The sequence below is a fragment of the Sesamum indicum genome, linkage group LG9 (genome assembly GCF_026168435.1).
Source record: "Sesamum indicum cultivar Baizhima isolate 11 linkage group LG9, ASM2616843v1, whole genome shotgun sequence".
NCBI classification, from domain to species: domain Eukaryota; kingdom Viridiplantae; phylum Streptophyta; class Magnoliopsida; order Lamiales; family Pedaliaceae; genus Sesamum; species Sesamum indicum.
The window spans coordinates 17,367,151-17,511,329 of record NC_142665.1 but is presented as its reverse complement, the minus strand read 5'-3'; the positions used below and the strand labels follow the sequence as shown (position 1 = coordinate 17,511,329).

The following is a 144,179-nucleotide window of genomic DNA, read 5'->3' as shown; positions in this document are numbered from 1 at the left end:
GCAATAGTCCAGCAATGTCTGGGAGCTGCAGAAATGCTCAAGTCCCATAACATATCAGCAACCGTAGCTGATGCAAGATTCTGCAAGCCATTGGACACTGATTTGGTCAGACGACTAGCAAAAGAGCACGAAATATTGATCACCGTGGAGGAAGGTTCAATCGGAGGCTTTGGATCACATGTCTGTCACTTCCTGACCCTAAATGGGATTTTGGATGGACGTCTCAAGGTGGAAGTCTCTTATACTTTTACTCAAAAAATTCTAGTCGTTTTTTCGTTGATCTAATTCCTGATGAGTTGTATCAATTTCAATGAAATGCAGTTGAGATCAATGGTGCTTCCTGATAGATACATAGACCACGGAGCGCCCGCGGATCAGCTTGAAGCAGCAGGTCTGTCTTCAAGACATATTTGTGGGACAGTTCTATCTCTCATGGGAAGGCCTATGGAAGCTCTCAAACTTCAATGATATTTTAGAGCATGCAGATAGAAGATTAACATATTGGCTTTGGTAAATGTACTATATATATATCATAGAAATCTCTCTTCAAATTCCCAAATTAAGTCTTGTTGAGGTGGATTTGTATCAATATGCAAGATTATAGGCTTCTACATGCACCCTAGATCTTCATTTGGGAGCATGGAGAAGGTTAGATCTATGAACTTGATCTTTGAGATGTAACTTGGATCCTCTTACACATTTAAAAGGGTTTGGCTGTAACAAAATTTCATATATATATTTCTACGCCATCCTTATTTATCTTAATGACTAACTTAAATATCACAATTTAACTTTATGTGCACATAAACTTGTGTCATCTTATTGTTTGATAAAGTACATTACATGGGACTTACAGGACCCATACGATCCACATGATTTCTGCATGAGTTCACAGTCAATGCTTTAGTCATTGGATCAACCATTTCCTATGTACTGATATGTTGAATGTTAATCTTTTTCTTATTTACTTTCTCCCTTTATCAAAAGATAATTAATGTCCATATGCTTATTACGGCTGTTATTTTTATTATATTTCGAAAATAAAACAATAGTTGACTTGTCATAATAAAATGGATTGGTCTGGAATAGAATCAACAATCTTTAATTTTGTGATAAAATGCCTCAACCATTAAGCTTGTGAAGTAGCCTCATATCACCCGACAAATTTCGCTTCCATAGTAGACAAAGCGGTGATAGTTTACTTATTATTTTTCAATGTAAGTATTTTAAGATAGTTCTAAGATTCTCTTATATCTATCTCTGTGATTTTCACTACTAATTACATATGAGGCTTCGCCCAAATCTTTCATTTTAAAGTTTTTGAAAATATATTCTTTAGTTTCATTTAGTAATTCCATATCACTACTTGCGAGTAAGATATCATTACATAAGGGTTGAAGAAAAAAATATTTTCCCCTACTAACGTTAAGGTATTTACATTGATTAACAATGTTCTCCTTAAATCCCAACGAAGAAACCACTTTGTGAAACTTAATATACCTTTGATGGGAAGCTTGTTTGAATCGAAAGATTGATTTCTTTAACTTGCAAACTAAATGATTGTCAATTGAGAAACCCTCAGGTTGGCTCATGTATACTTACTTTTCAAGATCCCCATTTAAGAAAGTCGATTTCACAGCTATATATTTGGTATAACTCTAAATCAAAATGAGCCAACAATACCATGATAATTCAAAAATAGCCCTTTAAAGCTGGAGAGAAGATCTTACGATAACAAATACCTTCTTTTTTAGTATAACCTTTAGCAGCAAGCCGAGCTTTATACCTCTCGAGTCTACCATATGGATTCCTTTTGGTCTTATAGACCTATCTACAACCACCAATTTTAGCTCTTTTTTGGTAAGTTTCCAAGCTTGATTTTTATCCATAGATTTTAGTTTCTCTTTCATAGCATCATTTCACATATTCAAATTGTCACTACTCATGGTTTATGAGAAAGATGTCGAATCATTTTCAAGTCTAACATCAAATTCGGATTCTTAAATATAAACATTATAATCGCTAAAAATTGCAGTTTTGTTAACTTTTAGACATCTACGAACCTCTATATGCTTATGCTTCTTGATTTTGATTATTTAAAGTAGAAGGCTCTGCATTGTCATGATATTCAGTGGGTGGTTGCTCTAGAGCTTATTGAGTTCTTTAAACTGATTGTTCCCGTATTATAGATAGTAGATAACCTGGATAAACAATCAATTATCGGGTGTCATAGATGATACTAGATCTTTTTCATGCACTACCTTACGAGGAATATTACTCCCACTAGTATCAAGATCCTAAAGAAATTTTCATTTCCAGCTTCAACAATTTTGGTTACATAAGAAGGACAGTAAAATATGTATCCTTTAAACTTTTTTGAATAACTAATAAAACATCCATTGATTGGCCTTAGAATTAGTTTCTCTATATTTGGATTATAAACCCGAACTTCAAGAGGAAAACCCCAAATAAGTAAATATTTTAAACTAGGTTTCTATTCTTTCCACAATTCAAAAGGAGTTTTAGGAATACCTTTAGATGGAACTCTATTCAAGATATATATTGTGGTTTTCAAAGTTTAGATTCATAACTTTAAAAAAATATTTTTATGACTCATCATACTGTTTACAATATCCATCTTTCGGCAAAACCATTTTGTTGAGGTGTGTCATGCATTATATATTATGCTATTGTGCTTCTTCTTTATCTAATATAGCGAATAGACCCACGTTTGCCCCTTTTCTGTGTACCATCCATAATATTTCCATTCTATCGGATCGTACAATCCTGATTTTTATTTTTAATTGTTTCACTACTTCAACTTTATATGTCTTGAAAGCAGCAAAAGCTTAGCTTTATATATATTGAATAGTTATCAATAAAATACACAGTATCTTTGACCACTGAAGTAGGATGGAAATGGTCCACATATATATTTGTATTTATGAACTTAAGAATCATAAAACTTCTTTTAGAATCTTTATTGGACTTGTTGGTTTGTTTGCCTTTATGCAATTCATTCTAGTACCAAAATCTGAAAAATCAAAGTCCTTTAATATTCCATCATTAGTTAATCTTTTTAATTTTTCAACGAAGAGATGACCTAATCTATTGTGCCATAACATAGAGGATTTTTATTTTATAATGCATCTTTTAGTACCAGTACTATTTTGAAAGGTTAGGTGGGTAGACTAAAAATTAGAATTCAAGATCAAAATTATATAAACCATTATCTAAATAATCATCGCGGACAATAACATTATTTTTTGTAATATAAAAACTTGATTTGTTGAAATTAAAATCACAACCTAAAGAAACTAACTTTGCAACATAAACTAAATTTCTACTGAAATGTGGAGCATAGAATGTATTTTCAAGATCTAAAACATACCCATTTTGAAAAATAAGTTTAAAGATTCCAATAGCCTCCACTTGTAAACACGTCTGGTTGCCTAAATAGATGTTTCGTGTAACACCCCTTACGGCACTACACTGTAATACCACTAGTTATAATATATTCTCCATAATTAAATCTCGTTTTATAAGAAATTTTCATAAAAATCAATAAGATATGTTCTATCTTTCTTTCAATATTCTATATCAATATAAAAAAATTAAGTACTCATCAAAATTTGGTATTAAATACTCATCTGTAGTATTTATGAACATAAAAAAAACAAAAGACAAAAGTGAAGGTTTTAGTTATAATCTTAAAATATAATTTCAATCAAAGTGTAATATCTCTGTAATTATTTAGCTAGAACTTCCAGCACAAGATGATATTGACCCACCTAATAAGACTGGCGGTACGGCTTATGATCCTATTCGGCTAGTTACTGCATTTATCCCTTGAAAAATATGTGGCAATAAATGACTTGTCTATTCAATAAGAATAGCTAATCGGCTTATATATATACACCTATGCAGTAAAATAAACTTCATGCAATGACACCAACCAATAAACATTTGTAATTGAAGTACCTCAAACCACAATAATATATCAATCCACAATTCAACATATTGAAAGCTTTGTTTACTTTCTCAGGGCTCTGCTTACTGAAGTTGGAGTACACTACTCAAGGGTCTTTGTCGGCTATCATCATCTCGATCGCAATATCTCATATTTTTTTTCTAATATCACACAACACGCAGTTCATATGGTATCTCATTATCAATCATATCACACAAGTCGTATAATATGTAACATTATCAGTAATATCACGTAACACATAGCTTGTATGATATCACGTCGTTTTCATTGATCAGTGACAACACATAACTCGTCATTAATCAATCATCATAAGCCAATGCATTGCGGCCCCAGTTTGTTGAGCCATCTCTTTATTTGAATTCATAGCATCAACATTAATAACTTCTTCAGTACATGTCATTCAACAATCAATTTCTTATCAGTAACTTTCTCATCAATTTCATTCAACAATTAAATATAGGATCATACTATCATTTTCATTCAACAATTAAATATAGGATCATACTATCATTTATCTTACTTCCGTACAATACAAGCAGATATTGAGTACTGTTAGCCAATCAGTAATTTATAAATAATCAAATCCACTAATATTTTCAATTAAACGATATATTAAATAGTAGAAATTGCAGTTAATAAATTCAAAATTAAATTAACTATTTCAAATAATTACCTATACCAAATTAATCAAATTGATTAGCCAATTACTCACTAACTAATAAATAAACCAAGTGAGAAAACGAAAATAAAAGAAACGGAAGGAAAGCATATTGCCTAAATTCGACTAGGCAGGAAAAATAGTTGTTCTTTCACAAGAAATTTGTTCGTATTTTATTATATGTGTGTGCGTATATATATATATATATATATATATTATATTATATTTAGTTGTAGGTTGGTCATTGATGGCATTTCCTAAGTTGGAAAATTGCAAGCCATGTTCAGCTACTGCATCCTCATCACAACACCTTTATTTTTTCTTAGCTTTTCTAAAAATTTCAATTTTGTCCCCCAATTTTCTGAATTTATATAATTTGCCCTCAAATACTTTATGAAGCTAAAATTTTGTCCCTTTAAATTTTAATATACATTACATGCTCTTTTTCTTGTGAGGACCGACTTTGCCCTTCTTCCCTTTACCCCCTGTTTTGGGACACAAGATTTACAACTTCTATATTCGCAATTTCAATCTTTCTTCTTCTTTAATACACATGATCAATAATTCATCGACTTACTTTTTTCTTTTATGTGTAATAAATGATCTTAAGAGGACTATATCCTTTAGTAAGAGAGTTAAGTATGAGATACACCATAAATGACTCAGAAATGTCAATTTCTAAAGGCTTTAGTTATATTGCAATGTCCCTCACATGCATGATATGTTTATGACACTCCTAGAATCATTGTATTTTATATCAGATAATTATTTCAATAGAGTGCTTATGAAAGCCTTATCAGAACGTGCAAATTGGTATTCAATTGCCTTTAGGAAGTCCTATACTTTAGTCCATTCTGGGATTGAAACTCGAATACCTTTATTGATATATTTCTTTATGAGCATCAAACCAATTGACCCACTCCTACTGCTCATAAAAAGCTTCTTCGATAGGCATACTTGAGTCCGCAGGGATGAGTTATTCATCCACATGGAATGCCAAATCAAGGTCCGTACACCCTAATGTCAGAAGAACTTGATCTTTCCAATAGGAAAAGTTGTTACCATTTAGCATAGAAATTTGAGAATCATAATGCATGAAAGTACTTGAAAAAACTGCAATAATAAAAAATAAATTTATTATCATGAGGTTAAAAAAAAGTAAACTTATGTCCTCCCTATGAGTCAAGTGACTTCTATCTAACAAGACTTTCACTTTGCTCGCCTTATTAAGGAACAAGTTTGAAGTAAAATAGTTATTTTCAAAAACAATGTGTAGTTGTAAAAAATAGCTCTGATACCAAGTACACTTTTTTATCTTTTGCCCAATCTTCTGGGACAAATATCATAATGTGACTCCTGATCAACAAATCTTGAGAAGACATCTTTGAAATTGAGTGCAGCAGCCTACATTTCATGTTTTGAGTTCCACCTTGTCCAACAATCATCAACTAACTTCTTTTCTAGTAAATTTTATTGCTTCACAATCTCAAAAAATATTTTATGTCTTGCTTCAGATGTCGAACATACTCTACACTATCACATATAACTTCAATAACATCTTTAATCTCAGAAGATTCATCTTGAGCTATGAGGTTAAGTATATGGGCACAACATTTGATATGAAATAGTCTTCCCTCACAAAGCAGTTTTATTTTGCTTTTCACATAAATCTTCATATTATCTATGGTTGCATTACTGGCAAAAGTATTATGCACAGATAGTATGTGTATCTTACTCTCGGTGGCCCAATCCTCCAAGTAGCACTAAATAGCATTTGCAATTCAAGATCTTGACCGGAGGCTGGGGGAATGTGATCAAAATTGAACAAATATTTTTATGATTACCAATTTTGGTCAATCCAATGACCAATTATCATTATGTACTCAATTTTTTTTATTCTTTGACTTCCAACAGTTTGTTGTGGGGACTAATTTTGTTCATAACTCTTTAGTTATTTCTTCTCCAACTCATAAAAATTGGTGCAGTGAGTTCTTGCAATTCCTCGAGACTCAAATATTCCTCTTCTTTGTATCGAATTGAATCATTCTTCTTCCACAATAAAGATAGGATGTTCATGCATTATTATCCAATGAGCTATTGATTCTTTCATCTTCTCCACATCAAACTTTCCATTATACAGATTTCGACAAGGTTGGATCCACATTTTTTGTTATAAAACTAAGCTCTGTTTTCAAGAGACCATTCTCTCATTGACAGCTTTTGCTTATTGAAAACTAGCACAATGCTGCAAGTGTGATGCAACTGAATTGTTGGAGTAATATTGATTCTGGTATACATCCTCTTACAATGCAGCTTTTGGATGGTTGAGCTTTTGCAGTAAAGTTCTATCCTCTTTATTGACCTCCGTGTTATTCTCTATGCCAATAGTATCCATATCAACAATCTTACCCATCTCTTCATTAGTAGATATACCCATAACACTGATTGATTGTTCTAGTGTTTTCTCTTCATTTTGCATGATTGAACTTGTTGAATCGACTACAGAGAAAGAGGTACAAAATGGCTCAATAGCTATAAAAAAATCAGCATTGAATTAATTAACAAGTAAAATCCTCATTGGTAAACTACATTATTTAATACAAAAAATTTAATTGCTAATGAATTTAGCAACAAAAATTTACTTGTTAACAAATTCAGCAACATATTATTTAAATGTAGATTAGCAACGAGAACTTTACTACCAAGTTGGATGATACATTATCTTATTGTATATTAAGGGAGAGTATCTAATCCGCCAAGTATAAGGACAAGGAGAAGAAAATGGTTGAGCTTGATGTTAAAATTATCACACAACATCTCATTTAAATAGAAAAATTACAGATAACCAAGAAAGAAAATGGAGTTCTTCTGAAACGATCATAGCTTTCTCATACGTTGAAGAATAATTTCATCAATCTCATTGTTGTTCTATTTGGCCGAACAAACGTCGTGTCGTGATTGTCGTTGTCGTCGAGTGGTTCAGTGGATGGATTGAGACCATTGGGTTTAAGGTTTCAGAATTAAGATTTGGGGGACAATGTCTTGAGAAAGAAAGAAAGAAATGAGAAGACCACACGACTGAGAAAGAATTATCAGATAGTGAGAAAATTATTTGTTTAGTACTTTAAGTTTGTTTGCTGATAATTTTAGTCTTTTAAATTTATTCGCTTTATTTTTAGTCCAATAATTTTTAAAATTGCCTAATTTTAGTTCTTTAACCCAAGTTCGAATAAGTTTTACCCCTGCACAGCTTTTCAAGAGCAATGTTGGTCCATATATATATATATATATATATATATATATTCATTTTGAATCTCATAGTTAATGCTCGCCTAGAATGATATAAGAGTTTAGGTTTATTGAAAAAATATTTGTTTATATTACACTTAGACCATTCGGATGGGCTATTAGCATTTATCATCAAAAGGGCAAAAGAGTTATAAATCAGGTTAAAGAATCAAATCTATGGAAAATTAATAGATAAAGGACTAAATTTAATATTGTCAAAGATAAAGGATCAAAATAAACTCAAACCAAAGTTATAAAATAAAAATCTTCTTTTTCCCCTCAAATTTTTTAGGAAAGTCGTGTGACTGTTTGAGAGAGAGAACTTTTTACCTTTTCTTAAGTTAAAATATATTATTATAAATACATAATATAAATATTACTATACAATCTTTAAAATATATTAAAAATCATATGCTATAATATTTTAGTATAAAGTTATGAATATATGACATCATAATATATATCTTTATCATATATCTTTTGCTAGTTTAATAGTAACATAATTAGTAAGGACAAATTGCAATTCTTGTCCAATAACCTAAGGAGGTGGCAATTTTGTTCCCTTGATTTTCGTAATTTAATCATATGATTTTTAAAAATTTAGAAATTTTGGTCCTATCTGGATGGAAATTCCCAATTTTAAAGGTCATATTCCGACACATGCCTTTTTTCGAATAAAACTGCCAATGCTTTAAGTTATAGACTAAATTGTGAAAATCAATCCGTACCAAAAAATAATAATAATAATAATAATTCACCCCTAAGTTACAAAATAAAATTGGCAAATTTTTCCCTTTTTTTAAGTCCATTTGTTCGGCACAACCCTGGATATAACTTTTTGAATTATGAATTTTATTCATTTATTTTCTCTACAAGGAGTAAAATATTGGTGATTATTTAGTAAGAAATAATATTTTTATAGTCTACTTGTTTTACGACAATCTCGCCAAATCACATGCTAGAGCATGTTGGTTTGCGGAGCTTAACAAATATATTTTTTAGGGCTTTATTTTTTAATTATTGGCATATTTTCTCTGAGTAAAAAATAGTGAATTTTTCAGCAAAAAGTACAAATTGTTTAGAGGAACATTGCAATTTTCATCCTCCAACTTACGAGAGTGTCGATTTAGTCTTTCACGAATTTATTTTTATAATTTAATCTTATAATTTTAAAATTTTTGCAATTTTGGATACCATCTAGCCAGAAAGCCCCAATTGTGAAGGTCATGTGCCCAATACATGCGTTTTTCTAGGCCAAAAATAACTGAAATTGTTAAATATTTAAAGTTACAAGACTAAATTATAAAAATCAATTCGTATAGAACCAAAATTATCACCCCTAAATTATAGAATGAGAATTACAATTTTTTTCTAATTAGTAAAAGTATAGAAAATATATACATCAAATCTAATTTTACTAAATAAATAAACATGCATTTTTTAAGAATTTGTTAAACCAAGCATAGATTTATCTAATTACATATAAGGCAATAAAAGAGATAACTAAAACTGTGTAACCATCATCATTATTATTTTCTTAGATTAATTCATGAAAAACACCAAATTTTGACATGAGTTTATAAGTAATAAAATTTCATACTATATATATTGATATAATTATATCTTACAAATAAATATAAAAATTATAAGTTATTTTTTTAGAACTTGTTAATTTACAAACAAGAGGTTATAAATTGATACTGAAATATAACATAAAATTCATATGCTTCATATTAAAAATTTATTAAATTGTTGATTAAGTTTATTTTATATGGAGATTAGATAGTATAAATAAAATTACCATATTTTATTATTATCTAAAATTTTAATATGAGATATTGATCAATAATTGTAATCTATGTGAGCTTTGAATAAAAGTTGATATAATATTGAATATGTAGTTAGATATATAAATACACTTAAAATAAACTCATATAAATATTTATAAAAAGTAAAAAAGCTCAGGAGCTCGCGAATAAAAAATTTCCAACTGGAGTTGAGATTCAAAACGAGTCAGCAAGTGAGTTCGACTCAGCTACCACCCCTGTTCTCTTGCAATTCAAGATAGTAGTCTCCAAAAATTGTAGAAACATATTTACATTGGCTAGCTTTTTACCAAAATATTATAATTCGATACTTCTTATAAGATTCTTTTTTAGTTTATAAGCCTTTAAATCATACTCTCTATAAAAGCTATTGAATTTCTGGATAAAATAAGATTATTTTGCTTATAATATATTACAAGTGGAAATTTGTAATTGATTTGAAAAAAATTGAACTAACTCGATAAAATTTTAAAATAAGTTGAAAATTATTTACTTTTCTTTAAAGAGAGTATAGACTTCTAGTGTCTTATTCTTTCTTCTTGAAAAGCTCATTTTCTAACGAAATTATCAAATGATTTGCTATATTCAATAAGTTTTAAAATATATTGAAAAGTTTATAAACTCAGCCGAACACTTTGTCAGTGCCATTCATGTATATGCATCAATAAATGTTTTGTTTTAAATATGTAACATGCCCGCTTCTTCCCAAAAGACCCGTTCACATTGTGGGTTTGGGCCAGATTGATGGACCAACCCACTTAATCCACCATTTCTGTGGGCCTGAAACAAAATTGCCAACCTCGTATAAATGCAGGGTAGGTTGGTTAGGTTATCCGATTCCATACGTGTCCATTGAAATTACGAAAATCTCCCCATTAGCTGCATCCAATTCCACTTTATCCCACATACAAATGTAGACCGGGTTGTCCTACTCTTTTACTGGTACGGGTGAATAAATGGTGACCTAATAGTTATAGTATTCAAACAGTTGAATAAACATGTAATAGAACCCACATAAAATTCACCATGACAGATAGCTGTGATTGTTCTGAGACTTTGAGGGCAAACAACGACCAAACCAGATTGCGTATTGAAGATGGATGAGCTTTATCCACATTGCCACAATCAGTTACAATGATTACAATTGAAATACATCAAGAGTATATATTCTAAGAATTGTTCAGATATTGACAAGGATATTCACATGGAAAATACACTGATCTACCATGACAACAAAACCTCAACTCTTACATTAACTGTAGGCTTCATTCGACATGGCGTTGAACTTTAGTTACTGGTTGTGAAGCATACTGCTGACTATTTACGGCACAGGAAAATTAATCCTTAGAGTGATCACACAGCGTGATTAAAATGAAATGAAAGCTTGAAGTAAGCTCTGTGCAATCTGGATACGCCCGGGCGTCCCAGATATAATCACCTTCCCGCTACTTTCTCCAGGGGAAGGATCTTGCAGCACGATAGTTGCACCGGATATCTGACAATAGAAATCAAATGAAAAATGAAGAGTGCACAGGACAATATAACATGGGAGCTAGATCAACAAACCAAGTACAGGAAACTGGTTTCACCCATATTCTACAATGAAGTCAAGAATATATCCAGATTTAGATGTATGAGTTGATCTCGAACATTGAGACTAAGCATTAAGCAACCAGAAGCAAAATCTACAAATTGGCAGGACTTCATGAACCTGAAGATCATTCAAGGTCTCAGGCTTTGGATCTTAAGCTAGAATTAACATTGTTGCCTAGAAATAGGACCATGTTTCTTTCCGTCTCAGAAGCTTGTATCAAACAAATATACTCTTTTCTAGCTTCTTTGAGGGTACCCATTATATTGATTTGCAAAGAACCACTGGAATATACATAAAGAAAGGTCAATTTGCACAGGGGAGTACTTTTTACAGAGAGTATTCCAGAGCATTATAGACGAACTAGGCAGACTCCTTTACTACTGTCCCGGCTTCTGCCCATGATAATATTTTTCAGGTATTATGCTAGGGGAAAAGAGGTCCATCTTGGATAAATAAGTCAGTAGGTCCCATTAATATAGGATGAGTTTAGATGAAGTATACCTCTTTTAAGCGATCCAGGTTACTGCAGTTCTCACCATATACAAAGCCAAACACTTCTCCTGGGACCACAACCTCCACCGTTTCTTTTGGTTCCTTGTTTCCAACATTACTGCAAAACACATTGAAATTACAAAGTGAAAAGGAGTTGAAAAATTCTGTGCGAAGTACATCCAGTAAAAAACCCATTAAGTTTCAGTTTGCTGAAAGATTGACATTCAAAATTGTCTTGAAGTTTCAAATGATCATTTATATTTTCCTATCCAAGACTGAACAACAACAATCAAACAAATCCGGAGCCTGTGATAACACATTCCTCTCTCTCTAATCAAAGTTCAGTTGAGGCATGGAGAAGCATTGAAATAGAGACGTGGTTTCAGTTTCAATTATACCAAATATGCCTCCTCCCCCCCCAATATTTGATTGTTTAAAACACAAATATTTATTCGAACAGTGATGACTTGGAAGTTAGTTTGGCATAAATCCACCTGTGACTGGATTGGTCAGAGATACCTCTACCAGATTATTAGATAAGCTGAAACTAACAAGGAGGGTGACCTGAATTTGACATCCAAAAGGAGAATACTAGCAATTTTAGAAAGTAGAATCAAAAGATCATCTAATACGAAGATTTGGAACTGCAAGTTTGTCTATTTGAATAGCTCTTTGATTCAAGCATCCAATTTTCCATCAGCCAAGACAATAGAGTGCTTACGATAACAAACAGCTTCAGGAGGCACCCAACTTCAGGGACAGTTGGAAGTTATGACCACGTCCAGAAAGAAAATATCCTAAATTATCAGCTTTCCTTTTTGGTGTCTAGTTTTAGAAAGGAAAGAGAAATGTGCTAAAGAAAATATTAATCTTTTATTGCAATATAAATCATGGTTAATCTTGAAATTGGTCTAATAATTGTTTCAAAAGAGTCCTGTATATGAGAATGCATTGATGTCTTTGATTTGAGATCTGGTTTTATTGTAAGATAAGATGGAAGAGGATTCCATGCATGTTTTGTAGTCGACGGACACACCTATTTGAATGTACAAAAAGAGAGCCTAAACTAGAAAATAGAATCAATCAGATCCCTACAATCACTCTTAAAATAATTCCTAATATACATACATAATCTCTTAGTAATACTTTTCTTTTCTTCAACACTCCCCTTCAAGTTGCTCTCCTGTCTTCACATAGCCTGTAGAGACATAAGTCTTGACACTCAGTATACTTAGCAAAGTCTTATACGTAAATAGTAATGAGCTTTCCAGAGTGCACTGGACTAACCATAATGGCAACATGGGCCGAGTGTGGCTTCTTTAATTTATTCTTCAATTTTGAGCAAGTTCGTTTAGTATGATTAGGTTCATAACAGTAATAACAAACCCGTCCAACCCCCAACCAGTCTCTTGGCTTCAATTGCTATGGCTCACTATACCTGTTCCTCTATTGTTTTTTCCCTGAGAGTTATGACCAATAAGTACACTAGACAGTGGAGGAAAACCAAGAGATCTAGTATCCATGCAAAGCACTTTGGTAGGATTTCATGCAAGGAAGAGATTTAAGCACTGAAAAGAATCGCGGACTAAGCAAACATCAAACTGGGACTTAAGCCCTGCTAGAAAATCCATACCAGTCATCTGCTCTAATTGAGACTGTTGTCCTTTAACATCAGTACTAAGAGGTAACAACATATTCAAATTCCTCATAAATTTTCTTAAAATTCATAAAATAATCCTGAAGAGACTGATCATGTTGTTGTAAATCCCTTGCACACTTTGTAAATTTGAGAAATATTTCCCTTTCCAGAGTACATAAATTCTAAATATTCCATTAGTTCTTCGACATACTCACATTGATTAATCAAACCAACGATCTCAGAGGCAATGGGATTTTCCGATTTGTAGAAACAATCTAGCATCAACCATGAGCCATTCTTGGCGAGACTTATCAGTTGGGGGGTCCATCAATGAGATGATCTTTAGAAATGCTTCTTCAATAGATTGTAACAGTGATACGCCAATCCAAATAATTAGGACCAATCAGCTTATGTTCAGTTATTGTGGACATCATTAATGCTACATCAATCATAATCAGTCTTTCGTTCGTAACTGATCGAAAAGAAAACAACCTGAATCACGTAAAACTACTAATACGGACAACAGAAGGCTTTAAAGAATGCAAGTCAGAACCAAGAAGTATCCACAGTCTAAAACCTTAGCAATCAACAAACTGACCACAGATATATAGGTCGGTCTCATTGGGGCGACACCAAAGGAGGTGACCTGAGGTCAACGCAACATCACACGAGCTCTCACAAGCTAGTCGGATGGCGACGGAATTCTTGGGGATCGCCGATCTCAACGCTGCGCTGCTATCTGGACTAGTGGTGACACTTAGAGGTCATTTAAGGACACCAAGGCTTACTCTAATGGAAACTTCTGCACTCCGCGGCAGAAACGAGAAGGATTGCACACTTGAGCACCCAAGGATCATCTAATATAGCTCATAGGTCACAGGCAAAATTGCTGTGGTACCATGTAGAGACAAGATGGAAAGCGATATTCATGTATGTTTTGTAATTCAATGTATACATCTATTTATAAATACAAAGAGAGCTTAAAGTAAGAAATAGAATCAATCAAATCGCTACGATCACCCCTAAAATCATTCCTATTACACATAGGGCATGACTGGATTGGGGCGGGAATGGAATGAACTTAGAAATGGAATAAAGGTAGGAATGGAATAGCTTTAATATAGCATTCCTATGTTTGGTATAATAAAGAAATTGAATAAAAAGAATTTCGAATCACTTGTTTATATGTTTGGTACATAGTAACAAATTTGAAGGAAAAAAAACAAACACACAAATTTTGTTACATAAGAAATATTACTTTACAATATTAAATTAAATATAAATTTACTATATATATATATTTGAATGTTTTCATGTATTAGATATCCAATAAATACTTATTATTTACCAAAAAAATAATCATACTTATTAAAAAAGAACAAATATCAAGAATATTACATAAATTGAATATAATATTTTATACTTATAGTAAATATTGGTTAAAATACATATATGTATGTTACTATGTATATTATATATATAAAATAGTTAAAAAGTTAAAGTATTCGTGTTATATACTATTTAAATATTTATTTATATTTATTATATTTAAAATAATATATGATTTTTGTGATTACAAAATCTTGTAAATGTAAATTTTATTAAATGTTATTTAGCAATATAAAAATAATAATGTATTGGGAATAGCTAAAACCATGGGGGAGATAAGGAATGGCTATTCCCATACTTGTAGGAATAGGCATTCCTATGGGAATGACCATTCCTAATATTAATTTATACCGAGCGTATATTTAGAAATGAACTTGGGAATGCTCATTCCTACATACCAACCATGCCAATATAGGATCACCTAGTAATAATTTCCTGTTCTTCAACAGTTAATTTGAAAAAAAAAAATGGCACTCTCTTCTCTTTCTTGATAAATTCTCTGGATAGGTCTACCTCCAATCACAATGGTATAAGCGCAAACAGATATCAACGTGAGTCGCTTACTTGGGAATATTATAAAGAATTTGAAACCCAAAAGAAAAAAGAAAAGGGGAAAAAGAAAAAACAACCTTCATCAAAGTTATGTGGAGTACAGACTTAAGAAATTTTGGCACATATTCAGTTATAACATTAACTTGATGATACATATACGAACTATGGTAAATTGAAAGTTCCTTTTTAAATACGGAAACAACATTACAACATAGATTACACATGGATAGTCATAAGTAGAACAAGAAGATAACAAGTTCTGAAATCAATAACAGAACCAACATAACTGCTTCATTCTGAAGATGAACTTACAACTAAAACAGAATGGGAACAACAAATGTATACAGAGTATACATACCTTTCCTGCTTAAGCCCACTTGGAAAAGTTGTCGAGCCATGAGCACCATCTACAGGTTTTGGGATACTATTTATGCTATTTGCCTGTGAACGTGAAACCATTCAGAATACTGACATTCTTCTTATAAAGTAGCTCAGATGAATGGAGAAAAATACTAAGGATTGCATAAGCAATATTAAAAGAAAACTTACCTGTCCCAACTGCGATCCAGGTTGGTAAGAACTGGTTGACTTCTGTACAAACCCAAGGTGATCCAGTTGACGAATATAAGAAAGTCTTGACAATTGTACCAGTTGAGCCGAAGAACCTGCATCTCTACCATCAGGGCTGCTGCTAGGAATAGCCGAGTATGAACCATGCGTCCAGTCTGCTCCTTTTGGTACAGCTCCAGAAAAGAGGTTCTGCCTGAGTCTTCCAGTAACTTGAAATAGAGCGCTCTTAACATTTTCATAGTTACCCGTAATCTGTTAAAGAAAGCTTATGCAAATTAAGATAAAGCAGAGCACTAGAGCAAACCCCGTCTGTCTACAACATGTAAGACGGCAAGGTGATTGCATTTGTAACCTAATGAAACATTAGTTCTTAATTTAGGCTGCTTAATCCATCCCAGAGGGCAACTCTTGATTTCTTTCAGTCTTACATAACAAAACTATGAAACAAAATAAGATCTGTAATTGAACAAACGTGAAACATTTGGTTTGTATGACTGTCATCAAATGTGGCTTTGACGATGATAAAAATCAACTCCAAGGGGCAGGCAAAATTGGACCTAGTTATATGTCTATTTGTATAAATGTCGATACTTCTTTCTGGAGTATCATCAAATATAAACTTTCTCTGGACAAGTCTGCCATAATTAGGTGATTGAACTTCTAAAAGCTACCATGAATAGGGATCTTCTCTAGTTAAACTTATTGGCACTTCATATGGATTTAGAGTGTAACCGAGAAAAGACGGGAAAAAGCAAAAATTGTTAAAACGTTTTCTTTAGAGACAAATTAAATATCCATAGTACACACTTTCTTGATGTATATTAACTAAATTAACAACTGTATCTCAGAACTAAGGAAAAGGTTTACCTTATTGTTTCATCACCAAAATCCATAGAGTAAACATAGCATTAGTTAAACATCTAAGAACAATCAACCACAATCCAGCTCTCTCAAAGCTCACCGATACTAGAAATAGGAAGAGGCCTAGCCATTGAGTTAGGCAAACAAATATATCATTACTTACTAATTCACTCAGTTGCTGGAATTCAAGAATCCTTTTGGTGCAGAAGTTGATAAAAATGAAAAAAATACAGCAGAAAAATCAGCGTGGGTTCATCTCGGAAGTGAAGTGCTAGAGCGAGTAGAAGAAAGAAAAAGAAACAGTGCAGTTCAAGCTCAGACCTGAACCACATTATCGTCTGCTCCAGCACGATTTGGAAGAAGATCTGCTCTCATTAATTGTATGTCAACACCTGATGTGATACTTATATCTGAAGCAATCCTTCCACCTTCATCCAATAAGCAGCCAGCCTGATCTGATGCAACAAGAATTCTTGCCACCACATTCTCCTTATTACCTAAGCTTGATAATACCCCCTTGTCAAGGCCAACTTCTATGCATCTGGAAAAAACACGAACAGCAGCAATTTGTGCTGGAGAGTACAATGGATCTGGATTCTGCAAAGAAGATGTCAAGAACTTACAAGGGGCTGTTGGAAATGAGATTGGCAGGATCTTTCATGTGACCAGACAAGAGACAATACAGAGAAAAGGGTAGCTTCATCATCTATAGAACAGAAATTTAACAACAGAATGGTCAACCTCCAAAGAAGAAATAATGGCAACACGCTCCTTTGACCTAGACACTGGTGATGCAAACTTTATGGAAGCCCCAGTTTCTTTCTCCAGAAACTTAACGATATTTGCACCCTTTCCAATCACGCCGCCTGCCATACTATTAGGACATAGAAACTTAAAAACCACTTTTCTCAGGGAACTATCTTCATCTAGATGAAGAGTTCTGTTGACATCCGCTGATAAAGAATGTACAACAGAGTGGTGCTCAACAACACTCTCCAAAACAGACGGCGAGTTAGGACTATGTTCTGGACTAGAGTCTGCCTGTAAAATGCATGACGCCTTATTAGACGACATATGGCCAGGGGCTCTTTCCCCAAGGGTTTGATCCTGAAGACGACTAGAAACAGCAAGCATTGCTCTCTTTACAGCCACAACACTACCCATAATCTGCCACAGAACTAAGATAATCTTAGATCCACAAGAAGTTGAAAATGAAATTTCTTTTAGATAAAGATGCAAATATCCCAAACTGGAGTGTTGAAAACATTGACTCAGTCTGATCATACAAACTCAATTCATATTTCACCACCACGAACAGAGTTCTTCCTATTTGAATTTATATTACATTTCCATATGCAGCTAAGAATCCTAACAAGCACAGGTAAATTTTAGAAAGCATCATTCCAATGACAAGCATGTACTAGAAACCATCAGTCAACAGTTCCCACACATTTGCAACAATCACTTGGGCATGAGAGCAACAAAAATATGATTGCTCGAGTACAATAACAGTTATATGTTATTGTCCTTAGCAGGTTAAATCTTATTCCACAAGTTTCATGATCTTGAGGTCCAAATTCTTGCTTGGTTTATACCTCACAATATCCCCCTACTACTTAGTTTTGGCAATTGATTTTAAAATTTGAACCATGCAACTAAAACATTCCAAACAAGAACCGGAGGTCCGGAGGAGTTGGAAAACAAAATCATAAAAACACAAAATACAGGATAAAGGGAGATGGATGGGGGCATATCAGGAAACAAGAAATATCAAGCCATGATTTTGACTCAAATACATTACAAAAAAATGTATTTTTCAGTTAGGGATAAATTCACTTTGGTAACCAGAAAATGTCCCTAATTCAATTTTGGTGCCCATTGTCCATGTCATATCAGTTTTGGTATGCAATGATTTTGCAATTCAGTTTTGGTCCCTTCCGTTAAACGATTGCCAAAGCTAACGGCTCTTCACATGTCAAGTTACCTGATCAGCCTTGAAAAGGGGACTAGGGCTTCATAAATCATCCATGGACAGTCAAAGATAAAAATCCCTAATTTTCTCTCCCTAAAACCCTAAATCCCAAATTTTTCTTTTTCTTCACAAAATAGACTCTAATCCTCAATTACATCCGTTTGAACCCTAATTCCCAAAATATCATATTGTAGCTAGTTAAGATTGCCAGCATGGTAAGGAGAAGGCAAGATAGGTCGAAGCTTACACCATAACACGATAATTTATTGGCTTGTTCAATGGACACTCTATTCCAAACTCAATAGATTTCATCCATGGGAACAATCACCTAATTCCGAAAGCTATCACATTGTAGCTCGTTCAGATTTGTCCGAATTTTGGTGGTTTGGCTCAATCAAAGTGCATGAACAATCATGAGAAGGAGAAGGCAATCTGGATTGAAGCTTACACAACAGTACGATATTTCTATGGTTTCTTCAATAGAAGCTCTATTCCACACACATAATACATCTTATCCATGGTAAACATTCTCATTGGAGGAAGTTGCACTCAAGTTTGTGAAAGATGGACTGCATTTTCTACTTGCTTTTTCCTGTTTCTTTGCTTTTCATTCCAAGAAAGTGCCATGCTCTTTCCCTCTTCCCTGCTTGTCTGCTATCAGTTCTAGTGGATGGGAATTAAATTTCCCACCTAAATCTCTCTCCAAAAGGGTTCAACTGTTAGTTTTCTACGGTCTTTTGTCGGAAGGGTCCAAAACATCAATTTCAAAAACATCGAATACCAAAATTGATATGACCGAAACAACAGGTGATAGAACGAATTTATGCGACTTATTTTCTAACAATTTCTTCAGTTTTGGCGATATAATGCTTGTCTTTGTAGCTTAAATGGTATTTTAATATTCTTTTACAAAATAGATGTGAAACTGGAAGCAAAAGAGTTCCTTAATGAAAAAGATCTTGAAGGTAAGTGTTTTCCAAGAAAAGAGCTCCACAAAAGTTTGACATGCCAAGATAACCTGCAGCTCATGGACTATCAGAAAAACGCCGCAAGAAACGCAAACAGGATAAGTCGTGACCCAGGGGCCAAATACAGAGCGCTGTTGGTGAGCCTTGACATTTTTTGTTCTGTCATGGTGAACGGGGTTTTTAGCAATGCTTATAGCAGTGTGGCTGTCGCACCACGTGTTGATAGGATCATCGATAGGAACTTTGATTTCAAGAAGTATCTGCTTCAACCACATGCTTTCGCACATACCACGGCTCTGCTGCGGGCTACCACTGCTGTTTCTTGCTGCTCCAAGTGACTAAGTTTCGCCATACATAAGTGCAATACCCTGAAGTTGATCCATGGTCTATGGTAGATCCTGCCCAATCAGCATCAGTGAATACTTCAATGGTCCTTTTCTTAGTGTTTTCTAAGTAAAACCCTTCCCAGGTGTTTTCTTTAGATACCTCGAAATATGATGTAGATGGTTCATGTGTTCTTCAGTGGGGTTATTCATGAATTGACTCGCTAAGCTAACAGCAAAACTAATGCTTAGTCTGGTGTGTGTGAGGTAGATAAGTCTTCCAACCAATCTCTGGTATCTCCTTTGTCAGCTAGAACATTGTTTACTTTTCTTTCATCTTTGGTCACAATTTCCTCCGGAGTATGTGTCGGTTTGTATCCAAGCATCCCAATTTCTTTCAACAATTCAAGTATATACTTGCGCTGAGAAACCACAATGCTATTTCTCGATCTTACAATCTCCATCAGAAAGGAAGTATTTCAAATTTCTTAAACCTTTAACCTCGATTCATGCACCAAAAAGTTGTTGAGGTTTCCAATCTCCTCTTCGTAGTCTCCTCTTATGATGCTAGCATCTACATACACAATAACAATGGATCTCTTACTGGAAAGAGAAAATTTTACAAACAAGGTATAAACACAGTGGCATTGCAAATAACCAAATTTCCTGGCAAATCAAGATTCTCTAAGTCATCAGAGTTAACAACATTGATACCTGGTTGTGTCTCTTTTAGAGTTGAACTTGGTCAGCTTCATAGTCGATATCTCGTTGCACTCTTTCTTCTACATGTCCCTGAGTCTTGTTCCTTCTAGAGTAGACAATAAGCTCTCTGTTGTTGATCATCGAAGGAACAGTATGGGGATCTGAATTAGGTGGACTTTCAATGACAGAGGTATCGAAGCCTGGTAGTGGTATAACGACCAGTGAAACAAGAGTCTCAGTCACAACCCCATTCTCCCAAAACGATGTTTTGAAGATTCACTCTCCCCCCGAATGTCAGTTTTGGAGTAATATGGTTAATTTTTCCAAAAATGTAACAGCCATTGAGTGATAGGATCTCTTTGCTTGAGGAGAATAACATTTATATCCCTTCTGATCTGGAGCATAACCGAGAAATTTACATTTTATGGCTTTGGGATCCAATTACGTCGATATTGATGAGGAACATGAACAAAGCAATAGCACCTAAAACCTTCAGTGGAATAGATGAAATAAGACGGGTAGCAGGGTAGGATCTGAAAAGGACTTGACATGGAGTTCGAAACTTGAGGATCAAGAAGGCATTCTATTAATTAAATAAGCAGCGGTCAGGAGAGCTTCCCCAAAAATATTTTTGGATGTGAGGAGAGATCATGAGAGCACAGGTAACCTCTAACAAATGTCTGTTTTTCTTTCTGTAACCCAGTTTGTTGAGTGTTTGGACAAGAACTTTGAGGTACTATGCCTTCTTGGCTAAGATATTCACCAAGAAAAGAATTAAAATAATCCCGGGCATTACCAGTGCATAGAATTTGGATGTTGGCATTGAATTGAGTTTGAACCATACAATTTTTGAATTTTCATGAGGAATTCCGAGACAAACGAGAATAATCATCTACAAATGACAAAATCCATCTAGCCCCAGTCACCCTTTTAATTTTGGATGGTCCCCAAATATCAATAGAATCAATGAAAAAGGATGTGACTCCTTGTATCCTTGAACTGGATAAGAGTTGCAAATATGCGTAGACATTTGATGGGTGTCACATTGAATATAAAAGCAAGTTTTATTGAATAATGATGGAAAGAAATTTTTTGAGTTATAAGAAATTAGGATGACCTAACCGATAGCGCATAACATAATATCTCTATCTTTATTAGAACTAAGGACAGGAAAGGACTGTTTTTATTCAACTTTCCTCTGAGGTTCTCTCTCTTTTAAAGGATTTGGCCACAGTAAACATGCAGAGACCATAATGCAACTCAACACACCGCCGATCATCTGTCCCGAATTGAAATCATTAAAAACACAATGATGTGGGAAGACCTTAGTAACACAGTTCTTGTCCCGAGTGAGATGGCTAACAGACAAAAGGTTGCAATCCAAGTTGGGGACCAATAAAACTGATCCAAGAGTGAGATTCTCTGAAATTGCAACAGAACCTGTACCTAAAACCTTTGCAATGGAACCATCGGCAATTCGAACATTGTTATTTGCAGGGCAAGGTATAAGGTTTTTCATAAGAGATACATCACGTCATGTGGTCAGAGGCTACAGAATCGACTATCCATGAATTTTTTATGTCCACTTCTCTAACTTTAAGTGCACGTAGGAAACTACTTTTCTAAGCCACAAATGCTGCTATAGGTGTTGTAGGTGTTGTTTGGAGAAATGGAAGTTTGTTGGACATGTGCTATCAGCTTTTGAAGGATTTCCAATTATTCCCTGCTAAAATGACATGTTCTGCTGCAGTGTAATTTCCACGAGACTCTGGCTTGTTTTTTGGTTTCCAATCAACAGATTTCCCATGAACTTCCCAGCAGGTCTCTTGCGTGTGACCAGTGTTATTACAGCTGTCCCACCAAGGTCTTCCCTTTTCGAATTTGTTGCTATGTGTTCCTCAAGTTAGTAATTGAATTCCAGAACCCAACATAATCTTTCTCCGAATTTCTTCACATTGGACTTCAGCCATGTCCCACAAGTTTGGCAGGGGTTGATGGCTAAAATTCGACCACGAACTTCATCTAAGTTTTTGTCGAGTCCTAAGCGAAACTTGTAGATTAACATTTTTTCAACATATTTGTTCCTAATAACTAGTCAAACAACACAAGTGGATACGCCCACTTGGTTGTTTCATACATGGGGTTGTTGCCAAGTCAAATTACACAAGTGGATACTCCCACTTGGTTGTTTCATACATGGGGCTGTTGCCAATATCTAGTCAAACGACTAAAATATTGGGTGATACAGGTGCCCTTGAAGGAAATCATGGAGGACTCCTTCAATCTCAAATGCCTCTGTTGTGTCTTCATTGTCAGAGTATGTCTCCTTTGCAACTTCCCAGATCTTAATAAAGTTTTCTCCAACTTCATTAGTATTCGAATTGATTCCATGTCTTGTAATTTGAGTCTCCTTGATTTACTGGCTATACTAGTGAGATAATAATCTTTTCCTTGACTGCATATGAACATCATAACTAATGGGACCATTGAATATTTTTTCAATTCAAGTTCAATTTGTGTCCTGTGATGAGTTTAGCAGGATCTGGTCCTCCATTAGAACTAGCACCAGAAGAAACTTGAGTTGAGGAAGATGAAACTTCGGAGGTGGATGACCAAACCATGTAAATGTTCGTCTTCTGTTTGTCTCTTCACTTATCTAAAACTCTGACAAACAAAATGGCGATGGAGCAACTCATAATCTCAATTTTTTAAGCTAGATTACTTCCCAATGAGTTTTCTTAATTTTTTTCTTTCCTTAGATTTACTTTTCACATTATAAACTAAGCTTCAATTTGCTAACACTTTGGGAAGCCTAACCGAAACAATGATTTATCGTGTTTATTTACAACTTAAGAGCTTGATCACCTCTTGAGATTTAAATTGTGTGGATGAATTGAGAATAAATTATACATAATGGACAGGGTAATTCTTAGGGCGGATTGAATGAGATGTAGAGATACATAGGCATGACTCATCTGAGTCAATAGGTTTGCATTATTCTCTTGAGAATTAGATGAGAGACATCCATTAATTCTTAGATAATAAGTTTGGTATGGTTTGAGAAATGTATCGGTTTATCTTGGGAAAACCTCAGGTTATGAAAATAAATAGTTTGCTGCATTAATTTGTAAATTTAAAATTTATTTGAATTAGGCCGACTATAAACTTAACATTTCAATAATTATTGAATTTTCTCTAACTACACATATTTCAAATTTTCTATTAATTTCTCGTAGTAGTAATAATTTGTTCTCAAATTTTGACCATACAAGTAATCAGGATTAGTCGTTGTTTTGGTACTTATTTCGTTAAATCCTTGTGAGAACGATATTTCCATACTACTTGATAGCTAATACTCATTAAATCCTCATGAGAACAATATTTCCATACTACTTGATAGCTAATACTCATTCAATCCTCATGAGAACAATATTTCCATACTACTTGATAGTTAATACACTTGGTAGCAGCCTGTAAACATATTAGCAATCAAGTTTTTGTCACAAGTGAATCTATCCAGTTCAGTTATAACCAAAACTCAAAGTCAAGATAGTTCACTTCAATCCACAACACATACTTAATAAACCAACTTATTCAACAAAACAGGAAACCTACAATTAAGATCAAGTGGACAATCCAACCATTTATTCAGTTTCTCTTACATTTCACATGAACTTTGAAAGTTTTCTTTTTTTCCTATATAAAGAAACCAGTTCTGCAATCATTTGAAAATGAATCCACTTTCTCAAAAACCACATTCACACAACACTATGCTTAAAAATAATGTGCGAATGAATTGCATTAAGCAACCATAACCCAGAGGCCAACATCAGTCAAAAATGCTCAACAGTTATGACATCCTTAGATTATCAAGATTCCAACAGCTTAATAATAATTACCTGAATCAGCTCCTCTTCGGGGCTTGCACAAGCAGGAATCTGCTCCTCCTTCAAAACCCGAATCTTTGCCCCCGAGCTCTTCCGAATCCCATCAACAATCTTCCCTCTTTTTCCTATCAGGGCCCCAATTTGACCCGTTGGAGCTAACAAACGACAACTAATTAACCCATTACTATTCTTCTCATTATCCTCATTTTCATTGTTTCCCCCATTACCTTCTACCTCCAAAACCCTCTCGAAAACTCTCATCAAACCCTCCTGCGCTTTTGACACATCCACCATTTCATATTTTTCGCTTCTTCCCACAGATATCTTCCTTTCCACCACAGCATCGCCCACGATATTGATCACGCGCTCATGACAGTTTGGAGTGCGCTCCTCGAACCGTATTTTCGATCCCGTTAGAGTTTCAAGATGCTTAATTATGGAGCCCGAGCTCCCGATCACACCGCCGGCACTGTGGTCGTGGCATAGCAGGCGGAACGCCACTTGTCCTGCGGCGGGGGGAGCTGGGTGGGGCTTTCTAGTATTGCTGGAACCGCCTTCTCCTGCGGCGGGGGGAGTTGGGTGGTGCTTTCTAGTATTCTTGGAACCACCGCCTCGGGCGGATGAGCTGGGGTGGTTTTTTATCTGCTGGGTTGTTTCCGATTTGGTCAATTTCTGAGAAACAAAATCAGTGTCTTCCATTTCCACTAAGACCCTTTTTCTCCCAGCGGAATGACGATGCAACTGTAGAAGTATATGCAATTCTACGATGGGTGAACTTGAATGGTGGTGGTGGTGGTGGCAGCGGCGTTGTTCGGCCGGTCGAAGGTGGCGTCTCCGGCCGCGGGAGGAAGGAGAGGGTACGGCTACATGATCTTTGATTTCGAGATGTTTGGATGTTGAATCAGACAATTTCCATTGTGTTTGGATGGTTGATGGAGCGATTAATTCCTGAGAAGGCTTACCATAGAAGAAAAGAATCTCATTGAACAGAACAGTGAGTTGCTTCAGTTGGGACTCGGGTGGACTGACATAAAACCTCTCTGCATCCCAATTTCAAGATTCATTTTGAAATATAGCAAAGGAAAAAAGGAAAACTTAAGATTCATTTTGATTTGTTGTGAGTTTTATGCGGGAATTACAAAATTTAGAAATTTGTGTAATTTTACTATTACATAAGAATTTCAAATTTAATAATAGAGAATCAGATATTTCATTTATATTACTTTATTAAAAGACAATTTTGTGAATATTTTTCTATTTTAAAGTAATATTATTTGAGGACGTAAAGAGAAAATAGAAATTAATATTATATTTATGTATAATATAAAATGTTTAATAATAATGTGTTGCATATTCAAATGATATTCAAAGGCTTATTTCATTTTTTGTGACGTGACGTGCTATAATTTTTTATGTCTTATTTTGTGAAGTATTATTCAATTTAATTTTATATAAGTTTAGTATGAAAAATATGCCTCACTAGGTAACAGAGTCTTTCCTATTATAAAGCACACAAACTCCTGCATAAAAGATGTGGAATGCGTTCTTATATTAATGTCCTTATATTAATTGTAAATAATAAGTTTAAGTGGTTTCAAAAACTCCTCTTCGTACTGTCATTTTTTCAAAATAAAATCGTAAGACTTATATAAAATTAAAATAAACAATATCTCATATGATGAGATACAAATGTACGCGCCATCATAAAGAGTTCTATAAGTTACTCCCATTGTGTTCATGTTAAGAATTCAATATTTTTTAAAATCGGATTAGTGAAACCGGACCTGAGACTGGTCCGAGTATGTGTATTAGTACCGGATGGTCAAACCTCGTGCGACTCTATCAAACTCCGGCATCAAAATTAATTTTTATTTGAAAAAAAAAAAACAAGAAGAAAAAGAAAAAGAAAAGAGAAAGAATATGGCATCACGGGTCAAACTGGTGACTGATAGCGGAGTCGCGGATCGAACGGCGAATGGAGAAATAGGAAAGAAAGTTGGTAACGATGGGGGAAGAAGGAAAGGGGTGGGGGGGGGGGGGGAGGGGGAAGAAGAAGGATATGGAAGGTTGAAAAGATAGAAATGAAGGTGGTGGTGGAGAGAAGAAGAAAAAAGGGTGGTGGAGGATGGGGGTGAAGAAGGAAAGTGGGTAGGTGGAGGAGTGGAGAAGGAAAAAGAATTGGTGGGGGACATATATACAAATATATATATATATATTAGTTTTTATATATATAGGATAAATTATATAAAATTTTCATGTGTTTTTAAAATTTAGCTAAAAACCTCCCGTATTAAAGAAATAAGCAAAAAATTGTGTGTTTTTCAAAATACTGCATACTTTCCCCTTCCATTAGATAAGCCATAACGGCCTAAATTTTGTTGAATTGACCGTTATACCCTTCTTATAACAATCATTGATCTTTAATTATAAAAAATAAACGGTCTAGATTTTAAGTAATTTAAATATACCTTTTTATTTATGTATATTTATATATACACTATATATAAAATATAGTATATAATTAATATATATCTGTAGTAGCGACAGCCGCCACCTACGTGGATGGCAAAGCCGTTGTCGAGCAGACTTTTTCGCCACCCAGATTGGGCAACAATGTTGTCGCCCGCACAAATGGGGGCGACATCGCATCATCCCGTCATCGTGGGCCGACGTGACCCTGGATCTAGGCTACAATTGTCGCCTAGATCCAGGGTGATGTCACCTCTAATGCCCATGCTCCGTCGTCCAAAGAAGAAGGGCGACCTCCGTTGCCAGTCTTCTTCTCCGTCAGTGGTTAAGTAAAATCATTTAATTTGACAAAATTTAAAAAAAATATTTAATTTAAATATATATTAATAGTTTTAATATAATATTTTATATAAGTTAAAAAGTTGATATAATTTTTAAGTATTTTTATATTTAATTAGTATTTTATAAATAGATATTAAAATATATTTAAATTAAAAAGTGAATTTTTAGTATATTAATTTTGTATTGTCATTTGTTAATTTATCACATGTACACACTAAAATATCAAACAAAAAGGGGCAAATAAGATTTACCCACTTAAAAAAACCTCGAAAGCAGCAAGGGAATTTACTCACGCGAAAGTTACAGAGTTCGTTTGTGATTTTTGTGTTTATTTAAGGAAATTTAGGGTTAACTCGAGGAAATTAGGGCCTTTTCTCAAGTTGAATTGAAGAAATTAGGATTTGAGGAAATGAGAACTTTTTGGGGTTTAAGAATATTTGTTATTTAAAAATAAAAAAGCATGATAATTTTCAACCCCCATCCTTAACTTTTTTTTTTTTTAATAAAAAAACACCTCGTGAAAAGTTCATTTTTTCCACCCAAAATTCACAATCGCTAATAGGTTTAGGACTAAATATAGGATTAAATGTATTTCACATATCTAATCATACGACTACATTTATCTATTTCATAATTACGCGACTGAATGTGTCAAATACTTGATAGTTAGAGAGTTAAATATGTTTTTCTATAAAAAAAAAAAAGGACTAAAAATGTAACACCTCTATAGTTACAGAACTAAATACAATTTTGCCTTCTTTTCCCTTTTATGTAAATAGTATGTTTACTGAATTAGATAGTATGATATTTATAGTAGACACAACACTATTTGTCCTGTAAGCCTTCCTACAGAGGGTAACTTGGCTTTTTAATATAGTTGGAGGTGTCGATACAAGCATACAAATTACAATGTTTATTTAGGGCTAATCCCATGTTATGCCCCATGCTACGAATATCGAGCATTTGGATGTTCAATATATATATACCCCATGAGTTGTACGATACATCTTGATGCTTCGGGCGTAATTATAGCATATCAACGATAGCTCATTTAGTTGTTGGATTGTTTCGAAGTTGGTAAATTTCTAAAAATGTAAGGAGTTTTTTCTCCACTTTTATTAAAATTCCTTTTCTCCATAAGATTGTGAGTTTATAAAATTACACGGCTCTATAACTTTACCACTTTCAGGTCTACTACACTTCTCATTCATTCTCCTAAACCACACAGTCCACACTAGACTAAATATGATTTTTTGCTACGTTAATTACTAAAAAATCGTGGCAAATACAAATCAATCGCGGCTTCACAATAGCCATTGGTCGTTGTTTCTACAAGTGCAGCCAAAATATTAGCCATGGGCTAAATCATGACAAATATTTTGGTTATGGCTAAAAACTATGGTGAATATTGATTAATTATAGCAAAAATTTAAATTTTTGCTTTGATTTTATTTAACCGTAGCTAATAGTATTGATTTACCACGACTTTTAAACCGTGATCATTTACAGTGTAGCGAAAATTCATTTTGTTTTTGTAGTGACGCAATCTTATCACCTTAGACTAAATAGGTTTGAATACACCTTACTCATTTAAACTATATCACATGTCTTAGTTACCCTTAAACCACCATTTGTAGTATTTATCCCACTTTGGCTAAATACTTTCATAAAATTATCCTTATGCTAAAACACAAAGCAAAAATATATTTTTCTTAACAACTTGTACCCTAAGTTCAAGTTCAAATGTTTTTCAATATTGGAATACACATGGATCAATATATACTATAAGGTTAATAGAAGTTAAATGTAAATTTTCTACTTTATTGATGATATTTTACTTGCAACCAATAACAAAAGTACGTTGCATGAGGTAAACAATTTTTTTCTAAAAGTTTTGAGATGAAGGATATGGATGAGATATCATATGTTATTGATGTCAAATTCATACGGATGGATCTCTATGCAACTTTTGGATCGTCGGATAAAATGTATATTAATAAAGATCTGTTAATGATGTCTTAGAAAGATTTTTAGGCAAATTATTCTTCGGCAAGTGTGACTCCCATTGTGAATGATATACACGTTTATCTTGAATGGATATCCAAATAATGAATGACCTTAAATAGGAGCAAATAAAAAATATCTCATATGCTTATGTTGTTACAAGCCTTGTGTGCTGAAATTTATACAAGACTTGACATCACATTCGATGTGGGCATATTAAAATGTCCGAGTAATTTAGAGTTAAACTATCGGAAGGGATATAAAGAATCATGAGGTATTTTCCAATGACGGATGATTATATGTTTGTATATAGGTAAATCGACAATCTGAAAGTCGTTTACTCCGGTTTAGACTTTATCAGTTAAGTTGATTAATTGAAATAAACATTTGGTTATATCTTTATGCTAGATACTAGATTTTTATCTTGGAGTAGTACAATATGGACTTAGATTGTTACTGTTACTATGAAAGTTGAGTTCATATCTTGCTCGAAGGCAACTTTCCACGGTATATGGTTGAAGAGTTTCATATCTGATCTTAGAATTATGGATTCAAATTTTAAACCATTAAAAATATATCTTATGGTTAACGATAATAAATTGGTGACAGTTGATCCTATGACTAAAAGAGTGCTACTAACGATTTTCAAGGACGAGAATTAGTCCCATTGATGAGTACGCACATACCACCCCTGCAAAAGGACCAAAACACCCTTCATTAAGGGCAATGTAGTCATTCCGCGAGTAGGATCCGCGTGTCTTGTAGCAGTTGGGTCGCAGATGACCCGATCCGGATCGCACAGACTGACCAAACCTGATGATGACGACCGTTCGATCGGAACACACGCCGATAAGATAAGGCCACATGGCCCAGTACTGGACGTACAACTGTGTTCTATAAATAGACCCAAAAGCGCCATAAATGAGGTAACTGTTACGCATTAATTGAGACCGAACTTCGAGATCGCATATATTTCTCTCGATCAATCTAACTTGAGCGTCGGAGGGTCATTGTCGGGGACGTGCCCGACGAGCTCACGGTTCGTGTTTTATTCTCAGGGGACCCAAAATCTGGTTCGAAAGAGTTAATCCATCTACAGTGAGATCGTCACAGGAGATCGAACAATTCGACCCAGATCAGTTGGCGCCGTTTGTGGGAACAATCTGAGAATTCCGTATCATAATGGAGGGTTCATCGAGGAGAAACGCCGGGGAAGATGAAACACCAAGGAAAGCAACCGGAACAACCATTCAACTAAACCCAGAGGAGCTACAGAGAATGATGGAAGAAGCTAGCCGGAAAGCAATCGTGGAATACGAAAGAAGAACTGCAACTCCGTTGGTAAAAGAAACAGCGAGGAGACAATTGTTCGAGAACGCCGAACCACTGAGAGAACCGAAGGTGCTAGGCGAACAGGAACATCGTAGCAAGCGTCCAACATCCTCTGATGCCGGCTCTAGTAGCCACGTTCGCGAAAAGAGACGAGAACCCATAATATCCCGAGCTGAGGTCGAAAGTGTGGGCAAACAGATATATAGCCTTAATAACCAAATTGACGAGCTGAAGAAACGTGGAGAGATAGTCTCGCAAAACAAAAATTCTCCCTTCTGCAACGATATCCTAATTCAAACAGTTGAGCCGGGATTCAGGGTGCCCGACTTGAGGAGATACGACGGGATGAAAGATCCACAAGAACATGTTGCTGCGTTTGAAATGGTGATGAACCTGTATGGACAGACTGCTCCAATAATGGCGAAGCTATTCGCGACCACACTTATAGGGAAAGCACAAGAGTGGTTTACAAACTTACCCCGAGGAAGCATTGAAACCTACGAACAACTCATACAAAAGTTCAACTTCACTTTGCAAGCAAAAAGAGACAGAAGAGGTCAGCCACCCATTTATTCAATATCCGCCAGAGGGACGACGAGACATTGAAGAAATTCATGGGGAGATTCAATAATGAGACCTTGGAGGTACAAGAATTGAGGATTGATATGCTGGTGAGTATCCTCATTTATGGATTGCGGAAAGGATCCTTCACGTCCGCCCTCGCACGCGACCCGCCCGGCGACGTGGAACAGTTGATGGCATTAGCGTAGAAATACATAGACGAGGAAGAGATGAATGCGATAAAGGACTTCGAACGAAGAGAACACGACCATGCGCACAGGCGACCTACAGAGAACCGAGAGGGCGCTAGCAGCAAATCGAAGCAAGAGAAGAAGAGGGAACCAAAATATATCCCAAAATTTCACAACTACACTCCACTGGGGATGTCCCGGGAGAAAGCTTTAATGATGGTGGAAAACGCTGATGTCTTGAAATGGCCGAGGCACACAAAATATACCCCGTCCAAGAAGTTTTCCGACAAGTATTGCAGATTTCACCGCGAGAAGGGTCACAACACGGAGGAGTGTTTTCAGTTGAAGGACGAAATTGAAAGACTGGTCAGGCAGGGATACTTCCGAGACCGTGTCCCCCAAAATTGCAGAGTCAGTGGGGAGGGAAGGAGAAGTCGATCGAGAAGCCGCGATCGGGATAGAAACTCAAGCCCATCAAAAATCGACAAGGCCCCGATAGGCGGAAACAATGCACCCACCAAGGGTGTCATATTCACGATTGCGGGAGGACCAAGCGCGGGAGATTCGAGCCGAAAATGGAAGAGATGTGCTCGAGCAACCGGTTCAAACCGAGCGAGGGAATTCGTATTTGAAAGTGAAAGAAGAAGAGGCTATCTCTTTCGATAGTTCAGACAGACCGAAGGAGACTGAATACATGAACGATCCCATGGTCGTTAAACTGGACATCGCAAATTACACAGTCCACAAAGTGTTGATCGACAGCGGGAGTTCGACCGACATCATCTTCAAGAATGTGATCGATAAAATGGGTCTGGAGAATGCCCATCTCGAGCCAGTGAGGACCCCTTTGGTGAGATTTGGAGGCAGTGAGGTCGCTTCGTTGGGAACGATTGAGCTGCCGGTATCAATGGGAAATATCCCTAGGCGGAAAACGTTGATGGTCAAGTTCCTAGTGGTCGATACACCTTTCGCATACAATGTAATACTAGGAAGACCAGGTTTAAATCTGTTCAGGGCAGTGATTTCCACTTATCACATGAAGATGAAGTTTCCCACGGAGAATGGAACGGGAGAGTTGGACAGAGACCAAAGGGAGGCGCGCAAGTGTTATAACCTATCACTCAGAGGAGAACCTGGCCAGAAGAGGAGGAAGGTCAAGGAGGATGCAGAGCCTCGACCGTACGAAGTGGAGCACATGAAGCCCAGTGGCGAATACAAAAAGGTGCAGCTAGTACCGGATGAACCCGACAAAACCACCCGGGTTGGGGCGAACATGGAAGGGGAGCTAGCCATGATAGAATTTTTGAAAAAGAATGTTGACATATTCGCATGGAACCCCTCGGACTTCACGGGGATCGATCCCGGAGTTATCGTTCACCACCTCAATGTCGACCCGAAAGCTCGACCGGTGCAGCAAAAGAAGAGATCGTTTGGGGGTGACAGGAACGAAATAATCAGACAAGAGGTCAAAAAACTGTTAAGAGCTGGGTACGTGTCCGAGATTCAGTATACCGATTGGCTCTCTAACGTAGTGTTAGTTCCCAAATCCTGGGGAAAATGGCGTATGTGTGTTGATTTAACAGATTTGAACAAAGCCTGCCCGAAAGATCCGTACCCCTTGCCAAGAATTGACGTGATGGTCGATTCCACCGTCGGGTTTGAAATGTTCTCGATGATGGATGCTTACCAAGGATATCATCAAATCCACATGGCGGAAGAGGACCGCGATAAGACCTCGTTTATCATGGAAAAAGGGATTTACTACTATAACATGATGCCATTTGGGCTGAAGAACGCAGGCGCCACATATCAGCGACTGGTAAATCAGATGTTCGGAGATCTCTTAGGAAAGACTATGGAAGTATACGTAGACGATATGCTGGTGAAGAGCAGGAGGTCGCAGGATCACTTGGAAGATCTCTCCCAGGCATTCAGCATAATGAGGTCCCACGGAATGAAGCTCAACCCGGACAAGTGTACCTTCGGAGTGACGGGTGGAAAGTTTCTGGGGTACATGATCAGTGAACGTGGAATAGAGGCGAACCCAGAAAAGATCCAAGCCATAATGGGCCTGAGGTTGCCGAATTCGATCAAAGAGATGCAGAAGCTTACGGGAAAGATCGCATCCTTAAGCAGATTTATATCACGATCGGCAGACAGAAGCTTACCATTTTTCAAAGCCTTAAGGAAACCCAAGAGTTTCACGTGGACTCCAGAATGCGAGCAAGCTTTGCAAGAATTGAAGGAATATCTCACGAAGCCTCCATTGCTCGCGAACCCTAAAGAAGGGGAGCCATTATTTTTGTATCTAGGGGTGTCCGAGAATGCGGTCAGCTCCGTATTGGTGAGAGAAGAAGCTAGCAACCAGAATCCAGTCTATTATGTCAGTAAAATGCTCCAGGGGGTAGAATCGCGATATTCAGAGATGGAAAAACTCGCCCTTGCATTAGTCGTGACTGCCCGACATCTACGACCATATTTTCAGTCGCACAAAGTGGTGGTGTTGACGAACCACCCTCTTAAGCATGTGATGTCGCGGCCTGAAGCCTCCGAAAGATTGATCAAGTGGGCGGTCGAATTGGGGCAATACGATATTGAGTACCAAACCAGAACAGCCCAGAAGGCGCAGGTGCTCACAGATTTCATCACAGAGCTGTCTGGCGGCCTGAAGGAACCCGAAGCGGCCGATCACCCCTATTCGAAATGGATGCTGCATGTTGATGGATCTTCTAACGCGAACAACGGGGGAGCAGGCATGTTAATCCAAGGACCAAGAGGAATTGAGATGGAAGTCGCAGCTCAACTTTCATTCCCAGTGACTAACAACGAGGCCGAATACGAGGCCCTAGTGCTAGGCCTGGAACTCGCTTACGAAGCCGGTGCCCGTGATCTAGAGGTCTTTACAGACTCACAATTGATCGCCTTGCAGGTTGAAGGAACATACGAAACACGGGAAAAAGCAATGACCCAGTACAAAGAGATTGTTCAAAAACTAATGAGTAAATTTGAGAAATGCTCCATCTCACAGGTACCTAGAGCAGAGAACGACAAGGCAGATGCCCTATCAAAATTTGGGGCTGCAATGGATGAAATTCGAGATCGAAAGATCACCGCACTAGTGCGCGAGAGATCGGCACTTTGGAAAGGAACAGAGGTCCAGGTGGTCGCAAAAACGCAATCCTGGAAGAACGAGATCGTGAAGTATCTCGAGGACGGTGTCCTACCCAGCGATCCCGTTGCCGCAAAGAGGGTCAAATTTCGAGCCACCCGATCACTCTGTTGGACGGTCAACTCTATAAAAGAACAGCCGACGGGCCCCTCTTGAAATGCCTAGACGAGGAGAGAGCCCTGTACGTAATGCGAGAGATACACGAAGGAAGTTGTGGCATTCACTCAGGGGCGAGATCGCTGGCATAGAAAATCATGCGACAAGGGTATTTCTGGCCGACCTTGGTCGAGGACTCCAAGAACCTTGTGAGAAAATGCGAGAGTTGCCAGAAGTACGCCTCATTGATACACCAGCCAGCAACCCCAATGGAGCCAGTCAAAATAGCATGCCCGTTCGATCAGTGGGGGATCGATATCGTCAGACCTTTCCCACCCGCGCAAGCCCAGAAAAAATTCATCATCGTGGCGGTCGAATATTTCTCCAAATGGGTAGAAGCAGAAGCAGTGGCCAAGATATCCGAGAAGGAAGTCATCAACTTCATTTGAAAAAACATTATATGCAGATTCGGTGTACCTCGAATACTTATATCCGATAATGGCACGCAATTCCAGGACAAAAAAATCAGGGAATGGTGCAAGGAGCTAAAGGTCGCCCAGCACTTCACGGCAGTCGCGAACCCTCAGGCGAACGGACAGACCGAGGTGACGAACCGAACGATCTTGCAACACTTGAAAACGCGCCTCGAGGGCAAAGGATCGTGGGTTGACGAGCTGCCGGGGGTCTTGTGGGCTTATCTCACAACTCCACGAACCGCTACAGGCGAGACCCCTTTCTGCCTAGTATATGGGACCGAGGCCATCATTCCTGCAGAAATTGGGAGGAATCGCAGAGAGTCATGCAATACGAACCCGAGACGAACCGAAACGAGCGAAGCTTCGACCTCACCGTCATTGAAGAAAAGAGGGAGGCCGCATATGCTTGAATTTTACACCACAAGGGTTTGATGATGAAGAGCCACAATCGCAGAATTCGACCACGCCAATTGCAGGTAGGAGATCTCGTGCTGAAGAAGGAAGAAGCCTTCAAACACGTGGGAAAGTTGGAACCGCCCTGGGAGGGTCCCTACAAAGTAATCGAGATTAGAAAGAAGGGTACATACATGCTGCAAGACTTGCAGGGTCGAGACTTACCGCACCCTTGGAACATACAGAACTTGAAGAAGTTTTATGCATGAGTCCGAGAGATCGAACAAGGGGCCTGTGAAAGGCCAACAACGAAGAGAGCGAACAAGGAGCCTGTGAAAGGCTATCAACGAAGAGATCGAACAAGGAGCCTGTGAAAGGCCATCAACGAAGAGATCGAACAAGGGGCCTGTGAAAGGCCAACAACGAAGAGAGCGAACAAGGGGCCTGTGAAAGGCCATCAACGAAGAGATCGAACAAGGAGCCTGTGAAAGGCCATCAACGAAGAGATCGAACAAGGAGCCTGCGAAAGGCCAACAGCGAAGAGATCGAACAAGGAGCCTGTGAAAGGCCATCAACGAAGAGATCGAACAAGGAGCCTGTGAAAGGCCATCAACGAAGAGATCGAACAAGGAGCCTGTAAAAGGCCACCAACGAAGAAAAATCGCATTCGAGGGCCCCCTACAGGCCATCAATTACATATAAAGGTTAGGAAGATCACGTCCTGTATGTTGGGCACCATCATCGCTGAACATATCAATGATTCGAAATTTGTGCTTGCTGTAATTTACCCAACATGATTTATAAAACTGTATTTATTTCCACGCTTACCTTCGTGTATACATCTTCTTATGTTTTTATGCTCATCGATTACTTGAATCTTCTAAGAACAAAACGCGAACTGAAAAAGACGCGTCCAGCATGTGATCTGAAAAAGACGCACTCAAACAAAACGCGAACCGAAAAAGACGCGACCAGCATGCGATCTGAAAAAAACGCACTCAAACAAAACGCTGAAAAAGACGCACTCAAACAAAACGCGAACTGAAAAAGATGCGTCCAGTATGCGATCTGAAAAAGACGCACTCAAACAAAACGCGAACTGAAAAAGACGCGTCCAGCATGCGATCTGAAAAAGACGCACTCAAACAAAACGCGAACTGAAAAAGACGCGCCCAACATGCGATCTGAAAAAGACGCATCCAAGACAAAAAGGCATGTCGAAAAAAAACGCGAAATAAGTAAAGAAGAGAATGCAATACGCAACATTTCGGAAGATCAAAAGCTTCTTTCATTAATCACATGTTGTGTGCAAGGGCAAAATCCGGTTACAATGATCAGACGACCGGGATCAATTAAGCAAGAGACGTTTTTGTATACGAATAGAAAGACCGTACAGAGAAAAGAGGAAGCAAAACACATCAAATTTAAACGCAATTTCATTGATGAATGGACATTTACAAGTTCGCTATGCCCCACGGATCAATTCCCCTAAAATGTACAAGTTAGTGTTCCTGATATATCAAGGGGAAGAAAGGGTCATACAAAAAAGACAAAACTCTGTCAAAAAGAGGGAGGAGTTCAAGCAGCTTCGCCATCATCATCTTTGTCCTCAGCCTCAGCTTCCAATTTCGCGCGTAAGACCATGAACTCGTCATCCTTCAGTTCGGGGTCAGGGGGATAGGGTTGAAGATCGCCATCAAGAGTGATATCCAATCGGCTGCGATCAAAAGACTCTTGGAACCCGCCGAGTTTTTCGATTTGGTACTCGCAGGTCTTATAACCTCTGGCAAACGAGTAGTGGATTTGAGTTCCAAGGCAGTCGTGAAAGTATCCGTCTTCATGAAACCGCGGACAGCAGCCATTCGAGACCCAGCCAGGAGTTTTTGGTGCTCCTCTAGAGAGATGCGACCGGATTGGCCTTCTTCAAAACCTCGTGTATGGCCTTTCGCCAGTCCAGCCTCCCGGCCAGCATCGGATCCTTCCTTCCTGCCTTCAGCCAAGGCGACCTCCCTTTCAGATATGGCGATCTCCCTATCCTTCCTGGCGACGTCGAGCTCGCCCAATAAATGTTTGATCTGCTCAGCATAGGCCAGTAGTTCATCTACATGCTTCAGCACCTGGTTGTCCAGATCCACCAGCCGGGCTTGAAGCTCTTGAACCTTCCTATCGAACATGATGTAGTTTCTGCGATAGGACGTGCACTTCAAGGACAAGCTCCGGAGGAATGTTAAACCCTGCAAGACTCCATTGTTATATGAGTTCGAATAGATAGGGCAACCCAAGGATAAAAGTTTACCTGTATCATGGCGTGGGCCCCAAATTGCTCGACCCGAACAGGACTGATAATAACCAGGGAGCCCTGATCGCGAAGGGAGGTCAATGAATTATACACGTCAAAAGGCTCTCCCTCCGCTTCAGCAAAAAGCACCGTGCTAGAGGAGCCATCCCACCTCGAAGGCCTCCCCTGGGGTGCGTCAGGCTGTGACTGAGAACCCGCTGCAAATCCCCGGGCCTCCTCCCAATGCAAAGCGAGCTGCTCCAGCTTCAAGAACCTGTCTCGCTCGTCTTCTTGGCTGGCTTTGTCCGCAGCTTCCCGAGCTATCCTGCTCAAACTCTTAGGCCGTTGGGGCGGAGATTTTGAAAGATCAGAAGGACCCGCCAACTCCTTCCCCTTTGAACCTTCCCCCTGCCCATGTTTCAACGAAGACCGTTTCCTTTTCTTCGGCTTCTCCCAGCCAGCCCGGTCCGGCTTCTCAGACTCCCCCCCTTGGTCACCGCTGATAGTATCTAGATTCAACTCCAGGTCGCTGGAGTTATATCCGAGAAGAGGTAGGGAGGGAGTCCCTTCACTGTCGACGAGGATGGGCTGGCGGTCAGCGGGACCTGGCGACACACGGACTTGTGGCGGAACGGGCGCTAGAGGAAGATCCTTAGGGGGAAGAGGGCCTTTAGCAGTATGATCCTTAGCAGAGGCGACCTGCTTCCCCTTGGCCTTCGCCTTATCCACTTTGTTCGCAACCGCCTGCATCCGTAAGGCATTGCGCGAACTCATGATTATGCTATCTGCAAGACGAACAGACGCGTAAGCGGGGTCAAACAGGACGATCAGAGCAACAAGAGAAGAGAAAATCACCTAAGGACTCTTCAATGTGGAGGGACGCGGGAGAAAGCCCAGAAAGTTGCAAAACTTTCTCAGAGAGAAGCTTCTTGGGATCATACTTATAAGACGTTAGACTCCTTATTTGGTCAGCCTCCAGCCCCCCTCAACTGGTTTTCAGAATGGGTTTATACTTGGTTCACTCATTCTTAAAAGGCCAAACACCACTAGGAGATCGAATGAAAATATAGCGATCTAACCAGACCCCTACATTCGATTTTAGGGCGCTCAGATACCCACATTCGGGCTTGGCCGAAAGGTAGAAAAAACCTCTACTCCCAGATCGCTTCGAAGTGGTGAAAGAATACAAACTCCAAAAATTTTCAAAACTGGGATCTAAACCTACGATTGCATTATTACAACAAAACGGATGATATGGGTAATAGAATTTGGGGAAAGTTGCATGGGGCATAATCCCAGCTTATTCAAAATCGCGGCCACAGGAGGAGCTAAGGGAAACCGTAGTCCGGCGTCAAGATGTTTGATAGAAAAAGCACTAAAACCCTCGGGGGGACGATGCATGCGATCGAAGGTGGCAGGGATGATGATGTCGTAATCGGACGGAATGTGGTATTTCTCTCTAATACTAGGAACCAATGTCCTTACCTTACTAACCACGGCTTCCCAAGGGTTTTTGGCGAGCCTATCTTGGAACCTAGCAAGAACCGATGGACCAGCTTGCTTATCAGCAAGTTTTGAAATAGGAAATTGTTTGTTCCTTTTCGGAGAAGTAGAGAAAGACCTGTGAGCAGACCCTGACACAGACTTAGATGCAGACCCAGACCCGGACCTAGACGCAGACTCAGATGCAGACTCAGAGGGAATGGCAGAGGATCCCGAACCAGGACGCGACTTAGAGTTCGAGTTAGAGCTGGAAGACATCGTACCTTAGAACAGGATGGCTCTGGAAGCTGCAGATCGAATTCGAACTTCGGGCTGTGAAGAGCGGTCGCAGAAAGTCAGTATGTGGGGCAGGCAAAAAGTTTTGAATGTTTGAAGTATTTATAGGCAAGGCACCCTCGAGATGCGCACCGCAGAACAAACCGACAAGATGTCAACACGTGTCTACCCCCATATCCGACGGTTGCGACGGTTCGACTTCCTCAAAGGCACGAGCGTGCACTTTGAGAAAGTGAGGGAGTAATGATGAGTACGCACATACCACCCCTGCAAAAGGACCAAAACACCCTTCATTAAGGGCAATGTAGTCATTCCGCGAGTAGGATCCACGTGTCTTGTAGCAGTCGGGTCGCAGATGACCCGACCCGGATCGCACAGACTGATCAAAAACTCGGATGATGACGACCGTTCGATCGGAACACACGCCGATAAGATAAGGCCACGTGGCCCAGTACTGGACGTACAACTGTGTTCTATAAATAGACCCAAAAGCGCCATAAATGAGGTAACTGTTACACATTAATTGAGACCGAACTTCGAGATCGCATATATTTCTCTTGATCAACCTAACTTGAGCGTCGGAGGGTCATTGTCGGGGACGTGCCCGACGAGCTCACGATTCGTGTTTTATTCTCAGGGGACCCAAAATCTGGTTCGAAAGAGTTAATCCATCTACAGTGAGATCGTCACAGGAGATCGAACAATTCGACCCGGATCACCCATGATGTCATCATCATACCGTAAATACAGTTGTTGTTTAATGCAACTCATTTTTTATTGTTGTGTTTTCTCATTTCAGTTGTACACACTTAAGTTAATTAATCTGGGAGAAAATCATTGAGCATAAAGGCTTATTTAATTTGGTATTGTTACCATGTGTGAGTAAAAATATATTACAATGTGGTATTTAGAAAATACTACTCTATCTTAGAGAACATATTGATATGATTCATGTATGTTATTTCTTGTTCAGCCTTTTGTGACAGGAAGTTTCATTAGTGAAATATATGAATCAAGTCGGAGAATGTTAAACAAATAAAACTAGCCAAACTTTAGCCATTTGATAAATGTAGGCGCACCGTAACGCGAGAGCATTTGTGCCTCCTAACAATTAAAAACTAGGGGATAATTGCGTAAAACTCCCTTGTGAACTTATTTATCTGCAAGAAAACTTCTGTGTTTTAAAAATAGTAAAAAAAAAAAAAACTTGTATGTATTATAAAATTAGCTCACTTTCTCACTTCTATTTGTGAAAGTTAACGGCGTTAATTTTTTTAGATTTTTCTTATGCCCTTTTTACTTCATGCTATGAATTTTTCAATTTTCAAGAGAGCGGGGTTTTAATAACTATTTACTACTAAATATATATATATATATATATATATATTTTCAACACGTGTAAGTTACTTTAGCCCCATTAAATATTTTGATAAACATTGGATCCCACATTATAGGTATGGTTAAAAATTTAACTATTATATTATAATGATTGGTTATATCTATATTAATATATAAAGAAAATTCTTCTACACTCATAAATGAAGGTTAGTGACACTGCCCCACTAATTTTTTGTAAGTTAAAAATAACTTTCATAATAAAAAAGTTATTCATTTTTTCAAAATTTACATTAATTGATAAATTATTATTATTATTTCTTTCTTTCTTTTTATCTTTACTAATATATAACGAAAAATCCTTTCGTACTCATAAATGGAGGTTAGTGACAATACCTCACTAATTTTATATGAAGTCAAAAGTAATCTTCATAATAAAACAACTAATTTATGCAAATTTTTAAAATTTATATTAATTAATAATAATTATTATTATTATTAATATTACTATTTTTCTTTTTTTTTTACTGATATAAAAATTATTTATTATATACACGTATAAATGACGTGCAACGACAATTCATTTAGATAGGTAAAAAGAGACTGGAAAAAACGAGGGAGGGAACGAAAAGAAAAAAAGGGTAGAAAGTCCCATTTACACACAAGTGCCGCGGCCCCTGGCGGAGCCCCAAGTTGGCTGCTCCGACCCAACCATCAATCCCTACTCACAGCAGCCGCTGAACTCGAACAGACAACATAGACCGTTTTTCCCACTCTTCTCCTCCTTCGATTCATGAATCTCAAGCTCCTAACACAGCAAAATCATTCATGAATGGCGTCTTCCGCTTCTCCGCCGGCGCCCGATTCCCCATCAGAATGATACGGTCGACCGCCGTTGTCACCTTCGCACCACAACCATTCCTCGCCTCAGGTCAGTCCTCCGTTTTTGTCCTTTGCTCATTCATCAAACAACTCTCCTTTTCATTTACGCCGGAACCCATTTCGCAACTCGACTCGCCTGTAACTGACCTCTCTTCTCAACTGTTTTCCCTCCTCTGCCAACCGAATTGGCAGAAGCACCCTTCTTTCAGAAAATTGATCCCCATTGTATCCCCGTCTCTTTTCTCATCTTTCCTCTCCCAGCATCCCCATCTCAATCCTCAGATTGCCTTTAATTTTTTCGATTTACTCTCCCGTACTCCCACTTTCAAACCCAATGTACAAGCCTATGCTTCCCTTTTGCGCATTTTGATAAAGAATAAATCTTATCGGAATGCGGAGAAAACCCGGATTTTAATGATTAAGTGTTGTGAGACGGAGGAGGATGCCAGCTTCGTTTTGAGTATTTTGCGCGAGACGAATCGTTGTGATGATGGTGATTTTGGGTTTAAACTTGGTCTTAGGTGTTATAACACGCTTTTGATGTTGCTGGCACGATTTCTGATGATCAATGACATGAAATGTGTTTATAGGGAGATGTTGGATGATAAGGTGTCACCAAATATATATACATTTAATACAATGATTAATGGCTATTGTAAATTGGGAAATGTGAGTGAAGCTGAGTATTATTTAAGTATGATTTTGCAGGCTGGTTTGAAGCCTGATACACATACTTACACATCATTCATTTTGGGACATTGTAGGAGAAACGAATTAGGTAGTGCAAGTAAAATGTTCATGACTATGCCACAGAAGGGTTGTCAAAGGAATGTGGTTTCATATAATAACTTGATGCATGGGTTGTGCGAAGCTGGGAGAGTGGATGAGGCAAAGAGGCTGTTTTTGCAAATGGGTGATGATAATTGTCACCCAAATGTTCGGACCTACACAATTCTAATTGATGCTTTATGTGGTTTAGAGAGGAGGTTGGAGGCTTTGAGCTTGTTCCAGGAAATGAAGGATAAAGGGTGTGAGCCCAATACTCATACATACACTGTACTTATTTATGGTGCTTGTAAAGATGGTATGCTTGACGAAGCAAGGAAAATATTGAGCACAATGCTAGATAACAGGTTGTTTCCTAACGTAGTGACTTACAACGCTCTGATCGATGGGTTTTGTAAGAAGGGAATGGTTGACACTGCTTTTGAGATATTTGACATGATGGAGTCAAAAAATTGTAGTCCAAATGTGCGTACTTATAACGAGTTAATTTCTGGATTCTGTGAGGGGAAAAAAGTGCACAAGGCTATGGCACTTCTCAGTAAGATGCTAGAGGAAAAAATTCCACCAGATCTTGTCACATTTAATATTTTAGTACGTGGACAATGCAAGGAGGGAGACATAGATAGTGCTCTTCGCCTACTCAATTTAATGGAAGAGAAGAATGTAGTTCCTGATCAGTTAACCTTTGGTACTCTCATCAATGCTTTATGTGAAAAAGGGTGTGTGGATAGGGCATATGACATGTTTGACTCCTTAAAAGAGAAAGGGATCAAGGTGAATGAGGTTATGTACACTGCTCTTATTGATGGATACTGCAATGTGGAGAAAGTGGATGCTGCCCTTGCTTTGTTTGAAAGAATGGTTAGAGAGGGGTGCCTTCCAAACTCATATACCTACAATGTGCTGATTAATGGATTATGCAAAGTGAAAAAACTACGTGAAGCTTTAAAATTTCTTGAAAGGATGTTGGAGGACGGCATGAAACCCACAATTGTTACTTACTCAATCATTATTGAGCAAATGTTAAAGGAGTTTGACTTTGACAGTGCTTATAGAGTTCTGAATCATATGATTTCTGTGGGACTTCATCCTGATGTCTGCACATATACTTCATTCCTTCTTGCTTATTGCAATCAAGGAATGTTGAAAGAAGCAGAGGATGTGATGGCTAAGATGAAAGAGAAAGGGGTCCGACCAGATATGATGGCTTACACAGTGCTCATTGATGGATATGGACGCTCAGGATTTATCGATCTTGCTTTTGACACCTTGAAATCTATGGTTGATGCTGGATATGAACCTTCTAACTATACCTATTCAGTTTTAATCAAACATCTCTCACATGAAAAGCTAATCAATGGAAATATTGGTAGAACAGGGTTCGATGCATTTCCCAATGATGGCTCCATTAATATTGCTGATGTGTGGAAAATAATGGAACATGATACTGCTCTTAAGCTCTTTGAGAAAATGAAAGAACATGGTTGTGCACCGAATATAAACACTTATAATGCGCTCATTACTGGTCTCTGCAGAGAAGGGCGCCTTCAAGAAGCCTGGAGGTTGGTTGATCATTTGAAACAATGTGGAATATCTCCGAGTGAAGACATCTATAACAAACTAGTAGAATGTTGCTGCAACATGAGAATGTATGAGGAAGCTGTGGATTTAATTGATGTCATGCTCACACATGGACTTTTACCTCATTTGGAGTGCTTTAAGCGGCTTGTTTGTGGGTTATATGACGATGGAAATGATGAGAAGGCTAAGACAACCTTCTGTAGGCTGCTTCACTGTGGTTACAATTATGATGAAGTGGCTTGGAAGGTTTTAATTGATGGCTTGCTGAAGAGGGGGTTCGTGAATGGATGCTCTGAGCTGGTTCATGTCATGGAAAAAAGTGGTTGCACAATTGATCCTCAAACTCATGCAATGTTAATACAGGGAATTCTTGGTCAAAGAGAGGGAGAGTAGGCAGATAGCACATAATAACACATCTTAAATGGTCTAGGAATTGGCAAGACATTTTTGGTGGTTATGTTCATTGAAGCAGACAAAGGCTGTAAATTTACTGGATCCTCTGTATGCTGGTATATGTGTAATGCATGGATCTCATAGTTACATTTTGCCACAAGATATGTGGTGATGTGGTCAAAGAGCTAAGTACTGCTTCAAGGATGCTTTTCCAGGACATAGAACCATTACAGCTGGAGATCTCAGAATAGGTAAGGCCAGTGAAGTTCCTCTTTCTCAAAATCTATAGTAGTTTTTTATTCAATGCCTCATAATGCTTCTCATAGTTTCTTTCTTTTACTGCTTTTGTTTCTTGTTTAGGAGCATATTATCATATTAATTGTGACATTCTATCTCTTTTTCTTGTTGAAAAGTTGTTTGTTCATCAGTCGTACAAATCCATAGAGGTTTTGTCAATTCTGGCATGTGGGAAAAAATATTCGTCATTAAGTTTAGCAGCAAAATAATTCTTTTCATAAATATACACAGATACATCGCATGTCTGTATGTTGCAAATTTTCAATGGTTAATGTGTATTTGTCGAAGATGGGTGATGCTATATGCTAACAAAATGGGAGGTGAAGTTTATAGGCAAGCTCTCTTTTTGTAAGAGAGTCAGATAGCTTAAAAGGCTGACATGACTAGCCCTTGTAGAGATTGTGTTGTCTATGTGGCGAAAGTATTTCACTGATGCTAGCGCTAAGCTAATAGATAATGAGTTACTTTGCCCCTTCTTTTTAAATACTTGCAGACCATTAGGCATGTTTGCTCCAATCTCACAAGTCCTGAGAAGGGAAGCTAGGGATCCACTTCTGAAGGAAACATATATTTCTTCCTTCATTCCTTGTTTGCATTTTTATTCCTGTCATTTGCCAAATAAAGTTTATACTATACTATGCATCCATGACTTTTGGACCAAAAGAATAAAACACTGATCTCACACCCTTTTGACGTGTGGATGGACTGACTTCCAGTACATTGAGAGTAGTTAGTGAATGAGTTGCTCTTTCATCCTTGAGGCTCTTTAGTTGGGGAGGGGCTTGGTAGTTCCATCAGCTTTCTTGAGTTGCTTCCGGCTGGTAGTTCCATCAGCTCGACAGTTGGCTTAGCTTATCAATTTGCTATACATTTATTATTGTCCAAAGCTTAATGATTGGCTTTGTTTTCACATTTCCAAGGGTTAAATATCAGTCAGAGGACCAGTTATGCCATTCCATTCAGCTGGCAGCAAAGCTTGATTTTCAATTGCATATTAAGAATATAACGGAGAAAAGGAGAAAGGTTGACTGAGTGTGTCTCTTTCCCCTTTCTCTTTCAACATAGGTAATTTTTTCATGAATAAGAATGCTCTTTATCCTTCTTGTCATTGCTTATCTAAATTTTAATCAATTGATTACTTGATGAATTTAAATTCTATATGGATGTGGGTTACAAGAATCAATCCTGATATTTCCTTGCAATTGTATGCGGTTTTCATGGTAAAGAACGTGGATATGCAGGGGACGATAAGATTTCCACTATTTATTCTGAAAAAATGCTTGACCATTTGATACAATTTTGACTTGCAGGCAAAGCATTAGTGACTGATATATCGGTGGTGGATGCATCTGATCTTTTACACTGCTGGTACAGAGATTTGGATGTGCTGCCATATTCTGGTTTCGATGTAAAAGGAATGATACAGGTTAAGTACTTCTATAGACAGTTATACGGTAAACTAGTTTAGTCTTTCTTGCATTATATGTACAAAAGTCCCTCACAGTGACGAAACAAATACTTTGCTCTGTCTTGTTATCTATTTTGACTGTCTAAATACTTGATGGAAGCCATCAGAAAGGACTTATTCTTGCCATCAATTTTCGGACCTTATTTCCTGCAGGGGAATATAGTTTTTTGCTTTCGGATACAATGTTGTTAAGAAGTAATAAAAGGACTTCCTTTGCGCTGTACCTGCAGCATTCTTTAATCAAAGAAAATGTTTGGTAGTGGTGGCAAGGGTGAGTTGGGAGAGAAAGGCAAGTTTGATTGGTTAAAGGGGTATCAAATTTTCTATGGAGCTTATTAACAAAAAAGATAAGGTATTGAGGCAAACAAATTAAGTATTTAAACAGTGGGAAAGTCATTAAGAGGTAACTTAGGCTTGGAATGATGGCCGAGGCAATCAATTTGGGCAAAATTAGACTCCTAATGTGTGGCTGTTTCTAACAAGAAAAGTAATGTATATTTAGGAGGAAAACTGCGTGTAATAGTGTCTGAAGATATACTGCGGTGTTCTAAAGTTCACTCTAGCTCCGAATCCGTAAATATGCCTTTGTTGGATCAACTTGCATACATGCCTGATGTAATTTCTTGTTCTTATTAATGTCAAATCAATACTTGCAAAAACCAACCAATTTCAGTTCAAATACCTGATTAAATAAAAATATATTTCCTGAAGTAGGTTTCTTTGTCCATTTTATGAATTTGGATGAGACGGAGCCCTACTTTTCTTAGGCTAAATTATTTCTTACGAGCCATAGTCTTCAAAGGCAAGTTTTGATTATTTTTCTTCTGCCGTGTACTTCCATTTTTCGAAAGCACATGGATGGTGTACTGAACTATTGATCTTCTATTCAATTACCTATTAATGAATTTGGTTGCAGTAGTGAGCTACTGCTAAAAATGGTTAAACTAATACAATATTGATAAGTTGACATAACACATTTCTACTGAGCAATGAAGTTGCTCTTGGAAATGTATACCAACTTGCAATAATCTTATCACAGAGGTCCATTTTCTGCACTGTAGAGTGTAAGGGAAAAATGTGAAATTCTTCTAATTGATGTCGTATATCTTGGAAATTTCATCTCGTTAAAATGAAATGGTGGTTATTTTGATATACATTGTTCTACCTTTATCCGTTTGAGCTCAATATTTCAAGGCATCTACTATGGTTTTTATGTATTATCCATACTGTGAGTAAGATTGACTATCATTAGATTGTTAACTTGTTATCCCGTTTTAGATGTGATCATTTTTGTAGTTCATGCACATCAATATATATGTGTATCTGATACTTATCTATCTTTGGGAAGCAGGAAGCTCCTAAGATGGAAGCTTTTTAGCAATAAAAGATGAAGTTGCTTTCCAACTAAATTGGAAAAGGTAAATTAGTTATTATTTCTCGCCTCTTGATCAATTTTTAAATTGGACGATGATATAGCGCATCAATACATATCCATCTATTCTTTTGTCAGTGAGCCTACCTTACTTGATTTTTTTATTTGTAGGGATTTTCCTTCACCAAGTACATTGATAACTGTAGAATAATTTTTCTGCAATATCAACTCGCAAAGTTGTGCAGCAGAGAGCCCGATATTCGATGCTGAGAGGTCAAATTGCTTCACTACCTTCATTATGTGGTAACTAATATTCTTTTTACCTGTTCTTTTGCTGTAAAATGCTCACTATTGTTTCACTGTACAAAAAGGAGCACTATTGTTTTACGTGTACAAAACATAAATGGAAAGTAAATGTGTTGTAACGTTGACCGTCACCATCAAGTGATTTGTATGCAAAGTAGATGAAAATTGCTATGTTAAACAACGCATTTATCATGCTGCTGCTTGTTAAACTGAGAGTATCACCAGGTTATTGATCAACCATTGGCAAGAAAAAATTAAGAAAAGGTGACCCCATTTGAGTGGAAGCGCTCCCACTCGGAGTAAGGCAGTCAGAGACTTGGTACTGTTCTATTAGGGTTCAGTAGCATAACATGGTCGTTTAATACTCACTCTCAATTGAAATACTAATAAAATTCATTTACCATGAAAAATCGAATTGGATGTGACAAAGAGGAAGCATTGAGGACTAGATCCACTGGTGGTCCTATTTTATATACTGAAAGGTAATGGTTATGACTGTTTAGCTGCAGATTCATCGTGGCTTGTGATGTGAATACAGCTAAGTTGTAGCAATTTGGGGGCTCTGAGCTGATGTATTAACAACAGATTTTACGTGCCATTATGATAAACAACATGTACATATATATATATATAGAGAGAGAGAGATATATTGATGGCTTCTACCAAGTTTCCTTGTGCAGCTATAGATAAATCAAACATGCTTTTCTTTTTCCTAGTTATTGTTTTTAATTTAGTGAATATATCGGTGATTCTAAAAGGGTTTGATGAAACTTTGCTCTTCTGAAAATGAGCTATAGTAAGTGGCTGATTTCAATCATTTTGTATGCCAAAAGTGCAGTCAAGATGAATTGCTGATCTCTTTTTCCCTTGTCAAAAATTAGGGAGCATTGAGCAATTAGTGAAATGGAACCTGATGATTGAAATGATTTGTGCATGAAGAACTGCTATTTACTTTTATCATTATGCGTTTTGAGTAGGGGTGGTAGACGAGTCGAGCTGGTTTGCGAATTTGAGCTCGAGCTCAAACTCTTCTGTTCATAAGCTCATGAGCTTTTCAATTTCTTTTTTATTTTTATTTTTATTTTATGTATTTAACTCCATATTCAATACTATATCAGCTTTAATTTCAAAATTAACCATATATTATAATTATTAAGTAATATTACATATTTTAAATTTAGCTAATGATAAAATATGATATTTTTATTTATATATTTAATCTCTATACAAAAATAAACTTAATCACAAGTTAGCCCATTATTAGTACTATATATTTTTTATTTTATATTAATTATTGATTTTTTATATTATCTAATAGCTGAAGAAAATTAGGAATATATTTTTGTTAAAATAATCTGGGCTTGTCAATTGAATATAATAATAAATATTCTAAAATATTTTTTCTTTCAATTATAATTTCGAGCTCGAGCTTGAAATTATATGCTCGACCTCTGAGCTTAATGTTTTGAGCTCGTCTACACCTAGTTTTGAGATATGAATTACGTGTTAAGTTCTCAAAACTGTTGATTTTGAGTTGGCTTTATATCAAGTGAAAATATTAGTATGTGATAAATGAGAAAATGGTGCGATGGAGTGTTGGAAAATTGAGTACAGAACAGAAAAATTGATTTATGCTGTAATTGAGTTTGGCATAGTTGATATTTGAAAGAGCTGATCTTATCAACATGTGATGGGCCAAAAATATGTGAAGTTTTTGTTAAGCGTTGATTGATTGAGTTTGGACAATTGAACACTAATTTAAACATGTAAATGTTTGAAACACTTTTATAAATTCCGCAGCTGTTCAACTGTTATTACCAATAACTTATGAGAAGAATATAATCAATTGATGGTTTAAAGTGAACGATTAATTGGTGGAAGCAAGGTAAATAAATAATTAATTAGCACTATCTATATATGTTTTCTTTTCTTGTAAACTACTTTTAAATACGTATGTGATTTATACTAGAACTAATTTATATGAAATTGGACATGTGGTGAATTATTTAATTTGAATGATTATGTTATTAAAGTAAAATTAGAAAATACATTGAAATATTCTATTTGTTGAATAATGTGTTGTTTGTGTTTGCAAATGGACATGTGCTAGGACATGTTTTATGTCAAAAATTGCTTACGAGAACGGTGATATGTGAAAATGAGAGAGTAATGGAAATTGAATATTTGCGTGATACGAATATTCCTTGATGTTGTTACATAAACTATGTGGTAAAATAATGTGAAAAGAGCTATATTATGAAGGCACCATCAAATAATTTCATTGACTTAACCTTTTCTTTTTTTTTTTTTACATAATATTAACAACATATAATAAGTAGTATAATTTATAATAAAGAATAATTACACTCCTCTCCCATGAGGTTTGATGTAATTATACATAAATTTTATGTGATTTGGAAAATTATATCTAGCACCGGGAAAGTTTATTTCTATCTAACAATTAAGTACCTCCGTCAAAATTCACCGAATTTGCTGATATTAACAAAACTTACTTACACCTCTATAGCTCTTTGTAGACTTCTCCCTCCAGAATCAAATATACTCGTTTATGATATTATAATGAAGTAAACATAAGTCTATAAAATTATCATCTACTTTGAAAAAATTTCATTCACTCAACCCCCTTTTTTTTAAAAAAAATAGCATTAACAACATATAATAAGTAGTATAATTATAATAAAGAATAATTACACTCCTCTTCCATGAGGTCTTGTGTAGTTTACATAAACTTCATGTAATTTGATGAGTAAAGAGCAATATCATGAAGGCACCATCAAATAATTTCATTGACTTAACCTTTTCTTTTTTTTTACATAATATTAACAACATATAATAAGTAGTATAATTTATATTAAAGAATAATTACACTCCTCTCGCATGAGGTTTGATGTAATTATACATAAATTCTATGTGATTTGGAAAATTATATCTAGCACCCGAAAAGTTTATTTTTATCTAACAATTAAGTACCTCCGTCAAAATTCACCGAATTTGCTGATATTAACAAAACTTACTTACACCTCTATAGCTCTTTGTAGACTTCTCCCTCCAGAATCAAATATACTCGTTTCTGATATTATAATGAAGTAAACATAAGTCTATAAAATTATCATCTACTTTGAAAAAATTTCATTCACTCAACCCCTTTTTTTTAAAAAAAAATAGCATTAACAACATATAATAAGTAGTATAATTATAATAAAGAATAATTACACTCCTCTTCCATGAGGTCTTGTGTAATTATACATAAACTTCATGTAATTTGAAAATTATATCTAGCACCCATGAGGTTTACTTCCATCTAACAAATAAGTCCCTCCATCAAAATTTACCGAATCTGCTGATATTAACGAAACTTATTTGCACCTCTGTAGCTCTTTGCATAGTTCTCCCTCCAGAATCAGATATACTCCTTTGGTTTATGAAATTATAAGGAAGTAAACATAAGTCTGCTATAAAGTAATTATCTACTTTGAAATTAAAGAAAAGCCATCATACCTGATTGTAAAAGTAACCATAGAGCCGTCATATGTCAGGATGTGGAAGATCGCTCTGTATTTCAACGTCGTGGCGAAGCTGATGCTCAACCTGAGACTGTTTCAGCCGGCTCTTAAATACCACCCTTTAATGCTACAATGTGATTGCTCTGCTGAAAAGAGGACAAAAAGAACACTACAGTTTAGTAGCAAATAGAATCACGTAAGAAAATAAAGATCACATGATCTTCTTAAACCCTTCCAAAATATTAAGTTATCCAGATGCCCCTCATCAGCTAAAACATCAACGACTAAATTTGAGTAATTAATTTTAGTAGATTTACATGAATGTAATGAATAGCTACTACTCAATCTGTAAAGAAAATGATTATATTCCATACACTAATTGAGGTGAGGTTGGGCTTTTTATATTAGATTAAGTTATGTTATCCTGGAAAGCACACATAATTAATGCTCAACGGACAAGAAAATCACACTGATCTAAATTTAAACAATACTGACCATCTTTTCCTTTGCGAGATATAGTTGCCCAAACTTGCATCTACCAAGAGGCTTTTCCTATGTCAAAGTGATTGAGAGTCGACCGTTTTTTCTGTGCTGCTGCTCTCCGATGAAGCTTAAAGAAAAAAAGCAAAGTGAAAGTTAGATATCCAAAGCATGCATACACACAACCAAAATTACATTAAACTATTTGACTGTGTAAGAAAGCTTATAGTGAAAGAGACTAAATACACTACACAAATTTCCTCTCCTTCCATAAACATAAACAACAAACAGTAATGTTATAGTATTTTTCATGATATGAAGAAAATTAAAGCACTAATACTCCAATTTTTGATACCATATATATAAATAAAGTCAATAGAACAATAAACTCCCAAGACCCAATTTCCAGCCAACCAAACACAGTACAACATCTGATCTCAACAATTTAACTTACAGTACTGATCATTACGAACAATTCCAATTTTCACAACTACTTTCTGTATGAACTCCAAAACACGCTAAACCCTAAAACCAACGATTATCAACCCAAATCCCTTAAACTAAAATCCAAATTCCGGAATTATTGGAACTACAATCCAAAAGTATCTTGGAATCAACTAATCAAATAACTGAAAAGCACTCTATCTATCCTGCATTTCCAAGATCGTCATAATAGGAAACCACAAGGGGGAAAAGAATATGAAGAAGATATACCTACAGCAAAGAGGACATTAAATTACGAACAACAACAAGAAGAAGAACATTGCATGAAAATCATATTTCAAAGAGCTCATAATCACAACAACTCTTTCAAAATTTCAGAACCAAAATCATAAAAAAACGAAATCGGAACCTTAATTTCAGAACAAATAAGGAGCGCAGGTTCCTCTTTGTACCTTGTGATCTCCGTCGGGATCCCCATTTATCGAAAATAAACTCACTCAAACGTGTGAGAGATGGAGGCGAGAGGTGAGGGAGATTCGCAGGAATGGAATGAATTATGAATGAATTCACAGACATTTGTTTTTGAAATACAAGGAATAGAAATAGGGGTCTTTTTATCTTTCGCCGGCCAATGCTCCCTCCAACGGTCATATTTCAACACGTGGCATTTAATTCGTTTTTCAATTATTTTTTTATCATTAGCATTAATGCTCCCTCCAACGGTCATATATAAATTCCTCAAGTATATATACAACGAGGATATAATTTCAGCAGGGGAGGTGGATGTAATTTTGTTAAACTTTAGTGGTCTGTTTGTAATTAGATTAATTTTAAGGTAGGATTTTTATCTTGTAAAGGCTTCTTTACTTTTTTATGATGGGATTAAAGAGGCTTAGATAATTCATGATTAATGTTGGGATATTTCATGACAATTTAGTATCTTATTTACCTTATTCAATGATTATTGTGTGATAATATTATCTTGTATTTTCTTTTTATGAAACAAAATTGCTCCAAAATTTTATATATATATCATTTTTCACATCACCATCTCATTCATCTTCATCCAAAATAATATTTAATATATAATAATATTAAAAATATATATCTCAAAACAAAAATAATAATGTGTGCAATTAATTTAAATTTTAATTAATATAACCTAATGATCTTTTCATGTAACTTTGAATTAATAAAAAAAGTATAGGCAAATTGCAATTTAGCCTCCTATGTTGGTAAAAATTGACAAAACACTCCAATGTGAAAATTAACAATTTACCTTCTTCAAAGTGTAAAAAAGGAGCAAAATACTCCATTAGTTCATGCAGTGCATGTGGAACATGTGTTGCATCTGCGATTATTTGAACTCCTATCAATTAAAACACTTTGAGATTGCATTCAGTTCTTATTCCATACTTGAAAATAGAGATAATTATATTTACAGCTCTTGATCTATAGGCTGTTTACACAAGTTACTCCTATCTTTTTAGATAATTACATATATATCCACCAAAATAACAATATCACTTAAATAAATTACACACACACCCCTAAAAACTTTAGCATCATCACACAAACTATCTCTATTTTTTTTGCTGTTAGTGTTAATTTTTATAATTATACAAAAAAACAGAAATGATATGTATAAACAGACCACAAGTCCAAAGATGTAAATGTAACTATCCCTAGAAAATATGCATGCGTACAAAGTAAATAACTAAGCAATCCAACGTCCTACCCCACTTCTATACATGATTTTCAAGAAACTCAATGGCATTGTCTATGTATCGACTATGCAACTCTGTATCACTAAATACTGTGCTCATTTCTTGAGCTCTCCCCCTGAATTTCCTTCCCTCTTCTTGGAGCATCACGAACTTCACCGATTCAGCAACCGAGTTTCTTGTGTAGGATCCATCTTGCTCGTTTCTTGGAATTTCTCTTCCTAGCTGATTCTTAACAACAACCCTAGAATTCAAATCTTGATCCACCAGAAACGGCAGTGTAATCAAAGGGTGACCAAACATGAGTCCCTCCACAATGGAACTCCACCCACAATGCGTTAAGAATCCACCCACAGACTCGTGACTTAGTATCTTCAATTGAGGAGCCCAACTCCTCCAAACGATCCCTCGACCGCTTACTCTCTCCTCAAATCCTCTCGGCAGTTCTATGGGGTCGGGCTCCGATGCTTTTCGTACTACCCAAAAGAAAGGCACCCCAGTAACTCAAGCCCGTGGGCCAACTCAACGAGCTGATCTCGACTTGGAGTCACTTCACTACCTAGTGCTACGTAAACTACGGACCCTTTGTTCTGATGATCAAACCAGTTTTTGATCCAAGTCCATATTTCTTGATGCCATCGTTGTTAATGCTATGATCTTGCACTTTAGGTGGCATCAATCCTAGTGGAATGACTGGCCTGTGATGAAGCTCTTCAAGCAAAGCCAACCATGCTCGTTCAAACTCATAGCAGTGCCTCGCAAGAATTGCTTCACATCCAATTATGACTTTTCCGAGACGATAAAATCCGAAAAACCCGTCTTATTACCCGGTCCCGACCCGAAAATCCAGTCAGCTTCGTAGCGGCGATAAGCCACCTTGGTCTGGAACTTGACCCATTTTGGCGGGACCGTGAAGTCTTCGGGCTTGGTCCGATCGTCGGAGCCGTTGACCAAGGCATCAGCTGGTCCGAAAAAAGCTAAGAACCAAGCGTTGATGTTCAAGAAGAAGGCCCTGGAAATCCCAAGCCCGGCCGCAACTGGAGGCAGCCAGTGTGCTGCAAAGTCGTAGATGATCCAATCCGGGCGCGAATCCTCCAAGAAACGGGTCAGCCCGGCTTCGAGGCCGTCGAAGGCTGTCTTCAGATGGTCCATTTGTCCGCCATGGATGTCCATGGTGGCTTCTGCATTTTCTGGGAGCTCAGCGATTCTTGGGAGTGGGATTTTGACCAGAGCTATGGAAGAAGATAAATGTGGAGGCAGTTTTAGGAGGCGATCGATGTTTCTCGGGGTGGAAATGAATGAGATTCTGTGACCCCTTTGAGCTACGTGCTTGGAGAGTTCGAGATATGGGATTATGTGACCGAAGGCAAGCCATGGGAACACTGCTATGTGGAGGGGTTGGTGGTCTTTGGCCGCCATGGATGTGTGGAGAATATTGTGAGGGTACGCATAGAGTTGATGGCGTTGGGCTATTTCTTTAAGTCCTAGTATTTTTGCACAAGTCATGTAATCATGTCTACCCAATTTTTTACAGTAGTTTTGTTTGATACTAGAACATTTCATTTTGCGTGTTTCACGTGTAAAACATATACTATTAAGTGATGAATATATCTGATAGGGAGAATCCCAATTTTAATATGAAATATCGAAAATACTTTTAACGAAGGGTATTTTTATTATCGTATAGGCGGATCTGCGCATCAAGGATAACGGGTCGGAACTCCATCGTTTGGACCCGTTTATTTATGGAAGACCTTGATACATGGATCGTCCGATCTAGGACGCCCATACCTCAGATATCGACACGTGGCCCAAACAATAGTAATCACATGGGTCTTATAAATACACCGATGCACTGCTTCAGAGGTAACTGAGTTCTTATCATTTTCGACCTATATTAACCAGATCGTGCATTCTTACTTTGAACACCACTAACTTGAGTGTCGGAGGGTCGTTGTCGGGACGAACCCGACGAGTTTCACGTTCTTGTTTTGTTCTGAAGAACCATCACTCGATCTTTTGAGAGTAAGTAGCCAGCTTCTAGATCACCATTCAAGGTCGCGAAATTCGAGCAAAATTAATATCATTCATTAGGGATGAAATGTATGTTTTGATTATTTGGTGTTTTTGTTTTTTAATTTTTTACAATAGTATTTTGATCTTATATCTTTTTAATATTTGTAGTTCTAGTTATTTTTTTGTCGAAGTTCACCATTCTCTCTCTCAAAAAAAAAAAAAAAGAAAAGAAAAATACTAGTGTCTCTCATGTGACACTTTAAAATTGGGGCTAGCTTTTGTTCATATTGGCCTATTTCTGCCAGTAGTTTATGTCGTTTAACTTTTTAGAATAGTATTTTGGCCTATATCTTTTAATTTTAGTGGTTTCGGTTCTTTTTTCCACTAGATTTCACCCTTATCGTTGGTGGAGATGAACTCCAGTGAACAAAAGGACTGAATTATGAAAATTGAAAAAGATGTACAACCAAAATGTTATCCTAAAAATTTAAAAAATAAAAATACTAAATGGTCAAGTTACGGGACCAAAAATTCATTTCATCCCACTTACATTAGCTACACAAAGTATTAAGTTTGTAATTTAATTTATATTTCTATCATTAAAATATCAATATATGTAATTATATTTTCCAAAAAATCATGACGATAATTGTTTTACTTGACGAGGAAAGTTTTGTTATTTGTAATCAATTCTAAATTTAATTGCTACTGTTAAATAAAAACTTAATCCTTAAAAATTAAATTTTGCATTTTATATTTATTAATTATTACTTTTAATGATATTTGTATTAGAAAAAATTAATGTGGAAGTAAACTATAATATATAAAAATAGTACATATGGAAGGCATGTCAATAAGCTATACCAACTCAGTCCAACTTGGCCAGGCGGATAGGAGTGATGGGAGGGGTGTGCGGTCTGTTTGGTGTGGAGGAAACAATCACCGGCGAAGCAAAATTTAATTAATTAATTTAAACAAATACTAAATTATTTTTAAAAAAATTAGTATATAATTGCTTTACAAATTAAATACAAAATATAGTGATATAAAATGTTTGTTTCCCCTGTGATTGAGCAGGTATTTTCTGATGCCCATTTCAATCCTCTATTTTACAGGATATATAAACTAAATATGTCAAGTTTTTTCAATTATGGGACATTTTTGAAAATCTCGTAAAGCATAAGATTACATATGTTGAATTTTCCCAATTTTAAAACTATTTTAAAAATTTCGTAAAACAAAAAACTAAAAATATTGAACCCCTTATCTTATAGGACTAACATGTTACGCTAACAATCACTTCTTTTAAAATAAATTATTCCAAATTAATTCTACCGTAATAAAAATTTTTATAATTAATTATGCAATCGCCAAACCAAATTAATTCTACCCTAATAAAAAATTTTATAATTAATTATGCAATCGTCAAAACCAAATTATTTCAAATACAATCATTCTTTCAGCTACTCCATTTTGCTATGGGGTCTATGGTTCTATGCCTTTTAATTCTAAATGTATTACACAAATCAGAAAACTGTTGATTACAGAATTCTATACCATTATCCATTCTCAAAGCTTTCATTACTAACTAGTCAGATTTTTCACTAAGGTTCCAATTTTTGAATTTTTCAAAAACTTCGGATTTTTGTTTTATCAAGAACACAAAAAATTTTCTAGAAAAATTATCAATTATAATCAGAAAATACATATTTCCACCATGAGTAGCAATATTAGTAGGTCCCCCCCATACATTAGCATGAACATAATCAAGTATAAAAGATGATGATGAGGGATTTGGGTGAGGTGATGCAAGAAAATGTATCTTATTTTGTTTTCCTAGTACACAATCATCACGTAAATCCATTTTGTTTATTTTATCAGTTAAGACGCCTTCTTTATGTAATAATTCTAGATCTTTTATATTGATGTGGCCTAATCTCTTACGCCATAAACTAGATTTATCATTTTCCAGAGCAGTTGCAGCAAGAATATCATATGTCACATAACAAACATATAAATTTCTTTTTCGTTCAGCTTTGAAAAAACAACCATAGACCCTTTCATTATTTACATAAATATTTTTCCTATCTACCCTCAAGCCCTTCTTCTTCTAGGGCAGCACAAAAAATAAAGTTATGGCATAAATTAGGAAGCGCGCCTTACATTTTTTTTATGGTTAACTTATAACCATTTTCAAAAGTTAAACATATGTCACCAAGACCTTTTATTTCACAAAGTTTTTCATTAGCTATGGATACACAACCCAAATTTTCATATTTATAATTTGTGACAATTTTACTAAAAAGACTCATATGAAAAGTACAACCAGAAACAAGTAACCGTTCATTCATATTTAAAGAAGATTGAACAGAATTAACATCACAAACCATATAGACTTCTCCAGAATTTTCTTCAGTAATTACATTAACATCTTCTTTATTTTTATCTCTTTTTGGCTTTTTACAGTCTTTTATATAATGACATTTACCACCACAATTATAACATCTTCTTTCTCTAGATCTTTCATCCCTATTTCTAGACTTTGATCTACTTCTACTTCTACTCCTTCCTTTACTATGTCTTCTATATTTATATTCAGATTTCTTACTTTTCTGTTCTTCTCGATTTACCTCATTTTGAACCTGACTAGATTTATTAGTTTTAAGGTCTATTTTTTTACTTTTTAATCCATTAATTATAGTATCTAAATTAACATCATCTCTACCATATTTTATAGCAGCTTTAACATCACTATAGGCTTCAGGAATAGCATTTAGTAAAACAATAAGGGAATAATCATCAATATTTTTTTATCTCTAGTTAATTTAATATTCTGAATTAGTTTTTACAGAAGATTGTGCATTTAGAAAATCCTTATACAGACTAATATTACATAAATATTAACGAATGATTACAAATCTAAAAGAAGCAGTAAATTAAAAATAAAAAGTATTTGGCTCAGGTGCCAAATCCAGTAGAGGGGAGACCGAAACCACCAAGACTGGTAACATCTCATGATTGCTAAACTCAGAGAACCACCAAAGCTCTGTTCAAAGAGGACCATTCAAAACTACTCAGATTTCCACTCAGGAATATGTTTAGAAAGAACTATTAATTGAAAGGCAAAAAGGGATAGAAGGATTCTAGTTCTTAATATCATTAGAAACTAGTAGAGATTTATATAGGGGAAGACATTAATATCAGAGAGCGAGAAGAGCAATGGAGGAAGAAATCGAGAAGAGAGAGAAAGAGAGATCTTTGAAAGAGATGAGGAAACGGTGAAATAGGATTGGGGTACTTCACCAAGCAGCATAAGTAAAAGAGGTACCGAGTCAGATGAGTGGGCCGGGTAGCTAAGATGGGCTGAGCCGAAGAATGGGCCAAGCTGATGAATTTGAGGTGAGCCACTGAGGTGAAGGTTGGGGTGGTTTAGGCTGGGCCTACCTAAAAGGGTCAGAGACCATTTTATAATAATAGATTTAGTAATATAGCGTACAAAAGAGAATTTAACATCCAAAATACGACTTAAATATTGGGGGAGTATTGCTAACATGGGATACAAGGTAGAAAATTCAAAGACCTTGCTGTTCAAGCTATGGATTATAGCCTAACATTCCCCTTGCAACTCCCCATGCATACCTTAGCCCCTAATTTTAGAGCCCAGTTTCGCTGTGCACCTATGTGCCACTGCCTTCGTCTGGTTAGGGTAAGTGAGATTTTGAGCAAAGATAATCCGCCAAGCTATGAAGTCAGCAAGCTCGTTAATAAGGTCCAATCTCCAAAAGTTGGAGGTCGCTCAACCCTTGGGCTTGGATGGAAAGCAACAAGCTCTGAACCTTAACAAGAAGGAAGTGTCGAACTATACCCGACGTGAGCATTCCGGTGCTCAAGTTTGATCTTGTAAGGGATTAATTCGTAAGTTTGTGTAATGTAATGTAATATGAGTTGGCTCATGAATACTTACCTTAACTTTTATAAATGCTTAGGGTATATATATAGAAACCCCATTTGTACGGATGACATCTGTCCTCCTAAGTGATGTATGCAGGTGTTCTTCATCCAACATCTTCCCTGACTTATGTACTTTGTCGATTTTGAAGGGCCTTATTTGTTTTTGGGCCCATATTACCATTGGGATATTTTGGGTTCCCTATTAGGTTTAGCTTTATCACCTTGGCTTGGCATGTTTTAATCATTTCACTAGTTTCGTGCAAGAATTCCAACTCCCCTAGCATTTAGGGACTTGAATATAGCACCATAAAGTTCACAATCCATCTTCCTTGGAAAGGAGGGACCTTGTCAGACTGCCAATATGTTACCATCCTACTTTGATTAGAATTTGTGACTAGAAAGTCAATATGATTGATGGTTTTGGGAATTATTTAGCAATTTTTGTTGAAGTAATATTGTCTTGATAAATATAGTAAGTATTCATACTTGACACTATGTGTTTATTGTACTTACTAATTACATTCAATGGTGTTATCATTACAACAAATATCCACAGACTACCAGATAACCGATTTAGTTAGGCTGCACATTGGATGACAGTTATGAAACTAACTTGTGAGAGTTGGTCTGAAGTATTTCAAATTGAGAATCCCAAGATTGGGTATCGAGAGTTTTATAGAGACTTACACTAAGTATTTCATTCATTGGATGAGTGATGTATTTTATCGACGACAGAAGTTGGGCGTCCATAAAATTTTAGAGGGTTAGTTGATAAAGTTATCGAGCTGACTGAATTAATTCATGGGAATCGTCATATAGAAGCATTGGATGCTTGGTCAATATGATTAGGATCCTTAGTTTCGATAGAATGGGATTAATCATCGAACTTGAAGGATTATGACAGTCGCATGCACATGATAACTGTATCTTGGATTTGGCGAGATATGACTATGTCTTGGACGTGGTCATTATAAGCCTTGTCTGGTGCAGTTAGAGAATGCAGTGGGATAGTGGATTCCATGATAGAATTTGTCTCCTGTCAATATGTGACAGAATATTTTCTATGCGCTTTGAGATAATTTAGACTTCTTAAATCTTTTTGGACAAAGCGATTGATCGAATATGGAATGGTTCTTTCTGCAGTCATTTTGGTAACATATTCATTCACACTCCAACTCTCATTCTCTCTTGATTTCTACTCTATTTTCAGTAGACGTTTTGCACTCTGCATGATTTTAATCACATTAACACTAATTTCAACAATTAGCCTTAATTTTATCCAGGTTTTCCCTTTCATTTCTTTATTAAACACATTACTGACTTAAGCATCATAATCCTAGCATCTATTTATCGTTTAGGTTCCCAATAATCTTGGAATTATGGTAAATATCGTTCGATCATTGTGGCATTGTTGGATTTCGGTATGCATCACAATCAATAAGGAGGTATTCATTGACATTAACCAAGAAGATTTGAATAAAACTTGATACTGACCCTCGATTAACTTATTACTGACTTATTTGTAAATTAATTTTTTTTTCTGACTAAACTACCCTTGTAACGGTGAAAATATATCTCCTAGCATGCATTATCGTGTGAAAATATATAAAGGTAATTTGATCATAAGTAGATTTATTTAACCTGTACTAAATAAGTAATAAGTCAATTAAGAGTAAATATGAATTTTCATCCGATTGTTTCGTTAATTAGGCAAACTCGATGAATTTTGATTTATAGAAAAACTTATTTATTAGATGAAAATAAATTTCAAAAGTAACGAATATAATTTTTTAAACTACACAATTTTAAGCGAAGGAATGGGTGATGGGTTGTAGCTAAGAGGGTCACAATTTATAGAGGGTGATGGGTTGTAGTTAAGAGCCTTATCCCTTCGGATAGAGGCTTAGGCGTTAATTAAGAGGTGAGGCCACACTGATTACATAAGTGGCATACTCCAAAGACCAAATTGGTTCCATAAAGTGGCTCAGCCGAAAGACCAGCTCAGAGCATGCAATGCACCACACACTTCCATGTGATAGGCTGCCACACTCACCTTCCACGTTATGCAAACTAATGCCACTTCCTGAGAATTTTAGTTAGTTTTTTTTCTCCAAACCCACATATATTTACCTCATATCGAGCCTGAAGCTGAGCCGTTGTGGACCGGAGGTATTTATTATTTTATTCATTTTTTATATCACATGAGGTAAATTGTATTTATCTGATCGAATCAGAAGTTGGGAGGGTGGATCTGTGGTCGCAATTCCAACAAGCTGCTCTCGATCTCGTCCAATCTGAGAATCAGAAAACACGTTAAACTAGTCGGATTGGTCCCCGACAAAGAGGCTCAAGTCAGAAGATAGGTCGAAAAGATGTAATTACGAGTTTTAAGGTTGCATAAGAATGTGAAAATTACCTTCTGTCAGTCAGAGTTCTCTATATTTATATAACCAACACTTGCTATAATGAGCTGCCACGTGTCATGATCATGAGCATCGAATCTTTTAATCGAACGGCATGCCGCTGATTAAGCGTCTGGATCGCGCTTAGGATCAGGATCCGTGATTTCTTCCATAAATCACGCTCATGGATTTGTCTCTTGCCATATCTGCTGATAAGTTGACTTAGAGGGGTGAAATTCTGCTTTTACCCTTAATGAGAAGCATATTGGTCTTTTAATATTTTCTCCCTCATCAGATATCACATGAGGTAAATTGTATTTCTCTGGTAAACTATATGAAAGCCCATTTAAATAACAATCTTATGTGTAAGTGTATTGAAGTAATTATTACCGAAGATAAGAAACTAAAGTCTAAAGTTGGTATAAAGCAAAATGAAGATTCAGTCTTGAATAGGCATAAAGGGAGATTAAAAATTTCGGTCGTTGACGTTTATGCTTTGCTGTAAACGGGAAGAAACTTCATTGCCCAGCAAATCAACTACAGAAATCAGAGGAAATAAAAGAAAGATAAAAATGGAGGTGCGGGGAATCGAACCCCGTGCCTCTCGCATGCGAAGCGAGCGCTCTACCATATGAGCTACACCCCCATCAGATGTTAAGAACTTTATATCTAAATTATTTAACAATATTTGACTATAAACATTTAAATAAACATTACAACTATTCAAAATGAAATCCTTAAACTCTCTTTTAATTTTATTACATTTTTCGAATACAAATTTTATTTTCTTTAATTATACATATAATATATATATATATAATTAGTTCAATCTAGACTCTTAATCTTTTTATAAATTTAAGATTTAACGGTTGGAATTAATTAATTTGATTACGATTAATATACACTAAAAAAGATCCAACGGTCATCAAAATAAAATATATATATATATATATATGGAGATAGATAGATAAGGGCAAAAAGGCAAATAAAAAATTAACGCCCTTAGTTATATTTAATAAAAAGGACAAGTGAGTAATGTATAAAAAAACAAAATGAGTGTTTTAGCCTATTTTTAAAACCCAAAAAAAAATTTAGTTGAATTTTCAAAACACCCAAGGATTTTATACGATTTTGGCTATAGTTTTTTTTACAAGATCAATTTCCCTAATAAGCAAATCACAAGTAAAATCATCATTTTTGTAATAATGGTTTTTGTGATACAAAGATATGAGTGGAAGAATTGTGCATACGTGAGAGATCAAGAAACGTCACATATATGAAAAGTACTAAAATAAATACAAAAGAGAAAGTATTAATTACACAATTTTAAAACTGAAACCGACAAGTACACATTCATTTTAGACTAAAAAAATGGTGTCTTCTCATTAAATTCATCGCCAGCTGAAGTGGACTGGATTAGTTTCCTTTTATCCCACCCCTCAATTTTTATAAGAGAAGAGAGAAATCCCCCTTTCTGTGCTCTAATAACATTCAATATTTGTTTCCCCCTAAAAAATGTAGTTATATTTCCTCTCAAAAGTGGTCTCAAGTTGAAAAACCAAGTGTTCGGACTTGAAATTTCTCTTTCGCATCCGCATGGCTGCCATCTGCCAAGTGTCACCCATTGCTGACACGTGTCCGTTAGTCAAAATTTTGAACTCGTTTGCCATTTATTGGTCACTTTATTTTTTCATAATTTTGGAAAAGCTGCTCTTATTTGACTCTGATTCTGATTGTTTGTTGCCTTTTTCTTCAGAAGATTCTGAAATTGCCATTGAAAGTGTTTCTAATTCCTTTAAACAAATTATCAAGGAGGTCATCCTAAATGAAGTCCTCAAATGAATCCTAGGATTCTCCTATGAGACAAAAAAATTTATTCTTTCCGTCTTTGGAAGAGATTTTCATTGGAGATGCAATTCCTGAAAGATTTTTTTTGAAATCTTTCTCCATTTGATTGAAATGTTCTTCAATCATTTATTTTTTTGTAATAACTCCCTTTTTTATTCAGGATCCTCTCAGAAATAGGTTTTAAGGGATTAGAGACTTGATTTTTTTTTTTTTCTCAGCAAGAATTTTGTATTCTCGTATCTTTTCCTCTATTTTATTGATAGTTTCCTGACCATAGTATTTCTTAGTCTCATGATCTTGCATTAACTTGATCCAAAATTTTGAACAATATCTCCTCTTAATACATGGAATTTTTTGTAGGTAATTCCTACTTCTGGTAATCATTTCCAAATTCATGAATTCCATAAAGAAATAGAGGGAAGCCCTTCCTTCAATCCATTTTCATGACTTTTCTGCTTGAATAATCCTTAAAGAGTAATTCACCCCTTCTGTATAATATTCTTGAAAATTTTCAGGGAGAATAGAGACTAGTTGACCAAAACTGATCCACCATTTAAACACCCAATTTCGTATTTCTTACTGGAAGGCCAATGGACAAATTTTAAAAAATCATGTTTGTTTTCTCTTATAATTTTCATAGAGAAAAGTCCTTATTAAATTTCTCGATATAATCCCACTAATTAAATTTTATGGGACTTTTTGACTCTGGGGTGAATATCTTTCTTTTCACCTAATGGGTTAATTACCCATTCTATAGTCGTGATGAACTTTTTAATTACTGCCTTTGAATAATTAAACTCTTTACCATTACTGGAGAATTTGAGATTATTTTCAACACTCTGAGTGGCTTTAAAAATACATTTATAATGTGTTCTTGGTTTATATGATCTTGGGGTGAATGACGCAACATCTAGATATCTTTTCATTAGATACCATGGAACATTTTTTCATCTCAAATCATTATTTCTAGAAGTATATTTACCTCATGGTGCTTACTAAATTTATAATTGATCAGTTCATCTTCATCTTCTTGCAATATTTTTGCGTATGACGCTGAGGATGATGATGATTTATCAACTGTTAAATTTTTCAACTTCTTTTCAAATTCAAGAAATTGTTTGAAGAGTTCATTCTCTTCTTCAGAAATTTTACTATATTTCCTAATTCTGAAAATATTTTCTCTAATTATTGACCTATTGCCATGGCATATTATGTCTCTTGGTCGAAATCTACCTCCTCTTTGATTAGAGGAGTTTCTTCCTCTTTCTCTTTGAGGAAACATTCCTGAAAAATAAGAAAATTTATTAGCTAGCCAACATAATAACCAACAATTTGTTGATGATATAGCAAATTTGCAATCCAAAGTTGTTCAATACGATTTTGGCACAGATATCCGCATCAGGAAATTGAATGAGAATGTCATAAATAATTTTCTTGATTCCATCAATTCATTTCATAATTATTTTTTGGTCTCTCCTCAATCTTGCCTTATATTCAATTGGCTTATCCCAAAATTTAAGTTTATAAACAAGCCAATATATTCCATTCATAAAAAAGTTTTTTCCTTCGATTAATTCTTCATTCCAAAAGTTTGGAATTTTAGAAGAGATATTTATTCCTCTAAAGAATTCATTTCCAAATTCATCAAGATTTATTTTCATCAATGTATTCTCTTGATAGAAAGTCAGGAAGATTATTAGTCAGGATGATTGATCTCATTTTAGATATATATATATATATATATATATATAGTACCAATCAAAATAATTAAATATGTTTAAACATAATTTTTATTATTCTTATTAGATTAATTCATGAGAATCACCAAATTTCAACATAAGTTTACAAGAAATAAAATCAAAATATTACATATAATGTATCTTGGTCCAAATATATAGTCATAAATATAAAATATTATAAGTTAATTATTTGAACTTGTAAATTTACAACGTATAAATTGATATTAAATAATATAACAATAAAATTTTTATGCATTATATTAAATAATTATTTTTACAAAATAAAATTATCAAACAACTAAATTGTTGATTAAACTTATTTTTAGATAGATATTTGATCTAAAATAAAAATATGAGACATTGATTAGATATAGTTCTAATATATGATGTATTTTGAATATGAATTTGATATAGTATCGATTATGTAATTACATATATAAAAAAAATTAAAAATAGAGAAAAACTTACGAGCCGGCTTTTGAATTTTCAAACACAAATACTTGGCTTGAGCTCGACTCATGAAGGAGCTCAAGCTCGAGCTAGCTCTGCTTGAGCTTGAAACTTTTCAAGCTCTAATTGAGCCGGCTCACGAGCGGCTGGGCTCATCTTGCACTCCTACAATCCTACATCACCCCATCAACTCCTTGAGCCACAACTGTGTCAACTCCTCAATCAAATGTTGCAAGTACACGTCAGTAAGTCGTTCGAAATTTGCATGAGTAGGAATACTTAACGACAAAAATATATACTCATATTTCATACAGATTTCTGAAGAAAGGTTGTATGGTATAATGATAATTGACCAACAAGAATATAATTTTTAATTTGTCCATGAGCGACAAAACCATCAACACAATGACTATATATAAATACACTAACAAAAACTTTTGTACTTAACATAACATACGCTAGCTACACCTCCACACGTATGACATGTTGTACCGGCTTAATCACTAACAGTTTTATTGCAAAAGAAGATCAAAATATAAGTTGAGTGATAGGAAAGATTAATTAGAAGAGGTGATAAACGGATATAAAAAAGAAGAATGTAGTAGGATGCAGTGTCCTTTCATTAATATTTTGTTGCGGATTTTGCCATGGAATTCAAATTCATTGCAAACTCCATGGCAAAAAAGTAATGTAACTTCAAGTTCGTGGTAAAAAAATGTCATTAAATTGCAACGACTGTGCTGCAATTACTGTTGCAGAAAAGAAATCATTAAATCACGACGACTTTGGTCCACTACAATTTTTTTTGCAAAAATATATAATTCAAATTCGTTGCAAATTTTGCCTCGAAATTGATATGCTGCAAAATGCATCGTAAATTTCTAATGAAAGTATTCCATGGCAAATTTTTTGCTAAGGATTCTGCTACGACAAGCCCATTGCAATATTATTTAAAAATTAATATAACTTGTAGAACCTTGCAAAAGTCGTGAAACTTTTTTTTATTAAATTGCGACGGTCTTGTCCCGTTGCAATATCCAATATAAGATAAGTTCAATAGTAATGAAAAAAAAATCAACATCAACCTAATTAGCACGTAAAATTCTCGTTGCTGGTCCATATTACTTAATACGATAGATCTATTTGCTAATGAATTTTGCAAAGAAAATTTACTTCCTAATGAATTTACCAAGGAATTGTTAAAGTATATCTTAGATAATGTAGATTATCAATAAAATTTTTGCTTACTAATTAGCCGGACGCTAATTTTAACATCAAAAATTTTCATAGCTACTGAATAATTTTCTTGTAGTGATCCACTGCATCATGTTTGTAACGTATATAATTTGAAAATCTGTTAAAAATTATATCTAAGTTGTGGAAAGCAATTAAACTTCTAAAATATTTTTCTATTTTATTAAAAATTTATTTTTTATAATTAATTTTTATTTATTATTGAAAAGAATATTTAAATAAGATTCCAAATATATTCAAGAAAACCTACAAACTAAAGAAGAAGAAGAAAAAACTCCCAGTTTGAGTACATTTGGTCGGTTGACTGCGGCTTGTGTCTCGTCTAAGATCCAGACGCTCCGTTTGCAGCACTGACGAAATCTACGCTTGTTGGAAAAATAATAATAGATAATTCATATATTATCTCATAAATAAATTTTGTATGTAATTAGATGATTATGTGCCCACCGATATTAATTATATAGGCACATAATTGTGGATTGAACTAACCTTAAGTAAGGAAGCATATGGATCAACTTCGTATACAAACCTATGCTTTTTATAAATCACGAACACATCGTCATTCGAGATCACCCCACGAACATCTTCAGATCTACTCTACGTTGGATCTTACTCTAAATCTTATGCACACTACGAACATGCCTTACTCGTCTTGGTGGATCACTACTAGAGTAACCCACTAATTTACACACCTCATATCCAGGGAGCTTATGGTGATGCTCCAAGAAAAAATGTAGAGAGAAAAAGAGAGAAAGAGAGAAAGAGAGAGAATTGGAAAGAGTATCGTGATCAACTCATTTTGCATTACATTTGTGTTTTTGTGTTGTAATTTGATGACAACCATGTATCTTATTTATAAGTGTAGATATCCGTATCCCTAAGAGGGTTTCATATCTTAATATATAATTGGAAGGCTACAAATTCTATCTTAAATAGAATTTTATCCCAAATGAGTTTTTATCCCAATATGTATTTGCGCTATTGGGTCACGGGTCCACTAACCTGACCCAATATCCAACAATGAGTCTGGCTACTGAAAGGGGAATGTTGTGGTCGGTCATCAACTACTCTAGATTTAGTTAAAGACAAATAAACTCAAACTTAAATATCTTAAAAAAATTCTATTCGATCAGTGAAGCGGTGTAAAAACTACGTTGTTCCATCGTTTGAGGCTAAAAAAAGAAAGCAAATTTATATTCTTGAACCAAAAGACACTTTAGCAAAAGGCATTGCCACAAGGAAACAAAGGATCAAAATGACCGAGCTTCAAATTACCAAAGTTGACAATGTCATAGTTTCACATGGATGCCAGTAGAAAAAAACTCAAACATTGTTGTTTCATTTGCCATCTGGTGAAAAAAATAAAAAATGGTAAGCATTGAACAAAGAATGGCATGGTCACAATCCGTCTGTGACATTTATAGTTAGTAGTAATATATTATAAATATAGATATAGATATAGATGTAGATTTTGTGTGAGGAAGTGATCGAAATTAATTACTAATTAAAATTCTTGTCCTTGGTGCTTCCTTTTTCCATCAGATGGCTGCCATGTTAGATATACGTGCACGAGCATGCATCCGCATTTTCTGCACATATGTATCCCATGTATTTATAAATATCAATGTCTTTTGGTGATTTTGCACTTCACTTTGGACACTGATACTATGGCTAGTAAAGCTTTCAATGGAGGGAGACAGTTGCATGTAGTGATGTTTCCTTGGCTTGCCTTTGGGCATATGATTCCCTTTCTTGAACTCTCAAAATTCATAGCTGGGAAAGGCCACAAAATCACCTTCATTTCTACCCCAAGAAACATTGACCGCCTCCCAAAACTTCCTCCCGATTTGGTTTCTTCCATAGCTTTCGCGAAAATCCCACTGCCAAAGCTTGAAGGGCTCCCAGAAAACGCCGAGGCCACCATGGATGTCCTGCCCGAGGAAGTTGAGCATCTCAAGAAGGCGTATGATGGGATGGAGGATGACCTGACACAGTTTCTTGAGAACTCCGATCCTGATATCATCATATATGATTTTGCTCCACACTGGTTGCCGGCAATTGCAACCAGGCTCAGAATTTCACGCTTCTTTTTCTGCATATTCAACGCCTGGTTCTTTGCTTTTCTTGGAAATACAAAGGCCATGATCAACGGATTAGACGATCGGACCAGACTCGAGAATTTCTTGGCTCCACCAGAGTGGGTAACATTTGAGACTAAGGTGGCTTACAGACTCTATGAGGCGGACCTTATTTTGTGCGCAGCTGTAACGAACGCTTCGGGCTTTTCAGATTTCTATCGGGCTGGAAAGGTAATTGCCGGATGCAATGCCATGATTATAAGACACTGCAATGAGTTCGAGTCCAAATGGTTGAAGGTGCTGGAAGAGCTTCACCAGATAGAGGTGATCCCACTTGGACTAATGCCACCACATGTTCAAGACACCAGTGACAGTTCAAATGAAGCATGGGTTTCTATCACGAACTGGCTTTGCAGCCAAATCAAAGAGTCTGTGGTGTATGTTGCACTTGGAAGCGAAGTGGTTTTGAGTAGAGACCAAATAAGTGAATTGGCTCACGGGCTAGAACTTTCTGGGTTGCCTTTTCTCTGGGCATTCAGAAAGCCCGCCGGGTCTCGGGAGGCTGATTTTGAGCTGCCGGACGGGTTTGAGGGAAGAATCAAGGGTCGAGGAGTTGTGTTGAAGAATTGGGCACCTCAGTTAAAAATTCTCGGCCATGAGGCAGTGGGTGCCTTCTTGACTCACTGCGGCTGGAGTTCTATAGTAGAGGGTCTAACATTCGGCCACCCCCTTATCATGCTGCCGTTTGTGATAGATCAAGGGTTGAATGCCCGAGTTCTGGCTGAAAGACAGGTGGGCGTAGAAATACCTAGAAATGAGCAAGATGGGTCATACACAAGAAATGCAGTGGCTCAGTCTCTGAGAAGGGTGATGGTCGAAGTTGAGGGGCAGAAGCTTAGAGACACGGCTAAAGCAATGAGCATACTGTTTGGAGACAGAGAACTACATGACCGATATCTACACAATTTCGTTGAGTATCTAGAGAAACTTGAAGACAAACCATGACGCAGAATTGATCGCAATGAATGTAGTGGTTATGTTATCCAAGGAAACTGGGACCAGAAATAAAGGTAAAGTTTGAAAGTGGAGGTTGAGAGCAGCAGAGCTCCAACTCTATGCAATAATTTGGAAGATGAAAACTGATATGATATCAACACCCTTCATTGCAGTGTTCTACTGAGAATGGAAGATATGGTCAAGAACATATAAAACTTACTTTCCGATTTCCTATTTAATAAATTAGCCACGCATATCTTTATCTCTATATTAAAAATAGGATAAATTACAATAATATCGATGAATTTGACTTAATTACGAATACTCCTCATTATTTGAAAAATTACAAACACCTCCTTAATATTTGATGAAATGATGTAATCCTTAAATGGAGGTATGCAATTGTCAACTTTGCCCTTATCGTATTTTTTTAAATTAAAAAGTTGAAAAAAACATGAATAAAAATTATAAAAAAATTATCCACTTAATCAATAAAAAAAATTTAAAAATAAATAAACTTATAATTCTTAATCCACAAGGGTATTTTGATTTGTTCACCTCAAAAAATGAATAAAAATCTAATAGGTTGGGCTAATTGTTAGACAACCCGTCAAAATTAGGGGGTATTGATAATTTTTCAAATAACGAAAATGTATTCATGATTATGCCAAATTTTAAAGAAGTTGGTTGTAATTTACCCTTAAAAATATGAATAACTTCAAATGTATATGTTTCTTAACTTTGGTGATACCTATTATAACCTCATGATATACAGGCATAATTATTGAGTTGCACATACAAATAAATAATTTACAACTAGCTTTTTGTTAGACGTTAACAACGTAGGAAGATGATTGTGGTACAATTCTAATGGAAAATGAGATAGATTAAGTTATATATATCTATAACAATATTTATATAATATATTATGATGATATCCTCTCAAATATTTTTTTCAAGCCCAAGGTTAAGAAGGTGGGCCTCCACTAGATCAGCCCAGCAGAGTTGACCCTATTGGCACATGAGTAAGGTATCAATTCCATAGCTTATTTATTTTTACTAACTTGACGTGCCCAAAAACAAGCCCAATCCAGTTGGACGACTCAACATACAACAAGGACAACACATCAAGTTTACACATGACATCAAATTCTAGTTCTAGCTCCTTTCTGGATTGACAATGATCTCACCTCAATCTAAAGAGTTCGAAGTAGGCGTATCTTGTGCCCCCTTCCTCTTACAATTGATCCTCCTCAAACGATCCCCCCCACCCCCAAATGTAGGATCACTAGGGTCGAACAATCAAAAGAATTAGTAGATCCTCATGACGTTCCTATCCAGGTTAGATATTAAAGTATAATGACGAGAGATCCTTAGTCGGGGATAGTTAGCTCTGTAAAACTCCTATTCACCTAATAGAAGAAAAATGTTTTATTCCCCATGATTACGAGGTTCTTCTCCCTCGATCGTTTGATAGAATGCATCGTCCTCCTCAGGGCTTTTATCCTTTGTCTATACTATACTTAAAAGTTTTCAATTTCTTTTAACTCCATCAGTAAAATATATTCTTCATAAATTAGATATCTACCCAAAGGAACTTTCTCCAAACTCCATTAGCCATATTCTTCTTTTCATCATAATAATGCGACATCTCGACCTTGAGCCTAGCTTTAAAAAATTCTAGTCGCTTTATTCTTTTACGACCTCAAAAAGGTTAGGTAATAGGGCCTTTTCTACCTCACTACCCATAAAGATTGTCGTTATTTAGAAGATTTGAAATTTAATGTCGGTCCTTGGCGGGAGAGGTTCATCTTCATTTGACCTCCCCCAACCAAGACTGGTCTTTTTGATGTGATTGGGGTGTTAATCGTAGGACCTGTGGGGGGGCTAGACGGTGATCTTATCAATAGTCTTACAATATATTGGAACAAGTCTAAGCAGCTACTCGTAGAGAAGGTCTTGAAGCTTGTGAGACTCTCTCCAGCACCCGTCCTAATTAGGGGTTCCTTAAATGATTTGCTTTTCATCATCATTTTGCTCCCTCCCTATTGTTGCTACTTCTAACGGGTTTTTTTTATTATTCTAGACAAGCAAGTAATGAATGCTCAGATCGCCAATCGAGTCAGGGCCAAAAGGGGTATCTCTCTGCCCATGTCTTGCGGAGCAGGCTGAAGCTAAGGACTCCTCCACTCCTTAGGAGAAGACACGTTTCGCCGATCTTGTAGACCTTACTAAGTCTCAGCCTGCGGAGGTCGAAGTCGTTAGCGATGGTACCCACACTGCCGCTATAACAAAAGAATATATTCCTAAGCCTGGTTCAAGATCGAGGTTGCTAAATACTCAAGATGTTGAGGTCAGGGTCACTAATGCTCCCGGGGAGCCAAGCAAGTCCAGAAAACAAGAGAAAATACAAAAACCACAGCAAGAGTTCTCATTCGAGCAAATCTAGTAAACGGACCAAATCTCACTCAGGAACTGGCAAGCTCGCGAGGCTGCAAATAGCACTGAAGAAGAACAGAATATACTAGCGCCTTGAAGGAACAGGTAAGGTTTTGGAAGGAAGCTCGCACTGCTGAGATGGTTGGAGAGGGAGTGGTTCCCAATTGGGTCATTTCCCCCTCTAGCTCTGTTCTACGATCTCATGCAGGCCAAGATTCCTGGGAATTGTACAAGGCTTGCTTCTAGAAGGCAACCAACTTTTGTTGGCCCAAAGAGCTCATACTATAGTCAAGGAACACCTTGCCCATGTGCTTTCCCATGTGCGTTTTTGCGTATATGAACTGTTTTATTATTTATCCTTTTGAACTTACTAACGTGTTTAATTTTTAGGCTATTGCTTTCGGACGTAATCTCTCCTTAAAATGCTCTATGTGGCGATATGACAAGTTAGCAGTCGATATCAAGGTGCGTGACCTTGAGCAAAAGCTCAAAGAATGTGAGGATTAGGCCAAGGAGCTTAATGAACTCAAGGCCACTCTTGAAACGAAAACTAGCGATGTTGAGTTGAAACTACAACAGTCCACTTCTAAACCGGGGCGAGCCATTGCAGCTGCCCTCGAAAAAAGCAAGAAATAAGGCTTTTCTTCAGGCCAGGAGATTGGGAAGCTGAGGGTCTTACCACTGGTCGTGAAGCCTACCTCCAATCGGAGTATAAGAAGGTCATCTCTGAGGCTCGTCTATAAGGAGTTCATGATTTTCTCAAGGCATCGGCTTTTCAAGTTGTTGACTTCTACAACGAAGGCTTTGGGAAGTGCAGATCACAGGTGCAGAAACTGAGTGGCTTCATCGAAGGATTTGATTAAAATCATCTCGACCCCTTCCTTGACGGAAATCTCGAGCCCCATCCTGAAGAAGATACTTCCCCTGCTACTGAAGATGAATTTTCTTGTCTAATTGAAGAGATAGAGCGTATGAGTTGGTGATCAATGGGCATATTTGGGGTTAGGCCTGTAGATGCGGTTCATGTTCTAAATCGCATAGCCATCTTCTTTGTAACCCTCTTTTGTCATGTAGATGATTCTTTGATCTTATATGACCTGAAAAAACTTGGAGTTTAGAAACTGCGGTCGATGATGTACTACCTATCCTGATTAATCAGAATAGATTATTTTGCTTTTTTAGATCATTGGAACTATCAGTAGAATTTTCGACGACCTAATATTTGTTATTTTCCACAATCTTGATGCCATTGGAAACATTTAAAATTGTCAAATTTACTTTGAATCAATCTTCTTCAGATCGAAAGATCCTTTTGAGTTGAAATTTGTTAGGGATTCTTGCGATCATGACCTTTCACGAAATAAGGAATTTTTATTTTGCCTTTCTAGATTTTAGCTATTATTGAGAGCGATCTTTGCATCGATCGCAAAAAGCCAACTCAAGGATACTCGTCCAAGTTTAAATCGAAAGGGCGACCCTCCTAAGATCGAGGGGAGTTCAGATTGAAAATTCCTTTTTAGGTTCAAATTTTCGTGAGAACGATCTTCTACAGATCGCTAGAAATCCTTTGGTAAATTCTTTTTTAGATTTAAGCTTTCACGAAGATGATCTTCAGATGGTGAGAAATCCATATGTTAATTCTTTTTCAGATTTAAGCTTTCACGAAAATGATCTTTTGCAGATCGGGAGAAATCCTTAAGTTAATTCTTTTTCAGATTTAAGTTGTGACACCCCATTTATAATTACAGCTTATCTCATAAGAAATAGCCATTTAACCTGATAAGATAATTTATATTTTCACTGATACATTATATAACCCTCATGGAATGACATATTCATCAAAATTTTATATTCCCCTCGACGTTAGTATCTATGAACATAAGGAAAGGAGAGAAGTAAAGTTTCTAATTATTACAAAATTTTAAATACACATTCACTAAAAAACTAATACATAAGTAATTATGTCGCTAGAGCTCCCAACTCAAGATTTCACTACTAACTCACCTATATTAATATTGATGATCGTCTAGTCACTATGGTTTATTCCCGAAAAAAAATTATGTGCCTATATAATTAACATATGTATACACATAATCGTCTAATTACATGTTTGATTTATTTATGAGATAATATTTGAATTATTTATTGTTATTTTCCAACATTAAGATTATAGGTAAACCACAAAAGCAGTTTTAGTCTAATACACCTCAAAGGGAGTTCGTGTAAGATTTTGCCACTAAATATGAAATGTATTTGTAATTATAATTACAATCTCAATGGATGTATATATACTTTTGCAAACGGCAGGAAGTATTGTATAATTAAATCTAACTTTACGAAATATCAATGTAATTAATTATTTAATTCTTAAAGGATTTTAGAAATAATCGCAGCTCCAAATAATTTTATAATTTTTTCTGACAGATATAGCTACAGAAACCTCCCCTGAGGCTTTGATCTATTTACAAAAACGCAGAACTCCACTGCGATTCGAACAATAATTGTCCCCTACTCAAACAGTACAAACAACGACTACTACTATTTTTTTGTTTTGTTTTGTTTTCTTTTTTTGGTGGCCAAACAACTACTCCTTTTGTACACTACATAGTTCATTTTCTGGTACTAAGTGTCTTCTGTTGCCACTCTCATCTTATGCGAGCAACAGTCCTTTAAGAAATTAATGAAAAATAAAAAAGTGTGATCCATCTCTACAACATTGCCGGACCACAACGCTTCCAACGTTAATTTCGCGGATTGCATATGCTGCCGCTTTATCGCAGCCGGTTCACGTCATCGTCGACCTAGAGAAAGATACACATCGTCGTGGAATGACGTATGAGGTTACTCCATGACTAGTTCCATGTGGCGATTTAAGTCCTTGAGGTAAGTAGTAGAAGTGTATTCGTCCAAGTCACAAGAATCCAAGAGCAACGCTCTCTCGCCCGTCGACCGGTGCCTCATGTCTACTCCTTCGCTCTCGCCTTTTAGTAATTGAACAACCTGCAAAGACATGAGCTCGAATCGATGATTTTGAAGTCGAAATATAAGGCGGGAGTGAATTAAAGTATGCCAATTGGTATGTATTAGCTATTTAACACACACGGATAAGTTAAAAATGTAAACGAATAAATTACATCGACAACCCCTGAATAATTCCAATCCATACCCTCTCGAAGTCAATAACTTACACAAACAACCCTAAGACCTTCAGGGATGTACTTATAATTTTACAATAATAGAAATATTTGTGTAACTGAACCTAATCTCGAACAGCGTTAGATGTAATTTACCGTATATAGAATCCTCTTGACTAGCACATATATGTATATCTTAAGAGAACGTTTTATACACAATATCATCTAACGAAAATAGACTGACTGAATCTCCTCTTGCAATTTGCATTGAACTCTCTATTTTTCACGTATACACGCCACATATACAAAAGTTAATCATCAATTTTATTTGAAAAAATATTTAATACGTATGACATATACATATATATGAAATTGAATAAAAGATGCGATAGAAAATCCAAATCAAAACATGCGAAGTAAAAAATTACATAAGACAACAATCTGGAGCAGAAGATTGGGACAGATTGTTGGTACGTACCCGTTTCATGTTGGGGCGCATGTTGGGCAGGTGTTGAATGCAGGCGGCAGCTGTGCACATGGCACGTTTCATTTCTACGATGTTGTAAGTTTCTCCTAACTTTGGATCTGCTATTTCACTCACACTATTCTTCTCAAGAAATGGTTTTGCCTAGAAAACATATATGGGTGCAAATTATCCATTAGAAGTACGTACATACGCCATATCCTTTCTCTTGCCTACGATTATTACACATGAAATTTTCAACATTATAAGTAGTTTACGTGTTGTTCCCTAGACGACAGCCCAACGGTTTAGGTTCAAAATTTTTTTATAAGAATTCTTGATTCAAACATAGGTGGGTGCGTCAACAGGGTGTGTGCGTTTATTTAAAAACAACAAAAAAGGGAGTCTACGTGCCTTGTCAGAATATCAAAATGGGGGCCAAAGCTTATAAAATGTTTGATTTTATTTTAAAAATAAATTTTTGAATATTTGGATAAAATAAGATTATGAAGTTTATAAAATATCAGTAACGACAATTTGGTAGTTCATATGATGAAACTTAAAGGATTTTATTAAGATATCAAAAATCTTTCGAACTCCTTACTTTTTTTAAAAGAGATTATAATGTTCATCTTACTTTTGGATCTTATAAGCTCATTCTCTTAAAAAATTATCAAATACTTGTCATTATAGGGTCAATTACAAAAGGCTTCTCTGAGGTTTGTCTTCACTACGAATATCTACTCCTTGTTTGAAAAATTATAGATACCTTCTAAAATTACAAATATCCTAATAAATACTCCTTTACAATGAGTTGTCATAAGAAGGTATTTGTTCGGGTACTTATAATTTTAAAAAAGTATTTCTAATTTTTCAAATAACAAGAAGGATTTACAATTATGACACCTCAGAAAAACTCAAGATAATTTACCCTATTTTATATAAAATATTTTAAAAAACTTATAAATTCAGGATAACACCGTCTGACTCACAAACTTGGCAAGATTCAAAATGGAAGATAGGCAAAATTATGTATATTATAAACAGTAAAGCAAATGATACCCAAATCACAAGGCTTTGTCTGGAGGAGTCAACTGCACGACGCCCTGTTATGAGCTCCAGCAGCAGAACCCCAAAGGCAAATACATCAGTCTTCTCATGAACCAGCCCATGCATGAAATACTCTGGAGCCATGTACCTGGTTTTAATTTTATTGGAAACACGTGCAACAATAAAATATAATATTAGGGACCAAATATCAAGTAATTACATTTTTAAAATTGTCAATAAAAATATGTAAGAGGATTATAATTTTTATCTTGTTACTACATATGTGTTGCTAATTATCTTTAATGACAATTTTGTACGCAGCTTTCGTCATGAATTATTACTGGTAACAACTTTTACAAAATATTAGTTACTGTTAAAACCACACCAGAAGAAATGCGAATTTTTGTTATGGTTAGTTACTATGGTCCAAAGTAAAAAATTTTGAAGAATCCGAATTAACCACATTTGTGTGACCGCTATCACAATTGTTTCAGCAAGAGGCTAAAACATTAACCATTAAAAATTATGGCATATGTTTCAGTCATAACTGATCATCATAAATATTTATTAATCGTAGTTAAAATTTTAAGTTTTTGCATCGATTTTATACGATCATGGTAGGTAGTATTGATTTGTCATGATTTTTAACTCGCATAGCAAAAATTTACACAAACACTTCTTGAGGTACGTCATAGTAACACCATCTCAGCGAATGCACCTATAATTTTTCAAAAGGCATGAAATGTTTATATATTGGAACTCAATTAAATAAGTGTCAATATAATTTACCCTAATACTAAATATCATAATTACTGAAAATATTAAAATTGTCCCCTTTTTATTTTCATCTCAACTCTTTTTTTCTCTTTTCTTTTTTTTTTTTTTTTTGTAGGGTCTGTTAAAACAAGCTTTTCTAAGGAAAAAGTATTATTTTAGTCCACTAAGTATGCCTAATTTTAATTTTAGTCCGATAACTATGTTCATTTTTGTTTAGGTTCAGTAACTTACGAAATTACTTACTTTTAGTCCTCTGGCATATTTTCGGACAATTTTACCCCTATGAGTGCATATAGACTAAAACTGTCTTTCAAAAGTTTCATAGGGGTAAAATTGTCCGAAAATCTGCCAGAGGACTAAAAGTAAGCAATTTCGTAAGTTTACCATAATCACAAATATGTTTTTGTTGTTTGAAAAATTACAAATACTTCTAAAATTACAAATACTCTAATAAATACGTCCTTGTAACAGCTCAATATAGGAAAGTATCCGTAAGTAAGCAAATCTCAAAAAGCCCATTAGAAACTACCTGTGTTTTTTTGTCATGAAAGCAACATCTTCACTAGCAGAAATGAAATTCAAGTCAAGTAAAAAAACAAACTGTAGTTTGTTACCCGAAAGTGCCTTCAATTGGAGAAACAACGACATGAGCCCATTTCTCCGGCAGCCATTTCGCCAGTCCAAAATCTGATATCTGCATAGTTCATACCATACCCCACAACAAAAAGAAATAAATAAATAAATAAATTTTTCCTGCACTATAAATAATTATAATAAAGCAATATTATATATCGCAAGCAAACAAAACAAATGCAAAATCTTAAATTTTTTCTACCACCGTGAGTCAACATTTACCATAATTTTGGTTACGGATAAAACATTTGTCATAATTTTCAGCTATGGAAAATGTTCTGGTCTTACTTGCAGAAACAACGGCGAATGCCCGTTGCGCCTACGGTTAATTCGTACCCGTCATGATTTTTTTTTCTTTCGATTATGATAATTAACCATGACGAAAGGTCGTATACAGTTCTTCTGGATTCATTTATAAAGGCACAAAAGACATGAACTAGAACCTGAGCTTCATAATTTTGAGAGAGCAGTATGTTTGAAGCTGTTATATCTCTGTGAATTATTCGTCTTTGGCAACCATGATGCAGATACTGCAATCCCTCGGCCACGCCAATTGCCACCTTGTATCGTATTTTCCATCCCAAGCTCTCTTCAGAACCTGAAACACTGAATTCTCCTCAGTAGCCACAGGAGTAAGTTTGTAGAAGAATTTTGGAACTGTTTTTTCATGTATTATCTTAGATCCTTATTCGCTCATCTTTTTTAAAAGATTTTATAAGTAGATTCTACTTTTAGAAATAGCAATTCTGGTCCCGTAATTATATAAAATTCTACTTTTATTTCAGCTAGGATTGATTTCGACAATTCAGGCCTGCAACTTAAGATAAAATTCACCAGAATTGCAAACTTAGTCGGAATTTGGGGCTTATGTGAGAAATCCATGCCAAATTCTGGCTAGCTTTTCAATTTTCGGCAAACTTTGTCCGTAATGTGTCAATTTTCTTTCGTTGCTCGAGCTAATTGTCAATTCTGGCAGAACTAAAAACGACACTCACTTATAGTTACAGGTGCAAAATTGTAATTTTTCCTTAAAATTCGTTGATAGAATAAGTTATAAGATTTTAATAATAATAATTTTATAATTAACTTAATAAATTTATTAATATTTTTAAAAGAAATTTATAAGCTCCTGATACTTTAAATTTTATAAGCTCGTTTTTCAAATTTTATCAAATACTTTGTAACTCTGATAAGATGTTTAAAAGCTTATAAGGTGGTTCAAATCATAGTCTTTCCCAAGACAGGCGCGGAAACGAAAGCGACAAATATAAACATCACCGTGCAAAATAGTGGCGAGGCTTCCGTGTGGAGAGTACTGGAGGACGAGGTGCAAGCCCTTGTCGGCGCTGAAGCCGATGAGCTTAGCAGCATTGGGGTGGTCGATGTGAGCGATGATCCCCAGCTCCGACAAGAACTCGCAAGCTCTGTCTTCCTCGTTCTTGTTTTTCTTTGTTATCTTCTTCACAGCGACAACCTGCCCATCTGCTAAGCACCCTTTGTACACTGCTGCATGACCTCCTTTCCCCAGCAACTTATCTGATCAAAATACAGCGAAAAGGGCTTTCATCAAACACTTGTTAAGCTTATTAGACACTTGTTAAATTGCTCTTATTTGGATGTATTTTCAAAACCCCGTTTTCAATTTTATTTGAAAAGTCGAAAAACTTGTTTGTTCGAGTCCATTCTCAGTGAAATTGGCATTAATACAAACTCAAATCGAGTTCAATCAAACAGCATGTGGGACCCGCCGCTAGCATTATCCACATTATAAAATTTTATAAAAAAAGTGTAAAAGAAAATATTTTCGAAATTGATACCTATGTTTACATTTTATCACGTCTTTCCTTTCGTATAGAAAAACACATAAATTAATAAATTCTTACGTATTTTCATTCTCATACTTACAGAAAATAACGTCAAAATCTATGGTTCCAAACAAATTTCCATTTTGCTCAAGAAAACCGACACAAAATTAAAAATTCATTTAAAAAATACTTATATAAATAAGATATGAAAATAAAAACACAACCAGACATCAACATGAATGTGTTTGTACTTCACATGACCGAGATTGTACATATAATTAGACCAGCCAACAAATGCTACAAAACTGACGTTATCCGAAACAGTTAAAACCTAATCAATTGGACACATGTTCTGTACAAAAGTGAAACTTGGGTTCTATGATCATGACTGCCAATCAATTGCTCAAAATTTAGGTCAATCAAAGGGGAAAAGAGGGTTAACCACTCAAACTTGACCATGTTGTCTAGTCCCGACAAGGTTTTAGGTCCACTCCCATTTGATTCCAAGAAAATACTCAACATCCAACTTGTAAACTTCGACAATTTCTTCAAATACGTATTTCGGGGGTTAAATGCAATAACATCTTTATAAAATAGTATTAGACGAAAAAACTTCTTAATTAAACGAAAAAAAAATAATTCAACCTCCTAAATTTTTGAAAAGGGCAACGCGATTATCTGTCTCTGAAGCCAACCAACCTTTCACAATGGGTAAATGCAACTAACTCAGAAATCCTGGGGATCCCAGTTTCGTATCTATGACTCAAAACTTGTAAACTTATTAATTGTTATATAAACTCATCAAAACTATCGAAAAAATATAACTATGATGTAACTATCATAGTTCGTAAAATATAAATTACCTAAATTGTCCATACATTTTGTAAAAATAACCCATTTTTTGTTACTTAATTATATCATTAATTTTATAGCCACGTATTGAGAATCAATTTATTTTTTTATTCAATTAAAAAATACAATATAAATTTAAATTATGCACAAACAACGAGCGTGCCCAGATCGTTACCATACTTTAAACCTAAACTAATATAACCACAACAATGAAGCCCCAATCAAATGCTTTTACAATACAAAAAGTGGAAAAAGTTGCACAAAAAGTGGGGTAGTTGATAACTTGATATCCAACCAACTCTTTATTGAGCTTAGCATTATAACTTAGACTGCAGCCCGCAATAACTCAAAATTGGCGACATGTCTGTCTATACACATTACACTTTTATTAGGTGATGGTCATAACAAATTTGCAGCCAACCTTATTGACAGCGATGTCAGAATTCCTAAATTGAATGACAAAAAAAAACATTGTACAATTCAACAAAGAAATGCTATCATTAGCAATTTGGTGATCAATAGAGTATGTTAAATGTGTTCTTTGCCGTGCCATCAAATTTACTTTCTTGGGGTTAGAAAATTCCTCACCTTCTATGTCGGCTTTCAAGATATTTGACTGAATATTTTTATTTCAAATTTTATTGTATTTTTTTTTTTTGGCTTTATTTAATATACGTACATTATGCGAATACTTTTTTGAAAAATAAAATAGATGATATAATTTTTGAACATGTGATGTGTATCCATTAAATGAAAAAAAAATGTAAGAGAATTTGAATTAGAAAGTCAGTCGGTAAAAATAGACCTGTTGATGAAATTCTAGTGTTAGGTAGAGGTCAAAAAAAAATTGATTATTCTTATCATTATAAACTACTACGGTTTACAAATCACGACAAATTAGTACTCCCTTCGGCGTTTTATTTTTAATTATGATAATTAATCATGGCAAAAAGAAAATCTTTTTGCTCGTGAAGTAGCCCTATATTTATGTTTGGTACGTAAAAATGCAAAATAATGTTTATATTCTTTTCAAGGAAATTTTTGTTCAAATTAGGTTGGTTGAATCGAATCAATCGCACTAGCAAGTGCAGTATACTTAACATATATTTAGTACATCAATCACATGATAAATATATTACACTTATTGTATACTTTATTTAGATCTGTTTTAAGTTAATACGTGCTCTTCTTTAAGCATAATTTCAGTAAACGACAAAAACTCCTAAGTCCTAAGCGAGCCCCTCAGCACAATGTCATCAGTTAAATTTGATAAAAACCATATTTGACAACACAATGAAATTGAGATACATAATAATCTCATAGTAGCAAAATAATATATCAAGAAAATGAAAGTTTTGATACACACAAAAAACTTAATTATCATGGTAAAAAAGTCAATTAATGTCTTGCAACAATTGGTAAAAACATAGACATTAACGGGCAAAGTGGTCATGAATGAAGAATAGCTTAAAATCATCAATCATGCAAAGAAATGACACAGATTATAACTAACTTACCTGGACTAAAATCATCAGTCGCCTGTCTGAGCTCCTCATAGCTAAAACTCCTCCAAGATGGTTTCGGAGCCAAAAAGTCTCCACAGTCGGCAGCCTCATCCGTGCTGCGGTTCCTCCCCGACCTCTTCCTCAACGTCCTCTTCGACAGATCGTGCCCCACGAGCAACGAAATCGTCGATAATTTCAACGTTGTTGTCCTCTTCACCTGCCCAAACAGTTTCTTCCACTGCAGGTTGCCATTATTGAGTAATTCCCGTCTCTCCGTCGGCGACTTCTCGCCCCCGAAACTGCTGGTCCTGTCAATGCTGTGGTCGGAATCCGAACCTGATATCTGCCCCTCCAACACCCCTCTCGGCGAGGATTGCTCCTCAGTCTCTTCTTGTTTTATCACAGTCCCAGAACACTCTGTTTTACCCTCTGCTTCAGGGTTGTGTTCTTGCTCCTTCCCTGCATATCCTGGAACCTGATTCTCTTCATTTTCGTAGATTTCTGCAACTGTTTCACCTCCTGCATGAAAATTGACTCGGATATTACGAGAAAAAAGCTGTGTAAGAGGAATTATAATACATGTAACTGTACTATAGCCAGTATGCGTATAAGCTTTTACCTCCGACGGCCATCTCAAGTCAATTAGAAAGCTTACAGAAAACTGAAATATGTAGAAACTGTATCGAAATTTCCTGGAGCTGGGCGGAGAAATAAAAAAGAAGGGTTTCAAGAACTCTTCATCATTCTCTCTCCCGACTCCTGCCTAGCAAGAACTGAAGAGAGAGAGAGAGAGAGAGAGAGAGAGAGAGAGAGAGAGAGAGAAGGAGTCTCTCTTGTGATTGATGCTGTTATAAGAGAGAGAGGGAGAGAGTGAGAGACAGAGAGAAGAAGAAGAAGAAGAAAGCTGGTGTATTTGTGATTGATGCTGTTAGAAGTGAGAGAGAGAGAGAGAGAGCAGGAGGGGGAGGAGGAGAGGGAAAACTGAAACTTAGGATTAGCTTTGTGGCCAAGGGAATAATAAATAGCTAATACTCATACGTTTTTCGTTTTTATTTTTTATTTTTTAATTAATTCATACGTTGTATTTCTACTACAGTAATATGAATATTAATTCATAGGGATTATTACATTCTCTTTTTTTAAAATTTGGTATAATTACATATAAAATCTCTTGTGATTTGAGAAATTACATCTAGTACTCTTGAGTTTTACTCTTAATTGACTTAAAATTGATTTATTGTAGGTCGAACAATTTTTTTTGAACTAACTACCTTTATAATGGTGAAAATATATCTCCTCACATGCATTAACGCGTGAAGACATATAAGGGTAAGTTGATCATAAATTAATTTTTTTTCGATTTTTTTTGTTAATATCAACAAATTTAATAATTTTAACTAATAAAATAACTTATTTATTAGATAGAAGCAAAACTCAAGAGTTTTAAATATAATTTTTCAAATTATAAAAAATTTATATATAATTACATCAAATTTCAAAAGACAGTTTAAGGTAATTATCCCTAATTAATAAATCTTATTTAGGACACGGAGTTCCCTTCTTTGGATAATGAAATCTGGGCCGTCCCTGATTGCTGGCGCAACAGCCGCTTCTCCAGTCCGAATTAAAGAGCAATAACGAACCCAACTGACAATGTCTTGTGCCACCTCCAGGGGCATTTTCGTAATTTCACAATTTTTTCTCTTTTTTTTTCTTCAATTTTTTAACACGAAACATAAATGAAATAGAATATTTTGGTACTAAATAAAATTATAAATCCTTGAAAATACCAATGTTTGGAATTAGTAAAAAAAATTTAAATCCTAGCCCAACTTATATTTAAATATTAATGTATTCTAATGATAACTTCGTTTCATTTTCTATTTTTTTTTCAGCCGTAGATTATCTACTCAAAATTTAAATTCAAGACCTCTAAAAAAAAATTTTAAAATCTAAAAACTATCGAACTGTCCTTAAAAGAACTCCCGATATATTCTAATTCACAAATAAAAAATAATAAATATTACTTATGAGTGGGGACAAGAGTTGGCATAAAGAATTTCAAAGTCAAATTCTTCCACATGTTTAATCTTCAAATTGACACCAATTCTCATTTCAAGGAAAAGTAAAGTATGTCTCTTAATTGTATGATGCCATAAGTATAAAAATACTTAACATAGATTATTATAACATGTTGAATTTATTGAATATTAAATAATTATTCCCCTCTATATATATATAGTGTAAATTCTTTAATATAATGATCGTTTAAAATAGTAACAGAGCAAACTAAATAAAAGGTCCAAAGTTCGAATTTTAATGACTCTTATTAATGGAGAAGAGTTTTGTACGGCAATATAAGAAAATATGACTATCATATATACTGTAAATCATTCCGACTTAAAAATTATAGTGAATCAATGTAATTTACCAAAAACAATTATTATGGCCAGATAAAATCGATGTGAAAATTTTAGTTCTAATCACGATTGATCAATATTCACCCTGATTCTAACCATAATCAAAACATTTAGGCTTTGTTTGGTTTTGTGTTTTCGTATTTTCCGAGACAAGATAAAACACACTCAATGTTTGTTTTTGTGTTTTTACACCTTATCTGCGTGTTTTTCTGTTTTTCAACTTTCTATATATAATATATATATACATATATATATAATATAAAACAGATATGATTTGACAATAAACAGTATTTTTTGTCTCCCAAAAGTACAACATTAAACATAAAATATTTATATATATACATATTTATATATAAATATATATGATTTGACAATGAACAGTAATTTTTGTCTCCCAAATCCCAACATCAAACATACACCACTTATTTTAAAATATTTTAAATTTTCCCAAAACACAAATCCAAACATATCATCTATTTTCAACACACACTCACTTATCTCTATTTTTCTCTCTCTATTTCCAAAAACACAAAACAAAACAACTAAAACACAAATCCAAACATAATGTTACTGCTGTTTTTTCACTGTAGCTAATGTTTTGTCTCACTTATAGAAACAATGGTTAATAGTCGTTCCATGACTGTAGTCGATGTGTATTTGTTATGATTTTTAACTTTTAACCATAATTGTAATCGCAATGAAAATTTATATTTTTTCTAGTGTGTTAGATTTTAGGGGAAAAGAAAACATAAAATAGAACAATTGTTATTTTTCAATAAAATATTTTTACTTAATAACTCATTTCATCCTTATTTATCTTAATTAATCATTAATTAAATAAAATTCTAAGAATTATAAGAGAAAGATAATGCAAATCAGTGTTGGATTAATTAACAAGTAAAATTTTTACTGAATTCATTGTTAATTTACATTAACAATGAATTTCACTATTTTTTAAAAAATACATGTCGTTGTTGTTAGTATTATTTCTTGTAGTGCATATTAATTCTTAGAACGATGAGAAGAATTTTATTACTTTGACCCTCTTTGTGAGGACGTACTTAAGTTACGGGACTATTTTATCGAGTTTTTTTAGATGTATTATTAAGGGAAAAGTATTATTTTAGTTCGTTAAGTATGCCTAATTTTAATTTTAGTCCGATAACTATGTCCATTTTTGCTTAGGTCCAGTAACTTACGAAATTGTTTACTTTTAGTCTTATGACAGATTTTCGGATAATTTTACCCCTATGAGTGCATATGGACTAAAACTGTCTTTCAAAAGTTGCATAGGGGTAAAATTATCCGAAAATCTGCCAGAGGACTAAAAGTAAGCAATTTCTAAGTTACTGCATCTTAATAAAAATGGACATAGTTATCGGACTAAAATTAAAATTAAGCATACTTAGCGGACTAAAATAATACTTTTTCCTATTATTAATTAAGGATATTTGGAGTTAATAAAGAAAAAATTAGTTTATTTGGCATAAGTTAATATTTTGTATAGTAAATTAAGTGATTATAATGTTCAACTAAGTCATTAATTCACAATTGGTTTAGTTAGAAATGATTTTTTATTATATTATTAAGATCATATATAATATTTTAAATTTTCAATATTAATCTGGCAAACAATTGGATTAGTTATAGTGGAATCATCATGTAGAGGGTATGAACCATCTAAATAATTTCATATCTTTTAAATATTTTATTTAATTATGCTATATATATCTTGGAACTTTAATATTTCAATTAGAAAATTAAAAATAGAAAAGAAAGCTTGAAATAATTATATTGTATTTTTAAATACAAAAATATGTTTTTCTCTTTAATTAAAATTGAAATGGTTGCAGATGTCATGCATTGTTAAAGAGAAAGCAAGTATTATTAATTTATTATTAAAAATAGTATTTTTATTTATAATTTTTGCTTTTCATAAATTAATTTAAATAAAAGATTATAGGCAGTTCTATATCAAAAATCATAACTAAGTATTTTCCACTTTTAATTATTTTTTTTTCAAACGCTCTCCAATTTAATTTTTATAATTTTAGACAAATAAGTTTTATTTTTTTTTAATACTAGATTATTATTTTCTTTTCAATAAACATATAGTATTTAATTGACGGGTGAGGACCACAAAATTATTAAAATTGAATATGGTTATTGACTCCATTATAATCTCATATATTCAATTTCGGACTGCTCATTTTTTCAATAATTAATTGACATCTACCTTGTTGTTAATAATTTTAATTTTCATAGGTTTTAAAAGAATAATATATTAATTTTCATAATGTAAGATTCATGGGCATCGCGTCCAATTTATTGACAAAGTTGAGATTTTATAATTTATTATTTAAAAGAAATTAAGTGACGATTTTAATACTGTCAGTAATTATATATATTAAAAAAAAATTATTTTACGTTTTATAAGTTAGTTTTTTTTTTTTTTTTGTCATTTTGGTCACATTTTATTTTTCCATTCACCATATTATACCCCGTAAAGAAAAATTATAATTTTAGTCCCCAAATTTTAATATCGTTAAATTTCTGATGTAAAACAATTAAATAAATGGGCACAATCAAAGTTTTACTAAAAAAAGAATTAATTATAATTTTTATGCATATGCATCAAGTGTACCGTGTACTGCTAGTATATATAATATACTCATTATTTATATCAATATTTTTTACTATATCGGAAATTCCAAATATTAGAGTCGCAACTCAAAGCAGGGAATTTTTTGAGTAAAATATGTATTGATAATTAATGCATTTTTAAAAAAATTATCAGACAATTTTGTACGTAAAATTATAAGCTTCAATAAAATAAAAATATATTACTGAAAATTATACGTTCAGATACTGTGTGCCACCGTATCTAATATTTCTATATATAATCATAGTTGATGCCGACCTATGACTAATTATACTTTGTACTATTTTTGTGTCCAATTATAGGACACAACTCTAATAATAATTCACTCATCACATTAATTACCAAACACAATAATGTAAATGCCAGTGTCTGTGTAGTCCTTTTCTGTCATATCTGTAATAATTTATTAAATGTGAGGAGATAAGAGTAATTATTTTTGGTAAACAAAAATGTGGATTAATTAATTAAAATGCCCTAATAATATTTATTTTTAACAAAATGATAAAAATAATTAATTTCTTTTTTATAATACGGGTCCAATTAAATATTTATTATATTTTGCTCTTTTATATAATTAAATAAAATTTTAATTTATACATATTTATCAAGTGTGCTTTAATTAAAATTATTTGAACCTTTTCCACTTTGTGAAATTCTAATCCTTTGGTAGGTGGATCTTTGAACACCTGTTTAGTTAGTTGAATTCCTCACAATATTATATGCATATAGTTTATATTATATTCAATAAAATAATTAATAATCTCTTGATATGTTTTAATTACGAAAATTATTTTTTTTAAGGTAAATAATATCGACACTTCTTGATATTAGGTTAAATTATACAAATATTTTATGTTTCTTCCAAAATTACGGTTACACCCCTTGAGGGGTGTTGGTGTAATGTTTTTCAAAGAGTGTTTGTGTAAGTTTTGTCTTTAAATAAGGGGTGTAGTTGTAATTACAACTACAACTTCAGAGGTATAGCTGTATTTTTTCGGAAAAGAGGGGTATTTGTGTGTATATATATCAATGACTATATATATATTTTTTTTAAAAAAAAATGGGATCTCATTCTTGTCATATAAAGCTAATTTAAATTGAAAAAATTGATATGTAAAAATAGACATAATTCCAAAATAAACAATACCATTCTCTCTTTATAAAAAAAAAAAAAAAAAAAAAAGACATATGTAGTTAATTAAATTAAGATATATTTTTCTTTTTCATTTTTGGTAAAAAAAAAATGGAAAAGCACACTTCAATGATAAGAGAATTACGGTTGCCTTATGTGTACAATCATGGTCCTTACAGCTGTCTTCACTATAAAAAATTAAGTTTTTGCTACACAATGAATGACCACGGCTTAAAAATTGTGCTAAATCAATGATATTAATTACAGTTAAACAAAAATGCAAAACCTTAAATTTTTACCATGATTAATCAATATCGCCATGATTTTCAGCCATAGGCAAAACATTTGTCATGGTTTTGACCTTACCTGCAGAAACAACGGCGAATGACTGTTGAGAAGCCATGGTTGAATTATATTTACCACAGTTTTCTTCTTTTAACTATAATAATTAATCGTAGCTAAAAAATTATATATTGTACAGTGCTTATTATCGTAAAATATCAAGACCTAACTACGTCGAAATCAACGCACATATATCATGACGTATAGAATTTTACTCCACTAAATGTCTTGGTAAGAATTCGGACCTAATTCATGAGTATAGAAACATTCGACTTTAATCGCTAGACGAGAATAATTAATATTGTATAACTCTATGGTTTGATGGATGGGATGGGATTACAAAGTGAGTGAAGAGTCAAAGGAGAAGAAGATTGACGGTTTAGTGGGTGAACTAAACCAACTCTTCCAAATCCTAATAATTTAAATAAATTAATAACCGTTATATGTACATGTTTGGTTGAAGTCCAAATGAATTGCTTAATCCACCAACCTCACCAATGTTAATACAGTCAGAGGAGCACGTTTAACTGAATTCTCACAAAGTCTTACACGTCATACTCAAATGGGATGCCAAAGTTTTTTTTTTTTTTTTTAATTTTTTGAGATAATTATACTCGTCTCTTCTGAAATTTAATATATATATATATATTCTCTTTAGTTTAGAAAATTATATTTAATATCGTTGAGATTTGCTTCTATCTAACAAATAAGTTTCTACATCTGTCAAAATTCAACAAATTTGTTAATATTAATAAAAAAGTAGATAAAAATTCATGTTCACCCTAAAAATTCTATGAGTACATATGGACTAAAACTGCATTTCAAAAGTTGCATAGGGGTAAAATTGTCCGAAAATCTGCCAGATGACTAAAAGTAAGCAATTTCGTAAGTTACTGGATCTAAACAAAAATGGACATAGTTATCGAACTAAAATTAAAATTAGACATACTTAACGGATTAAAATAATACTTTTCCCTTCATTGAAATATATAGAATATTGAATTAGTGGGAGTACAATTGATGTAAGCAGCGACATCAAAAGTTGCTAATGGGGATTTGGTACTCCAAATTCAAAAGGTGGGGCAACTACCTTTCTGGAGTAGAAGAGGATGGATGTGATGTACATAGTACTTCTGCTCTCTCTCTCTCTCTCTCTCTCTCTCTCTCTCTCTCTCTCTCTCTCTCTCTATATATATATATATATATATATATATAAGTATAAAATTATATTTTTTTTGAAAAAAATTAAAATTATATTTACACCCTTTTCGAAAATTCTTCCTTTACACTTGATACCATTCTATTAGGATATGGACAAAAATAATAACGTTAACAAAAAAAAAATTACATAAATTTTTGATCCCTTATTTAACATTTATATATATTTTTATACTTATAAAGGAATAAATATAATATACATATATATGTAGAGTGAGATTAGCATCATTATAATTTTTTCTTTATAAGTACAGAGTTACTATATGACAATGTTAAATCAAGGGCAAAATAAAAAATTTATGCATTTTCTTTTTTTGCTAACATCAGTATTTTTCATTCAAACCCTAACGAAATGAGTCAGGTATAAACAGTGAATTTTCAGAGGGAGTATAAATATAATTTTAATTTTTTTATAAAAAATATAATTTCAGATTTTCAAGAAGGTTTACGTGTAATTAATCTGGTATATATATATATATAATATATATATATATATATATATCTCAGTAATATGTAAGTGACTGATTTTGGGTTGGTTAGGGTTTGGCTAAAAGGGTCAAACATGGTTCAGTTTGTTTGGACTGATGATCTTCCATCAATAAACAAATACCTATGATGTTGATACCATAAACACACACTCAACGTGTGTGTATGTGAAATTGTAATGACATCAATGTGCAATAAGATTTTATAATGTAAGCACTCCTTTGTTTAAGTGATTTTGCTAAACCAATCCAATATATATTGCATTATTATCTTATACATATACTAATATTTATTTCTAATCCAAATATGTACGGAATTGTTTTAAATAATAAGTATTTATTAAATATTGGGCAACTACAAAAAATATTGAATTTTCGCTACATTATAAATGACCACAATTTAAAATTTATGATAAATCAATACTATTAACCACGGTTAAATAAAATCAAAGCAAAAACTAAATTTTTTTACCACGATTAATCAATACTCGTCATGATTTTTAGCCATAACCAGAATATTCGCCATGGTTCTGGACACGCCTACAGAAACAACGGCTTATAATGGCCATTTCAAAGGTATTTTGTCTTTTGTTATGATTTTTTTCTTTTGATTATAGTAATTAACCATGAGAAAAAATCATATTTTTTTTAGTGAGGGAATCCAAATAATTAATATTTAAACAATTTAATATTGCAAAATAACATGATTTCTTAAGTGTTGGGACTTTGTGCAATTTTTTTAATTATAAGTTTTATTATCATTTACCAAATATACCAAAGAATATTAATTCAAAAAAGTTTTATTCAATTCCTTTCTTATTAATGTGGCACAACAAACAAATAATTAATTTGAAACAAAAAATACAATTTTAGTCCTTAAACACAGAGGAGGTAATATTTTTGATCCTGCACGAATTGATTTTCGCAATTTGATCTGAAACTTTAAAATTTTTGTAATTCTAGTTCTTGTTCGGCTAATTTGACAGAAAAAATTACACGTGACTTGCACTTGATCATCTAATTAAATTATAATTTTAGTTCTATAAATCGATCTAATGCTCTGATTCTACAAAATAATCAATTAATTTTGACGGAAGAGTAACAAATAATTAAGGAAATTCGCCGCAAAACAAAATTTGCGACCGAATTTTCGATGATTGGACCAATACTGCAAAAGATCTACCCAAAATAGATTGCGACAGATGTTAAAATGTGAATAATGTAATACTAAATAACGAAAATTTACGACTATCACCCCATATATATATTGTTAGAAAATGAAAGATTCTGCCGTGGAAAACCACTGCCTTGAAAGCAAAATTTCAGTACTACTGTGCTGCAAATAGTATAAACTAATCGCTCCCCAAGATTAACACAGCTATACTTTCTTACACGCTCACTCGTGGAAGAAAGCTTGGAACAACGAACAAAAATAACACTCAAAAGTGAAAGAAGAGGAAGGAGCTAGAAGACAAGAGGCTCTCGATTTTGGTGTGTTTCAAATGCATAGGGACTAAGGCTATTTATAGATGTGTAGCTCGGTTGCTTGAGGACGTTGGACTCTCTACTAGCCACAAAAAAGGTTGCCAACGGATTTGTTGTTTAACATAAGCATAAAATTCGGCTAAGAGAGCAAAGGAGAAGACTTGGTCACTAATAAGTCTAAAAACGTGGGAAATAAAGGATTTGAATATAACTTTCACAAAAAATATATATAATCACACATGCCCAGCCCAACTCGAACCGGGACGAGCGAACACGTGCATGTGCTGATTCTTCCGAATCCATCTACCCACACTTTTCATTCTAAATATTGCAAGATGATTTAATATATAGAGAAGAAAAAGTTGTTGTTTTTTCTATTTGGGACATTAGTCATTCGCAACATATGTTTTATCTAAATATAGCTGAAATTTTGCGACACTTTTGTAGCATATATACTATATATTAAAGGAGAACACCTCTACAAGTCATAAAATTATTTTTGAAATAATTATTTATTTATAGTTAATATTTTTTTCTCCTTCCTCATGCTCCGATATTCTCTTTCAAAATTATTCATTTGTTATCATAATCATAATCATTTTCATATTATTATTTTTCCTTCAACAAGAAAATCATTAAATGATATTTAATTATTTTAAATTTTTTTATGTATATACATAGAGTATACCACGTACAGTAATATGTATTAATTGTTTGCTTAATAATGGCCACTCCTCATTAAATAATGCATAAATTCAGTCTTAAATTACCAAAAAAATTGTTTGGTATATATATATATATATATTAATGATCATTTATTGAAGGATGATATGTAATTTGCCCTTAAATTGTATGCATGCAGAATTCCGCTTTTGCCCTTCTCAATTTTATAAATAGGCATTAACCATTTTTATGTCGATTCTTAATCATCTCATGGAGTTCTCTTTATTATCATTTTGTGTTCCAATTTTGCCCTTTGTTTTTATACTATTGACCAGCAAATAATTAGGATCAAAATTATAAAATAAAGAAAACTTAAAAAATGCATGGCAAATGATTGAGGAAGGACAATTTTGAATATGGATTTGAGTCCCGATAAATGGACGAGCATTTGTCTTACTTTATATGAGTTGTTGTAATTTATTTATTATTTTTAATTATGATAATGTATTGATTGAATTGTTATACCGTTTATTTTATCGAGAGATTGATGTAATCGTGTTTTTAATTATTATTAAAAAAATTAAAAAAGAATTGGGGTTTGATTTTTTATGTGTGTTGACTAATTTGGACAGTATAAGAATTGTGTTCATCCAGAGTCTGTGGAGGTCTCTGTTCTTTTCTCTCTAAAAACGTGAAAAGGCTGAAAGCGTAGAGCTAAGTCGCCGTTTGCTGGTTCGGACACGGACAAGTGGGTAATGATCCCACGTTGTTGGAGCATGTGAACCAAGCCTTCATGTGCCAATAAAGCTAAAGTGGGCCAAATTTGTTCTTCTTCAAAATAAAGGGTAAAGTTGAGGCTAAAACTTTGGCCCATTACACAAAACGAAAACACCAAGTATAATATATATATATATATATATATATTCTCAAGCCCATCAGGAATTCAATTTGAATTTAATTTGAAGCAAATTCATGACGATGGTGACTCATTCAATTTTAATTCATATTTTCAAGACTCATTCACTTTAAATATTACGGCAATGTTTTGAAATCTTGTTCGGGTCGAGTAAATCATCTATTTGGATCGAGAAAACCATTATTTTATCCATAAAATGATTTTGAGATACACCTCGCTTGTTAGGAGTTTTAGTCGTTAGGAAAGTTTTCCTAAGGCTGATGTGATCTAAGGTGACTGATGACACTTGGGTTGATAAGGTGTCATATGGTAGAGTCGATTGCCACATGTATGGGCCTTTTGAACCAAATATTTTGGCGGGTTTTAATCATAGTCCAAGTTAGGAATGTCTTGGGCCTCCTCACTTCCTCTTGGGCTTATTGGGTTGTCCGCTTTTTTCTTTTTTTTTTTCTTTTGGTGGGGGGACTGTTTGGGCCTTTTTAAATCAGTCTATTTTATGTACATCAATATATATATGTACAAGAAGAATTTGGTGCTAACAAAAAGACTCTCAAGCTAAAATCAATAGAAATAATGAACTTCTTATTTAAGAGCTCATAAGTGGCGAAATTATATTTCTAGTTTTTTAGAATTGGGGTTCAACACTTTTAGTCTTCTAATCTTATTGCATTTTTCCCCAATCAATAATGATAGCAAAAGAAATCCAGTGCTGACGACCGTCGAACATGTTTGCCGTCGATTCCTCTTCGTTCGATTGAATCGCAGTATTAGACCACCACCATCAGACTCGTCTCTTCCATACCATTCTAGCGAGACCGGCCTTACTCAATTTAGTAAAGAATTTACAGGGATATAAGGATTTTAACAAAATTGTGCCGCCGGCGACAAGATGGTGGTGGTGGGGAAACCAGGGATAAAGGGGTCGGGTGGGGTAGTTAGTTTTTTTTTTAATATATAATAATAATATATTTTTAGAATTTTAAATTATTTATATATAATATAAGTTAAATAATTTGTTGAATGTAGACCTTTTATTTTTTTAAAATCTAACGATTGAGATTACTTGATTAGATCTAACGATCATTATTTGATTAGAAAAGATCCAACGGTCATTAAAATAAAAAATAATATATATTAAGTAAGGGTATAATGGTCATTTTCTAAAAAAATAATACCTTTAGTTGGATTTAGCGAGAAATAGGGCCATTGAGTTGAGTTTTACAAAATACATGGGAGCTTTTAGCCTATTATCATAATAGGAGGATTTCTTTTATATAAAGGAATTTTATGCATTTTGTCTCATGTAAGGGGAGATGTAGAATTTTCAGCTCCTTTCACAATCTATAATGATAGCAGAAGAAATCCGCTGCTTTGCTGAATTGGAAAGAAAACTTCACTGCTCTGCAGATCAGATGAAAATATACAAAAGAAAAAGAAGTGGAGGTGCGGGGAATCGAACCCCGTGCCTCTTGCATGCGAAGCGAGCGCTCTACCATATGAGCTACACCCCCGTCAGATGCTAAAACTTTGTCTCTATCTTAATTATACCCATTAGTTTTCAATGTTTCTAAGTGTAATAAATTTCATGTATTTGGTTGTCATAATTTTGGATTAGTTTAGAAAACCCCGTATTAATTGGGATGATATAACATCTGTTTAGTGTTTCCATCATCCTTCCAAATTTGTCCATAAACCACTAAGTGGATTCTAATTAATAAACACAAAAATAACTTCGAATTAAATATAACTTATGTAAAGTGTAAGATGATTTTGGTATATTTGTTTTCTCCAATTCAATTTTGGGTGAATGAAAAATTAATACCCTACATAATTATGTAAAAGTTGGACTCTGGTCAAAACATGGTCACAGTAGATGAGACCTTCCCACACTTCATGTCAAAACCTATACTTAGAATACATCCTTATTTCCTTGATACTTTACTAGTTCGTGGAAAAGCCAAGCAAGGAGTAATAAAAAGACGGTAGAGTTTGTTCATAATTAAGGTTGCATGATAAGAAATACAAGCTTATAAGCCTAACATGGGCTTACTAAGGAAAAATGCTAGTGGGTGGTCTTTTTAAGCCAAAGAGGTTTTCATCCTAGTGCCTTTATTATTATCAAGTGCATGCACAGAGATGTCGCCTCAATAAGGTTCAAAGTAAGTTTTAGGAAGACATAATCATAAAGCATTATCTCTCAATAGTTGGAAGCCTTGGCATCCTCTATGTTGATATATTTTGTGGCCCTGGCCAAGAGGAAGTCAAATCTTGAAGCAGGGAAGCTAAGGATTTAAAGAAATTCCCGTCCAAGAGCCCTTGAGAGAAGGTATTGGCTTTGACCTCCTGTGTGGCCAATGGTATCCCCAAGGTCGTTGTATTGAATCAATGAGGTTATTACTTTAAGGACTCCTCGTCCTTTTGGCGGATCGCGAAGAGGTTGAACTCTATTTTTCGATGTTTTTTGACTATTGGTGAATTAGTGTAAGAACGAGGATCAAAACTCCTGGAAACTTCGATTGCTCCTATTGGCAGTTTATTGAACCATTGCTGAGCTGTCCTAGCAAAAGTGGTGACAAAGACACGACACTTGATCCCATCAGTGCAGTGGTGTAAGAGAGCTGCGTTTTTGAAGCAAGACAAGTGCTTTTGATGATCAGTAGTGCTGCAGTTCAAAGGGTGCTCGTCCATCATAACTCCCTCCGTGAAGGGAATACCTCATTGCTCTTCCAAGGGTGCATTACAGTCTGGTACTGGACGTCTTGAAATCCCATTTGGAGGCACTCCACGCGAGCGGAGGAGGAACACCTCCTAAGGCTGCAAGGGTTAGCCCTGTCTTTCTTGGATCACAAATCTATGGGCAGAGAGCACTATCTTCCCTACTCTGGTCTGCTAGCATCCGAGGGGGGAGGTATCCCATGGGCTGGCACTAACATGACCATCTGCTCCCGTATAACTATCGTGATCATCTGTTGTATGGTTCTTAGCAGTCAGGGGGACAATCTGCTTGAGGAGGTATCCAAAGAGGTGCTATCCCGCGGGAGTTCAATCAAAGGGTCCACGAGCCTAGAAGATCCAAGGACTGTCATTCCACCAACATGGGCCAGGGGTGCTCCAGCACAACCTGGAGGGCTTGGGGGTTACCTGTCTCCTCCACAACCTTCTGTTTGTTCAAGGCGTTACTAGGTGTCTCCATTGGTACTCGCGTTTTTAGTTCTCTAAACTTTCCTACGGACGATGCTACTTGAGACGTGCAAAAATCGCATTGGTCTAGTCAATGTGGACTGATGTTTGGAAATTGGGCTGAAACGTTCGCAGGCTCAGCTCAGGGAACCTGCAAAACAAAATTATTAGCACTTTGACGCCCATGTTAGTATTAAATTTTGAGTAAAATAAGATAATAAATAGAGAAAAAGAACACGGTATGATGAAAAGGTCATAGTAGTAAAGAAATATGACAAGAATTTCTTATGAGAGCTTAGAAGAGTCGTCCCCTATCTAGGGAGACTGAACCTGTATTTATAGAAGAGGTCCCCGACCGAGGGGAGGGGAGATGGCATCCGAGTAGATTTAGGGAGGCGATTAGCAACAGATAAGTCCTCCCCGTTACCCTTATCTTACCGGTCAATGAGCCTAGCGGGAGTTTTTCCTAATTAAGAGATTTTAGCGGGATGAGGAGTCCACAACCCTAGGGGTCCATCCCCTTGTGCCTTCTTGCAATGACCTGGTCCGATGGCAGTCCTCCAATGGGGCAGACACCTAGCTGGCTGACGTTAGATCTTGGGCTTCTGGGATGTATATGCTCTTTCGGCCTTAAGCCCTTTTCTGCTGTTAATGAGGAGCGTTTGTTCGTGTTAGGCCTTCTGGACTAGCTTATTGGACTAAGAAGTCAGCTTGTTTTTGGGCCACCTATATGAGGCCACATCACAACCATTTCTCATAGATGTAAAAGTAAACGACCCCTTCAAAGTGAGAGTGCAAATTGCAAAGTTAAAGATTGTATTTTTTGAAATTGGTGTTTGGTTTGATAAAATTGGATTCCAAGAAGAATTTTTAAAAAATAATTTTAATAACTTTGTTTGAAAAAAATTCAAATTTATTGATATTCAATAAAAAAATCAAAATTAAAATTAAAAATTTTGAAATTATTAAAATTTAAAATTATCCAAATAAAGCTAAAGCATTTATTTTAAAGGAAATCCTGCCATCGGAATACAACTTAAAAGAAAAGTGAATTCCATGGATTTTTTAATAAAATATATTTTGTGATTTTTTTTTATATGAATTTAATTTACAGTGCTTTTTTGGTGTTTTTTTAAAAAATGAATATCGAATTGCCCGTTTAGGTTAGGGGTGATAGATGAGTCCGCCAGCTCGCGGCTCGATTTTGAGCTTGAATTTTTCAAGCTCGAGCTCAATGCTCTCTGTTTATAGCTTGCGAACTTTTTCTATTTTTTTATTTTATATATATTTATTTTTAAATTTTTTATATATTTAATTTAATATTCAATATTTTCTTAATTTTATACTCAAAATTGACTATATATTATAATTATTCATGAATAGCATATATTTTATTTTAAATAATAATAAATGATGGTATTTTTATTTATGTTTGTTTTTCTCCCTATGTTCATAGAATATATCTTTCTCTCTATTTTTACATAATACATCAAAATAAGTAAAAAATGAAACCATATGTAATGATACATCTTTTATCTCTCTTTCTTTCTCAATCTCATTCTTTCTCACTCTTCTCTCATCTCCCAATTCAAACGACAATCACCAAATTCTTTTTCCCCAAATCTAACTCCTAAAACGCTAGCACCAAACCAACGCTTGCAAGCACCTCCATCTACCAGCGGCAACGACGAAGGCGCTTGCTGTTGTGTCGGCCAAGCAAGAAGCTCGAATTTTCTCAGCAGAAGATTCGTGTTGTCATTGGTAAGATGCTTCGAATTTTCTCAACTTGTTTAGTTGTTTTCTTATTTTTTTCATACGAGTTTTGGGGTTATGCCAATTGGCTTTTAGAAGCTAAGAACTTGTGCAAATTGGTTCTGCTTCTCGGGTTTTGTTTTTCGAGCATTTCTTTGTTCGGCTCTTTCGCAATTCTGTGGGTTCTGGAGCATTTATTGGGGGTTTTACCGTGAAAAGCTTTCGTTTTTAGATTTCTTCTTTATTGTATTTCTTTTCTATTTCTGTTTTAAATTCAGCAGAATTTCACAATTTCATTCTGGGAAACAGGATCTTGGAATTGTTTCTAGTTTCCATTGTCGAATTTCTTTTTCTTCTGGAGAAAGAAGAATCACGGTTTTTCAAAGGGTGCATGCGTTTCAGTTGAGTCATTGAGTTTAACTTGAATTAAAAGATTATCGAAATGGGGTTTAGCGACTTAATCTAAGCTAGTTCATTAGCTAGTGAATATTTGGGATTATCCTTGGTTTTTTCTGTTACTGAACTGTTCACCTTGGCAATTTTGTTTCACACTCAGTTTTTAAGGTTAAGACTTGGGCTATTTTTATGTTCTCCTTGAATTAATCTTTTTTCCCTTAACTGGTTATTTGATATAAAAGTGGAATTAAAAATTTCAAGTTCTGTGCTAGTTCAACTTTCAAGTCACTCTTTAAACTTGTTGCAGAAATTTGACTTTGATTAACTGAAAATTATTCTGTCTTCAAGAAAACAGGCCATCATTTGAATTTTTGTTTTCTTTCCAACTAAAAGAAATATGATCTGAAAGACAATAGTTGTTTTCCATGTCCATTTTTTTGTCATTGTGTGGTTTATGTTTGCTATCTAAGTGGTATGCCTTTGTGACTTGAGCAATAAAAATCTCCTAGGACTTTTGTTATGTGCTATTAAAATTTTTTGCCCCCTTTTAGACTTCTCTTTCGTAATGGACAAGCACACTTTTTGGGAATGAAAAATATGAAAATCAAATTATAGGTTGCAATGAAACTTTTAATTGTTCTCGTAATGTGTTGCAAAAGTACGAAAGCCTCATCTGACTGGAAAAGAAAAATCTGAATAGAAAAATGAGGTTGAGTTTTATGAAATCTCTTCTTATCCTAGTTTAGATCTCCTTCTAATGTTCTTCCTTTTGTTTTTTCCCAAAAGTTGTAGTGATCTCAGTCAAATTAACTGGAAAGTTCGTCCGACAGCAATCTCCAAACTATTGAATTTCTCTCTTCAAACAAAATCCTCATACATAGTTGCAGAAATGGCAATGACCATTGAAGGTTTGTCTGTATGTTCCTTCTCTCAAACTGTTCATGATAACTTACTTTATTGTCATTTTCTGCTGATCATAATTTTGCAATTGTACTAGGTAATTTTGGTGTTTATGTCTGTCTTGTAGCTCTTCCAGCCAAATCCAATATGTAAGGAAAGTACAGTCTTGTTCTGGACAGCATACCTATACGCATAAAACTTGCTGCATTTTGACTCTTTGGATAACATTGATCTCTGTTGTTTTTGTTAGTGTTTTTGGTTATTGCTAATAATTATTGTGTTTCTGTCTACTTCAATAAACGGAAGCCAAATCCAATTTCTTTTTCTTCAAATAGTTCTACGGTGAAAAAATGTCTTAACAAATTCAGGATCAGTTATTATTTGGCTAAGTCTAAAGTGGAATAGTCAGAATTGCTTGCTTCCTTCAAGAGGAAGAATTATTCTCTCAGAAAGTAATAAATGGTTATCTATCATCCTCGTTTACCTAGAAAACTGATGCGTATATAAAGTTGCGTTGGTGTTATATAATATGTGGTATGGACTCGTGTAGGTTGCTGATGAGTTGCAGTATTCTATTTATTCAGTTGCATTACTCAGTTTCATTTAGACCCTATATGGAGGATAAGTGAAATGTACTAAACATGCCTTAGTTGAATTGGATTGATGAAGTATTGACCTGTCCACTACGTTTGGATAGCCAAAGTTTTAGCTTTCTCGCTTTAGTTTATCTGGAGCTCAGACATACAACAAAACAAAGTGATTTATGTTTGAATTCGATTTTACATGCTTTCTTATCCAAATAGGTGATTTCACAATCATTTTAGCACAAACACATCAGGATTTTGGTCTTCCATCATGATTTCTTCACATTAAGTGGGCCACTTCTGATGGGAACTGTTTCAGTTTTGGTCTTTTTGAAAGCCTGCATATTTATTAAAAATTGAGTTAAGAATTTGATGAATATTGATACTGTATCAGATTTTATTGAAAAAGTTGGTTGTGCTTTGAAGTGATTATGTGATCATGAGCTTCATAAATGCTTCAATTAGCCGAGTGGATGATAATTGATATCTTTGTGGCATTAGCTCAATATGTTCTTGAACCTCTACAATAGAAAGGGCAACTCTACTCCACCATTCTTTTATTTGAAGCTCAAAATTATCCGGAACCAGCTTACATATGATTCAATCTATTTGGGTTTTTGTATTTCCCGCCAATCTGCTCTATTATGTTCAGTATCTTGCAACAGTTGGTGTTAAGAGACAGAAAGCTTACCATCTGGTCCATTCAATTATAGTTTCCAGTGTTGATTCTCTTAGCAGTGCACGTCTAGATGCGTGTTTTTGTTTATGCTAGGATTGTGTATTGGCATCTTAAAGTATTCCAAAGCAAAGTCTAATATGCTTTTTGATTTTGAACTTGATTCTGCTTCCTTTGCCTGGTGATTTGCTGCTGCGTGGCTGGTCTGCTCCTCGATGGATGCAGTTTAAGTGAACAGCATTAGACTTGACAGAAATTTTTACACACCCGGAGATGGCGCTGTTGGGGGATGACGGGCGGGGCTACGAGCTGGCGCGGAAGCTGGAGAGCCACGGCGTGTGGCGGTCGTGGCTCGGTGACGCTCTTTACTCCACCTTCATTCCCTTCCTCTCCTCCCCAGCCGCCTGGGAAGCCTTTATGCGAGCTGATGACTCCAAGACTAAGCCTCAGATCCACCTCCAGCTCCGCGCACGTGCTCTCCTCTTCGATAAGGCCTCCGCTTCGCTCTTTATCCAATCCGCTTCATCCGCACCCATCTCTCAGCTCAATCCTAATTGTAAGTATCCTTTTCTGGTTTTCCGGTGTTTTTAAGGCAATTTGAACTGTGAATTAGCTTCCATTGGAAATTGCAATTCCGGAAAGAAAGAGGAAATTCGAGTTTTCAGACAAGTTTTTGCTGTTAAATTTGGATTAGAAGACTTCATTTCGTGGATCAACGCAGGTTTTCAATTGTTCTGCTTTATTGAGTTATCCTTTCTGGTCGCTGTGATTTCGTGTCGAAATTTCAGTTGGCCACCCAAATTTTCGTTCTGTTTTTGGGTCCAAATTTTGAATTTTAGGGAAATTTTTATCTAGTTTATTCTTTATAATGTTCTTTATACGCCTGAACTCTCCACAATTTAGTACTTCAGCGTATAATGATATCTGAAATTCTTTTCTTTTCTTTTTGTCTGTTATATAATTTAAAAATGGATCCAGATTTGGAATTGCATGGAGATGATGTGTATTTCACTTTGGAAAATGGTGCACAAGATGGAGAGCAACGCCAACCTCTCTTGGCTGCTCCAAGCACGACCTCATCAAAGGTTTGTAAAATTTTGTTCTTAATAGATGCCGCAGATTATATGTGATTAAGATGGTAGATCCCATATATTTATCAGTTAAGGCGGCATTCTGAATCTCTGTGCTACTCAGAGAAGGACAAGAGAAATGAAGAGAAGAAGAAACTGAAGGAACCAAAGAAGCTACTGTTGGTTAACAGACCTACTGCTTTATCTCTCAACATCTTAAAAGCAAGAAAGTCCATCCGTTTCTTAGAAACGGAACAAGCAAAAACAACCTGAAGTTTTGATAAACCATGTTCTCACTTGTGGCCGAACCCTTCTCCATTGTGTCCAATGTCGTTATTTTGTATACCAGAACAAAATGAGTGAAGTATTGTAGGTAGATTTAATAGAAAACTTCTGCTAGATACATATGAATGAGTTTTTATTTTTCCTTTTACCTAATAACTAGTTAATTCATTCGTTAACTTGTATGCAGCGTTTTATGTTTGTGTGCCTTCACAATTTATTATATTCAATTCTTACAGTGCTTCAAATTGTTATCGTCCAACCTTTCTCTTTGGGATGTTCATCTTAATGTAATAAGTTTGGGTGTTTTTTGTGTTTGTATCATCAAGAGGAAAAACATGTACATCCATAGTTGTTTTTCCCTGATCTCATTATTGTAGCTGAAATGCTTGCCTAATCACTTAGCCATTCATTCTTTTTTATTTTTTGTCAGACATTTGTTGTCCTTGGTTGTTGCTTGAAGCCAATGATTATATGTCCATCTGTGTCTGTAAATGCATATTTGGTCGCATATGTGTGTGTCCTCAATTTTATTTACTTCTATCCTAAAATTTCAGCACCCCGTGAGTACTCTTTAAGAGTGGTATCCATGTTCCTCTTCTTTAAACACACAGGTCATCTGCAAGATTTTCTGGTTCACCCTGGTTATTTAGTTAATGATGTCTTATCATCTTCTTTATAAGAAAATTTTGTGTGTGTCCCGTTTTTGGTCTAAGCAGTTGGAGAGTTCACCTCAATTAACATTAAGAACTTTTGACATCGAAAGAGTATTTGCTAAAAGTATTGCCAAACATATGCAATCCCCTGCCAATCCTAAATTCAGATGACTGGAGGTTTTTGTTCATACATGTGTACGCCTGGGCCATGTTCACTCCTGTATTCTTTGTCATCTTGTGATCAGGAGAATGAAGTGCTACCCAATATGTGAACTCAATGATTACTGTTGACTCTTTCTATCTAAAATTAGTAGAAAGAGTAATACTACTCCACTTTTTATCTATTTCAAGAAAATTGTACTCGTATATTCTTTTTTGAGTTTGAAATGTCCAATTAGTATGCTCAATTCCTGTAATTCTGCATTTTCATTTTGTGCATGACTCCAGTTTTAATACGATTCCTCAGTTTTATATCAGAAGCCCACTATCTTTTCGTGTTTGGTGTATCCCTGTTTTCCTTTCACAGTATGTTATGAACCAAATGAACTTGCTTTCCACTGAAGTGCAATTGTGGACGTGCTTTCCCCTCTAACCCATCTAAGGAGCATATATATCACCATGAACATTTAATTTATGAAGTTATTGGCATCTTGTTCATCTCTAACCTGCTCATACGAAAATGTCTTTTATAATTTGCTTCATTCAATTGATGGCTGTTAACATTATTGTCACATTGTACAGGGGCTTTCTAAAACATCTATTGGTGTTGGTTCAAGATTTAGTGAATCAGAAGTTGATGCTGGTTCCCAAAGATTTAAGCTGGAAGCAATGCCTGAAACATGGTATAGTCAGTTCTTTGAGAAATATAGGGCAAGTAAATCTTACAGATTGATGTTTGGGGATAGAGAATCAGAAAAACGAACACCTGAACAGATGTCCACTTATCTTAGAGTGCTTGAGAATCACAAACGAAGAAGAATAGCTTTCAAGGACAATGCATCAAACTTGCAATCAAACTCAGTAATGGGTGAAAGTACTGCGCTTGATGATACACCTCTTTTCCCGGAAACAATGTTTACTTTAAATTGTGTTCCTGATAGTGCAGTCTCAAAAACAAGCAGATTAGAGAACAATCAGAAAGTGCAGTTCAATGGGGTTCTGGACAACTTGCCTCAGATCATGCCGAAGAGCCCGGTGATGAGCCCTATTATGATTGAGAGGCTTGGTATCAGGCCTGAATATTTAAACATGGAACAAGGACATCAAACTCGTGGAAAGAATGGATATCAAGGGAGCAGGAAACTTCTTGGTCAGGAACAAGCATTACAGATGTCGCATAAGGTGGTAGCGCGGTTGCTAACCAATGTGGGATTTGAATCTTCTTCAGATTCATCTTTAGAAGTTCTGGCACAGTTTTTAAGTTGTCATATCAGTAAATTAGGGCGCATCTTAAAGCTCCTTGCTGATAGTTATAGAAAGCAGTGTTCAGCCACCGAATTACTCAAGATGTTCCTTCAAACTGCAGGATATAGGTCAGTGATGTACTCTTTTGCATACTTGACAATTTATGATATGTTTGCCATTGCTCGTTGTGAAAACAACTCTTAAGGAGCATATGATGTGATTGATGTCACATAATTTTGAATATCTGACCTATATGATAATATCTTGAAATTGATGTGTTCGTGCAAACATGTGCCACTATAAGCCAGGAATGTTGCAGGCTGTAAAAGGTTGGACCAGGATTTGAAAATATAATAACATATGAAGTGTAAATGCTATGTTCTCAACATGTTGAAATCAAGACAATATAATTGCTACACATATTTAATTTACATGTTTAAACTATTTACATATTTATTATTGATAGACACATCTGGCTTATTATATTGAAATATATCCACTATCTGTTTCCTACAATGCCAGCGAAATCTATATGTTTTAACTCTTCAACTAGATGGATTATTGTTTCTTGAGATTTTTCAGTGAGTTGAGATGACATGCCTTTCTATAAATGGCTGTTACATGTCTTTTGTGGCTCTCTGCCACAGGCCTTGTAGGTTTTAATGATTATCAATGTCAAGTTGTTACATTACTGTTGTTGGTATTAACCTCTATTATCCACAATTATCCAACATGTTTCACCTTTATTCCCAGTAACCTAGGGGCCCTGGCTGAGCTGATGAAGGATAATAGTAAAAATGTGGTACAGCAAAATCAGCAGCAGGTGCTGGGTATCCAGGCACAGCTGCAGTCACAATTGCAGTCACAGCAGCAACCTTCCGTTCAGCAGTCACAGCAGGTATATGCACTTCTCCATTTTCTTGCTCGACAGTTGCTCTATGTAATTTGGAGTTCTCTTGAAGCTTTCATCCCTCTACCATTGTAGATATATTTCTCACTGATCCTCTGTTTATTAAGTAAGACTCCTGTTTGCTCTCCATCTCACTGAAAACTCCAAGCCAACAATGATAATTGTAGAATACACTGGAGACAAGTACCACTATGAATTCTCACATGCACCGAATGATTATTGACATTAACTAATCAGGCTGAGTGAAAGTAGCCTAAAACTTTACACTTTCTGGCGGCATAGCAGTCGCCACTTTCAGCTTTGAGTTTCTGATATAATTTTTGATATTTACATATTTATTAATTTACTCTCTTCATTTCACAGGTCCTAAGGCAAATGAGTCCACAGATGCAGCAAATGAATAATCCTCAGTATCTGGCATTTCAGCAGCAGCAGCAGTGGGAGAGGATGAGAAGGAGGCAACAGCAGGCAGCAGCACCTCGTCCTGGCATGAGCATGAACATGAACATGAATATGAATATGAATATGAATATGGACAAGGACAGACCTCTGGTGCAAGTGAAGATGGAGAATCCATCTGACTTTCCAATGGATGCAAATTCTTTCCCAACAATGACTTCCAGACACCCCCAGTTGCAACAGTTGCGGCAACAACAACTGGCTGCAATATCATCTCTACATGCTCAAGCCAACAGCAATGCATTTAGGCCGATGACTTCTCTTCAAATTCCACAAGTCCAATCACCGTGAGTAACTATTTTAATCCAGATTTGATCCTTATTTTCATGTCATTTGGGTACCACAGTGTAAGGCAATTCTATTGAGATAAGAATGAACATTTGCTACTGGATTCCTGAGTTTATTGTTTTCCATGTAGGAACATGACAATGGCAAGGGCTCCACCTGTGAAGGTTGAAGGTTTTCAGGAGCTGATGGGTGGAGATTCTTCCATGAAGCATGATTCGGAGGAAAATAAGCTACTTTCTCCTCAAAAGTAGTATATCTTAAATCCTCATCTCTAGAGTATCTTCCAATGTGAATTACATAGGTACCCCTTCTGGTTACATTCTGTATCGAGTTGTTGAATTTCTATTTTGCATTGTATCTGATTTTATTATGTTTTCCTGCCTTCACTCAGAAACTATTTCCTTGAGCCATGGTTTGGACCTGACTGATGCAACAAAGAAAAATAATGTTACTAATGTCTTTGGACAAATTTTCCCCGTCATGACCTGCCCGTCTTCATGATTTTCCAGATACTAAATGAAATTTCGACATATTGGCCATGTAGTTCTTTTCCCAAACACTGCTCTTGATGTTTTAGCTGTGTTTCTAAATTTCTGGCCCTCTGCTTTGACCATTCACATTCTCAGAGTTTGCTTGTGTATGATCCATCTTGCTCATTTTCAGGTACTTCGATGCCTACCTGCTTTCCTGCCATAACTCCAGCATTTTAACCATTGGTCTCCCTGAACTGGCAACAGCATAAGAGGGCACTCCATCCACTGTTACTCAAGAAAGCACCTAATGAACCATGGCCAAGTATGTTTATCCAAGTTGCCCTATTCCTCCGTACAACTCCTCCCCCCTTGATTCTCTCTTTAACTCCATTCGGCCGCTCAATCTTGTCCTCCTTAATCGACCCAGCTGGGTTTCTGAGTGCTCAGACAAAAGGTAAACCATAAAGTTCGAGCCCATGAGCTAGTTCACTTGGTCGCTGCTCAAAACCACTCCACTTCCTAATGTAACTTACACCTGAGACTCTTTGTTTTCGCTGCAAAGCCAATCTTTGACAGAAGCCCATGCTTCATTTGCACTATAGCTGGAGTTGTGATCCACATGCAGAGGCGTTACTCCAAGTGGCATCACCACTATCTGGTGAAGCTCTTCTAGCAGCTTCAACCATAGAGGCTGAACCCATTTCAGTCTCATGTAATTATGGCATCAGATCCAGTATTCATTTAAAAACCCTGACGTGTTCTTTTTGGCTGTGTCAATAATCCAGTTGGCCTCAGTGTCTGTAAGCACCTTAGTCTCAAAAGTTACCCTTTCTGGTGGAGCCATGTGATCCTCCGGTCTAGTCCAACCTTCTAGACCATTGATCAAAGCCTCTGTGTTTCCAAGGAAAGCGGGAAGTGGGAACCATGCACCAAAGATGGAAAAGAAGAGCAAAATTCCAAGCCTAGTTGTAACCGTGGGCAACAAATGAGCAGACAGACCAATCATATATGATGATATCACCATTAGAGTTCTCCAGGAATAGAGTTAGCTCATATTCCAACCCATAATATGCCTTCTTGAATGCTTCGTGATGGCATCCTCAGTTGGGATATCGATGGTGGCTTCTGCATTATTGGGGAGCCCTTGAAGCTCTGGCAGTGGGATTTTCAACAAAGCTGTGGTAGAAACCAAATGCGGAGGAAGTTCTTCCTTGGGGCGGAAATGAAGGTAAGTGTTCAATGTTCCTTACGGTGGAAACGTTTCAAAGCTATGAATTTGGAGAGGTTGAAAAATGGAAGGATGTGAGTCATTTGGTGAATAGTGTAAATTCAGGGAGACTCAAAACTCAGGCCTCATCTCCCTTTGCTAATTGGGTCGGATATCCCACACTATCCTACCCAATATTTTGTTTACTTCAATTTTGAAGTTGAATTTTGATTGCAAACCCACCTCCTGCCCCAAGTTTCAAGTTTATAATTTGGGCTGACGATTTTGTCCTCTTTTTTAGGTTTGATCTGTCTCTTTTGTCCTCGTGTCCTTATTTGAGATTACAGTGGTCGAGGAAAACGAAAATCCTTTCGTCTTTTGATGGCTTTTTTCGTTTGTTTTTGTAATTTTTTTTTAAAGAAAGTCTTAATAAAAATATATAAAAAAGTTAATAAAAAAAATCCCAATTTTTTAAAAATCATTTTGTCTCATTATGAGAATAATTTTGGTATATTATAATTTTATCCCAAGTGAATGATTTGTCAATGAAAAAACAATAAGATAATCTAAACTTGATTCAATAAAATAAACAAAATATTATAAAACTATGTTATTACCTATTTTAAATTTTATCGGTCATTGATCTATATCATTTAATTTTATCACACAAAGTAAAGGTGATTTAAGGCCTCATTTCCTAATCAACATTGAGCTGGGTATTTTCTCAATTTTGAATAATGTTCTCTTTACTTACAAATAAGTCCTATGATATGTCAATGAGACTTATCTCAATTGACGAAATTGATATTTCATAATTTTAGAGGAGGTTATGAGTTTAAATTCCATTAGATGTATGAAACGTTGTCTCTTGTATAGCAAGAGTTTGTTGTCTGCTCATACGTCCCAATTAAGCTAAAATGAGCAAATCTTAAGTTTGAAAAACCTTGTGAGTAAATCCTCAATACAGTGGATTCAAAGCTTAAGCCCACATATACCCGGCTGTTCAGTTGGCACGCTGCACCCACCCACCACCAATGGCTTGGCTTGATGCTAAGGCCGATGTATTCCTCTGGTCGAACCAATCTGACTTTTTAGGTGAGCCACTTTATCGAACTAGTATGGTCTTTCGGCTGAGCCACTTGTCGAACTTGTGCGGCTGGACCTCCAAAATCAGGAATTCATGCTCCAATATAGCCATGGTGACAACACGGTATTCGAGTTTGTGTTCTTTGTGATCTCAATGAGCTAAAAAGCCATGGTCATTTAATTTTTTAGTACTCGTTTTTTACAAGATGTGTTGTAATTCTCAAGAGCAAGGTGGAATTCTGTTGGCCTCATAGGGACTGGCAACAAGGAATACAGTGGGCCACAAAGTGGCGAGGCAAACATCTAGTCCATGCAGCTTTTCGAGTTGTTTTAGCTTCTTTGGTGTAACACATCTGGAGGGCTAGGAACATGAGACGTTTTCAACAGTCACCAGAACAAGTGGTGGATACTCTAATAAAGTAAGTTAGTTTGTGTATTGATAGTGATGAGTAACCTCCATCCATTCAACTGTCTGGTTTATATAGACTATGGAGTATTGCTTGGCATTGAAGATTGACGATGTATGTTTGTTGTACTTTGTATCGCCTTTTTTAATTAATTAATAAAATTTACAGTTACCCGAAAAGAAAAAAAAAAAAAATCCATGCTCACACATAAACCATCAAATCTTTGCTCTTTCTAAGAAATCCCTACTCTCATTTCTCCCCTCTCTCATAAGTTCGCTCGTCTCTCTTTGTGCAATGAGTCGGATTTGAGACGAATTTGTCAAAATCCACTTGACTCGCTACGAAATTCCTAAACTTAAGATCCAGTGGGTTACTAAGTTGGATTGATAAACCTAGTTTAAATTTTTTAAAAAATAATATTTTATATAAGTATATACAAAGTATATATAAAAGAATATTAAAAGGATTCAATTCAGATCGAATCCCAGACCAAAACACCAAGATTTGAAACCCGTTTGAGGATCCTATTATTTTGTCACATTTGCCTAAAGCGAGGCAGATCCGACTCCTATTCTAGGGTCAATAGTTTGCTCTTGTTATGATATTCGTCATCGTTGGTCGTCAACTATGAAGTCTTCAATCTTAGAACACGATGCGTTTATTCTCTCCCCCCGTTCACCTCCTTCTCTGAGAGGGAAATGTGATCTATGTCCAAAATTTTTATTGGATAAATACGTTACTTGTTAGGCGAAATAAAATTTAAAATAATAATAATTTTTGTTTATCTATACTATATATAAAAGTAAGATCTCTCATGTGTTTGTTTCCATGGTGAAAAGACGTTTATATCCTTAAATAATTTTTAAATAATAAATAAAAATTAGTTCTAGAGAATAAAATTTTATAAAAAGAAAGACTATTTAAGAGTCCTAAGTCCTAATGCCTCTAAACTACTTGGACATTAATGGTAAAGTATATCCAACTAAAAAAAAAAAATAGACAAATCATATTTCTACCTGATTAATTTGTTAGAAATTAATTTTAAATATTAATATTAAAAACATTAATTTATTAGGCACAGTAAAATTTAAAATTAATAGGATTAGAATAATACATAAAATACTAATATAAACTTCAAAACTAAATATATATATATATATATATATATAAATATCATGAAATTTCAAATAAAAATTATCAATCTTATTAAATCAGAAATACTTTTAAAAGATTTAAAATGGGAAACTTCTAACTAAATTACTTTTAAAAAAATTATATTTTTGGTCCCATATATTGTGGCCTTTTTCAATTTAGCCCTATTTGTTACGATTTTCTCGTATTGCATCCAGTAAGTTAAAAGTTTTCTCAATTTTAGTCCTCATATGCATTTTTAGTCCAATAACTAATAGAGTCATTAGCATTTCGGTAGAGTTCTCATTAGTTGTTGGAGCCTTTCAATTAGTTCTATTTATTATGATTTTATCACATTGCATTCCATAAGTCGAAAACTTTTTCAATGGTATGTTAGCATTTTCCATATATTTTTCATTAATATTGGAGCCTTTTCCACTTTAGTCCCATTTGTTACAATTGTATCACATTGCATCCCATAAGTTAAAAACTTTCTCAATATTAAGTTATCATTTTTCATTAATTATTGGATGAAAATGCACGTGAGGACTAACATTGAAAATATTTTCATATTATGGGATGTAATTTTTGCAAAAAATCGTAACAAAGAACTAATTGAAAAGGGTGCTAATATATTTAATATGAATAGTAAAAATTTGTTTTGAGATTGTACTATTTTTTATTTTTATCATAATATACTAAAGGTAAACTAATATTAATGAGTGCAACATATGGTTAAATGTATAATAGTGAAAAACTCTTGAGCATTTATTCCTATTGCGAGAAACTTTTCTACCCTTATGAAGGTATCTTTTGTATTTTTATACTTCCATTGCATATATATATATATATATATATATTAGTGAGCACATAACTATATCAATATTATATCATACTAATATGGAAAAAGTATTATTTTAGTCCGTTAAGTAATGCCTAATTTTAATTTTAGTCTGACAATCATGTCCATTTTTGTGTAGATTCAGTAACTTACGAAATTACTTATTTTTAGTCGTCTAGCAGAGTTTCGAACAATTTTACCCCTATATGCACTCATATGGGTAAAATTGTTCGAAACTCTGTCAGAGGACTAAAAGTAAGCAATTTCATAAGTTACTGGACCTACACAAAAATAGACATAATTATCGAACTAAAATTAAAATTAGGCATACTTAGTGGACTAAAATAATACTTTTCCCTACTAATATTTTACACAATATATATTTGCAATCATACTACAAAGTTTTACTCATTATTGTTAAAATATATTAATTTTCAACTTCTCAACAAGAAAATAAATAATCCAAAAATAAAAATATAACAGAATCCGTTAATGAAAAAGAGCATAATATGAAGTGACTATTTTGCCCTTAAAAGATATATTCCAAGGAATTATCCTAATCACAATATATAACGAGGAGTGTTGTGCACAAGAAAATTCTAACTTAAATTGAATTTGGTCAAATATGAAATACTTATATGATAAATGTGATATATTTGTCATATGATTGGTGTACAATTTAAGAAGAGTGATCAATTATTGTATGATTTATTTTTTTTTGACCGAACCCGATTTAATTGGACTTTTTTATTGTACATATATACAAATTTGAGTTTTTAAATGTGAACAAATCATCAGTCTATGAATCTAACTTCCCTTGTCTGAAATGACACTAACTTCAAGTTGACAACTTACAAACTTAGGAACTGAAGTGGTGCAAAAAAAAGAAAAAAAAAACACTAAACCAATCATTTTATCCTCAATTATAATATGGTCAGAACGATCAATTTGAGACAAAACTAATATTTAGGGATGTTAACATCCCTCAATTTTATTAAATTTAAAGTGTTGTTTATAATTTTAAATCACTTGTCTTTCGACTAATTGATTTTTATTTTAATATTAATATTAAATAATTACTTTTAGATTGTAATTCTTTTGCTATAATATAATGGACGTATCATTTTGATAATAATAATAAGTGCAACTTATGATTGAATATAAAATAGTGAGAATCTCTTGAGTGTTTATTCCTATTTTGAGAAAACATTCGTATCCTTATTGGGGTGTATTGTTAATTGTTTATTAATGAGATTTCTTGTAAAAACAACCCAAGGCCTAAACCTTAACGTTTGTATGGTAAATTCTCTAAACCAAATAAGAACTACATGGTAGGATGAAATTAATAAACTTGCTTAATAAAATTACAGAAAATTGCTAAAATTTTGGACTGTTTCAGAATTCCATAAAATTTGATCCAAAAATAGGCCTAAATAAGCACTACATGTTAGGATGAATGATAAATAAATTGCTCTAATAAAAATGCGTAAAACTGCTAAAATTTTAATTGTCCCAGAATTCTCCGAAACTTGACCCAAAAGTAGGCCTAAATCATGTTGTTTGTATGGTTAATTTTCTGAGCTAAATAATAACTACATGGTAGGATGAAGAAAAAATTAAGGAGTTTTGACTAATTATTTTTGTTTTACTATGGAATTTTTTAATATTATTATTTTTATTTTCAAATTAATGAGTTTGATACAAAATAATGAAATATAATCATTAGTGAACACGAAATACGAAATTTTAATTTTGGGGAATATCTTCTATTTAATTGTACCAACTAAATTTAAAAATTAAATTACAAATAATAGAAATAAATAGCTTTCTTATCAATTAAAGCAATTATTATCAATTTATTTGAAAAATATAATTATACGATACTAATGTTTCAATAACAGAAACATAAATAATATTATGAACTTAATATTTTTATGACTAACTATAAGTAATAAGTCTATTTACCTCTGAAAATATATTTGTACACGTGCATCACACATCGTGCGTCTAATTTTATATAAATGTATTTATAATTGAAATAAATCTCATATTTTCCTAATTAATTTACCCAATAGATATCCTATTAGATTTCAACAGACATCAACGTAAGGACACTAGCCAGAGGCTAGAATGTGTGTCCCCATGACGTGCAGCTAGCTAGCTAGATGGCAACATCATCAAACGATGTTCACCAAAAGCACTATGACAACAATCTGCAATGTAATTAGTTAAAGTCTATTAAGTTATTGGTAAAGACAAACTAATGGAACCAACCCTCAAACAATTCTTACACAATACAATATTAATCACACGTCACTTGACATGTACACATGTTTGTTCTCAACTGCTCTGATGGATCACATAGAATTCTTTGACTACCTAACCTTTACTTACTTTTAAGTAAGGGGGAAATAGAATTTTGATCCTAGAAGTTAGATTTGTTTATTTGTATTACCATTTATCGTAGAATTAGCATCTTTAATTTTATAATTTATAAAAAGTAGCATTTTTATCGTTATTTATTTTCCGACTATAATTTAATGGTGTAGGTCACGTGCCCAACACACGGCTGTTAAATTTTTTTGGCTGGAAGAAAAAATTGATCATTTTTCCAACTTACTTGATCTGCTTGTAGAAGACATTATCTTTGTATTGCTTTTACTCTGCTTCAACTTACAGAAATATGGAAAGGATGATATTCAATTTTTGTGAGAGAATAAATAAACCCCCTTTCTTTTCTTTTTTATTTTGATTTTCTTTGAGATTTGTTTTTCTTCCTCAAATATAGTTATATTTTTTCCAAAAAAGTGGCCCAAAGCTGGAGAACACGCCAATTTTCTCTCCAACAAAAAATACTTAATAGCCACGTGGTCTGCACCGTTAAATTATAGACAAAAAAGTGGATGAAGATAAAAATACTAATTTTTGTAAGTTAACGGACTAATCCTTTGTTTATGTTAAAAAAATTCAAAATTATGGTTATGATATTTGTTTTCGGGAGTATATGCTGGGATATACGCTTTAAGAAGTCTACGTTAGATCATCACAATTAATGTATGAACATATACTTAAATCTAATCCCAATTAATTAACTACTACATGTTAGTGGCTCTTGTTATCTCAAGACACCAAGAAAATGTCAAACCTTTCAAATCTAACAATTAAGGCAAATATTCACAGTAATCAAGACGAGGCCTGTTTTAATCAACAATGGTTAAGACAAGAAGTTTAATATCATGATTTCGAGTTCCATTAAATATGACTATTTATTGAATTTAATGTCAATTTATTTATAACGAGTAATATGAATTTATTGATTAAATTAATGTATTACGTAATTTAATGCTAATAATGTAATTATGTGTTCACCGTATTTAAAAAAAAAAAAAAGAGAGAGACAAAGAAAGAGGGCCCATTTACCTTTAGCATCATGCCAAAGGCATGGGAATAAAAGTCCAAGTTTTTGTCCTACTTTTGCCAGCTTATAATACACAAATTAATAAACTCTCCATAACCCTTGTGTTAATCAACGTTTGGATCTTGGAAATTCCCTTCTTGAGCACAAAATTCAAAAACCAAGCAGTTGCTTTTGAGGGTTTCTTGTTTTTCTTCCAACATGGGACTAGAAATTGTAGAAACATATGTTCCTTGTAGTTTGTTTGTCTGAGTGGTAATTTGAGGAGGAGATGGAGAATATTCCGACAGAGAAAGTGTATGTAGCCATTGGGACAGACTGGGGAGATGGTTTTTCCACCTTGCAATGGACACTAAGAAAGTGGTCTAATCATGGGATCAGCATAGTCATTCTCCATGCAGCAAATACCATATGCAAAGACTATGTTTACACACCTCGTAAGCTTTTTCCACAAAATCACGCTTTAATTCATTCATACTCTTCATATTGTTCTTGATCAGATTGAAAATATACGATAAATCCGTGTGTTGTTGAACGCAGTCGGCAGACTTCCTTCGAGCTCCGTGAGTGAGGAGAAGCTAATGGTTCTTGAGAAGTCTGAGGAAGCTAAGAGTGACAAGATCCTCTCACAGTACATAGCCTTTTGTGGCAGGGTTGGAAATGATCTAGTTTATATATTTAGTATTTTGAGTTTCAGACAGGTTGTTGGAACGGATTATTGCATCGATTGTCAGGACTAATTCTCAACTGGACTGTCATTTTTTCCTTCATAGGTTAAGGCAGAAGTGATCAAACTCGAGAACAACGATCAGCCTTTACATAAGCAGATTGTGGAGGTAATATCAAGTCTTCGGATAACCAAACTAGTCATGTCATTGGCATTCATGAAGCTGTCGTCATGGTATGAAAATCATTGCGTTTTCCCCTTGTTAGCACAGATGTATTTCTCAGGCACCGTCCGTTTGGTAGTCTTTATTAACTATGTGTAATTCCTCCTGAGTTTGTGTTTAATTAGGAAATCAAGAACTGTGATAAGTGGAACGTTTTACGTTCTTCGACAGAAACCAGATTTCTGCAACCTGTTTGTGATATGTGGGGGAAGATTAGTATTCCTAAGAGAGGAAAACGAACAAGGGTTCATAGAGGACGATAGAGGGATGATGGTTGCCAAGCTTAGAAAGAATCACAGCATAAAAACATGGTTTGGAAAGACGTGCTTGGAAAATGCAGCCAATAACAGTTCACCTTCTTCATCAGGAATCAATGATTCAGCTCATCAATGGGAGAAATGGAGTCAAGAGATTGAGCAGTATGCAAATGAATTGCTGTCTATACATGAAGCGGAAGAAGGAAAGATTGATTTGGACACTGGGATCTTCAAGGAAAGGCCCACGGAGCTGTATATGCCTGAAAATATGGTAAGACTTTTAAGGTTCTTTCTGACTTTTTTACTAGACACAGTTAAATTAGAGCATATGCTTCATTTTGTGTTCAAAAAGGTCCATTTTGCTTTTCTTGTTTTCATCAAGTTTTCTTCGTCAAGATTTCACTTCTTTTGGCTCTTCTTTTTGGTAGGTAGTATTAAGAGGGTGTTTAGCTAAATTTATTTAAAACATTTTACAAACTTATGATTAGATGTTAAGATGTTAGATCTGCTATTAGAAATATGTTTTCGGAGCCTTCGAATAAGATAGTGAAGCTTGTAAGATGTTACTAATGACAGTTTTGTAATTAGCACAAAAAACAATTGAAGGGATTTGTTAAAGATTTTTACCACGTCTTATGAGCTCTTGAACATCTTATAAGATTGTGTTTTTGAAGAGATTGTAAGCTCACCCAAACACCCTTTACATGCTATGTCTTATCCTTGTCCATGGTAAATCCATATTATGGTTTCTTTAATGTGGAGTCCGACTTAACGTTACATTTTTTCAGCTGTTTACACCAAAAGTAAATTCGTAATTTGGCAACTTCATGATTCATTTTCTTTCTTGCGGTTTCCACAATCTACTTCTCCGTGTCCAAACATTGTGTGGATTTGAGAAGAATCCTGTTTTCCTCATGTTATGTTGACAAGAAGACTGCTTTTGCTTTAACCAAATGCTGCTCAGGATGCTGCAGAAAGAATTCAGTTTCTTAAACGCAGAATACAAACTGCTCAGCATACTATCCAGTTGAAAAAACAGCAAGCGCATGCCGCCAAGAAACAGCGCGAAAAAGCCGAATGGGCCATTAGCATATGCAATTCCAAGGTAAATTTTTGCTTCCAACTGTCCTAAGTACTAGAATGACTTGTGAAAGTAAAAATAAATAAGTATTTCCGTTTTGCGTAGGCGGAGGAGCTTGAAGCCTCTATAAACGAGGAGGTTGTGAAAAACATTGATCTAAACAAAGAATTAGACAGCAGAAAGAGAGAGCTTAATGAACTTGGTAGTGAAGTTGAGGAGAAAAGAAGTAAGCTGAACTCGATTCTTGAACTCCAGAAGGAACTCTCACAGAAACTTCAGCTATCGACGTCTGCTAAAGCCCGTGCAGAGGTTCAGCTGGAGAAGGCAGTGAGAACAAGGGCCGAGATGGTTCAAGAAATCGAGGAGCTGAGAAAGAATAGGGATGTTTTACAGCGCAGAATCGAGTTCTGTAAGGAAAAGGATGCCATAGCGAAAGTATCAAAATCGTATGGTTTTGGTTCTGATTACAGAGAGTTCAGTGCTGCTGAAATTAAAGCGGCCACTGAGGACTTCTCGCAACGTTTGAGGTTGAAATCTGTTGGTCGTTTGACGAACGTATATAGGGGTCGAATCAATCATATAACAGTTGCAATTAAAACGTATAGTTCAGAACATACATGGTCCAAGGAAGGTTTCACAACCATGGTAATATGTTAACATGTAAATTTTGAAGAATTTGTCCGTAGATGAAAACTAAAGCTGACTGAATAAGCTTTGCTATTGTAGGTGAAACTTCTTAGCCAAGTGAGGCATCCTAATCTACTTGCTATGATAGGGTTCTGCTCCGAGCTCAACTGCATTGTATATGAGTACATGCACAACGGCAGCCTGAATGATGCATTACATTCAACTGAAACAAGCTCTAGAAGTCTAAGTTGGCATGCTCGGATACGTATTGCAGCTGAAATAAGCTCTGCTCTTGGATTCCTTCACAAGGTCAAGCCTATGCCAATCATCCACGGAAACTTGAAGCCTTCCAACATTCTCCTTGATCGGAATAATGTGGCAAGAATCAACAGCCTGATGGCTGCTTCCTCATCTGATATCAAATCAGATATCCAGGCCTTCGGGAACTTAGTACTGCAGCTTCTGACAGGCAAGAACTGGACTGCAGCAATGGACACTGCTACAGCGGTTGATGAATTAGACCATTCCGCTGGGAGATGGCCAATGGTTTTAGCCATGGAACTTTACAGCATTGCAGTTAGGTGTTTTGATGAGTCCATTGCAGCAATGCCGACAAGTGAAGTCAACAATGTGAAGCAAAGGGCAGACGAGTTAGTCACCAATTGTGAATTTCCTGCGCCCATTGAAATGTCTATCTATGTTGACGACTTGAGCAACGTTCCAAGCGCGTTCCTCTGTCCTATCTATCAGGTCACTATCTAGCCATAAATCTTGTCATTTTCAACATAAGTGTCATGCTATTTCCTTACTGTTACTGCCTTCATTTGCAGGACGTGATGCAGAATCCACATCTTGCTTCAGATGGATACTCGTACGAATTGAAAGCCATAGACGAGTGGCTTAAGACGGGACATGATACATCACCGATGACTAACTTAAGGCTGAAGCACAAGCTCCTTATCCCAAATCACAATCTGAGGTCTCTAATCCAAGATTGGCAAAACAAAAGATCAGCTTAAGAGGGACTTGATATTATACATCGCTGATCCTTCCAGTTCTAAGTGATGAGCATTGTACTTTGCTAAAACTTCCTCCATGGTCAAGTCAGCATAGTGTTTTGATATTGTAATAGTTTAGATGTATTGTAGAAAATGAATTGCCTATTGACTCTATATGGGGAAATTCTAATCTGGACCCGACTCGATTGAATCTGGACCAAATATATGTCAAGTGTAATACACTTGTCGTGTGATTGATGTACAGTTCAGAAAAAATGACCAATCACGTTTAAGTGCAACAAACTTAATCCGGTCAAAAATTTTCCTTGAAGGTGTATCCCTCTTAAGCAAAAGCTCTATGCCTTAGGGGTGTTTTGCAATAATTCCTATTTTGTGATGGGAATAAGTTGTAAACAAAACTTATAAGTTAAAAAGTAGTAAAAATTGGAAGTGTTTTGAAAGTAAAGTGATAAGTGAAAAAATATTGAAATTTGAGTGTCGGAAAAACATATTAATATTTACAATTTTACTAATGAGCTGCAGAAGTTGATAGGGAGTTGCTTTTAAATAGTTCAAAACCAAAAACTGTAAAAGAAAATGCTATTTTCAAAACACTCTTTTCAGTTCATTTTCAACTAGTGCGTGTGGCACACTTAATTAGGTGATCATAATTAAATAAAAAATTTATAAACTAATATTTCTTTTTAATTTGGATTTTAGTTTTAATTAAAGAAATTAAAAATGTTAAAAATAAAAAAAATAAGGAAGTTATAAGAAGGTAAACTTAGTGGACTTGAGAAGCGTGGGCAACGTGGAGATTATAAAAAGAGAGAGAAATAAAAAAAATAGTGAAAAAATATCAAAAATAAAAAAAACTTAAAAAAACATACCAAAAAAACAAAACATAAAAATTATAATATCCTTAAATATTAATACATAATTATCATTTATTAGCACAAGAATATTATATACTGTGATGAATTATATAATATCTGTGGTCAATGAGATAATTAAAAGACAGGACAAATTATCGTAGACGTTTGAATATTTGCTACACAACAAAAGAAATCATCCTTATCAATATGTTTCTATAATATATAACATTCGACTATATACATATACATCTATACCTACTTACATACACATATATATAGATATTTAAATGTATATATATATATATATATATAGAAGCTCCAGAATCTTAATTAAAATAAGACGAAAAAAAAGAAAAGAAAAAGAAGTGGGTAAATATTCTACTCCTATTAGTCTTGGTAAATTGTGATTTTCTTGAGTTATATCAGTCCAAATTTAGTTATTATTGAGTCTATGAAAACCTTGGGATTTCTACTAAGGACTTTGTAGATTTTGACTAGCAGCTAAATCAGTCTTTTCAATGGGTAAATTTGAGAGAATAGTGGTGCAAAAACGGTACCTTTATCAGTTATATTTTGGTCGGAGTAAAATTTATATTTGGGGACATGGATTCTGTCATGGAAAAACACATAATGGAGTAACAGGAGTTTTTCATAAAATTGATTCCTATGATTTAAATTCAAATTATACATCATTGGAAATATTGTTATGTTTGGTTTTAAATACTAAAACAATTTTGAAAGTTGATAATTATGATTAAAGTTATGATTTAATTAGTGAGCAATCCTCATGTTGGCAGGATTAGCAGGTTTAAGGGCGGTAATGGAAAATTTTAAAATATAAACTCTAACTTTAATATAGCCAGATATACACTAATGACAATATAAGCGAGTCTACTTTATGTAGAGAAATTGGAATAAAGATTCTAATTTTGTAGAATGAGATATTAAAAGATTAGTGAGAAGTGTATCAATATTGTGTAGACTCCTTCATATTTTTCCTTTTGTCTTGCTCCTATTTTTTATAAGGGCCTGTTCCCTGGGCTTTCTCCCGGCATACAAACTCTTGTAGGTATCCATTTTAGACGAGTGGTTCGATCTCGCTCTTTAGATGTCGGCATTCTTTAGTAGTATGTACATAATTGTTATGGAAGTGGCAATATTTATCAAAGGTCGTCCTGGACCATGCTAACGGACCCCTGCCCTCCACGACCATGAGTTATGAGTGATAGGGACGTTCAAAGGAGTATATACAGAGTTCGTCCTTTGGAAGGGTGGTCTTTTATCCTGATACATCTCTGGTTTTTTTAAGGGGGCCTCATCTTTGATTTTTTCCTCTTCTCACCGCCTCCTTTCCTTTTGAAAAACTGGGCATCCTCCATATTGATATACTTCTCAGCCCTGGCCAAGAGGGTGTCAATCTTGAAGCAGGTTTCTTAGCTAAGGATTTAAAGAAATCCCCGTCCAAGAACCTTTGAGATAAAGCACTGGTCTTAACTTCCTGTGTGACCGACGATACCCTAGGGCCTCTATATTGAATCAATTGAGATAGTCCTTCAAGGACTCCCTGTGTTTCTGCCGAATTGCGAAGAGGCTAAGATCCATTTTCCAGTGTTTTCAGTTACTAGCGAATTGGTGTAGGAACAAGAATCAAAATTCCTAGAAACTCTCGATTACTCCTGCTGACAAACACATGACACTTGATCCCATCGGTGTAGTAGTGCAAGAGAGTCGAGTTCTTGAAGTGAGATAAGTGCTCTTGAGGATCAGTAGTGCCATCCAATTCAGCGATAGCCGGAGTTCGGCAGTTTAAGGGGAGCTCATCCATCATGACTCCCTTCTAAAGGGAGTACCTCGCTGCTCCTCGAGGGGTGCTCTCATAACCTGGTACTGGACGTCTTGAATTTCCTTTTGGAGATAATCTAGGTGAGCGAGCCATTAGGGAGGACTACCCTCTTAAGGCTGCAAAGGTTGGCCCTGTCTTTCTTGGATAACAGGTCCAAGGGCAGGGGGCACCATCCTCCCTCTAGCATCTAGGGAGGCCATCCTCACACCGCCATCTGCTCCCGTGTAGCTGTCGTTATCACGTGATGTATGGTTCCCAGCATTTGGGGGAACAATTTGCTTAAGTAGGTATTCGAGGAGGTGTCGTCCCACGAGGTTTCAGTAAAAGGGTCCATAGGCTTGGAGAATCCAAGGACCGTTGTTCCACCAACGGATGCTAGGGGAGCTCCAGGCACAACCTGGAGGGCCTGAGGGTTACCTGTCTCCTCCACAACCTTCTGTTTGTTCAAGGCGTTATTAGGTGTCTCCATTGATAATCACATCTTAGTTCCCTAAGCTTTCCCATAGACGACACTACATGATGTGTGTGAAAATCGCACGGGTCCGTCAATATGGACTAATGTTTAGAAATTGGGCTAAAACATTTGCAGCTTAGGAAAGTCTGCAAAAAATATATTAGCATTCTAATGCCCAAGTAATTATTGAATTTTGAGTAAAAAGATACTAAATAGAGAAGATGAATATAAATCGAGATAAAATATGATGAAAATGTTATAGTAGTAAAGAAATATGACAAGGATTGCTTATGACAGCTTGAGGGAGTCGTCCCCTATCTAGGAAGACTGGCCCTGCATTTATAGAAGAGGTCACCCGACTTTTAGGGAGGGGGGGTTCTAGCGTCTGAGTAGATTAAGAGAGGCAGTTGGCAACAGATAGGCCCTCCCTGTTATCCTTATCTTACTAGTCAGCGAGCCTAGCGGGAGTCTTTCCTAATTAGGAGATTTTGGCGGGATGAGGAGTCTGCTACCCCATGGATTTGCCCCCTTGTGCCTTCTTACAATGACCTGGTCTAATGGCAGTCCTCCAGCGGGGTAGATACCTAGCTGGCTGACACGTTTGATCCTGGGCTTTTGGGATGTATCTGCTCTTTGGATCTTAAGACCTTTTGGGTTGTCGAAGAGGGTCCCTTTACGCCTTTGTTTAGGGGTGATAAAAAAAATATTCAAACCACCCAAAGCCACCCTAACGAAACTGAATTGAACTGTTTATTTTTCAAATTGCAATTCTATATTTAAAGTACAATCTCGCCGCACTATTAATTTGGTTTTAGTTTAAAGCTTAAAACAGCAGCCAATAATCGTTATCGCACCGCAAAATATATAATTATTTTTTAAATTATATAATAATTTGATAAATAAAATAATTCTTTTAGAAGAATTTCATATTAAAAAATCCATATTATCAAAGATCCATATTACAATGCCTATCTTTGTAAATTTATATTTGGACTTTATACAAAAAAAATAAATGGTAAATGCTTTAAGATTGTTCAAATTTTAAGCCCGTTTGATGATTGTCCCAATTTTTATTTATTTTTTCTTTGCTATTTTTTTTTTCTCCCCATTTTCCTCTTCTCTCTTTTCTCTCTTACGATCTTTTGTCTCTATTATGTCTTTCTACCTTTTATCTCTGTTCTGTCTTTCTACCTTTTATCTCTGTTCTCTCTCAATCTATATTTTTAAATATTTATTGAACTAATGATAATGATTTGGTAACCTCAACGAACACATGCGACTAATTTGAAAGGAATTTTCATTAGGTTTGAATTTGTATGAATGATTATGTATTTTTTATGATATTTTATTTTTTTACTTTTTGCTAACATTACTAATAAGTGTCACAATTGTGAAACGTATATATTAATAGTTAAGTTGTGCTTAAGTAGGATGACATTCATACGATGAAGAAAGTCAGGTCAAAATCTATTGCCTACATATTCTCAATTGCATGGTCTAAAGTATTATCTAGTAAGGATTCAATTAAATTTGATATACTTTCTTAATAATATATTTAATACGATTATAACCGACCATTGATCTATGTTGGATTAAGTGTTTACTTGTTGAATTACTATATATTTTCTTATAGTTTAATCTACTTACAGTTGTGAGTGGTGGTAATCTATGATGCATAATGCTGGTCTTTCGTGATTGCTACATATAAACACTTGTGATATTTTTTTTTTATTAGTCTCAATATTTTAATTTTGTTACAATTATTAAAAAACCGCACTTTAAATTTTGATTTTATAAAATTGTCAACGACAATTTAATTTGAAAACAACTTTAAAAAATTAAAATTGCACCGTAAGCACCCTACCTTTGTCTGTATTGGGCCTTTCGGGGTAGCTTGTTGGACTAAGGAATAGGCTTTGTTTTTGAGCCACCTATATGAGCCCACATCACAATCATTTACCGTACATACAAAAGTAAACGACCCCCTCAAAGCGAGAGTGCAAATTGCAAAGTTAAGGTTGTATTTTTTGAAATTGGTATTTGGTTTGATAAATTTGAATTTTCAAGAAAAAAATTTAAAAAAATAATTTTAAATAATTTCATTCAAAAAAAACTAAAATCTATTAATATTATATTTACCGTACATCACAATCATTTACATGCAAAATAAATATTAATATGCTATATTTAATTTAATTTAAAGTGAGTAAATTTGATTTGTGAGTGCAGTAATTGTATGAAATTAATTTTCTTAAGAAACGTAATTGAATAATTAATTCAATATAAGTTGGAAAGTTAAATAAGTGGAAGGATATTTTTGGTATTTTAAAAAATTAATATAAGTGATGTGAGAACTGACCTTTTGTATTTACCGCTTTTTGATTTTTTATATAAATTAATTTACAGTGCTTTTTTGGTGTTTTTCTCGAAAATGAATGTGCACTAAATAAATAAAAAGAAATAAAATGATAAAAACCATAAAACTATCCCACCATTGACGATCTAAAAAGCTTTCTTGATGAGCTCTCTTTCAATCTCCACTCGCAATCCCTAAATAATTTCAGTGCGGAGTCTTGAATTTGTTCTTCTTTTACATCCCTTGCAGCAGAAGATTCGTGTTGTTATTGGTAAGATGCTTTGAATTTTCTCAACTTTTTTTAGTTGTTTTCTTATTTCTTTCATACGAGTTTTTGGGGTTATGCCATGGGCTTTTAGAATCTAAGAACTTATGCAATTTGGTTCTGCTTTTCGGATTTTGTTTTCCCTTTGTTCGGTTCTATCGCAATTCTGTGGGTTCTGTAGAATTTATTGAGGGTTTTACAGCGAAAAGCTTTTGGTTTTAGAATTTCATCTTCATTGTTTTTCTTTTCTATTTCTGCTTTATATCACCAGAATTTCACATTTCATTCTGGGAGACGGGATCTTGGGAATTTTGCTAGTTTCCATTGTCGAATTTCTTTTTCTTCTAGTTTTTCAGAGGGTGCATGTGTTTCAGTTGAGTCATTGATTTTAACTTCAATTAAAAGATAATCGAAAAGGTGCTAAGCGGCTTAATGTAAGCTAGTTCATTAGCTAATGAGTATTTGGTGAATTTCCTTGGTTTTCTGTTACTAAACTGTTTCAGCTTGGCAGTTTTGTTTCCCACTTAGTTGTTAAGGTTGGGACTTGGGCTAGTTTTATGTGCTCCTTGAATGAATCTTTTTTCCCTTAACTGGTTATTGATGTAAAAGTGGAATTAAAAATTTCAAGTTCTGTGTTGGTTCAACTTTCAAGTCACTCTGTAAACTTGTTGTCGAAATTTGACTTTGATCAACTGAAAATTATTCTGTCTTCAAGAAAAGAGGCCATCATTTGAACTTTTGTCTTCTTTCCAACTAAAAAGAAGTATGATCTGAACGATAGTAGTCGCTTTCCACGACTTTTTTGTGATTGTGTGGTTTACATTTGCTATCTAACTGGTTGGCCTTTGTGACGTGATCAATAAAAATCTCCTAGGATTTTGTGTGTGCTTCTATACTTCTCTTTTCATAATGGACAAGCACATTTTTTGGGAATGAAAAATGTGTAAATCAAATTATAGTTGCAATGAAACTTTTAATTGTTCTATTAATGTGTTGCAAAAGTACGAAAGCCTGATCTGACTGCAAAAGAAAATCTGAAAAGGGAAATGAGGTCGAGTTTTATAACATCCCTTCTTATCCTAGTTTAGATCTTCTTCTAATTTTCTTCTTTTTGTTTTTTTCCCAAAAGTTGTAGCGATCTCAATCAAATTAACTGGAAAGTTCTGAAGTTCGACAGCAATCTCCAAACTATTGAATTTCTCTCTTCAAACAAAATCCTCATAGTTGCAGAAATGGCAATGACCATTGAAGGTTTGTCCGTATGTTCCTTCTTTCGAACTGTTGATGATAACTTTATTGTCATTTTCTGCTGATCATAATTTTGCAATTGTACTATGTAAATTTTGGTGTTTTGTGTCGGTGTGGTAGCTCTTCCAGCCAATGTGTAAGAAAAGTACAGTCTTGTGATGGATAGCGTACCTATATGAATAAAACTGGCTGCATTTTGGCTCTTTGGATAACATTGATCTTTGTTGTTTTTGTTAGATTTTTTGGTTAGCTTAGTTATTGCATTTCTGTCTACTTCAATAAATGGAACCCAAATTTAAATTCTTTTTCTTCAAATTGTGCTAAGGTGAAAAAATGTCTAACAAATTCAGGATCAGTTATTATTTGGATAAGTCTAAGACGAGTAGTCAGAATTGCTTGCTTGTCCTACAGGAGGAGAATTATTCTCTCAAAAAGTAAGATTGAATGGTTATCATCCTCGTTTACCTAGGAAACTGACGCATATATAAAGTTGTGTTGGTGTTATATAATATGTGGTATGGAATCGTGTTAGTTGATGAGTTGCACTGTATTCTATTTATTCAGTTGCATTACTCGGTTTCAGTTAGACCCTATATGGAGGAAAGTGAAATGTACTAAATGTGCCTTGGTTGAATTGGATTGATGCAGTATTGACCTGTCCTCTATGTTTTGATAGCTAAAGTGTCAGCTTTCTCGTTTTAGTTTATGTGGAGCTCATACATACAACAAAATGAAGTGATTTATGTTTGAATACGATTTTACATGCTTTCTTATTCGACTAGGTGACGTCACAATCATTATAGCACAAACACATCAGGGTATTGGTCTTCCGTCATGATTCCTTCACATTAAGTGGGCAGCTTCTGATGGGAACTGCTTGAGTTTTGCTTTTTTGTAAAGCCTGCATATTTATTAAAAATTAAGTTAAGAATTTGATGAATAAGGACACAGTATCAGATTTTATTGGAAAAGTTGGTTATGCTTTGAAGTGAATATATGATTATCATGAGCTTCATAAATGCTTGAATTAGCCGAGTGGGTGATATCAATATGTTCTTGAACCTCTACAATAAAAAGGGCTACTCTACTCCACCATTCTTTTATTTGACGCTCAAAATTATCCGGAATCAGCTTAACGTATGATTCAATCTGTTTGGGTTTTCGTATTTCCTGCCAATCTGCTCTATTATGTTCAGTATCTTGCAACAGTTGGTGTTATAGACAGAAAGCTTACCATCTGGTCCATTTCAATTATAGTTTCTGGTGTTGATTCTTTGCAGTGCACGTCTACATGCATGTTTTCTTTTTGCTACAATTGTGTATTTGGCATCTTAAAGTATATTTCCAAAGCAAAATCTAATAAGCTTTTTTATTTTGAACTTGATTCTGCTTCCTTTGCCTGGTGATTTGCTGCTGCGTGGCTGGTCTGCTCCTCGGTGGATGCAGTGTAAGTGAACAACATGAGTTCATGAATTTAATGATACTGAATTTGCACTGCATTTCCTTGTGAATAGAATGAAAATGGGAAGATAAAGTGCAAGAATTAACATCTTTGAGTATCTTTCCTATTGTGTTATTGACTATTAATCTTTTTGCATTTAATGTTCAGTCTTGCAGGACTTGCTTTCATGTTTTCAGCTAGCATCCTGCTCCAAATCTTGGTAAGTTTTGGTACATGGATATCATATTGTCCCAAGCTTGAGCCATCTTGTCCTAGTTCTATCATACCGTGACCGTTGATAAGATTATTGACCGTATCCTGGTTATACTTGTTTAGCTTATGAAATATTAATTTTCCACTTATTTGCCAAAGTCAGTTAATATCAGAAAATATTGTCTTCACTCTGTGTTATGTCTTTTCATGTTTGTTCTTCTCATAATGCTAACATGTTCAATGTGCATTATTATGATTCTTTAAAGAACTTCCATAAGATGCATTTAATTTTCATTGTAGATGATACCAGATATGAAAATTGTAGTTAACTCTCATCTTGTCCAGAAATGGACAAGCTTTTAATCTTTGGAGGGAAGGATCTAGGCTTTTTGACTTATCTTATAACCTTTGGTGGGGGAGATCTAGACTCTTTAGCTTGATATTCCCTGGTTACTGAGAAACTATTTTGCTGCTCAATAAAATGATATCATAAGCATATAATAAATATAGTAAACATTAGCATATGGTTTCTGGTTGTTTTTCTTTTTATCTTTTTATATTTTGGGGTCATTTTGCATTATGATGGAGTTTAGGAATTTCAGATCTGTTGATATATTCACCATCTCTCTGAGTAAAGCCTACTTCAATACCTTATTGAGATGATTATAGCGCCTCCTATTAATATTTGGTCTAATTACAGGTAAAATTGTTTAGGTCTGAAAAATTACATATATTGGCTTGGCATTTCGTATCGTTTAACAAATTGATCCCATAGTTGCTGTCGTTGACTGAATTTGCTGCCATCAGCAAAATAATTGAATGAAAATGTAGCTTTGCCCTTGAGTTGACTAATTCAAGAATTTGACAGTTACATAAACGTCCTTTGAGATCCAGGTAAAATATATAGAACCGTAAAACTTCTGGTATTAGATATACCTCTCCCAACTTTTGTTGTCTTTCTATCTATATCTACAACCATATTTTATACAATGGTTCTATTATTTTTATAAAATGACAGTTTTAAATCCCTGGTTAGTCCAAATTTACAATAATATCTGAGAGTTGGGTTATTTCAATATATCTAATTTATGAAAAATTTTGAAATTATATTCTATAATATTAACAACTTCATTTTTAATTGCTTCAATTAAAATTACTAGTGTTTAGAAAATTAATCACACATATTTCTCATATGCATAATCAATCAATTGCATCCTATTTTTAGGCGTTTAACTTGAATTTCCTTAAGGTTGATAGTAAGCATGATACTTGAGAGCAATTAATTCAGGGAGATAAAAAAATATTCACTGAAATTTGTATTTAGATGAAGTATGGTATTAATATTATGGACTTGGGTTTATTTAGACATATAGCATGGTTTATGGTCGAGTATTTATATTTTTCCAGTATTTTATTTTTATTCAGATAAATATTAAACCACAAGGGGTCTAACTGTGAAGTAGATAGTTATAAGCAGTATCATAATGTGACAAATCTTAGGACAGGACTGGACAATTTGAACAAACTTCCCTTGAGATTCGTGAAATTTTTACGAAGGGTAAATCAGTCATTTTTTTATTGAAAACATTAGGGTTTCTAATGATTTTTGGCGTCGTTGAAGTTGGATGGAAATCTCAGGGGACATACTTGGAATTAATCTATCTTATTAATTGAAGAGGTGTTACCATTCATAGCCTTCCAGGAATGGTTTGGTTATCATTTATCGTTTTACATGTTTTCTGTGCTATGTGGGTTTTGGTTATTATTTTATTTGATATGCTGTGATTTAACTAGAAAGGCTAATACATAATTGGCTCACCTATCCTTTTCAATACAATAGTATGTTGGATGCGCAGGCAAATTAATAGTACTTTTTTCTCAGAAGTCAGGTGTCGGCTTATTTGTATTTGCTAATGACATGATTTCTGTCTCCCAAGTCATTAAATATGTGGCTACTTGAGGCTGACTTTTAATTAGTCCTCTTCTGCCCATGCCCATTGGAGATGGGAGGCTTTGGACCCCCATTCCAGTAATTACCTCTTGTTGTTCTAAATTTTTGTTTCTCTTTCTTTGATGGTGGTGATATGTTCAAATTGTGGTGTGCTTTCACTGTGACTGGATCAATTATATAGACATGCTGGTAGAAGTATATTCCTTGTGCATCTTAGTGATTCCTGTTGTAATTCTGATTGCAGGCTTGTGCAATATACAACAACTGGTGGCCGATGCTATCAGGTTAGTAGAAGTCTTGCATATGTTTAGGTTGGCTTTTAGTTCGAACTTATTATTCATTACAGTATACTCCTGAACCTGTTAAAACTTGTTTCCCAGCTCTAATGTATGTACTGGTGCCAATGCCTTGTCTGTTTTTTGGCGGTGGGTCCACTCAGTTCCTAACCAGTCGAGATGGTGGGGGGTGAGTAGTTCTGCACCTATATTCTGATTATACTCCTTGCTTTCGTTTCACCTCTTTAGTTGAAACAATTTAAGATGCATCTATAAACCGCTCATCAATGTTTTACATCTTAGGCAATTCTTGTGCATTTTGTTACTTTTGGCGGCATATAAACTACAGCTCATAGTTCTTGTATGTCTGAATTACAAGGGCTGCTTCGTATTTCCCAATTGTATAGGAGCCTGAGTGGCCTCTTCACTTGAATGCCAACTAGTATTAAGATGGATATTTCAGTCAACATAAAACTTAGATATGACATATGCATGCCTGTCCTGTCACCTCTTGGGAAGTTAATGAACAAACACTCATACTGGGGGGTGCACAGAACTTATGTTTTGATTTTCCTAAAATATGGCCTCGTCAGCAACAAATAGACCTGCAAGTCGCTGCCATTCTGTCATTCTTGAAATTTAATTTTCACGTAATTGTTGGTTTCTTGTAGGTGGATGGATGCTGCTAAGTTTTTAACTGGAGCATCTGCTGTCGGAAGTGTGGCTATTCCAATTATTCTGAGGCATGCAGGCTTAATTGGGACTGGAGCTATGTTCATTGAGTTCACATCTTTCTTCATTTTCGTCTGCACAGTCCTTTGCTTTCATCGTGCTAGTCTTGATGACGAGTGGTAACATCTTCATGAGTGCATTAAGTGATACTTACTGTAAATCCCATACCAGTCAAATGTTGGATTAGCTGACGCTACGGGAAGAAATATTTAGCAAGAAAGTACTGGAAAGGGTGAAAAAGCAGGGATAATACTTTCCACCATGTACAGATAAATTCTTGGTGGTCTGAGTTCGGTAAGGTCGTGACCAGTTCATGTAAAACTTTCAACCTGGATTAATTGCTCCGGAGACCAAGGGAAGGCGAGTTTGGGTGCTCAATGGTGTACAATTTGAAATAATTTATTTGTATGATGGCTCCTTGATTCATTAATTTCATGTTAATTACTAGGGTTAATTTTACCTATACCTCCTCTGAAAATGTGAAATTGAATTTTTGTTTCTTAAAAAAATTAAAATTACACTTACACCCTCTGGAAAATTCTTCTTTTACCTTTCTATCTAATAAGGATATATTTTTAATTATACTAAATTTTCAGAGGGTGGGGATGTAATTCAACCTAATATAAAATAATCCCGGTGATATTTAATGGACAAAAATGACTAATTTAAGAACAAAAAAAATTTATTTAAGTACAAAGTATGTGAGTTCATATCATTTAACCCCCTCAATATTTTACAACATTACAATTTGGTCAAATGAAAAGTTGGTCAAATTATAGACAACCTTTTTTGTTAAGGGTATTTTATGAATAACATGTGATAAATTCACCGAAATTCCATGGGTGGAGTTAAATGTAAGACGGAACAAATCTCAAGGAACGTAAATATAATTTTTTATTTAATAAAGATATATTTGTAATTATATCAAATTTTAGGGAGTGATGATGTAATTCACCCTAAAAAAAAATAAGAAGAAGTATAATATGAAATGATGTTATCGTTGTAAAATTAAAATTGTATTTAAAATAAAATCAAATAAACCACTTGAAATTGTGATAGTATAGCAAGTTTTTGTTAAGCAAAATTGTAGCACTTTCTCAAGAATTATTGAACTAAAAAACAAGATTAATTACAATTTTGAACATATTAGTAAGATATATATTAACAGCATAATTGATTTGATATTTTATAAAGGAAGAGTACTACAAAAAAAATTGCAATTTTAAGTCTCAAGATTTTCTTACAAGAGTGAATTTTAAAATAATGAGAAATATATAATAGAAGACTCGTTAACTATTGTTCAAGTTTAAAAAATGGTACAATTTGATCATAAAAAAATCTACAAAAATGGATGTGATTGAGTCAAAATTGAAATAAAATCGAGTAGAAGGCACAAACTTTATGTATTTCAGTAACAATAGTTTAATATTCTTGAAATTAAGATTATTCAATACTTAGTTTTTAAATTGACTTCAAATATGTAAACTATATATATATATATATCATGAACTTAGGATAAAATTTATTTTAGTCCCTGACTTTTGATTTTAACTTCAAAATAGTTCCCGTCTTTTCAACTCACTTTAAATTAATCCTTTTAACAAGTGACATTCCTATATTACCCTTATGAAACTCTTTTTCTTTTTTTGTTTTTACATAATAGTATTTGTCATTCACATTTTATTTTTAGTTACAATTAGGTCCTTATATTTATAAACTTAGAAAAATATAATCGTTTTAATTGAAATAATTTATTGTTGGCCAATTCGTCAAGTAATAACTTGATTAATGACATATTAACTTACTTATTATGAATTTAATGAGCTTATCGAATTTTTCAAATAAAATAATATTTGAATAAATAAAAGTTTGAATAAGAAAATAGAGCAAAAATATTTAAACAAAAAAAATCTAAAAATTAGAATATAAATTATATATCAGTTAATATAGAAGAATGGGGTATATAAAACCCCTTATTCATTCAAGTGTTCTTTTATTTGAAAAATTCAATAAATTCATGACAATTATATTGATATATCAATACTAATCAAATTATTATCTATACTTTTATATAATTGAAGATTACCATTTTGCTGTCTTCAATATGTTCTGTTTGCCATTTTTTATATTTTAAATTATTTTATGGATTTGTATTTTTCAATTTCTTCTAAACTTCTATTTCTCTTTTTCTTCTGTCCCTCTTTTTTCCAACAATTTCTCATAACTTTCATCTACTTTTTTAATACTTTTATTTATTCAATAAACATTTATATTTCTAAAAATAATAAGTAGTTTCTAAAATTTAAAATTAAATATGCACAAACATCTATATATAATTATGCAATAATAAATTGTTCCAATTAAAATAATAATTATTTTCTAAGCTAATACATGACGGACCAAATTGCACTAAAAAATAAAAATTGAAGCACTAAAATAATTCTCTATAAAAAAAGAAAATTTAAATAGGGGTAATAGACAAAAAATTACCCGCTGAAAGAACTAATTTAAAGTGAACTGAAAAGACAATGAATATTTTGAAGCTGAAGCTAAATGCCGGGGACTAAAATGAATTTTACCCCATGAATTTAGCTACTAGAAAATAAACAAACACCCAATATTTTAAGTGATCTCTTTTTTCTTAAACCTTTCATATAAAAAAAATTAGAATTATATTTCTCAATTATTGCACAAAAATAATTGACTTAATGGTACAGAAATAAACAAACATTAACAGAAAAACTTAAGAAATATAAAATCAGCAAAACTCATAAACAATGCAAATATATTATATATTCATTAAGTACGTTTCATAACAAATCTTAAGACTTGTAATTATTAGAAGATATATAATTATTATTATATTAGTACATAACAAATAATTATTCTTAATTATATTTTTCTAAGCAATTCAAAATTTATAATTTTCATAATTATGTTTTTTTTAAAATTAATAAAAATTGCGAGTTCACTTTATAGTATGTCATAAAAAATCATTCAAATTATAGATATTGATATTTATAATTAAATATAATATTAAATGCAATATATTAATTCAAAAATAAGAAACAAAATATTGGCCATGTTCATAAACCTTTTTTTCCAATGTGAAGTGGTATTAATTTATTCCTCGACGGTGATGTCTTAAGAAGTTGGCTGAGGAGGAAGAAGAGTGTAAAGGCCTAAAGGTGACAGCTCTTTGCTTGAAGGGAATGCCAAGCTGTTCAAGGCCAGTGGAAGCCACGTTCGTATATTAAACGGATTAGTGGCCGGCTACTTTGTGAAGGGCCCAACTGCCAACAACTAATTTTGGAGCGAGAAAACCTCGTAACCGATAATCCCATAAACTTGTCTTTGTTGTGATTCTTTTCCTTGTTCCCATTCTTGTCCAAACAAGAAAACAAAAAATCTCGAATTCTTGAAACCCTTTCTCTTTGTTCAGTTCTTGATCGGTGCTATGTGAGTTGCGTAAGGGGAGAAAGAGTTTCTGTCCGTGAAACATATAATAAGTAAGGAGCTAGAGGACGAAGACGAAGAAGAAAGATCAGATTTGAGAGATGTTGCAGAGAGCTGCAAGCAATGCGTATTCATGGTGGTGGGCAAGCCACATTCGGACAAAGCAATCGAAATGGCTCGAGCAGAGCCTTCAAGGTATTAAAAACTGCCTCAATTCTTACCAGGGAAAGATGGGCTACCTGGGATCTCGGTTTTGATCAATCCCATGAAGAGATTTTTGGTTTAATTTGTTGAGGTTCTCGTAGGGATTAATTCGAGTGCTGTTATATATATGTAGATCATTTCTGTTTTTTGCTTTGGATCATTGAAACCGTCTATTTTGTTTGGAGTATGCTTTAGATTTCTAATTGGAGTTGCAGAAAACAGGAGAAATTGGCTAGAAAAAATATTGAATATTCAGTATATTTGCTGATAAGTATGGTTCTGCAGTATTGTTGATATAGATAGTTCATTTCCCTTGCATGGTATTCCTTGTTTCCTTCGGCCTTAGATTAGAGGATTGAATGCAACAGTCTCCTATGAAAACCTTAATGGCCCAAAAACCCCATGAAAGGAACATAGATTTGAGGATTGAATGCAACAGTCTCCCTATGAAAACCTTAATGGCCCAAAAACCCCATGATAGGAACATAGATTAGAGGATTGAATGCAACAGTTTCCCTATGAAAACCTTAATGGGCCAAGAACCCCATGAAAGGAAAATAGAAAGGGCACTCGATCGACTCCTCAAACTTTTCGAAAAGACCTCTTAGGCGCCCCACTCGTGCAACGGGTGCTTGATTTTTGACTTGTTTAATGTTAATTTGTTTTACTCCCATTTACTAATATAAAAACATAGACGATGAATTACATTCTCCATTTGCAGTAGGACAGTTAGTTTTTAGCAAAAAAATTATCAAGTCAAAAACGAATATATAGGAAGGCTGCAAGCTTCTTATCTAAAAGCTCATGGGGCGATCGCCCTTTTCCTTGTTGAATGAGTATTTTGTCCATTTATCATTTTACATGGGGGAAAACGCTATTAACCATTAGATTTGAATACTTTGTTTCCAGGTGGAAGAAGCAATCCATCATGTTTAAATGTATTGCTGCCGGTTCTTGAATCGTTTGGCTTCTTATGAGTACATCTCGTACTTGATGGCATCATTTCTTGTACTGTATTTTCTATTTTTGGAGGAATGCATAGGAATGATGTAGTTGGAAGGTCAATTTGTTAAAAAGTTGGACAAATCGGAAGGATATATGTTCAATTTCTCGTTATTTTATACTCCATCAGTTCCATGTTTGTGCATTCAAGTTCAGTGCACAATGTGTTTCCTTCAAAATTACTCTAATGAGATCTTGTTGCTCTGGCAGACATGGAAGAGAAAGTGCAAGCGATACTTAAGCTAATTGAAGAGGATGGAGACTCGTTCGCGAAGAGGGCTGAGATGTACTACAAGAGGAGGCCGGAGCTCATAAGCAGTGTAGAAGAAGTTTACAAGGCATTCCGGGCAATGGGAGACCGTTACGACCTCTTATCCAAAGAACTCCAAAACGCCAATCATACAATTGCAACTGTGTTTCCGGAACAGGTTCAGTTTGAAATGGGGGAGGACGAGTACTGTCCTACCCCAAAAATTCCGGAGAAACCACAGATCCCAGAACTGAATATGCTGAACGTTCCACAAGTTCCCAAGGCACCAAGTCCGGATTTGAAGAGGATTATGTCTGCAGCTTCAAAGCAACTCCACCGCAGGAAATCAACAAAAGTAGAAAATTGGATCAAAGCTGCTGATGTGAAATCTGGTTTGACCAAAGATGAAGCCTTGGCGGAGATAAACAAGCTTCAGAAAGAGATTCTAGCATTGCAGACCGTAAAAGAGTTTGTCAAGAGCTCCTATGAAAGCGGGGTGGCAAAGTACTGGGAGATGGAGAACCAGATCATGGATATGCAGAAAAGGGTGTCGAGGTTGCAAGATGAGTTTAATATGGGCAGTGTTATTGAGGATGATGAGGCTCGGACTTTAATGGCTGAGGCCGCCCTTAAAACGTGTCAAGAAACATTGGCAATGTTGCAGGAGAAGCAAGAAAAGTCGACGAGAGAAGCAAGAGAGGAATATAAGAAAATTGAAGCAGCCGGTCAACGCGTGCAGTCCCTCAGACAGAAGTTTATGCGAGAACAAAATGATGAAAAAGAGCCGAGTGAAGGTGATGAAAAGTGTACGAAGGCAAATAGCTCAGGTAAAGATGTGGATGCCTTGATACAAGAAACGAAGGAAATTGAAGCTTTCGGGGATAATACTAAAGAAAGCTTGGATTTGAGCTCATTGGCAAATCTGACAGTGTCTCAAATGGCAGAGAAGATTGATCAGCTAGTCAACAAGGTGATCAGCTTAGAAACTGCAGTATCGTCTCAGACAGTTCTTGTGAACACGTTAAGAACAGAAACTGATGATCTTAATGCACAGATTCGGCATTTGGAAAATGAGAATGAGAATCTGATCGATGACACTCATAATTTAAGCAACAGGGTGAAAGAAATGGAAGAAAAACTGAACAAGATCCAGGATTTGAACAAGAATGTCGAAAACCATCACAGCAGTCTCCAATCAAACTTTGCTGAAGCTCGTTGCAGTCTTGATCACTTGTCTGAGAGACTATCTAGTGTAAAACCAGACGATGAGGTAGAGGAACCCGATTCGTCACCTTATGAACACAAGTTCCCCGGGGAGCACAAAGATCACAAAGACGTGCCAGTTCAAGGCGAGAGTGCTTCCAAAATAGAAGCTGTAGAGGATGTCAAAGAAGTGGATGTTGATATCCAGGCTTCTGATCCATCTGCACCTAAAGGAATCAAAAAATCAGTTTCATTCTTTGACCGGAAGCCAAAGGAACAGGCTCCTGTGGATCACCCCAATGATCCTGACAAAGAGATAAACTGGCAGGAGATGCTCTTAAGTGGCATGGAGGACCGAGAGAAGATTCTCCTTAAAGAATATACAACGATTCTTAGGAACTATAAGGATGTCAAGAAGAAGCTAAGTGTTATGGAGAAGAAAGAAAGGGATAGCCAATTTGATATAACAGTGCAAATTAGAGAGCTAAAGAAAGCTATTACGAAGAGGGATGAAGAAATTCAACATCTACGACAAAGGTTAAACCTTGTGCAAGGAGATATGGATGTGAAGGAAGATACCAGCCAACAATCTACTTCTTCGGGAGACCGGAGTGTTAAGCCTGATTCAGGAAATGAGGATTCGGATGTAACTAAAGATGCCAATATTCCCATCACAAAACAAGACGATGAAATCAAATTGGTTTTCATGGACAGCGCCCCATCCACCTCGAAAGTTGAAGAAAAGCTCCGGACAGATATCGATGCTTTACTAGACGAGAACCTGGAGTTCTGGTTAAGATTTAGCACTACGTTTCATCAGGTGCAGAAGTTCAAGAATGAAGTTCAAGATCTACAAGATGAAACATCGAAACTCAAAGAGAAACGGAAACCGGATGGGAATTTTCCAGCACAAATAAAATCAGAAGTCAGGCCAATCTACAAGCACTTGAGAGAAATACAGACGGCACTACACTTGTGGTTGGACCAAAGCATGTCGCTGAAAGATGAGCTGAAACAAAGATTTGCATCATTGTGCAGCATTCAGGAGGACATCACGAAAGCTTTAAAAGAAGGCGTCGAGGAGGACGAAATCAGATTCAGCAGCCATCAAGCTGCAAAGTTCCAGGGTGAGATTCTTAACATGAAGCACGAGAACAACAAGGTCAGAGAAGAATTGCAGGCTGGCATAGATCATGTCCACAAACTTGAACTTGAAGTCGAAGAGACGCTAAAACAGTTGAACAGTGAGTTTGGCATTTCTAGTGATCAACAGGATAGTTTGAACCGGCCCCGAATTCCTCTACGCTCGTTTATCTTTGGAACCAAGAAGAAACAGAAGCATTCTATTTTCTCCTGCATGCATCCCTACAAAAGATACCATGTCTCCAAGGCTTCTTCTCGTATTTCAGATCGTTAACTTTTAATCTTATTTTTCTTGAGGTGCCTCTTTCCTTGTAGAAGTTCATGTAATGATAGATGAAGGGAACTTTTGTCCTTTTTATTTCTTTTTTAATGGTTTTTTCGGGTCGTCTGGAGCAGGAATAGCTTCCTTGTAAACTGTCACATTCCCCAAGTTTGTAGAGCTCGACTTTTCTTTCTTTTGTGTAAGAGAGTGTTCTCTGCAGTTACTTTTTAGGATTATTCATCTACACTTTCAGTAACTTACAATATTAATTCCATAATCTAAAAAATTTCAATGTTCGTCCTAATAAAGACTTAATAGCCATGCACGTGATACTTATGTTGGAAATGACGAGAATTAATGTTTGGAACTAAAATCACAAATATTTTGGAGTAACGGGATGCAAGTGATGAGATAAAAAATAATGGGACAAAAAAGTTTGGAATTTTTTTTTTTTTTTGTTTTAGGAATGGAAGTTTGAGAATTGAGAAGACAGACAAATGGGAAGTTAAGAACATGCATAGAAAAGATAATGATTAATAAAGTAATTAAAAGATAACTTGAAGACATCAAAAGAGTGTCTGATGTTTTTGAATTATATAAAAGTGTAGAATTTCAGTAACAATTTTATAAGGGAAAAATATTTTTTTCATTCTTTAATTTAGTCTCCTAATTAATTTTAATCCTTTAAGTAGTTAGGTGAGGATGCATAGTGGGTGGACATGCAGCCTTAGGCGCACTTGGGGCATCAATAGTCAATTCTCGACATACTGTAGGCATTGTGGGCTTCTGTCTCTGTAATATTGGGACATGCGTGTGGGAGAAAATAGGAGTCGACAGGTAGATGTGCATGATGTATGCGCATGGCGAGTTGGATGCCTATGTTCAGAGAGCGTCAGTAAAAATACTTCTAGATATATATATATATGTTGTAGAAGTCGATTGAGCATAAATGGTAAAATATTATTTGTAGTTTAAGTTACATAGATGCATTTATAATTTTATTTGACATGGATTCAAATCACATGGACAACAAAAAATTTTTAATCACTCAAGTATGTGCCGTCACCACCACATCATCAATTTCCCAGCCAAAACTGCCTTAAAAATGATTAGAAATCCTAAATCTTCACATTTACAATATTTTTCAAGTTAATGGTAAAAATATAATGATAATACTTAGAGGACAAAAAATAATTAGGGGTAAAGATAAAGGTGGACGAAGCTTTTTTCTTTTTTACCTTTTTGAAACGATCTCTTGATTTTTTTGTCATGGATATTATATTTTATTATAGTGTATGTGAACTACTACGACACAATGACAAGTCCGTTAGCAACAAAAAATTCTTCATTGTTTTTCAGGTTTATCGGTCTTATATTATTTATTTTTTACTTATTATTCAAGGAATAGCAAAGCACAGTTGTAACTTATGTAAACTTACGGAAAAAATCACATTTTTAGTCCCATGATTGAGTTCATTTTTAATTTAGTCCCATTTTTTATGCTTTCCTCACATTGCATCCCACACATTTAAAAAAAAAAATTAATGTTAGTCGCACGTGACTTTTTCGTCCAATATTTAACGAAGAAGTCAGAAAGCCGTTAATAAGTGCACGTGATGGGTTGTTTTGGAGGGAGAAAATCAACTATATTATGAAAAAATAGAAACTAGGGCTCATACCAACATTATTGTACCCTCAAAATAAATTTTGCAAACTACTGATTGAAGAACACATGTCCACCGATAGTAGAAGAAGATAGGTGAATGAAGAATACATACGTTATTATGGGAGGAAGGTGTATTTGAAGACTTCATGGGCAAAAACAAATCCAAGTAGAAGATTTACAATTGTGGGACATTGGACGTAGGTGTAATTTTTTAATTTGGCAAGATCCATCAATGTGTAGAAGATCCAACGATGTTAAACCTGGATTGCAAAGAACAGTGAAGTACATGGAAGAAGAAATTGCAGAGCTTCAAACTGAAACCAACAAAACCCCAAACACGATACAACATTCATTCTTATTTTATACTAAAAGTATCACAAGAAATTGAAATGAGTAAAGAGTAATATGGAAGGGGCAAACCATTAAACACCTCATCTCATAGAGACATCTTCCTTCTTGCTACACTCTGGCGTGTTTATCTCTTCGATTTATTTGACTTTATAGAGGTTGATAATGTCTCTTTAGGTGGGTTAATTTTTAGGATTTTGGGATTGGAATAAATTCTGGCATATTACAGTAAGAAAAATGAACACTCTGCCTCTTTAAGTCAACGGCTCTATGCATGTGAAGCTCACATGCAATTTTGCCCCCACAAATAGTCTCTCAACGGGCACGCGTGATCCATGCTACTTCTCCATTAAATAGTGGACGAAAAAGTCATATAAAACTAACATTCAGAAATTTTTTTAACATATGGGATGCAATGTGAGAAACGCATAACATATGTGACTAAATTGAAAACAAACTTAATTTATGAGACTAAAGGTTTATTTTTTTCCCTATCTTTACTTATGAACCTATGTAATAACCTTAAGTTGTCCTAGGACACAAGAAAACTATTGTAATAAAACTAGATCCTTATTCAGCATGAACTAATTTGTCTGAAAAGAGAACTTACAATTAATAATATGACAACCTGATAATCAAGGAACATTATGTTGTTTCTCATATTCGATTAGAACTTATAAAACACACATGAACATACTAGTGATTTTTTTTTCCTTAAGAACTAGTAGGAAGTGTATTGCATACGATCCATATTATTTTTATAGTTCATATAATGGTACGAGAAATTTATAAAAATATCCCCAAATTTCTTAATAACGTAAAAAAAAAAAAAAAAAGTGGCTAACGATACGTGCCTTTCTTAATTTGGCCTACTAAGCCGATCCAAACCCAACTTGAACCTAGGTATATACGAACTCATGATAACTACATGATAATTTCTAGATCAAGGGTTTTTGTGAAATCTTACAACTCGCAACTCGGGATTGTTTATAAATAATAGCCTTCATACCCCCCAGTACAATTATTTTGAATCCTAAGCATTCTTACGATCTTCATATTTTCTCTTCTTACAACTTTACTAACTTAAAGCATTGGAGGCTATAACCAAAGCATTCACAATGTTGTTATCATGTGTTCCATTCTTGCAAGATACACACTCTAGGAGTATTTTTAACGTAAAAATAAACTAAAACTAAACTTTTTCAAAATCGAACACACAACATGTGGGACACCATTGATATTTTATTACTAGATCTTGAAAAATGGTTGAAACCCCTAATAAAATATTACTAGTATATCTAGGACCCAAACGAATCCTCAAGGAGGTCATCCTATTGAGGACAAGATACTTCATGTTTCGCCCTTTGATTTGTGCAAGAGGTTCATGGAATGGGCAAGGGAGTTAGTCTTCTTAGCAGGCCCCATATGCGCCCAATTTCTGCACGTCCACCTGTTGTACTCGTAACCCAACATTTCTCATAGTCCATGTATTGCCCATTAGCCTGGTGCCATGGAAAAACCCTGCATTCAAAACTTCAGGAGGAACTTCTCATATACCAAAATAGGGTGGAGTTGGGTTCAATTTGGGGCAATTTTTATTTCATGGAACCGATTAGTAAGATTCGAGACCCGCCCTAAACAATATTTATGAATATATTTAAATTACTTAAAATTTTAAATTTTATTTGATACATATATTTATAAAGAAGAATATATTTATTCAAATAAATAATACTTATTAGATATTTATAAATAATATTTTTTAAAAATATATATATATTAATTTTAATTGGATTTTGTTGGATAGACCCAGATTCAGGATCAAATTGGTGCAATAGGGGTGTGTGCATTTGATTTTATCGAACCAAATCATAATAGAATTTCGATGAAATACATCAAAATGGCATATGGAATATCAGTTACCAAACCTGATTTACTGGTTTGGTTTGGTAAGGGAACGAAAAATTTCAATTTGATTTTTAATAAAAAAATCCAATGTCACATATGTTTAATTATCCTAAATCGGCATTTAGTATTTATGTATATTTAATTATTTATTTATTATATTTATATATGAATATAAAATATATTTTAAAAATTTTAGTATTCAATTTACGAACTTGTACCGAATACAAATCTAAAATTTCAATCGCTATTCATTACATATCCCAATTTTAATTTTGATTCTCTTTAGTTGATAAATCAAACTATGAACGCCCCTAACAAGACAAGTACGATTTGAAACGAGATAGAGCAAGCGCTAGGTTCAATTAGAAATACGATGAGTTAGAGTTGGAGTTGGGTCCTACCAATTCTAAAACTTATAAAAATTAAGTAAAATGAATTTCAAATTCAATAAAATTTAGAGAGAATTACACTCTCCCCTTTAAGGTGTGGTGTAATTATACGTAAACGTCTTGTAGTTTGAAAAATTACATCTAGCACCTCCGAGGTTTGCTTCTGTCTAACAAATAAGTCCTCTTATTAGTCAAAATTTACCAAATTTGTTGATATTAACAAAAAAATGGATAAAAATTATATTTATCACCAATTGACTTATTACTGTTTTTTATGATCAAATTATCTCCATACGTTTTCACATGTTAATACATGTGAGGAGATATACTTTCACTGTTATAAGAGTAGGTTAGTCGGAAAAAAAATTATTTAACCCGCAATAGATCAATAATAAACCAATTAAGGATAAAAATAAAATTTTATTCAGTTTTTTTTATTAATGTCAACAAATTCAATAAATTATCACTAATAAAATGACGCTTATCAGACGAAAGTGAACCTCATGAATTTAAATATAAATTTTTCAAACTATAAATATCAAACTTAAAAAAAAAGTGTAAATATCCCTAAAATTTATCTAAAAACCCACTCTCTATTATCATTCCTACTCAAATT

The 144,179-nt window shown here is 34.8% G+C and overlaps 9 protein-coding genes, 2 long non-coding RNA genes, 2 other non-coding genes and 4 pseudogenes across 23 annotated transcripts in view; 9 read left to right on the top strand and 8 right to left on the bottom strand.

Moving 5' to 3' along the window:
• The window catches only part of LOC105178233 (1-deoxy-D-xylulose-5-phosphate synthase 2, chloroplastic), a 3,977-nt gene extending 3,212 nt beyond the window's left edge, over positions 1-765 (top strand). The window contains exons 9-10 of the mRNA XM_011101661.3: positions 1-228; positions 322-765. The exon at positions 1-228 is cut by the window's left edge and continues 57 nt beyond it. Coding sequence (XP_011099963.1) covers positions 1-228; positions 322-468 — 375 coding nt within the window. The 3' untranslated portion in view covers positions 469-765. The remainder of the gene's footprint in view (positions 229-321) is intronic.
• A 10,053-nt stretch (positions 766-10,818) lies between these two features.
• On the bottom strand, positions 10,819-25,805 carry LOC105178234 (RNA-binding KH domain-containing protein RCF3). 5 transcript variants are annotated; one of them, XM_088884805.1, is made up of 9 exons: positions 20,838-22,833; positions 20,287-20,697; positions 19,851-20,198; positions 17,602-18,027; positions 17,182-17,457; positions 15,979-16,251; positions 15,788-15,870; positions 11,859-11,967; positions 10,819-11,258 (listed from the first exon to the last, which is right to left on the bottom strand). In XM_088884805.1, the coding sequence occupies exons 3-9, from the start codon at positions 20,085-20,087 to the stop codon at positions 11,130-11,132; spliced, it is 1,533 nt and encodes a 510-aa protein (XP_088740931.1). In that variant the 5' UTR covers positions 20,088-20,198; positions 20,287-20,697; positions 20,838-22,833; the 3' UTR covers positions 10,819-11,129. The 5 variants fall into 5 exon arrangements, with proteins under 5 accessions (XP_088740931.1, XP_011099964.2, XP_011099966.2 ...); XM_011101662.3 differs by lacking the exons at positions 19,851-20,198; positions 20,287-20,697; positions 20,838-22,833 and adding an exon at positions 24,725-25,803; XM_088884803.1 differs by lacking the exons at positions 10,819-11,258; positions 19,851-20,198; positions 20,287-20,697; positions 20,838-22,833 and adding exons at positions 12,978-13,047; positions 24,725-25,805.
• Positions 13,054-13,777, bottom strand: LOC148786959 (uncharacterized; annotated as a pseudogene).
• A 6,500-nt stretch (positions 25,806-32,305) lies between the features above and the next one.
• Positions 32,306-34,936, top strand: LOC148786958 (uncharacterized). The gene has a single exon (XM_088885031.1). It carries the CDS (start codon positions 32,306-32,308, stop codon positions 34,934-34,936), a length of 2,631 nt encoding a protein of 876 aa, XP_088741157.1.
• Positions 34,937-41,741: 6,805 nt separating this feature from the next.
• LOC105178236 (Pentatricopeptide repeat (PPR) superfamily protein) lies at positions 41,742-48,403 on the top strand. 2 transcript variants are annotated; one of them, XM_011101665.3, is made up of 5 exons: positions 41,742-45,030; positions 45,997-46,141; positions 46,387-46,502; positions 47,896-47,962; positions 48,088-48,403. In XM_011101665.3, the coding sequence occupies exon 1, from the start codon at positions 41,966-41,968 to the stop codon at positions 44,777-44,779; it is 2,814 nt and encodes a 937-aa protein (XP_011099967.1). In that variant the 5' UTR covers positions 41,742-41,965; the 3' UTR covers positions 44,780-45,030; positions 45,997-46,141; positions 46,387-46,502; positions 47,896-47,962; positions 48,088-48,403. The 2 variants fall into 2 exon arrangements, with proteins under 2 accessions (XP_011099967.1, XP_011099969.1); XM_011101667.3 differs by lacking the exon at positions 45,997-46,141.
• A 2,602-nt stretch (positions 48,404-51,005) lies between these two features.
• On the bottom strand, positions 51,006-53,283 carry LOC105178238 (uncharacterized). Its single transcript, XR_849124.3, has 4 exons — positions 53,123-53,283; positions 52,242-52,356; positions 51,742-51,892; positions 51,006-51,655 (listed from the first exon to the last, which is right to left on the bottom strand). It is a non-coding gene; the product is annotated as an uncharacterized LOC105178238 (long non-coding RNA).
• Positions 53,284-54,335: 1,052 nt separating this feature from the next.
• On the bottom strand, positions 54,336-55,846 carry LOC105178404 (putative UDP-rhamnose:rhamnosyltransferase 1 pseudogene; annotated as a pseudogene).
• A 7,490-nt stretch (positions 55,847-63,336) lies between these two features.
• Positions 63,337-63,409, bottom strand: TRNAA-CGC (transfer RNA alanine (anticodon CGC)). Its single transcript has one exon. It is a non-coding gene; the product is annotated as a tRNA-Ala (tRNA).
• A 6,177-nt stretch (positions 63,410-69,586) lies between these two features.
• LOC105178239 (putative UDP-rhamnose:rhamnosyltransferase 1 pseudogene) lies at positions 69,587-71,443 on the top strand (annotated as a pseudogene).
• Positions 71,444-72,959: 1,516 nt separating this feature from the next.
• On the top strand, positions 72,960-74,805 carry LOC148786957 (uncharacterized). The gene is made up of 2 exons (XR_016067603.1): positions 72,960-73,887; positions 73,958-74,805. It is a non-coding gene; the product is annotated as an uncharacterized LOC148786957 (long non-coding RNA).
• A 1,193-nt stretch (positions 74,806-75,998) lies between these two features.
• On the bottom strand, positions 75,999-84,768 carry LOC105178240 (receptor-like cytosolic serine/threonine-protein kinase RBK1). Its single transcript, XM_011101669.3, has 8 exons — positions 84,406-84,768; positions 83,799-84,305; positions 80,903-81,160; positions 80,068-80,222; positions 79,606-79,685; positions 78,227-78,362; positions 77,180-77,329; positions 75,999-76,567 (listed from the first exon to the last, which is right to left on the bottom strand). Exons 1-8 carry the CDS (start codon positions 84,416-84,418, stop codon positions 76,409-76,411), a joined length of 1,458 nt encoding a protein of 485 aa, XP_011099971.1. The 5' UTR covers positions 84,419-84,768; the 3' UTR covers positions 75,999-76,408.
• Positions 84,769-96,547: 11,779 nt separating this feature from the next.
• Positions 96,548-96,620, bottom strand: TRNAA-CGC (transfer RNA alanine (anticodon CGC)). Its single transcript has one exon. It is a non-coding gene; the product is annotated as a tRNA-Ala (tRNA).
• A 3,189-nt stretch (positions 96,621-99,809) lies between these two features.
• LOC105178241 (transcription initiation factor TFIID subunit) lies at positions 99,810-109,723 on the top strand. 6 transcript variants are annotated; one of them, XR_002288338.2, is made up of 10 exons: positions 99,811-100,050; positions 101,224-101,345; positions 101,435-101,486; positions 102,823-103,153; positions 103,576-103,682; positions 105,347-106,137; positions 106,763-106,907; positions 107,283-107,665; positions 107,797-107,967; positions 108,330-109,723. XR_002288338.2 is itself a non-coding variant. In XM_020699052.2 (8 exons), exons 3-8 carry the CDS (start codon positions 102,871-102,873, stop codon positions 107,915-107,917), a joined length of 1,830 nt encoding a protein of 609 aa, XP_020554711.1. In that variant the 5' UTR covers positions 99,811-100,050; positions 101,224-101,345; positions 102,823-102,870; the 3' UTR covers positions 107,918-108,052. The 6 variants fall into 6 exon arrangements, 1 of the variants encoding a protein (XP_020554711.1); XR_002288339.2 differs by having other exon boundaries at positions 101,224-101,353; XR_002288340.2 differs by lacking the exons at positions 101,435-101,486; positions 108,330-109,723 and adding an exon at positions 108,058-108,209 and having other exon boundaries at positions 99,810-100,050.
• On the bottom strand, positions 108,145-109,459 carry LOC148786956 (UDP-glycosyltransferase 91D2-like; annotated as a pseudogene).
• A 6,588-nt stretch (positions 109,724-116,311) lies between the features above and the next one.
• On the top strand, positions 116,312-120,253 carry LOC105178242 (U-box domain-containing protein kinase family protein). Its single transcript, XM_011101675.3, has 8 exons — positions 116,312-116,663; positions 116,767-116,879; positions 117,000-117,127; positions 117,242-117,644; positions 118,338-118,478; positions 118,560-119,099; positions 119,181-119,831; positions 119,912-120,253. Exons 1-8 carry the CDS (start codon positions 116,498-116,500, stop codon positions 120,098-120,100), a joined length of 2,331 nt encoding a protein of 776 aa, XP_011099977.1. The 5' UTR covers positions 116,312-116,497; the 3' UTR covers positions 120,101-120,253.
• An 8,193-nt stretch (positions 120,254-128,446) lies between these two features.
• On the top strand, positions 128,447-131,994 carry LOC105178243 (Vacuolar protein sorting 55 (VPS55) family protein). The gene is made up of 5 exons (XM_020699296.2): positions 128,447-128,567; positions 128,730-128,781; positions 130,970-131,009; positions 131,106-131,190; positions 131,672-131,994. Exons 2-5 carry the CDS (start codon positions 128,749-128,751, stop codon positions 131,853-131,855), a joined length of 342 nt encoding a protein of 113 aa, XP_020554955.1. The 5' UTR covers positions 128,447-128,567; positions 128,730-128,748; the 3' UTR covers positions 131,856-131,994.
• Positions 131,995-134,891: 2,897 nt separating this feature from the next.
• LOC105178244 (kinase-interacting protein 1) lies at positions 134,892-139,485 on the top strand. Its single transcript, XM_011101678.3, has 2 exons — positions 134,892-135,383; positions 136,605-139,485. Exons 1-2 carry the CDS (start codon positions 135,290-135,292, stop codon positions 139,262-139,264), a joined length of 2,754 nt encoding a protein of 917 aa, XP_011099980.1. The 5' UTR covers positions 134,892-135,289; the 3' UTR covers positions 139,265-139,485.
• Positions 139,486-144,179: the final 4,694 nt, after the last annotated feature.

What these genes read in the sequence shown, in the direction of transcription:
- LOC105178236 (XM_011101667.3), top strand. Translation starts at nt 41,966, where the DNA reads ATGAATGGCGTCTTCCGCTTCTCCGCCGGCGCCCGATTCCCCATCAGA.
- LOC105178243 (XM_020699296.2), top strand. Translation starts at nt 128,749, where the DNA reads ATGTTTTCAGCTAGCATCCTGCTCCAAATCTTG. An exon ending in CTGGTGGCCGATGCTATCAG is followed by an intron (nt 131,010 to 131,105) that starts GTTAGTAGAAGT and finishes CTTGTTTCCCAG; the next exon opens with CTCTAATGTATGTACTGGTG. An exon ending in ACCAGTCGAGATGGTGGGGG is followed by an intron (nt 131,191 to 131,671) that starts GTGAGTAGTTCT and finishes GGTTTCTTGTAG; the next exon opens with GTGGATGGATGCTGCTAAGT.
- LOC105178244 (XM_011101678.3), top strand. Translation starts at nt 135,290, where the DNA reads ATGTTGCAGAGAGCTGCAAGCAATGCGTATTCATGGTGGTGGGCAAGC. An exon ending in GCTCGAGCAGAGCCTTCAAG is followed by an intron (nt 135,384 to 136,604) that starts GTATTAAAAACT and finishes TTGCTCTGGCAG; the next exon opens with ACATGGAAGAGAAAGTGCAA.
- LOC105178241 (XM_020699052.2), top strand. Translation starts at nt 102,871, where the DNA reads ATGGCGCTGTTGGGGGATGACGGGCGGGGCTACGAGCTGGCGCGGAAG. An exon ending in CTCTCAGCTCAATCCTAATT is followed by an intron (nt 103,154 to 103,575) that starts GTAAGTATCCTT and finishes AAATGGATCCAG; the next exon opens with ATTTGGAATTGCATGGAGAT. An exon ending in CAAGCACGACCTCATCAAAG is followed by an intron (nt 103,683 to 105,346) that starts GTTTGTAAAATT and finishes CACATTGTACAG; the next exon opens with GGGCTTTCTAAAACATCTAT.
- LOC148786958 (XM_088885031.1), top strand. Translation starts at nt 32,306, where the DNA reads ATGAACGATCCCATGGTCGTTAAACTGGACATCGCAAATTACACAGTC.
- LOC105178242 (XM_011101675.3), top strand. Translation starts at nt 116,498, where the DNA reads ATGGAGAATATTCCGACAGAGAAAGTGTATGTAGCCATTGGGACAGAC. An exon ending in ACATAGCCTTTTGTGGCAGG is followed by an intron (nt 116,880 to 116,999) that starts GTTGGAAATGAT and finishes TTTCCTTCATAG; the next exon opens with GTTAAGGCAGAAGTGATCAA. An exon ending in TCCTCTGTCCTATCTATCAG is followed by an intron (nt 119,832 to 119,911) that starts GTCACTATCTAG and finishes CTTCATTTGCAG; the next exon opens with GACGTGATGCAGAATCCACA.
- LOC105178240 (XM_011101669.3), bottom strand. An exon ending in CTCAAAATTATGAAGCTCAG is followed by an intron (nt 79,686 to 80,067) that starts GTTCTAGTTCAT and finishes TGAACTATGCAG; the next exon opens with ATATCAGATTTTGGACTGGC. An exon ending in TGCGCCCCAACATGAAACGG is followed by an intron (nt 76,568 to 77,179) that starts GTACGTACCAAC and finishes ATGTCTTTGCAG; the next exon opens with GTTGTTCAATTACTAAAAGG.
- LOC105178234 (XM_011101662.3), bottom strand. Translation starts at nt 25,411, where the DNA reads ATGGAAGACACTGATTTTGTTTCTCAGAAATTGACCAAATCGGAAACA. An exon ending in CTGGATCGCAGTTGGGACAG is followed by an intron (nt 15,871 to 15,978) that starts GTAAGTTTTCTT and finishes TCACGTTCACAG; the next exon opens with GCAAATAGCATAAATAGTAT. An exon ending in ACCTGGATCGCTTAAAAGAG is followed by an intron (nt 11,259 to 11,858) that starts GTATACTTCATC and finishes TTCTATTGTCAG; the next exon opens with ATATCCGGTGCAACTATCGT.